Source organism: Argiope bruennichi, chromosome 10 (assembly GCF_947563725.1).
Source record: "Argiope bruennichi chromosome 10, qqArgBrue1.1, whole genome shotgun sequence".
NCBI classification, from domain to species: Eukaryota; Metazoa; Arthropoda; class Arachnida; order Araneae; family Araneidae; genus Argiope; species Argiope bruennichi.
In genome coordinates, this window is record NC_079160.1 from 48,856,903 (window position 1) to 48,978,798 (window position 121,896).

The following is a 121,896-nucleotide window of genomic DNA, read 5'->3' on the forward strand; positions in this document are numbered from 1 at the left end:
TATCAAGAAAGACAGGATAGAAAAAGAAAGTTGCTTCAACTCATCTGGAAAGACATGATCGACATTTCCATACACCTTAACATGTAATCGTGAAGTTGTATTTTTTAGAAAATTGAACAGAATAATTTTATTACGTGAGGAGGCGTAAATTCAAAGAAATATCCTAATTTATCCACTCAACGCGATTTTGAACAGAACTATGATTTATTGATGGATTTAACATTCTGAATGTTTAAAATTAATTAAATACAAGAACAAAACCGAAACATAAACTGAATGCACGAAAACAAATGTGTAATATCACTTACCTTTCTCCTGCTCCCGACCGTATGTTGTCACCGTTAGGTTTCAGGTCGAGACAGGATGGACGTTTTCATATCAGGAAAGACAGGATAGAAAAAGAAAGTTGCTTCAATTCATCTGGAAAGACATGATCGACATTTCCATACACCTTAACATGTAATCGTGAAGTTGTATTTTTTAGAAAATTGAGCAGAATAATTTTATTACGAGAGGAGGCTGAAATTCAAAGAAATATCCTAATTTATCCACTCAACGCGATTTTGAACAGAACTATGATTTATTGATGGATTTAACATTCTGAATGTTTAAAATTAATTAAATACAAGAACAAAACCGAAACATAATCTGAATGCACGAAAACAAATGTGTAATATCACTTACCTTTCTCCTGCTCCCGACCGTATGTTGTCACCGTTAGGTTTCAGGTCGAGACAGGATGGACGTTTTCATATCAGGAATCTTTCATATCAGGAAAGACAGGATAGAAAAAGAAAGTTGCTTCAATTCATCTGGAAACACATGATCGACATTTCCATACACCTTAACATGTAATCGTGAAGTTGTATTTTTTAGAAAATTGAACAGAATAATTTTATTACGAGAGGAGGCTCAAATTCAAAGAAGAATCCCAATTTATCCACTCAACGCGATTTTGAACATAACTATGATTTATTGATGGATTTTACATTCTGAATGTTTAAAATTAATTAAATACTAGAACAAAACCGAAACATAATCTGAATGCACGAAAACAAATGTGTAATATCACTTACCTTTCTCCTGCTCCCGACCGTATGTTGTCACCGTTAGGTTTCAGGTCGAGACAGGATTGACGTTTTCATATCAGGAATCTTTCATATCAGGAAAGACAGGATAGAAAAAGAAAGTTGCTTCAATTCATCTGGAAAGACATGATCGACATTTCCATACACCTTAACATGTAATCGTGAAATTGTATTTTTTAGAAAATTGAACAGAATAATTTTATTACGAGAGGAGGCTGAAATTCAAAGAAATATTCTAATTTATCCACTCAACGCGATTTTGAACACAAATATGATTTATTGATGGATTTAACATTCTGAATGTTTAAAATTAATTAAATACAAGAACAAAACCGAAACATAAACTGAATGCACGAAAACAAATGTGTAATATCACTTACCTTTCTCCTGCTCCCGACCGTATGTTGTCACCGTTAGGTTTCAGGTCGAGACAGGATGGACGTTTTCATATCAGGAAAGACAGGATAGAAAAAGAAAGTTGCTTCAATTCATCTGTAAAGACATGATCGACATTTCCATACACCTTAACATGTAATCGTGAAGTTGTATTTTTTAGAAAATTGAACAGAATAATTTTATTACGAGAGGAGGCTGAAATTCAAAGAAATATCCTAATTTATCCACTCAACGCGATTTTGAACACAAATATGATTTATTGATGGATTTAACATTCTGAATGTTTAAAATTAATTAAATACAAGAACAAAACCGAAACATAAACTGAATGCACGAAAACAAATGTGTAATATCACTTACCTTTCTCCTGCTCCCGACCGTATGTTGTCACCGTTAGGTTTCAGGTCGAGACAGGATTGACGTTTTCATATCAGGAATCTTTCATATCAGGAAAGACAGGATAGAAAAAGAAAGTTGCTTCAATTCATCTGGAAAGACATGATCGACATTTCCATACACCTTAACATGTAATCGTGAAATTGTATTTTTTAGAAAATTGAACAGAATAATTTTATTACGAGAGGAGGCTGAAATTCAAAGAAATATTCTAATTTATCCACTCAACGCGATTTTGAACACAAATATGATTTATTGATGGATTTAACATTCTGAATGTTTAAAATTAATTAAATACAAGAACAAAACCGAAACATAAACTGAATGCACGAAAACAAATGTGTAATATCACTTACCTTTCTCCTGCTCCCGACCGTATGTTGTCACCGTTAGGTTTCAGGTCGAGACAGGATGGACGTTTTCATATCAGGAAAGACAGGATAGAAAAAGAAAGTTGCTTCAATTCATCTGTAAAGACATGATCGACATTTCCATACACCTTAACATGTAATCGTGAAGTTGTATTTTTTAGAAAATTGAACAGAATAATTTTATTACGTGAGGAGGCGTAAATTCAAAGAAATATCCTAATTTATCCACTCAACGCGATTTTGAACAGAACTATGATTTATTGATGGATTTAACATTCTGAATGTTTAAAATTAATTAAATACAAGAACAAAACCGAAACATAATCTGAATGCACGAAAACAAATGTGTAATATCACTTACCTTTCTCCTGCTCCCGACCGTATGTTGTCACCGTTAGGTTTCAGGTCGAGACAGGATTGACGTTTTCATATCAGGAATCTTTCATATCAGGAAAGACAGGATAGAAAAAGAAAATTGCTTCAATTCATCTGGAAAGACATGATCGACATTTCCATACACCTTAACATGTAATCGTGAAGTTGTATTTTTTAGAAAATTGAACAGAATAATTTTATTACGAGAGGAGGCTGAAATTCAAAGAAATATCCTAATTTATCCACTCAACGCGATTTGGAACACAAATATGATTTATTGATGGATTTAACATTCTGAATGTTTAAAATTAATTATATACAAGAACAAAACCGAAACATAATCTGAATGCACGAAAACAAATGTGTAATATCACTTACCTTTCTCCTGCTCCCGACCGTATGTTGTCACCGTTAGGTTTCAGGTCGAGACAGGATGGATGTTTTCATATCAGGAAAGACTGGATAGAAAAAGAAAGTTGCTTCAATTTATCTGGAAAGACATGATCGACATTTCCATACACCTTAACATGTAATCGTGAAGTTGTATTTTTTAGAAAATTGAACAGAATAATTTTATTACGAGAGGAGGCTGAAATTCAAAGAAATATCCTAATTTATCCACTCAACTCGATTTTGAACACAAATATGATTTATTGATGGATTTAACATTCTGAATGTTTAAAATTAATTAAATACAAGAACAAAACCGAAACATAAACTGAATGCACGAAAACAAATGTGTAATATCACTTACCTTTCTCCTGCTCCCGACCGTATGTTGTCACCGTTAGGTTTCAGGTCGAGACAGGATGGACGTTTTCATATCAGGAATCTTTCATATCAAGAAAGACAGGATAGAAAAAGAAAGTTGCTTCAACTCATCTGGAAAGACATGATCGACATTTCCATACACCTTAACATGTAATCGTGAAGTTGTATTTTTTAGAAAATTGAACAGAATAATTTTATTACGTGAGGAGGCGTAAATTCAAAGAAATATCCTAATTTATCCACTCAACGCGATTTTGAACAGAACTATGATTTATTGATGGATTTAACATTCTGAATGTTTAAAATTAATTAAATACAAGAACAAAACCGAAACATAAACTGAATGCACGAAAACAAATGTGTAATATCACTTACCTTTCTCCTGCTCCCGACCGTATGTTGTCACCGTTAGGTTTCAGGTCGAGACAGGATGGACGTTTTCATATCAGGAAAGACAGGATAGAAAAAGAAAGTTGCTTCAATTCATCTGGAAAGACATGATCGACATTTCCATACACCTTAACATGTAATCGTGAAGTTGTATTTTTTAGAAAATTGAGCAGAATAATTTTATTACGAGAGGAGGCTGAAATTCAAAGAAATATCCTAATTTATCCACTCAACGCGATTTTGAACAGAACTATGATTTATTGATGGATTTAACATTCTGAATGTTTAAAATTAATTAAATACAAGAACAAAACCGAAACATAATCTGAATGCACGAAAACAAATGTGTAATATCACTTACCTTTCTCCTGCTCCCGACCGTATGTTGTCACCGTTAGGTTTCAGGTCGAGACAGGATGGACGTTTTCATATCAGGAATCTTTCATATCAGGAAAGACAGGATAGAAAAAGAAAGTTGCTTCAATTCATCTGGAAACACATGATCGACATTTCCATACACCTTAACATGTAATCGTGAAGTTGTATTTTTTAGAAAATTGAACAGAATAATTTTATTACGAGAGGAGGCTCAAATTCAAAGAAGAATCCCAATTTATCCACTCAACGCGATTTTGAACATAACTATGATTTATTGATGGATTTAACATTCTGAATGTTTAAAATTAATTAAATACTAGAACAAAACCGAAACATAATCTGAATGCACGAAAACAAATGTGTAATATCACTTACCTTTCTCCTGCTCCCGACCGTATGTTGTCACCGTTAGGTTTCAGGTCGAGACAGGATTGACGTTTTCATATCAGGAATCTTTCATATCAGGAAAGACAGGATAGAAAAAGAAAGTTGCTTCAATTCATCTGGAAAGACATGATCGACATTTCCATACACCTTAACATGTAATCGTGAAATTGTATTTTTTAGAAAATTGAACAGAATAATTTTATTACGAGAGGAGGCTGAAATTCAAAGAAATATTCTAATTTATCCACTCAACGCGATTTTGAACACAAATATGATTTATTGATGGATTTAACATTCTGAATGTTTAAAATTAATTAAATACAAGAACAAAACCGAAACATAAACTGAATGCACGAAAACAAATGTGTAATATCACTTACCTTTCTCCTGCTCCCGACCGTATGTTGTCACCGTTAGGTTTCAGGTCGAGACAGGATGGACGTTTTCATATCAGGAAAGACAGGATAGAAAAAGAAAGTTGCTTCAATTCATCTGTAAAGACATGATCGACATTTCCATACACCTTAACATGTAATCGTGAAGTTGTATTTTTTAGAAAATTGAACAGAATAATTTTATTACGTGAGGAGGCGTAAATTCAAAGAAATATCCTAATTTATCCACTCAACGCGATTTTGAACAGAACTATGATTTATTGATGGATTTAACATTCTGAATGTTTAAAATTAATTAAATACAAGAACAAAACCGAAACATAATCTGAATGCACGAAAACAAATGTGTAATATCACTTACCTTTCTCCTGCTCCCGACCGTATGTTGTCACCGTTAGGTTTCAGGTCGAGACAGGATTGACGTTTTCATATCAGGAATCTTTCATATCAGGAAAGACAGGATAGAAAAAGAAAATTGCTTCAATTCATCTGGAAAGACATGATCGACATTTCCATACACCTTAACATGTAATCGTGAAGTTGTATTTTTTAGAAAATTGAACAGAATAATTTTATTACGAGAGGAGGCTGAAATTCAAAGAAATATCCTAATTTATCCACTCAACGCGATTTGGAACACAAATATGATTTATTGATGGATTTAACATTCTGAATGTTTAAAATTAATTATATACAAGAACAAAACCGAAACATAATCTGAATGCACGAAAACAAATGTGTAATATCACTTACCTTTCTCCTGCTCCCGACCGTATGTTGTCACCGTTAGGTTTCAGGTCGAGACAGGATGGACGTTTTCATATCAGGAAAGACAGGATAGAAAAAGAAAGTTGCTTCAATTTATCTGGAAAGACATGATCGACATTTCCATACACCTTAACATGTAATCGTGAAGTTGTATTTTTTAGAAAATTGAACAGAATAATTTTATTACGAGAGGAGGCTGAAATTCAAAGAAATATCCTAATTTATCCACTCAACTCGATTTTGAACACAAATATGATTTATTGATGGATTTAACATTCTGAATGTTTAAAATTAATTAAATACAAGAACAAAACCGAAACATAAACTGAATGCACGAAAACAAATGTGTAATATCACTTACCTTTCTCCTGCTCCCGACCGTATGTTGTCACCGTTAGGTTTCAGGTCGAGACAGGATGGACGTTTTCATATCAGGAATCTTTCATATCAAGAAAGACAGGATAGAAAAAGAAAGTTGCTTCAACTCATCTGGAAAGACATGATCGACATTTCCATACACCTTAACATGTAATCGTGAAGTTGTATTTTTTAGAAAATTGAACAGAATAATTTTATTACGAGAGGAGGCTGAAATTCAAAGAAATATCCTAATTTATCCACTCAACTCGATTTTGAACAGAAATATGATTTATTGATGGATTTAACATTCTGAATGTTTAAAATTAATTAAATACAAGAGCAAAACCGAAACATAATCTGAATGCACGAAAACAAATGTGTAATATCACTTACCTTTCTCCTGCTCCTGACCGTATGTTGTCACCGTTAGGTTTCAGATCGAGTCAGGATGGATGTTTTCATCAAGTCAATAAACCAACCTAATGCATTCACTATATTTCATTCACCTAATGCATTCATATGCTGTACAGAAGAGCAATATTTTTGCATATAAGCAATTGTTCACAATGTTTCATATGCATGTTCCGCTTCGTTCAGCAAGCAAATTTGAAGATGAAAAGGGTGCTGTTTTCTTCAGTTACAATACCTATAGTAAGAGTTGGAAATTATTTTCTTCCGAAATGAAGAGAAATTTTATGTCCCTGATAACTAAGATTAGCTGCTTATAATTAGAATTATCTGAATTATTCATATTTTCTGTGAAATAACTTATCTGATTAGAAATATATTGCAAACTTGCTTCCAATTTATTCTCTTCTTACTGAATATTTTATGTAACTTGATCTGCATATCTTCTTTAGTAAAATATTTATTCTAAAATTTTTATAGACTCATAATTTTTTAGAAAGATATCTCATATTAATTTAAAACTTTTATTTTAAACTATTTTCATATCTGTAATTTTCTCTATATATCTTTTATCGTCCAATTATTTGAGAGGATTGTTCAGCAGTGTTGAAAAACAGACATATATTAGAAGTATTTCTCATTCTTAATTCCGAAGTTAAACCTTAATTGATAATTCGAAGGAATTTAAAATATTTATTAATAATATTTCTTATTCTGAAATCTACTCTATATGGAAAAATAAACCGTATCTTTGTGTCTTCAACAACAATGTATATAATCCAATTTAAACAATGGATATTGCTAAAATGCACTATAATCCAATTTAAATAATGGATATTTCAACAATGCAATGTAATCCAATTTCTAATGCTTGTAGAAGCAATAAAAACTATGCGAGTTTCACTTCAAGAATAAAATAAATACATAATTGCAAAAGTATACTTAGTTTTTTTTAAAAATAGACAAATAAAATGTACTCTATATAAATTGATATTATTGAAAAGATAACTTTTTGAGTTATGATTTTTAAAAAATTTATGCACTATAATGTTTGCAGAATTCACTATAGAAAACTCCAAAGATTTACTTAATTATTAACTAATTAAACGACTTTTGGAAACCAGCTGGTTTTTCTTTAATATTGGTCCCATTTACTTCCTATATCTTATGCATAGCTAAATATTCATGATTCCTTTAAGAAAATAATTTTAAGCCTCAAATTTCGAGTGTTATAAAAATTTCATTTATTTTTATGGTTTTACACAACCATTCCTACCATTGTGTATATGAACTATTCTAATAACGCCAAATTACAAGACTAAAAGTACTATTAAAAACCAATTGTTTGGTTTAACTGCCTTCTAACCTTTGAGATCATGTAACTTCACTTTCTTTTTACTCACTTGTCGCTTTAGACTACCAGTTAGTTTGCTAAGAAATCTTGATTATATTTGTTTTCGAAAAAATCTTTGAGGTATAATTTCATGATTCTCCCAAATCGTTTAACCTTAAAACCATGTTATATAATTGCTGTACTTACTCTGTCTATAGTTACTTAAACCTTTCTAATGGATAAAGCCTCATAATATTATTGCTAATATAGGGTTCCTCTAGCTTTTAAATTACGCGATATTGTAAATTTCATTTTTTGATTTGTCTTGTAAACTACCCAGATATTAAACAGAATCATTTTTTCCTTAGCTTTCAACAATGAATGAAAATTACGTGATTAAATGCATAATGAAATAATGAAAACGGTTTGAATTTCAGAGCGACAATGTAATCGATTGTTGGGAATTTGAGAGAAATATATTGAAAAATTTATCAAAATTTAGCAAAAATCCGCATAACTATTAAAATGGTACCAATAAAAATAAAATTGTTTACGTTTTGAAAACGATGTAAAATTTATTTTTATGTAATGAGTTGGAGAAGTTATCGCAAAAAATAACGAAATTCAGCTTAATTTTTAATTAATTATAAATTCTTATACAATTTTTAAAAAATGCTCTTGTGTGCATATTCCCGCCCACCAAGGTATAGCTACCAAATTTGGCACATATACAGAGTGTTCAATAATTGTTGTCGGGGTTTCCGTACCTCATAACTTTCGAATAAAAAATATTAAGCAAAAACTGATTGCGTATTCGTAAATTCCAACTCAAAGAATTTTATTAATGATATTAAAATGTAAAGCTTGCACAATTTGCACTTTGTTGGCATTCAGTTGAAGGCGATTATGTATTCGTAAATTACAACTCAAAGAATTATGAATACGTAAATTACAACTCAAAGAATTATGAATACGTAAATTACAACTCAAAGAATTATGAATACGTAAATTACAACTCAAAGAATTATGAATACGTAAATTACAATTCAAAGAATTATGAATACGTAAATTACAACTCAAAGAATTATGAATGCGTAAATTACAACTCAAAGAATTATGTATTCGTAAAGTACAACTCAAAGAATCGAACCCCACTCACACACACATTCATCAGTATTATAAAGAGAGATGAATGCGTATATCATCAAATATTTAATTACGTAACTTTCATCCATTATTGAAAGTTACGGAATAAAGATTTTATTCAATATCTTTGTAGTTTACAAGGCAAAGAAGTGAAATCCCAATATTGCGAAGTTTTGAAGATAAATGAACAGGATATTTACATTTTTTAACTGCGCAATAATATAATGGGACTGTCTCCATTAGACTAGATTTCTAGCTACCAAATTTGCCCCAGATATTCTTTAAAGAGAAGGCACGTGCACATTCGAATGCTTTTTTTTAAAAAATTTAATTAATTTAAATTTTATTTAATTTAAAATAAACTAGATTTAAAATAAACTAGATTTTTCGCTGTAACTTTCGAAAATAGCTCCTTACAAAAATGATTTTTACATAGTTTTAAAGTCTAATTTAAATAATAATTTTAATAATTAATATATTAGTAATTAATAAATAAAACATTTCTTTTTCAACGATGCCAATTTAAATGATGTAAAATTCTTTAATCTAGATTTAATTAACTTTTAAACATATTTCAAAGTACATTTCATAACAATATTTTCATTGTTTGAGTGAAATAGTTTTCATCGTTTCAACAAATACTTAATCGTGTTCCCTTCTGCCACAGTTGAAATCTAAAGATTAATTGGTTTTAATATCTACTATATAGTTTATAAGAAGAATAGAAAAGTGAAGTTGGGATATCTTTAAATAAATAAACTTAGAGATGAAGCGGACGCAATAGCGCTATGATGTCATGGAACTGGTCTCCATTAAAGAAGCTCATGTGTGTAATGAAAAGCATATATACAAGACTATTAAAATAACACACCGTTAATATCTGACAATTTGATAGAATCATGGACATGGAGTTTTATCTAAACGTTTAAAATGAAATTAAATATATAAAATATCTCTGGCGAACCAGTTGGTCTCGAAATACAACTAGTATTTATTATAAATAAAGATAAAATGTCCTAAAAAATCACTTTTTTTTCTGAACATTTCTGGAACAAATGTGATAATTTTAAGTACAATGATTTAATCCGAAGAACGTCAACACTCGCACACATTTTTCTCTATTACTTGCAGAGATTTTGAAGATTTTACTGCATTATTTAGATTAAAATTAAGATAGGACGTTCTTAAAAGCTAGAAAAGAAGGTTTCTTCGACCTCACTAACTAATTCTAACTAATAATGATTGATGAGAAATTAGTTATTCTTTTTACAAATTGTAGCACATTTTTTTAAAAATATAAGAACAATGTAAAAGTTTAATGAAACTACATGAGAAAAAGATTACACTGTGATCGCATTATCAAATTTCCTTAGTTAAGCACCTTCAGCAATCTCATTTGTATTAATAAGTTAATAAGCAATTTTAAGGACGAGTAAATTAAGTATTCAAAAACTACATTAAGTTAATGACGCCTTAGTTCATAATTATCTTAATTAAGATTATGTTAGTGATTATACTCCCTTCATACTCTTGTTTACAATATAGTACTTTGATAAAATACGAATTTTATTCACTCCGTAGTTGGCTCACTTTAGAAACGTAATTCTCATAGTGTGCCATAAAGTTTCCGAAACTTTAATCATGCAAATTTGGATCATTTCTTTTTCGGGGTGAAAAGGGGGAGTTATGATACCTAATTAAGAAATAAGGGAAAGTGTCATCAGGGAAATTATTAATCACAATATGCACTTAAAACAAAGAAAATTTATTGGGAAATGTATGTTTCAACATTTAATTTTTCTTTTAAATAAGATAAGGCAGGGAAATTAGAATGAAATGGAAACTGCATTAGCACATAAACTCGCACAAAGTGGAAATTTTAATAAAGTTTCCTCGTTTATTAGCATATTTTGTTATTTAAGACGAGAATTGTTTCAATTATAGAATTTTTGTATATTTTATATATTTGGAATCTCATTTTACTAATGAGCTGCTTTAAAAGAGAATCAAAATAAAAATAAAACTCCACACCCACCCTTCTTTTTAAAATAAAACATGCTAATAGCTATAAATTAAATTTTGGTTCATATCTTTAGGGAGTCAGTGAAGGATAATTCAAAATAGACATAAAGTATATATTATCTAGAAGTTGCTCAAGTTTCGTTCAGTTGGAACTGAAATTAGTCTACATTTAGGTTTTATTATTTCATGTTCCAAAATAACTATTTTAAATACTAATCTGTTTTTTTTAGCAATAATGGTTTTTGTAAGCAATATTTTCGTTTAATAAATATGGAATTTGAAAGTTTTAAGCAAACTCGGAAGTTCATTTAGAGTAAGTGAAAATAATTTTTCTCTTAACTTATAAATTTTTGTTACAACTTTCATTTATCAAAATTTTTTCTTTCTTTCTTTCAAATGCTTAATGTTCGTGGGCATTCAATTTACTTTGAAATGATGATTTCATAAAGCAATATATTCATTGAAATATAGTAATTTATTTTTGATTAGTTAAGTATTCTTAATTAAGTTTAAAATTTGATAGGAAAGTTATTAAATATAAAATATATAACACAGCCTGAACTTAAGAGATTTACAGGTAATTATTTTGTAGATAATAAAAATTGTGGTAATTTAAACTGTAGTTTTTCACTATAGATAATAAAATGTTGCAAATATTATTGAAAAACTTTTGCAATATTTGGGTCTAGTAAAATTAAGGCAAAACTTTTATTCAGTTTTATATTTCTCTATTTTAGAGTGTAAGCAAAAGGCTTGTACTAAAGTTCCGCTAAATATATTTTAATCGGAATTTTAAAAAACAATGAGTTAATATTAAATTTTTTCAACATGACTTCGATTTAATTCATCGCCTGTGTGTATGTGTGCAGACAAAATATATTTCTTTTATAACGCTTAGAAAAATAATAATAATAATAATAAATTTTCGGTTTCGCACTCTTGATTCCACTCCCGTCTGAAAATTGGTATAATCGAGATAAAAGTAAAAATTACTTTGAATAAAACGCTGTTTGATCAAGTTTTTTTTTTTTTTTTTTTCTCTTACAAGATAAAGTACAAAAAAAAAAGGATTTTTTTAATCCGTAAGAGCAAACGTTTTGATGCTTGTCAAGAGCACGTAAACGAACCGAATTTCCCTTTCAGGATACTCTGATATTCCCTACTGACGTCACCAGACAGAAAATCATCTGTCAGTCGCGGATCCCATCCCCTGGGATTATGCTACTATTCCTTTTATTATTCTTATTTGCTTATTCTGTTCACCTTGGCTTCCAGCTGTTCTCCACCTCCCTCCCCTCTTAGGTTGGATGGCTGGCGCCGCGAAAGCCACGCGACACGCAGCAGCACGCGCTTTCCTGGCTTTTCTTCTTTTCAAATAATTTTTTTTTTTTTTAATCCTCCGCGAGTGTGTCCAAACGTCACGCAAATTAGAAGTTCTGACATTTCATTTCCAAGAGGCGCACACTGGGTCAGGTTAAAAAGTGGAGCGAAAAAATAACCTTTGAGGACGTACTCGCAATAAATCTGAAATATTTTGCTGTTGACTGATCGAATACATGGGGTAAGGAATCGCTAAAAACCGTACTACATAGTGAATTTTTTTTTTCCGATCACGTGTTTTGAATACAGTAGAAGATAATATTTTTCAGTACTAAAATGCCCAAAAAGGCTTACTGCAGATGATTTTATATTTCAATGCAGTTATTACCTATAAAACATCTTTTTCCAATAAATTGGAGTAGAAAATTATGGTTACATATAAAATATAGGAAAAACACAAATTATCGATAAAAACTGTTCTGTTAATGCAAAAATTATCATATCAAAAAATAATATCTGAAAACTTCTAATGCATATCAAAAAGAAATTATTCGATTTTCTTGTTTTCATATCAAATATATAATATTTGAAATTCAAGTAGTATCAGATATTATTTTACGATTTATTAATGGGAGAGGTTAACATAAGCTTTGTTACTATACTAATAACGAAATATGTGCAAGTACACCAAATACAGGAATTTTAATTTTTATCTCATTAAGTTGATATAAAATCTTATATAATTTAAGTCGTATAAAGTTAAAATCTACTACGTCACTATCAATATGTAATCACCCATTAAAGTTTAAACATATCTATCATAAAATTTACATGCTTACATCCTGCACATTGATTTGAGATTTCCGATACAAGTTATGATTTCTTTTAACTTCCTTTGCCTGTCTTTGACAGTATAAAATTTCTTCTCTATATTTTCCCTCTTGGTCGATTTTTGTGACCCCCCCCCAAATGTGTGGATAAAAAGGAAGAAAATTTTAAAAAATGCAGAAAACACGTAATGAAACACGAATAAGGAAATTCATTAGTATTTTTAGATGAAAATAACGTAGATGTTTTAAATTATTAAATATTAATAAGTAAGATTTGTTTTACTTATTAAAATTTTACAAATTACATCTAAATTTTTGTCCATGTTCCCAAAAATTCTGCTATTTAATATTGTAGTGATGATGGAGTAACAGCCGGCTGTGCAAGAAGATACTAGAGTTTAATTTTTAATTTTAAATAAACGCATAATCAAATGTCCAACGATAAGAATAAAATTTTCTTACGCGAAATTCAAATTTATTCTTTGGGAAAGTAAACTATATAATCGCAAAATAAAGTGCACATTCATATTTATGTGCGACTTTATTTTATTTCTCTTGATTATTTCTAATATTACTTGAGATTTTTCATTACAATATATATTCAAATAATTCATTTCTGCGTATAATAATATCAAATAATTATTGCATCGGAAAAAATGACAATTACTTCTTTATTTCATGTAAAATGTTTACTTTGTACAAAATGACATTTGCGAAAAAAAATTTGATAATTTTCTATTTTTTCCTTTAATACTATTTACTATTATCTTTAATGCCAGAAAATCCTTTTGAACATAAAGGAAGGGTAACTTGGAAATATAAATGACAGTCATTATTACTCATTTGGGAATTATTTAATTCAAGTTAAATATGACGCACTCATTTTCTTGATTTAAAAACAAAGTAAATTAACGAAAACACGTGGCAGTTGAAAAGACTAGGTAAAATGAAATATTCCTAGCAGCGTTGAGATCAAATATAAGCTTCTAAACATTCGAAAATTCAGTTATAACCATATAGTGATAATATACATAAAATTTCGCTCTAATAGTGGAAATTTTTTTAAATATTTATTAAGAGCTCTTGTCGGTAGTAAAATACATGTTCGTATTTAATACTAATAATAATTTTAAGGCGAAATTCAAAGTTAACTGAAATTATTATCAAGTCTTATGAGTATTATCGAATAAATCTTGAAATCAGCGAATTTTTTTCAACAAAAATGTACAAATGTTCTGTTCGACACGCTTCTTTGATGTCTTCCGACTTTTCAACTTCATTCATTCTTACGCACGTGTTCAATATCTCCGTGACTAAAGAACGGAATGTTAGATAACTTTCTGACTTCATTTTACAGAAAGACATACAAAAACAACACATTACAATTTTTAAGCATTGGAAGGCTTCATGAACAGGTGTTTGGATTTTATTTCTTACAAAATAATCCTATTTATTTTAGAAAACTAAAAACTAACGTTTTGTAATGAATAAAAAATTAATAAAAAATATCATTATGAATATCTTTTGAGTAGTTACTTAAGTTTTCACATTTTTTGCGTGAGCTTTCATGTTAAAAGTTAAAATTAAAGGAGTAATGTTTTTTTAATTAATTTTTTTTGACAATTAAATTTTCAGCTTTTGATTATCAATCTAAATGTATCAATATGAAATAGACATTATATTTTATAGGAATTAAATTTTATTATAGACATTATATTATATTTTAATAAGGTTAGATAATGCTTTCTTGCTGTAACAGGTGAATTCTTTGTTATGTGCTACCGTTATATAAAAGGTTATATACGTTTACGAACTATAAGAGCAGATATAAATTTAATAAATCATTAACTATTTAAGGATGTGTCAGTGACTTTGTTATTATAGTTTACATCTATTTAATATATCGTACACAAATATTCAATTTATTCAAATTTAAATCATTTAAAAACATTCAAAATTTATACTAAATTATGATTTATAATTTATTCACTAAGCCTAATATCAAAATAACATATTCAAACAATGATTACTAAAAATGTAATAATATGAGAACTTGCATGCAAATTTTAACATAACGTTTTTAGGTTAATATATTATCAGTAAATTGCATCAAGCATGTTTAAAAAATCATTTTAAACACTCTACAAAACAGATAGTTTTACCTAGAGCAACCATATTTAGCATGTAGTTATGTCTTGGATTATTAGGTGTATATTAAATAAGATTTGTCAAGTTACAGATACATTTTTAATTTAATATTACCTGAAATGTTAAAATTTCTCCTCATTTCCACAAAAATTATATTTATACAATTTAAAATTCAAAACATTTACTTTTCAGTAATTTAAATTTTATTTCCATACAAAGCTTTTTTCCCTTACTTAAAAAAAAAATTTAAAAAAAATTTAAGCACATTTTGCAGCAATACTTTTCATTGTTTCACTTACTATATTTACTCACATTTACGTAGCGAGGATATAAAATCAGTTTTTGTGTGTATATTATCTTTTCTATAATATAGAATAAATCATTAAAATGAGTCGCGTTTAGTGTAAAATGTTATTATGCTACGATGTTTTCGACTAGAAATTTGGATTTAATAATGAGAAATAGTACAGCGTTTATTCAATTATGTAAGAATCCTTAAATTTGTTTTAAAAAAAACTTTTTTTAATTACAAAATTTTGCTGCACTAATTCTGATTCATCTATTTTTACTGGTTGAACCATTTTATATAAAAGAATTCAAAACAAATAAATTTCAAATAATATATATAAAATATGTTGATAGAATCAATTCTGGTTTAAGTGATATAGTAAAAATGCTCTTGATATTGCGACGCCAAATGAGTCTCGATAATTTTTTTCTATGCATCCTGGGCTTACAGAAGGAGAAAAGAGGCTCTGCTTTAATTTATAAATAACAGTAAAAAGTTAGAAGTATTATAAAATAATAAATAATCTAATTTTTTTATTCTTTTTTTAAATATTGAATAAAAGTATATCTTATTATGTAATTCATCTATACTTATAATAAAGCTCATTGTGTGTGTGTGTGTGTGTGTGTGTGTGTGTGTGTGTGTGTGTGTGTGTGTTGGCGCTCTACAGGCCAGGTCATTTGACATAAAGCTACCAAATTTGGTACATGTATACCTTAGAGGTCGGGAATGTGCACCTGGGGTCCCTTTTTTTGAAATTTTAATTATTAATTAAAAACTAACTTTCCTGCCAAAAAAATCTTCCATTTCCCCCACCGCCAACTTTTCCGCCAAAATAATCTTCCATTTTCCCCAACGCCAAATGATTTAGGCTTTAGTTCTTTTTTTCACCCAACAGTAATGAGGCTAGGGTTAAGATTTTTCGGCGGATTATTTCAAACGATTCTGTTTATTTTCTTAATGTTTTATGCATTTAAAATTAAACATTGTTAATTAATCCATGTTTCAGATTCATTCTGAAGTACTTTTGAATTAAAATAACACAGAATAAAGGAAATTAAAAATGTCTAATCTGCATAGCGTTACCCCAACTGGCGTAGAAAAATTCACGCATTTGCGTTACCGTAAAAGGCGAAGAAAAATCACGCATGCGCACTGTGTTCTGATTGTTGGCATGGCAACCATTATCAACGGACGATTTAAATTACTTTTAGGTTAGTTGTATGCTTTTGTAAGTAAATTGTATTTATGTTAGTTATATATTTTTTGTATATGCTTATAGTTTTAAGTACATCGTTTTTTTAAGTAGTTTTTTTTAACCTGTTTTCAATTATTTAAATTATTCTTAGGTTAGTTGCATGCTTTTGTAATTAAATTGTATTTATGTTAGTTATAATTTTTTTTATATATGCTTATAGTTTTAAGTACATCGTTTTTTAAGTAGTTTTTTTAGACCTGTTTTCGACCGATTATTTTAAACGATTCATTTTATTTTCTTAGTGTTTGATGCATTTAAAATGAAACATTGTTAATGAATCGATCCATTCATGATGAATCTGAGAAAATTTTGTTGACAAATTCGTGAGATATTACATAAATTAAGAAAGATATTCTTTAGTGCCCATAAAGTTTAAACGCTCAGTGACTCTATTATCAGTAATCATATTATTAAAAAAAATGCTTTCTTTCAGTAAAAAAATATTATTATATTAATTGCAGATTAATTCTTTACACTTTAATTTAAAGCATAAATTCTACGAGGGGTAACAGAAAATTAGAGAGATACATATCACGTTATGACGGAAGGCCTTTATAATATTATGAGTGAATTATATGACTATCAAAATTTAAAGTTTTAAAATATTTGGCTGAAGAATCTATTAAAGTTGGAATTGCATAAAATATTTAATTATTAAAATTTTAACGAACATTAAGATTGGCGAACAGGCTGGTCGCCAAAGGCGGCTAGTAACAAATAATTTAATTGAAACGCGAATACAGGTATTTCGAATTTTTAATGATTCTGGACTAATAAATGCAACATTTTTCATAAAAAAAAATCTAAAATGAATTTTGTATTAAAGTAAAGAAACATTCTAATAATAAAGCAAATCTGAGTTATGATAATCTGTGTTATAGGAAAACATCATTCCAATGCACATAATCCTATAATATTATTAACAATATATTGAATTTAAAATACGGGTAACAAGATAAAATTCAATATAAAAGAAAAACAAGAAAAGTAAAATAGCCTACTTTCGAAATCGGTTGAAAACTAGTTCAAAATATATTTCTTTTAAAAGCTTTTTTGTTGGTTGACAAAAAATCGTTTGCATTTGGAAAAACAATTCAGCTACAAAAATATTCTATTTCATAACTGTTGCCAGTTTTAAAGTAATTTGAAAATTTCTTTTAATTTCAAAAATATAATATTTTTGTTTAATTCTTATTTATGATACGGAAACTATAAAAGAAAATAGCAAAATCTTATTTATCTAATCACGAAAGATATTCTCGGCAATAGCACTAATCATGCTGTAAAGAAACTTTTACATGTACTTTATCAAAATTCCTTAACATAATTTTTGTGTGATTTTAAAAATTCATAATTTAAGATCGCACTGAATGAATAAATTATGACAAGAAATATTTTATTAGATGTCTATTGAGTAACTAAAAATGTAGGGCATTTTATTATTTCAAAATCTCATGCTTAAAAATTAATACTTCTCAAATTTGTTAATTACTATATTTATCAATTTTGGAGAACCTCAGTTTTATATTGGTTCAGTTTTATAGTTTTATAACATTCCCGAGAAAACAATATTAAAATTTCTAATAAAACAATAATATTTGATAAATAATATGGTTGTTTCTTCTTTTTGCGATGATTAGTTATGGAATATTTATAATTTCTGCTATATTATTATTATTATATAATATATGCTGGTATATTGACATGAGACATTTTTCTTGTAACAAAGATAATGTTAGAAATAATTTGCTAATATTAAGTCATTTTTCTTTTTCATCTGATTTGACTACTTATAGTTGTATGCTGAAAATGTAATTAAAATATTTAAATTGATTTTTTTTTTTAATATTTGCTCCATAATTTATATGAAAGATAAATAACATTTATAGGTAAATAGAATACTGTTTTATCAATAATACATTCATGATAAATTTTATATTTATTTTATTAAAACTTATATTAAATTTTTAAATTCTTAAAAAAAATTTGTATTTAGTTCTTAAATCATAATTAAAACTTTACATGAATTGGACTTCTTACTTCTATATAAAGGTGCTAAATATACTTGCTAAAACTGATTATTCATTGAAAAAAGCATTTGCAAAAACAATTTCGACAGTATTTTCAAAATTTTAACAGCGCTTTTAAAAATTATATTTAATTATTTCAATTGTTTAAAGTAAAATTATGAATTATGAAATAAGGTGGGTAATATCGTTTAAATTCAAGTTAATCTTGCTACTTATAACACATATAAGAGACACATTTTTTTTTATCAAAACATATGATTTTCCGCTTATTTTAATATTATTAAGATATTTCAATATTTCATCTACTATAATAAAAAGCCTACCTACGTTTTCTTGCATCATTCTTTGCTTGACTTTGAATGCTGGATTTTACAGAATCTATTGCTTTCGATATACTGGATTTTACAAATCCTAGCTACCTAAATAAAAGAAAAATTGTATTTGATACATTAAATGAATAAATGGGCAGAATTAAAATTTCAGAAACTTCTAAACGTATTTCAGATAAAGACAATATGCCGAAAAGGTAGTTTATCCAGATGTAATTACCAATTAAAACATTTATTTTCATATCACAAACATTTTACGGTTCCATAGCGAAAATTGGGCTAGCCTAATAATAGACCTTCAAATTTACAATTAAACAATTAACTATATTTTGTTTAACAATATTTTTAATAATGAATTTCTTCCTCTTTGAATTAAAATGATTATAATTGTAAATTTTTGCAACAAATGCTTAACAACGATTGTTTAGCAAATTGCCAGCTATTACAGTTGCAACTTACTGTTTAAATTAAAACTGCCTATTAAGCAAAACAAACGTTTTATTGAAAAACATAACATAAAATTATATATATTATATAATTTGCTTTAGGTTATTTATAAGACATCAGTTTCACCAATTTTTATCGTATGTTCTAAAAAAGTTTGCTAAGCATTAAATTGGGAGTTAATCCAAACAATCAAATGCATTCAGAATCTGCTAGCAATGTCAAAACGTAACGTTTGAAATCTTAAAAATTTTTTATCCATATTGTATTGCAAAATACTCCTATACCTTATAATACTCTAAAAGAATCTCCATTTTAAAATAAAAGAACTAATACTTTAGATGTTCATGGTTGAAATATAATTTCATTTATACAATTATTATTGTTTATTTTATCATATCTTAGCATTTATTTTATTACAACTCTGCACTTATTTTATCACATTTTTGCATATAGCAATATCAAACTAGTTGTAGTGGTCTCCCCTAAACTTTCTCGTATACTCTCTAATAAACTTGTCATGGCAGATAACGCCTTTCATGACATTGGCTTACAACAGTTAGGAAATATTAACTATTGGCGTGAATTTAGTTTTTGACGGAATCTGTCATATCATCCTTGACGAGTGTTTTGGCGATTAATTTGGCGAAATATTTTTTGGCGTGAATTTAGCATTTTTACCGGAACTATCATGTCATCCCTGTCAACTTATTTGGCGATTAATCCCTGGCATGCGGTTAATAGTACTTGAAAATCGAATTCGTCATGCCAATTAAAACCTGTTCTCGACCTATTAAAACAAAGATTTGACACAAAACTACACTTCCAGTCACAAAATCCCATTCCAAATTTGATATTTTAAGTCATTGCGTTTTTGAATTATCGCTTTTACATGTTTCTGAAAGTACAGATAGACATATATTCAATCTGTTGTTGGTTTTGGCTCAAACTTTGGCACGATAGATATTAAATTTCTGTACCGGATCTTCTGAACTAGCTCTCTTCATTTTGTGGTTATCGTGTTAACGTGTATTCAAACAGCTAGACAGTGGAAATTTCTACCAAATTTTCTTCAAAATTTTATAGAAATCTGCAAATTTGATGTAAGGATCGTATACTAAATTTCAATCTTCTAACTGAAAGCTTTTTTTCAGTTATCTCTCACAGACTGACAGATGGACGTTTTCTTAAAACGTGGTTTTAGAGCTCAGGGTGGTCTGAAATGTGGAGATTCATCAAAAGCATTTTTCGACAATTGCACTATTTTCTCCATACTACGTATACGAAAAAGTAAAAATTAATTTGCTACTAAAGTTGTCTCTATTAATAATGCCAATAGATAGTAGCCAATTTATTTTTATCCCATATAGTTAATTTCTTTAAATGTGATAAGTAAAGTAAAATGCCATATTTTCTTCTCAAATAAACAAATAGCTATTAAAAATTGTTCTGCTACAGAATAAAAAAACTGGATACGTAGAACGTGAACTATTTTTGTAGAGCCATAGTGACAAGTGTATGCAATGAGAAATGATTCCTTATTACTATCATTCTTATTGCGTAGATGTTTATTTCAAGACAAAATGTTTATTAGAGACAAGTGTATGTAACAAGAAATGATTACTTATTACTATCATTCTTATTGCGAGATATTTATTAGAGAGACAAGTGTATATAACTAGAAAGGATGCATTATTGCCATCATTCTAATTGCGCAGATATTTATTGCAAGATATTTATTAGAGACAAGTGTATGTAACGAGAAATGATTCCATATTACTATCATTCTTATTGCGCAGATGCTTATTAGAGAGACAAGTGTATGTAACGAGAAATGATTCCATATTACTATCATTCTTATTGCGCAGATGCTTATTAGAGAGACAAGTGTATGTAACGAGAAATAATTCCTTATTACTATCATTCTTATTGCGCAGATGCTTATTAGAGAGACAAGTGTATGTAACGAGAAATAATTCCTTATTACTATCATTCTTATTGCGCAGATGCTTATTAGAGAGACAAGTGTATGTAACGAGAAATGATTCCTTATTACTACCATTCTTATTGCGTAGATGTTTATTGCAATACAAAATGTTTATTAGAGACAAGTACATGTAACTAGAAATGATTCCTTATTACTATCATTCTTATTGCGCAGATGCTTATTAGAGAGACAAGTGTATGTAACGAGAAATGATTCCATATTACTATCATTCTTATTGCGCAGATGCTTATTAGAGAGACAAGTGTATGTAACGAGAAATAATTCCTTATTACTATCATTCTTATTGCGCAGATGCTTATTAGAGAGACAAGTGTATGTAACGAGAAATAATTCCTTATTACTATCATTCTTATTGCGCAGATGCTTATTAGAGAGACAAGTGTATGTAACGAGAAATAATTCCTTATTACTATCATTCTTATTGCGCAGATGCTTATTAGAGAGACAAGTGTATGTAACGAGAAATAATTCCTTATTACTATCATTCTTATTGCGCAGATGCTTATTAGAGAGACAAGTGTATGTAACGAGAAATAATTCCTTATTACTATCATTCTTATTGCGCAGATGCTTATTAGAGAGACAAGTGTATGTAACGAGAAATAATTCCTTATTACTATCATTCTTATTGCGCAGATGCTTATTAGAGAGACAAGTGTATGTAACGAGAAATAATTCCTTATTACTATCATTCTTATTGCGCAGATGCTTATTAGAGAGACAAGTGTATGTAACGAGAAATAATTCCTTATTACTATCATTCTTATTGCGCAGATGCTTATTAGAGAGACAAGTGTATGTAACGAGAAATGATTCCATATTACTATCATTCTTATTGCGCAGATGCTTATTAGAGAGACAAGTGTATGTAACGAGAAATGATTCCATATTACTATCATTCTTATTGCGCAGATGCTTATTAGAGAGACAAGTGTATGTAACGAGAAATAATTCCTTATTACTATCATTCTTATTGCGCAGATGCTTATTAGAGAGACAAGTGTATGTAACGAGAAATAATTCCTTATTACTATCATTCTTATTGCGCAGATGCTTATTAGAGAGACAAGTGTATGTAACGAGAAATGATTCCTTATTACTATCATTCTTATTGCGCAGATGCTTATTAGAGAGACAAGTGTATGTAACGAGAAATGATTCCTTATTACTACCATTCTTATTGCGTAGATGCTTATTAGAGAGACAAGTGTATGTAACGAGAAATAATTCCTTATTACTATCATTCTTATTGCGCAGATGCTTATTAGAGAGACAAGTGTATGTAACGAGAAATAATTCCTTATTACTATCATTCTTATTGCGCAGATGCTTATTAGAGAGACAAGTGTATGTAACGAGAAATAATTCCTTATTACTATCATTCTTATTGCGCAGATGCTTATTAGAGAGACAAGTGTATGTAACGAGAAATAATTCCTTATTACTATCATTCTTATTGCGCAGATGCTTATTAGAGAGACAAGTGTATGTAACGAGAAATAATTCCTTATTACTATCATTCTTATTGCGCAGATGCTTATTAGAGAGACAAGTGTATGTAACGAGAAATAATTCCTTATTACTATCATTCTTATTGCGCAGATGCTTATTAGAGAGACAAGTGTATGTAACGAGAAATAATTCCTTATTACTATCATTCTTATTGCGCAGATGCTTATTAGAGAGACAAGTGTATGTAACGAGAAATGATTCCATATTACTATCATTCTTATTGCGCAGATGCTTATTAGAGAGACAAGTGTATGTAACGAGAAATGATTCCATATTACTATCATTCTTATTGCGCAGATGCTTATTAGAGAGACAAGTGTATGTAACGAGAAATAATTCCTTATTACTATCATTCTTATTGCGCAGATGCTTATTAGAGAGACAAGTGTATGTAACGAGAAATAATTCCTTATTACTATCATTCTTATTGCGCAGATGCTTATTAGAGAGACAAGTGTATGTAACGAGAAATAATTCCTTATTACTATCATTCTTATTGCGCAGATGCTTATTAGAGAGACAAGTGTATGTAACGAGAAATGATTCCTTATTACTACCATTCTTATTGCGTAGATGTTTATTGCAATACAAAATGTTTATTAGAGACAAGTACATGTAACTAGAAATGATTCCTTATTACTATCATTCTTATTGCGCAGATGTTTATTGCAAGATATTTATTAGAGAGGCAAGTGAATGTAACGAGAAAGGATGTATTATTGCTATCATTCTTATTGATTAGATGTTTTTAAGTCAAACATCCTGTTCCATCTGGTTTCAGCACCTTATAATTATTTAGAATGTTTTAACTGCTGACATATGTTCGATATATCCAATTATGTATATAGCTGGAAGCGATAAAGTTAGCAAAAACAGTTTAAGCCATTCAACTCTTTCTACCAAATTGTGAAATGCTCATTTAATACAAAGCAAAATTTGTAAGTCATCGCTTATACCCTTTCTGATCTGTTTTATTGTATCCAATCGAGTGATGGAGTAGGGTGGGAGTGATGCAACGGGTTGGGGTCGGGGGTCAAGCGGAGGCCTCGTGACGCCCGCCTTGGCGCCGGTCGGTCAAGGGAGGGCCCGCCGGGGCGCGTGGGCGAACCAGGCGCCCCTCGGCTCTCGCTTTCGGCACGACACCTTCGTAGCCAATGTGTTCCGGGTCCACCAACTGGTTAGTGGCCGCTTATCGAATCGCAACTCTTGATACGCAACTTAGATGCCTTTTATTATAGTTCAATTTCTATTTAAATTGAGGGAATATAACATAAGAACAATAAATGGATATATTGTATGCAGATACTAGTTAACATTTTATTACTTTTTTTAGCGGTCTTTGACTACCATTTTCTAGAATAGAGGGAAATCATGTTAAATCATCACCACCCATAACATTTTTTACTGTTTCATATTAAATAAATAAAATAAAACTTTTATCAAAAAAAAACGATCAGTATGTTGATCATATGAACAGTAAATGAAGGATTTAAGTGAAAAAATATATTGTTTACAGAGAAAACGACTGATTTAATTATATTTACATTAAAAGATTTGTTTCAATCTAATGATAAAATTAAAGCGAAAGAAAAGAGTAGTAACCGAAACCAACATCAAAACGACAATTGATTAGTGTGATGTTTTTTTAAACCAGTCGCCAGTATTAAAGCTCGCTAAAATTTTTAATTTAATATTTAATGTGACTTGGTCTCGTAATAGGTTTTTCAGCAAAATATTTTTAAGCTTCAAATTTTGATAGTCATATAATTCACTTATGCTTTTATGTAGACCTTAGGCAGTTGTGTTCATTGTACTACGTATATCTCTCTAATTTTCTATCAGAGCCCGGAAAATTCAATTTTAATTTAAATTGGAAATGATTAAATTGCAATTAGTATAAAGACTTTTTTTTTTTTTTTTTTTACTGAAATCAATCTGGTCTTTAAAAAAAAATAAGAGAATTGAAAGCAGTGTCGTTCGGTATTGAAGTCTTATGTGCGCTACAGAATAATTTTCGTAACTTTTAATATCACAAAATATTATTCAACAAAAATTTCACGGATTCATCTTAAAATTTAGTTTTTAATTTTGTTTTCAAAAGGATTGAAACAAATAACGCATTCAGAATCGAAAATAATCTGTGACTTGACTAAGCAAAAATAAAAATGCTGTAATTTTTTTTTTTTTTTGCAACCAGTTAGGTATTTATTAATACTACATGGAAAATTAAAATAATTTATATATAATTCTCTTTTATTCCATGAAACTGTCAGGCATTAAAGTCATGCTTATTTAATTGTCTTTCTATCTAACAAGAATATAAGAACAATAATTCAAGCGAAATAAATAGAATTTACAGCAAACTACTTTCACACAAGAAAAGATCTTTAAAAGCAAATAATCAAAAAAATTACATAAAATTCGATAAGTAAAGACGTTTTTTAAGACATTGTAACCTCTTCAACTATAAATATTGTTTTCGCAATGCATGCGAAACACAAAATAATATATTTATTTGTTACTAACATAAACATTCAGTTTATATGAAACCTGCTTTTCAGCTGTCAAAAAATAAAAGAAGAGAAATTTGATATATTTTCTAAACTTAAAATAAAATGCATTAAAACTTTTTAAATAATTGTAATTTTTTTATTAAATAATTTTTTAAAAATAATTATAATAATTTTCATATAATTCTTGAAAATGTTTTTTCAAAATATTTTCTCATTCTCTCTCTTTTTTTTTTTTTACTAAACATATCCTATATTTTTCTAAAAATTGAAATGACAAAAGAGAAACGACACAAGGATAAATACATCTGCCTTTAATGCAAGTATTTCTATCCATTTCTTTTTTTACATATAAGTAATAAAATGTTGAAACAATATAATTTTTTTCAAATTTTATTTTTTAAAAAGTTTGAAAGATTTCCAATTTTTGTATAACAGAAGAAAATTTCATTATATTGTGTGACTGTTATTATCACGTTTATGAAATTCGAAAGTTGTGTATCGCAGATGGTTACAGTTGTTTAGAAATTTTAAGGAATTTTTAATTAAAACAATGGTGGCGGGAGCCAATGGTAGCATCTGGTAGATTGGCTTTTTGATTTTTTTTCCATTTATTTTAGATTAGTCACCTTTGGCTTCCATCTGATTTGATAGGAATATTGGTTATATTTAATTTCATATGAATAATTTAGATTTAATTCCATTCATGAATAATAAGATTCATGGCCATAATTCCTTTCAAATTGGCAGACATTAGAGCCCTATTTTTTTTAACTGTCTTACATATGCTCTCTTTTTTTGATACATGAATCTTTTTAATGGAAACTTTTCATGAATTATAATAGAATGATATTAACATTTTGCAATGTACAATTAGTCAAAATCCTATTTATTTCCTTACATTCATTTAGAATATTTATAAAATTGATCATCTGTCTCAATAATATTGTGTACAAATGTGGATACTGGACAATCTAGAATTATAATAGAATGCCAAATTACAAATTTATATTTTCAAAGTTACTATTTACAAAACAAAGTTACAAATTATTTTCCTAAAGTTATAACTATTAACATGTTCAAAATGTGCTGAAATATGAAATTAAATTGATAATTTATTAAAAGTAGAGCACTGCCTAGGGCAGTTAAACACGTAAATACGCTGCTGATTGGCATCACTCAGAATATAATTTTTTTTTAAATTTTTATATGATGTAATGATTATTTTTGTTCTGTGATATTTTCAGACATCATTAAGGAATATGTCAAAATTTTATTTACTTTTTAATAAATTAAAAGTGTAATTAAAATTTCAAAAAAAATCAAACTAAAGCACATATTCTCGTCCTCTACCCCCTGCTAAATTCCGCAGATTCTGGTCTAATGGGCAGTCTTGTAGATAACCAAGATTAAACGTTCGTCTTTATTATTATAATGATTATTATACTTTTTTTTCAAAATTTCTGCTACAGACTACAGTGCGATTCAATTGAAATTGAAATACCCAATATAGAAAATTCTAAGAATATCACAGCATCAAAATTAAACGTCTAAATATCAAAAAAGGTCTAAGGAAAGTGTTATGCAATAACATACGATGTCTTCTAAAAGAAATCTAATATATTACATGTTATGATAAATACTACATAAGAACTTATTTTCAGTATCAGCAGTTGGGAAGAAAATTCTTATATTTTGAAATTTAATATTTCAGTGCTGAAAAAAACATTCATACATAAATAGTCGAGACACATGCAAGTCAACAATGAATATTTTAGCTGTTTTTTAAATCTCTTTTTCATAAATTTATTATCGTACATTATTTGTACAATCAAAATAAAAAAGAAAATACTAAATTAATATTTTTTCTACCTTTCATCATAACGATTTCTACTTGAAGTGTAAAAAAATCATTACGTCATTTGCATATTTTAGCAGTTGTTGTCAAAATAAACTTAATGACTATTATTTTCTGAAAACATCTAGGTATTACATAAAAATAATAAGTCTGATATTTTCGAATAGAGTTTTTATTTTTCAATTCATATGCACATCTTTTAATTCCTTATTATTTTCTAAAGACTTTCCTCTAATCAAAATAATGTTTTCAAGAAAATTTGTGATAAGTAAAAATATATGAACCATTTACAAATGTGAGAAATTTTAAATTTCTTCAACATTCTATAGTATTTTGCAATTTTTCAAATGAAAATAATTTTGTTTTATTTATCTATACATAAAGGGGTATAAAGCATTTCATTGTAAGTGTATTAAGAAAAATTGTTCCTAAAATCGAAATATTGAACTCTAAAAATTTCATTTCGATCCAATTTACAATATCATAAAGTGGATATCGATATCTTACTAGCTACAATATTTTTAAGGGGAATAAATCCCTTTTACGAAGGAGATATTTACTCAGTTATTTTCAGTAAATTTATCATTTAAGAAGCCTCAGCTATTCAGATCATTTTTATACCAAATGCTGTTTTCTTAAACCAATGCACTGCACTTTAATTCAAATTTGTTTCAATAATTTGAAATTGAATAATTTATAATTTTAAGTTTCTCTTATTGAACTTTTATTAAAAATACCAATTTAGAAATTATTGCTTTTAGGTAGATTCCCGTTGGAAGACTACCTATGGCAATGATTCTAATAGCAGGACTTCGGAAAATTTCTTCAGTTCTTTACCGATCATGGTCCCTAGGATCCTAAACCCCCCTTCGTTCAAAAGCTTGTACTATATATATGCTTATAACGCTTTGCCTATGTTACCTTGTAAACAAGATAATTACAATAATTTTGTTTGGGTTTTATCTGGGTTGCAGTATGTTATTAGAAAAGTAAAAATCTCGGACGAGTTCGTAAATGATCCATCTAACTCAAAGGGGGTGGAAATAGTGAAGGTGGAAATTTTCATTTCTCTATAACTTTCTTAATATTGAAGATAGAAAAATGAATCCAATTAGCCAAATTAGCGCCTCATTAAAACAAACAAATCTGCATTCAAAAAATTTTTACAATTGCAATATCTTAAAAGTTAGGAGCTAAAATATGATTTCCAAAACCTAACTTTGTCATTTTCTAGCATTATATTGCCACATAGTTACTTAGATGTAAAGGAATCTACCTTTGTCTTCCAGCTTGCCTAGAGGATTTTTTTAAATTAAATTAGTAGTTTAATCGTTATAAACACTGCTGTTCAACAACTACATATATTATTTTTAAAACTCGAAATAATGTTTCATTTCCTTGTTTATTCTGAATTTTAACTCTTCTATTAAATTTGTATTAATAAATGTCAGATTCTTAAGAGAAGGAGAAAAACTGATGCATACAATTTTAAAAACGATAATTCCACAGGCCAAAATTGTAAATTATAATTGTAATCCATTGTAAATAAATGACATTGTTATCATAAACTGTTTAATATACCGTTTAAATCGAATAAGCAAATAATTTAAAATAAGAAATTTGATCAATTTATTAAAATGTAATAACTAATTTGCTGGGAATTCAAAATACACATGTATAGTTTTAAAACTAATATGATTATTGGAGACAACGCAAAAGTGAAAGGCATTTACAACTTTGGAACCGATTTCAATACCACAGACATATCTAAATATCTTTAAAATATAAAACAGATGACTAGGGTTTCGTTTCTCTTCATTCTATAGCGAAACCCTATATATTAATATATTTATTAAGAAAACAATTACTATATCGTGCAAATAGTTTTTAGCATACAGTGCATACGTAGCATCTCATATAGTGTTTGAGGTATCTAAGAATTTCAGTTATGCGCTCTTTATGACATATTAATCAGAGGAAGAATGCAAGAATACCGGATCTACCTCCCTCCGTCGAATTTCGAATATTTTCGATGACCCCACCCCCACATTGTATCATTCGAAATGGAGCACAGTTGATCTTCGCGGTGGGGAGCAAGATCCCAAGCGGTTTTAGCTAATGAACCTTAAAGTCGTACGAGTAAAAGGTGAAGCGGGGGGTATTTCAACTCCAATCATGTTCACTCAAATGAAAGAAATCATTGCAGTGTTTTTCTAAGAATTGTTTACCTTGCTAAATTCATTAAATGGTTCAGATGCTTATAGGGCTTTTCCTCGTGATTGATAGGAAAAATAACAAAATGGAAACAGTAAGAATTACGAAAATATTATTAATATATTACCCAAATTAAATTTTGAAAATATATGTTGTCTTATGTTTATAATAATTATTGATCTACCACGATTATAAATTAACTTATAGTTATTTATAAGTTTTTATTTTTAGATGTTGAATTATTGAATAAATCAAAAAAGAAATTTATACATTTTTGTGCCTTCCTCTACATATTATCATCAAGATGAAAAACAGCCAATCAAAATGATATGCATATATGAGCAACAATACAATAATAGTATGCATTTAAAAAAATAATTTTATTATTATTACTAAAAACAATTTATCGTTGACCTCATTTTAAAATTCCTTATAGTAAATTTTATGCTCTGAAAGTTTCATGTTAAACGCCACTCATAAACCCAAAACATTACCAAACGATGTATCAAACTTTAGAGTTCATATATGGCTATTAAAATAAACTACTTTACGAATTTATATATTTAATAACTATATATATTAAACTATATATATTAAAACTATATATATTTCTTATGTCGAATTTTTTTATAAGGATCATGTTACTTCGCAGAGGGTTTTCACTAAGAAAAATTGGAAAATAATTGACAGAGAAATTCTCAATAATGTTGTCTAATAGTGAGTTTTTCTAACAGTGTATGAATAGTTCTTAACAATAAATAATATCAATCAGAGCATAGTTCTTAACAATGTAATGGTTAGTTCTTAACAACTAGTTTTTAATAATGAAGTGTTTCAACAAGCGGAAGTGGTTTCTTTAAAAATGTCTTACGTGCTCTCTAATAAATGTTGTATTTTATAATTGTATGCCATTGGCAAACAACTTAGAAAGCCTATTAAAGTGTATCTTTAAGTCATTCATCTTTTAGATGTGATTACTACAAAAATATCATAAAACTAATGTATATTTTGAATGCTTTTTCCAACCGATGAAAAGCAAAATTTGGCATAGAATTACAATTGTATTTACAACATCATGTATCAAATTTCATAAATATAAGTCATTGAGATTTTGAGTGATCGCGATTGCGTACTGGTAAAAATACAGGCCGATAGACGCTCAATCCAAATTTGACAGACATCCACACTTCATATATTAATATATATACCAAATTTTAATCATATAACTTTAGTATTTATCGTGTTAACTTAATTCAGACAGCCGGACAGTCTTTTTCTGAATGAATTTAGTTCGGAATTTGATGGAAATTCTTAAATTTGGAGTAGAAACCGAATACCAAATTTGTCTAATTCAAGGTAGACAGAGCCATAGATAGACATAATTCCAAAAATATGTTTCCCAAACTCAGAGATGTCTGAAACATGGAGATTCATCAAAAGTCTCGAGATTAATGCTTTTGATGATTATTATACTTCATGTATTTTGAATACTAGAAATTAACCAGGTGGAGTGCTTTCCTCTTAACTTTCTCACATATTCTTTGATAAACTAGTCATGCCAAAGAGCATCTTACAAGGCATTGGCATACAATAGTTACGAAATATTAACTTTTGGCGTGAATTTAGCATTTTTACTGAATCCATCCTGCCATCCCTGGCGAATTATTTGGCGATTAATCCGTGGCATGTATAAATAGTTTCCAAAAAACGAATTTGCCTTTCAGATGCGTTCTTCTCAATGTATTAAAACAAAAACTTGACAACAAAAGTACACTTGTAGTCACAAAATCAAGTACCAAATGTGATATATTTTTTATCATTGTGTTTATGAATTATTGCGTTTACAAGTTCCTAAAAGTACAGACCAATAGACATTCAACCCATTGTTGGATTTGGCTCAAATATTGGTAGGTGTCTACACTATAGATGATAAATCTGAGTACCGAATTTTATCTATATAGCTTTCTGTGTTTTGTAGTTAATATGTTAATTCATATTCGAACAGACGGACAATTTGAACAGATTTTACACAAAATTTGAAGGAAATCGGCAAATTTGGAGTAAAGACCATATGCCAAACATTTGGCGTGAATTTAGCATTTTAAGTTAATCTATCGTGTCACCCTTGGCGAATTAGTTGGCGATTAACCCCTGGTATGCGGTAATAATATACTAAAGTTGAAATTGTGTATTAGACACATTTTTCTGAACCTATTGAAACAAAATTTTGTCACAAAACTACACTTGTAATCACAAAATCCCATATCAAATTTGATATATTTATGTCATGGCGTTTTTGGCATATATGTATACATATTTCTGCAAATACAGACAACAGATAGTCAACCCGTATTTGGATATGGCTCAAAATTTACAAGATGTCTGCATTATAGATATTAAACCCGAGTACCAAATTTTACCTATCTAGCTATATTCGTTTTGTAATTATCATGCTAATTTATATTCGAACAACTATGCAGACAAACTTGTTCTGAACAGATTTTACTCGAAATTCGACAGAAATCTGTAAATGTGGTGTAAAGACCGTATACTAAATATCAACCATCTAGCTGAAATCGTTTTTTAGTTATCTTTTTTCACAGACAGACAGATGGACATTTTCAAAAAATGTGTTTTTTGAACTCAGGGAGATCTAAAAGTTGAAGATTCGTCAAAAATCTCGAATTCGAATTTTCTGATGATTGCTATACTTTCTTCATTCTACTTATACGAGAAAGTAAAAATGGAGCATAAACAGCATGACTATACAGATAAAAAAAACTGTTTTATAAAATTTAGAAATAGCTAGGAGTAATACTGAAAATCAGAATATATATATCTAAAATAGCAGTACAGGTTTCAATATGTGTTTCTAATGCAGATATTGTGTCAGAGTGTATGTCAAACATCAAGAAAATGAGATCACTTAGTATATAAACTTTCAGTTAATATGAAATGAGCAATATATTTAAGATTTACAAATTGATCCGATCAAAACATGTTTTTTTTGTTTTTTTTTTGAGATATTGTCTCGTGATATTTATTTGAAATAGAAACAACAACCTCTTGAAGTACTTGAATTAGAAATCGCAACAGTTATAAACGGTTTAAATGAGCACTGTCTAAGCTCAGTTTCACCTGTTCATCCTCGTAGATGCCAGCATGGAATGCCTTCATTTAATCTGCAATCCTAATGTCACTGACACTTTATAATGAGATGGGCAAAAGTTCCGGCTGTAAAAAGGGGAAGGACGGGTCGTGGGGTCGGCTAACCTTTCCACACGGTGCCAAGGCTGTTCAAGGATCCTCTCTAGGTGTCTTCCGCCGGTGTATCCTCTTTATTCCAGAGGATGGGCGCCCTCTTAGGTGGATGGCTGGACGTGAATACTCAATGAGTGATGTCTGTGATTAACGGATACGGAATGGGATGTACAGCAGACATGGCACTCGACGATTTGTTGCAGATTTGAGGTGGTGGCGCGATTTAAAGGCGCCTTTCCAAATCAATTTTAAATGCTCAGAAAGGTTTAAAGGATTCCATTCGTAAATTATATAATAATGAATCTTTCGACACATTAATTTCTGTAAAATAGTTCTGTCCTTTTCATTCCAAGGTAATCTATGGACAAAGGATAGTCCTTCAGAGACTGACTCATGGCTATTCATTCGCAGAATACAGGATAGGGAGAGTTCCTTCATTCCTATCCTTTTTCTTTTTTGGTCAAGGTGTGTATCGAATTGCAACTGGTCAGTTGAGTCATATTTTCATTGAAAATCCTTACACGATTTCTTTTCAAAATACTCAAAACACACTTGTAGGAAATTATGAAACTTTTGATTAAGTCATCATACTCAGTGAAAGCAAATATTTATGTATTAATGAAACATTTTCTCATAAATCATTTTCAGTAAATTAAGTCAGAAATATGCAGCGCTTTTTGCAGTCTTTCAAATTTAATTTCAGTCGTAGATTACTTCTTTCACTGCTAGTCAATGAATCAGACAAAATAAGAATAGGCATTAATGATTTAAGGTAATTTCAAATTTCTTGTACAAAGTTATTCCTAATCATTAATGTCAGATCCCAATCTTTCTTTTGACTTTCCCGTATATGTAGTATAAATCAAGTATAGTAATCGTCAAAAAATTCGAACTTGGGATTTTGACGAATCATCACGTTGTAGACCTTCCTGATTTCGAAAAATATTTTTGAAAATGTCCGCCTGTCTGTGACAAAGATAACTCAAAAACGCTTTTTCTAATAACCCTAAAACTGAAAATTTGATTCTTCAAAAGTGATAAAATGCCAATTTTCTGCCCATGCATTTTGAATTTTGAGGCTTCAAAATTCCTAAACCAAAACAACGTCATGTTCTCACATGATAAAAACCTTTTCCCAATAGGTCCGTAGAAAAAAGCATGTAAACAATCCCAACGTGCGAGCTGTTGCCAAATAACAACTAGCCAATTCGGCCCGATTTTGCTCCAACAGAAGCGTTTTATTTATACATATTAACGGGAAAAGAATCTGTTATTGACTTTATTAATTTCCGAAGTACCAGATGTAATCGAGTATGCCATACAGTGAAAACGCGTATCAACCCAATCCTAAACTGCATCTGCTAATTAGAACAAAATAGAAAATCTTTGAATGAACAAACATGTGGTAATTGGGTACATGTATTATTCATGCAGATTCTTAACCTTACCAAACCGTGTGTTTTCATTTTTTTTTTTTTTTTCGTTTTTTTATATTCTACGATCCCCTCTACACCCACTCCTCTTCCCTAAAAAAATTCATATTATGCATTTCAATGGCATCGCTTTCATTTTGTGTTCTAATATTTTTTTTCCATAGCGAATAGCATCAAACTGATAATATAAGTTTTAATCGAGGAAATAATATTTTGAAAAGCAACATTTGCGATATTGTTGTACCAGAAAATTGAATCTGCCTGTGCTGATGCATTAGTTTAAATTCATACCAAATAAACTCAATTAGTTTAAATCATTTATATCTAAAAATTCATATGGTATGAATTACCATGTAAGCTTACAATTCAAACTCCAGAAGATGAGTTAAAGTTTCATTCAGTACCAGCTGCCTTTGGAGACGATGGACAGTTTTTACTTTCAATTGAATCTGCTATGCATAACTTAATATTCACGATTCTTCCATGAAAATATTTTTAACAAACAAATTATTATAGATGTGTAAAGAATCACATCATAAATAAAAGACATGTAATTTTAATAGCCCTATATTTGTCCTTTTCACTGCGTATCGCACATTGTAAAATTAAAGCAGTTTTATCAAATAAGACAAAGGGCTTGATGAAAATAATGCGATAATTTCCAGTCCATGAGAATGTTATTAGTCTGCAATGTCAATTATGTCGCTGTTCATAAGTCGCGGGCAAGTTACAACTAAAGAAAAAAATAAATACCTTCTTTTTTTAATCTTAAATGATTCGTCAATGCTAATTAAAAGATACCTTTAAACTTTTATAGCACACAAATTATGAAAGGATATTTTTGGAAGATATAAAGAATTTACTGAATAGAAAATATAAGGGATTTTACACTATCATATAAATTATTAATTGATTAAAGTTCATATTTAGAGTAGGTAAATATTAAATTATCCGTATAGCAGTTGCGATATTTTTTTCTAAAATTGGAGAAAGTGTGTGACAGGGAATCATTAGGAAATTATCTTGGAGTTACGAACTTTCATCGGCATACATAATTGTCCATCACCGTCTGTAACGTTGGGTGAAAAATATCCCCGCTCATTTGGTATGCTTCATTATCGAAAGAGCAAATTTCTTAATACCAAAACAGAAGTTAATACCAGAAAATCGGCCAGGTTTTTTTGAATGCGAAACTGATTGATTTATGAATGTGCTTATAAAATTATTAATAAGAATTAGTTATTACATAAAAATCTCATTCCATTTAAATTTTTATTCCAGGTTTTAGCAAAGGTGAATAGGCCGAAAACTGAAAAATTGTGCTAATTCATTATATTCTCATTTCAAGTTCATCCAGAAGTTATTGCTAATACTTTATTTCAGTATTTTTTTTATTTAGCATTCGATCATGTATAACTTTCTATTAGCTTGTATTCATTTCAATGTAATTTCAGTGATTAGTTTTGCTTTGATTGTTCGTAAACATTATGTATAAAGAAGATCCCACTGCAAAGAAACAAAAGCTAGCAAGACAGAGAATTGCATGACAGAAAGCGAGGCAAAGCCAAATGACATTTAATCAGATCTGGGATATTTTTAACAGGAAAGCAGGCCGTCTGGAAGGGTACATTTTCTATAATGAAATAAAAGTTGATAAAATCGGGCCAGTGGTTGAAATTGAAAGATTGGTTCTTAGATTTTCTGATTTATTTTAAATATTCGACTGTGTTACGGGGACAGTGAACTCTATTGCACACTTCTGGGAATTATTCAGTCAGTTTAAGTATATGTATTAAAATATAAATACTTCAAATTTCTTTTAAAAAACATTTTAAAATATATTATTTTTAAAAAATTTAAAAAATATAATTTTTTTTAAAATTTAAAAGATATATAATTTTTTAAAAAAATTTAAAAAATATAATTTTTTTTAAAAATTTAAAAGATACATAATTTTTTAAAAAAAATTTAAAAGATATATAACTTTTTAAAAAAAATTAAAAGATATATAATTTTTAAAATTTCAAAACATTCCATGCGACTTAAATTTGAATTGTTCTATTATTTTTTAATTCTATTATTATTGTAAATTTATTTGGAACAAAACTACGTATGATTTTTTTAATTCTAATTGAATGCAAATTTTTTTAGAAATGTTTTCATGCTCATTTACTGAATTTTCATAGGAATTTTATGTTTTTCTGAATTAAAATTCATTTTTAGAGAGCTAAAAATAACTCAAAATATAACATGCATACCCTATTTTTTTTTTAAATTTTTGGCGAAATCTTCATTATTAATTTCATTTAATTTCTTCAAAAATTAAAACACCTGGAATATTTCCAAAATATTTTAATCTAATTATAGTTATCATTTTGAGAAAAGTCTTTAAGATGTACTTTCTTCCCTCTTAATCCTACAATTTTATAGAACAATATATTTTATAACACTATTTTAGTTGAATATAAACATATAAGTTTAGTGATGAAGTGATAAAAATGAAATTCATGTTTTCGTTCATTTTTGCTTATTTCAAAGTCCACTGTCCCTCTTAAGTATAAATATCAAGCAGCAAGTAATGCCTCCCCCATATAATGATATTAAATAATGTCTATTATTATGCATAGTCTATAGTGTAAATGCTGACAGCTGATATGAAATAAAACCTATTTCATCTTAATTCATGAACTTTATAGTGACAGTTATACTTCAAATTTTCTGCTATAATCCAAATACGATTACATACTTTCATAGTATGTGTGATATTAGTAACACCGATTTCGACACATGAGTCTCCGGTAATCAGAAGAGTTTTCTACATTTCTATCTTCCACATGGCAAAATCAACACCCAAACGACCTCGGCAAAGATTTGAAGAATAAAGTAAGAAAACAAGAAAATTCCGTCTTCGATAATAAAACCAAGCAGGAAATGCAGTACAACGCGCAAAAACACGTAACTGTAAACGGTAAGTTTCAAACGGATCTTTGAAGATCCGGGATTATGTTGGGTAATTGAATAAATAAATAACCTGAAAGAATTACTGTTTGACAAAAAAAGGCACCTTAAGTTAGTCTTTAAAAGCGCCTAACCTTCTCTTTTGACGTTTCGCATATAATTAGGCTGCTGGTTACTCTATACGCGTCTACAGCCGGATCTTATAAAATCTGAAAAGATAGCACTAGAGGTGTTACGAGCGCCTTTGGCTAAAAACTAATTTTAACTTTAATCATACTAGAGCTATAACTTGCTTTTACAACTCTAAAATCAGAATTAACTGCGCGCGAAACCAATGTATGTTTTTGTATATGGCAACTAAATATAAATATAGCATGTAAATAGAATTGTAATTTAGTTAGATAATAAAATGGAGTCGGATTAATAACGAGTGGATTATTTCACATTACGATCCCACATCTTTGAATCTTATTAGCGGAGAAACGACTGAATGAAATGAAATTCAGGTAGAGTCTCAACATTGTGGTGAACCCGGACGTGATTGCTAAAAATACGGTACGTCTGTTTTTATTTGCAATAAGAATTAAGTAGTGAAATGAAAATGGAGATGTCCGTTAAGAAGCGATCACCTATTAGATCTAACTTTACGAAAACGTATAATGTTTTAATTGAAAGATTAAAGGTCGATGAACCTCAGGAAAAAGAGATTAAATCACTTTTCGGCAATTTGGAACGAATTTATTCGGATTTGGCCAAATTAGATAATGAAATATGTAGTTTTCTTCTGGAAAATTCTGATACCGAAAAGTATGAAGATGAGTATATGAAAATCGAAGAATACAGCACAAAAATGATTGAAGCGAAAGTAAATGTGGACATATATTTGACTAAACTTTCTTACGCTGAAAAGGAAAGCGTTGGTTCTGTTTCTCCTAGAATTAAACGAAAACTTAAGTTACCTAAAATAGAACTCGTTAAATTTAACGGTGAAATTAAGAATTGGCTGGCTTTCTGGAGTCAATTTAAGCGTATTCATGATGATGATAAATTAGAAAATGAAGACAAATTTCAATATTTGATCCAATGTGTAAGTGAAGGAACTAGAGCTCGGGAAATTATAGACAGTTATCCTCCAACAAATGCGAATTATTGCAAGGCAATAGAAAGTTTAAAATCGCGTTTCGGAAAGGATGAGTTGCTTATTGAATACTACGTTCGTGAGCTACTAAAATTAGTTATAATAAATGCTTCAGAAGCTAAAAGGAAATTAAGCACGTCGCAAATTTATGATAAATTAGAAACTTACTTAAGAGCTCTAGAATCAATTGGTTTAACATCAGACAAGTATTCAGCAATGCTTTTCCCCCTGGTGGAATCCTGCATACCTGAAGATATATTCAGGGTATGGCTGCGTAATCCAATTATAATAGCAAATCATGACCCGGAAAGCAATGCTTATTCAGAAAAACTGAAAAACTTATTACTCTTTCTGAAAACAGAAATAGAAGGTGAGGAAAGAATTCGCTTAGCGAGATCAGGATTTGCGCCTAAGGTGTGTAAGGAGAGGAATTCTGATTCTGTGGCTACTGCTACAGATTTGTTTTCAGGAGGTAGAGAAAAAAGAAAACATAATACCATATGCGTTTTTTGTGAAAAACCTCACGAAAGCAAAGAATGTTACAATGCCAAAAAATTTGATTTTGAAAAGAAACAAAAGATTTTGAAAAATAAAAAATGCTGCTTCACTTGTTTAAAGCCTGGCCATAGGTCAAGAATTTGCAAGTCAAATGTACAGTGCCTGCTTTGTAATAAGAGGCATTGGACTTTGATGTGTCCAGATCTGCCAACAAACAAACCAAAAGTCAAAACACCTGAGGTGGAAGAGAATCTAAATGTCAATTTATCCAATCAGTGTGCTGCTGAAGTTCTCCTTCAAACATTGCAAGTTAATATTAAAGCAGAAGGAAAAACACGCAGAGTACGAGCTCTTATTGACAGTGGTTCGCAGCGATCATACTTATTAGAGAAAACAATTAAAGAAATGAATCTGAGGCCCATTGAAGTTAAAAATATCATACATTCGGTATTTGGTGGATCTACGTTAGAAAAACAAGATCATGGACTATATGAAATAACCCTTCAGAATTTGAATACGGGATTCACTTACGATATGCAAGTCCTCGATCAACCAAATATATGCGGAAAAATACCTCGGATCCACAAAGGAAATTGGCAAAAGGAGTTGAAGAAAAAGAATATAATACTCTCTGATCAAGGCAAAGATTGTCCGGACATTGAATTGCTGATAGGAGCTGACTTTTGCGGACAGTTATTCTCAGGAAATATATATGCTCTGAAATGTGGATTAGTAGCATATGAAACAAAATTAGGCTGGCTGATCATGGGTAAAGTTTTTGGAGGAAAAGAGGAAAATACTTCCGCTGAACTGGTGACTTCAATGCTAATACAAAATAGCTCTATCTCTGATCTTTGGAAATTAGAAACTTTAGGTATTATGGATCCAGTTGAAACTAAATCTAAAGAAGAAATGAAAAGAAACGCAATGGATCATTTTATGAAAGCAGTGGATAGAGATGAAAATGGCAGATACATAGTTAAGCTACCTTGGATAGAAGCAAAAGAAATTCTACAAGACAATAGATCCACAGCTGAACAACGTTGTATCCGTACTTCACAAAAGTTAAAAGGTGAAAAGAAATATGCAGAATATGAAGCTGTTTTTGAAGAATGGCTTGAGGAAAATATAATAGAGAAAGTGCCCAAAATGGAGGAAGGAAATCCAAGTTATTATTTGCCGCACCGAGGTGTTTTTAAGGAAAACTCATCAACCAAAGTACGTCCAGTGTTTGACGCTTCTTGTCGAGTTAAGAAAGTTCCGTCCTTAAATGACTGTCTGGAAAAGGGACCAAATTTAATAGAGCAAATTCCACCCATTTTAAGAAAATTCAGACAAAATAACATTGGGGTAATTTCTGATATTAAAAAAGCCTTTCTTCAAATCTCAATTGCAAAAGAGGATCAAGATGTTTTGCGATTTCTTTGGTGGAAAGATTACGAAACAAGAAAATTTGAGATACTTCGTCACCGCCGTCTTGTTTTTGGCCTCACTTGTAGTCCTTTCCTCTTGGCAGCGGTTTTGATGAATCATCTAGAGGAAAGTAAAGAGTGCTTTCCTGAAACCTCCGAAATATTGAAGAATTCCTTTTATGTAGATAACTGTGTGACATCCGTGCGCAATGAAGATGATCTTACCCGATTCATTCAAGAAGCAAAGCTGTTGCTTTCCAAGGCTTGTTTTGATCTTCGAGGTTGGGAATATACAAGGGACCTAAGTCGGGACGAGCCAACTGTTCCAACCTCAGTACTTGGACTGTTATGGAATACAAATGAAGATTTCCTTTTCTGTGATTTACAAAATACAGAATTTAATTTTGATGTTTGCAGTAAAAGAAATATTCTGTCAACGTCTCAAAAGATATTTGATCCACTTGGATTTTTATGTCCTGTGACAATATGTTTAAAACTCTTAGTGCAAAATATTTCGAAAAGAATATCTAAGCTTGTTAATCCAGAAGAAGCCAAAGGGAAAGGAATCTAGACAAGTGCAAGTGGGAGATATTGTTATAATTGAAAGTGATATCAAAAAGCGACTAGATTGGCCTTTGGGATTGGTAATCGAAGTGTTTCCTGGGAAAGATGGCTGCATCCGAGTAGTGAAGCTAAAAACAGCGAGTGGGGAACTTGTGCGTCCAGTGCAACGTTTATACCCCTTGGAATTAGACCATGACGATCCTGTGGGTGCGAGAAAAAACGAACCGGTTGCTTCGTATGAAGAAATCGAAATCCCGAGCTCGGAAAATAACGACTATGAAACAAAAACTAGAAGTGGAAGAAAAGTGGTTAAACCTTCACGTTTTAACTAACTTTTAAACTTTATTATGTACTTTTCAAATATGTGCATTTCATGTTTTGATTTCTAAATATTTTGAATGCAATATTTTGTTAATTTTGATTTTGTAACCTCCTAATTTAAAAATCAAAAGGTGGGAGGATGTTACGAGCGCCTTTGGCTAAAAACTAATTTTAACTTTAATCATACTAGAGCTATAACTTGCTTTTACAACTCTAAAATCAGAATTAACTGCGCGCGAAACCAATGTATGTTTTTGTATATGGCAACTAAATATAAATATAGCATGTAAATAGAATTGTAATTTAGTTAGATAATAAAATGGAGTCGGATTAATAACGAGTGGATTATTTCACATTACGATCCCACATCTTTGAATCTTATTAGCGGAGAAACGACTGAATGAAATGAAATTCAGGTAGAGTCTCAACAAGAGGTCAACTGGGTTTTACAGAAATAATTACAAGATTAGAGAGTTTCAATAAAAATGGAAATAAAACCCGCGCTTTCACTTGCACGTAATGAAAGTCTTGATGAGATTTTATTTATAAACTTTTGACTTGTATGCAAGTTCTGAAATTTATTAATGGTCAACATGCGCACATATATCAAGCAGTGTTTTATGAGGCAAAGGTGAAGTAAGCATCATTTATTTAACCACTCAAAGATGAAATAAAATATAAATTATTTTGTAAAGGGTGATTCACGCCTCTTTAACTTCACTTTCAAAGTATGGGGAAAGCATTTCTTTAAGTTTATTGAAGTTAATTTTAGATTGCTTCAACAGTTAACTGTTGACCAATTAACTGTTTAACTGTTTTTGACGACTTAACTTTTTTTGACGAATCTACTCGTCATGGGAAAAAATACAATATTTTGTGTTATGACGAATTTATTCGTCGGGAGTAATAAATAATAACTATAGCTAAATTTTTGTGACACAATTTAGATGCGCATTTTCCAAAGAGGTTGAAATAGTGAACTGATTAAATAATATTTTTTGAAACCAAAATCTTAATTCCAATCATTTAAAAGTTACATTCGTGGTATTTAAAAAACAAATTATACTGTACTACAAAATTGGATAATTATAATGTACTACGAAATTGGTTTATAAAAAATTTCAAATGGAATTTTCATTTTAACAAAATTTACACCAAAAAAGAATTAGTAGAAAATTTAAAAACAAATTAATGCATGTCTTAGTATCTTAGTATTATTAATGCGTGCACAAGTATACACACACTGAAATATTTAATGAACCCTTTACACCATAAGACTTCAAATGCAAGCTGGACCTACCATGTTAAGCAGAAAGTCTATACGATTTATTATCCAGTCGATGAGTGCATACATAAATGTATAAATATGCAAAAATTCTTTAAACCAAGATTAATAAATTTTTATTATTACCACAATTGTTAAAATAAATATCATTTATTGTTAAAATTAGCAGTTCTGCAATTATTTACATATGAGAGAAAGGAGCAATACTTGTAAAATTCAGGCTTTTTAACATTACTGAATGGTGTTTTCACATTGGATGTATTCATTCGGAAACATATCGTGGTTTTCTTATAATTTGTCCACAAACGATGATTACAATTATTAGTTATTGCATATAGCATATATTAATACACTATTATCTGGAAAACCGAACCTCGTTCTGCAGTTTTTTTCAATCGTGTTTTTTTTTTTTGGGGGGGGGGGGGAATTAATACGAATCACGTACTGATTACATATGAATATTTTTCAATCTTACCTGCACTGAACTGATCATTTAAATAAAAAAAATTATGAATACACTTAGTTTAACATATCAAAACAATATGATATATTACAGTATTCATTTTACAGTTTATCTAACAATACTTATATTTTTGAGCTTACACTCAGTTTTAACATAGGGAATCGGGTCCTATGACGCTATATGACATTGTCAGCATAAGAGTGAATAGAAAAATGCACTAATAGTTAGTTATAAAAATGCGTTTGTGTGTGTGTGTGTGTGTGTGTGTGTGTGTGTGTGTGTGTGTGTGTGTGTAAAATCTTGTTTTATCAGAGAAGACCTATATAGATAAACTTAAATATATATATATAAAATATTAAATATAAATACATAAGAAAAAAATAAAGCAAAATGCGTGACTCGAACCGAGGACCCTCAACACACGCGTCATTCATGTTGTTCTGGTTACTATACTGCACTGCCACACTTCGAAGAGGAAGTTGAATATATTTATTCTAATAATTAGTCATAAAAAATGATTTTTTGCTTATTTTTTCTCGTTTTTTCAAGAAATATATCTATATAAATAAATTTAAAAAGCAAAACCTTATCTAAATATAAAATTTGATCCAAATAGTCAGAGCCGTTTCCAAGATCCTACGTTCGTTTTGAGTTACCATTTTCATTTATAAATGAACAATTGAACAGAGGGATTTCACTCAAACTTAGACAGAAATCTACAGATTTGGAATAAAGACCATATACCAAATTTCATCCATCTAGATCAAAGCATTTTTGAACTATCACATTTGCAGATAGACAAACATAATTCCAAAAATGTCTGTTTTGGTCTCAGGAAGATCTGGAACGTAAAGACTATTCAAAATCTCGATTTCGAATTTTTAACGATTGAAATATTTTCTCTCTCGACGTACACGAGAAAATACGAAATAAAAAGACAATTTCTCAGCTTGTCAGTAGTCAATAGGATATAATTGTAAATCTAGAATTGCAAATTTTGAAGCAAACAAGAATGAAGACTTCAAAAAAAAATTTCAAATTCGTATTAATTCTTTATTTAATTAAAAACCAAACAAAATTTTGGAGATAAAATTGAAATTTGAAGTAAAATTTAAAATTATTTAAAATTTAAGTGAGTTCAAAAATCCGTAATGAGGCAAGTAGGTCTGAACCTGCGTATAATATACGAGGTTTATATTATACGGTTATATTGTATATAATATATGGGTTATATTATATACAATATAATATTATATCCATGGCTTATACGAACACATAACCCATATGTTCAGCCCTAGGTGTAGGTCTGAACATATATAAGACATCTAAAATATTAGAGCTGAATGTCTATCGTAATTTTTATTTTAAAATTGCTGAAGAAATTCATTATACCAAAATATATACAAAATGAGGCGAGTTCAAACAAACATTTCAAACAAATAAGTAGACAGACATAAACAGTTCTATAAAGTAAAATAAAGTAACCATGCTTTTGTTAAAAGTGCGCATGTGAAGAGTTTATTCCCAAGTAGTGGAATAAACTCTTTTCTCTAATGTGCATTACTCATTTTGATTAAGTTTCTTCAAAGAATTTCTTTACAAAATGGCATCACTGTTTTAGTAAATCAGACAGGAAATAGAGGCAACTCGCAAGTAATATACGTCAAATGTGTGACAATTTAATTTTGGAATTCTTTGGATATTTGAGAAGAATAAAAACAACACGAGCTCACAAGCTGTATATAAGAGTAAGATGGTTTTCATCAAATTTGTAATGAGACAGCAGTGTCAATATTTGAACCTTTTAACCTGTCAGTTACAGGCAATGTAAAAATTGCACCAGTACATATTTTACTTTTGTAGAGGGACAAGACTCTTTATAGCTTCATTATAAGGTAGTTGAAAATAGAAAATTGGCGAATTTCAAGAACAGTTATTTAATTATTTTCTAAGTTCTACATTTGACAAGATAACACGAACACAAAAATACACGACACTCACTTAGAATACAATCTAATAATGACCCCTAAAAAGGATCATGGGAAATATACCTTGATGTTAATAAGACAACGCCATCTGTTGTAAGAGATGTGTATCTGAGAAGGTAGTAGAGTTATGTAACCGCTACACTTCTCATTAAAGGTCATACCTATGCGCCAATTAGGATTTCCCTATAAGACTTATAATCATCTTTTAAAATCTCTGAAGAAAGTACTACTTCATCAAGTATTACTTTCTTGTTCTTTTGTATTAAGATGTGAATAATGAATAAGTTTATTGCCAATAAGATACTTCTAAAAGTAAGTTGGCAACGCCACAAATTGTCTAGAAAAACACTGGACTTATCTTCCAATAATTTGAAAGCAAACACGGTTCTATTTCTTTGCTAAAATCTCCATTTTAAGAGGAAGTCTGGAATTCTGCTTAAAGCCATAATCAAAAGAGCTAGAAATCTTGAAACATAATTTACGAGTGATAACAATGACCATTTGGATATACTGAATTGTACCCAAGTGATCTCTGTATCTCTGTCACATTATGCTATTATAGTAGAAAAAAATATTTCCGAATAGATAAATTACACGCATTTTGACAAATTTGAAATTAGATTCAAGGCACACATAATGAAGCAAAGTTCCTGATTAGAGAGTAAGATATATAAATATATAACTTTGCTGTGACTTTTACCTGCATTATCTTTTTCCTGTTAAATTATCATGCATGAGCCATATAAGCAGAGAATGATATCGACGGTTATCATCAAAAAGGATAATTTGTATTCCTTAACTGAACTTCCGTGGTTAGATGTTGAAAAGTAAAGATTAAATTGGTTGTGGATTAAATCTTCAAAGTCATGAAAACATTGCTCGAGTGTAATTTTAACACCGAAACATCCCGTCAATGGCACATATAAATGCTATGAATTTTCTTTTATTTCTGTTCAAGTAGCCTCTAGCTACCAACTGGCTCACCAGAATATCGAATATATTTCATGCTATTAAATCATTGAGATATATTTTTATTTCCATGGTTCTATCAAATTGTCGTTTTTAAAATAGTATTATTTCGAACTTACCTTTTACATATGTTCTAATCGTTTTATAAATGAAACTTTTTAATGACGACACATCCCATGACATTACATCGCTTTGATACGTTAATATTCCAATCATCTATCATCTAAATTTCGAGATATTGTTACTTTACTTTTTTTTTTTTGTAAACTGCACAGATATTATTAAGAATCCTTTTTTAACTTCCAATAATGGAAGAAAATCAAGCGATCAAATATTTGCTAAGTAGTGCACACGGTTTTGAATTTCAAGACAACATTATAATCCATTGATGGAAATTCGGAAAAAAATATTTTTTTAAAAATTGAAAAAATTCAGGAAAAATTCTTACGACTGTTAAATTTATATAATTAAAAAAAACAACGCTTTTCATCTTCAAACGGTGTAAAATTTATTTTTATGTAATTGTATTTTCGGAAGTTATGGCAGAGAAATGTCAAAATTTTGCATAATTTTAATTAATTCTTTAGGTACATTTGACGTATCAGAATGTAATACATTTTTCGAATTTATGTTTCAATTTTTTTTGTAATACTAAATACTCTAAATTATCTCAATATCATGAATAATAAGAAATAAAGGAATTTTTGTATAAAATCTACTGCTTTTAAAATGTCAAAAAAAATTGCGTTGCAAATGCAAGAAAAAGAAAAATGTCTACCCAAAGGTTGAATTAAAATTTGAAAAAAATCGCTCCGATGAGCACATTTTTACCTTTTAAAGTATAGAGTGCAAAATTAGACTGCAAATGACCTGTAGAACACAGTTTCGATTTTATCATTAGTAGATATGGAGGAAGAACATAGTTATCCAAGACAACCTTTAGCAGAGTTAGTTCACAATGAACTGTCGTAAAGGTGGTTCAAACACGAGATCAGGTTTTTCTTTAAAGTAGTTTATTAACAATGAAATAAAACATAGTGCACTTTGAAAGAAAAGTAACGAAAGACTAAAAGTATATATACTACTCTAACATATTTTGTTAGTTCAAAGCAACCACGATCTCGTACGCGTTTCCCCTCTTTCCACAACTGCAACCTTTACAAAATTGAATTGAACTTCCATTTCTTACTATTCTTGCCAGCTATTACACCAATTAATCTATACTGGATTATCAATTAATTGTAACTCGTAAAGAACCGGAAATACTTCGACTCCTTTACAAGCGGCGTGAGCTAGGCCCATAAAGATAGGTTTACACTCGGCCAGTTATAAGATGTCTAGGAGGTAGCGCATACATAGAAAAGGCCATAAGTTCATGAGATTGATTCAGACATTCCATGCTTGGATATAAATTTCCGTTTTGTTAAAAATCGCCATTATAATTCCGCCTGAATTTTACTTTTTCACTGCGTATCTTATTTAAATTATGGATATTTACACAAAAAAACATGATAAAATAAAAAGGATCAACGTATCTAAATTTGGAAAACTATAGAAAAAAAAAACGATAAATAAAATGAAAAAAAACAACAACCTCGCATCAGAAAAAAACAAAGAGAAAAAAAATGTCGGAAGCAATCTATGATAAGTGATCCATTTTTTTCACGCCAAAAAAAAACGCCAAATTCTACGAACGCATGCACAGCAAGAAAAAAATCCAATACAGAAGCATAATGTTGTTGTCCCGTCGGAACAAGTACTTGCCCTGGACCAAACAGAATTTTTCAGCCTTTCTACTCGTCTTTAACTGGCTGAGTGTGAACCCATCTTAACCCTTTTGTTGTCCAAGACAACTTTTAGCAGAGTTAGTTCACAATGAATTATCTCAAAGGCGGTTCCAACACGAGATCAGGTTTTTCTTTAAAATGATTTATTAACAATAAAATAAAACACTGTCCACTTTGAAATAAAAGTAAAGAAAAAATAAGTATACATACTACTCTAACATAATTTATTAGTGCAAAACAACCACGATCTCGTACGCGTTTCACTCCCTCTTTCTAAAACTGCAACTTTTTTAGTAATTTCTTTCTTCTTAATTGTTGCCAGTCGCAGTTATTAAAAAATTGCAGATCGGGTTCGAATCACTTGAGATCATGGCTGGAAAAAATTAAAAAACACAGAGACACTATGCAACCTCGGATCCGAAATCGAGTTTAGGTTAAAAATTTTCAAAATATCTAACAGAGATAAATATTGCCAATATTTTTCGGATATCTTCTCTCAAATTTTCAACTAAAAATAAAGGAGTGCGAGTGCATATCTGTTGACGCTCTACAGAGCAAATTATTAGAAAAAGACTAGAGTTGCCACACTTGTCACAAGTATACTTTGGAAAATGAAACTATGTAATGCTAAAGATAAGTGTGTGTACAGTTTAGAATTATTGCTTTTGTTTCTTTCTACTTTCTCATATACGATGTGTAACGAAATTATTATAATTGTCCAAGAATTCGAACTCGGGATTTTGACAAAACACGACGTTTGAGACCACCCTGAGTTCGAAAAATACATTTTTGGAAAATGTCCGTCTGTCTCTGTGACAAAGATAACTCGACAACGCTTTGGCCCAGACTGTTGAATTTTGGTATACGATCTTTTCACCAAATTTGAATATATCTATCAAATTTTGAGCAAAATCCATTCAGAATATGTCTGTGCGTCTGTCTAGTTGTCTAAATATTAATACGATAACTACAAAACGAAGAGAGCTAGATAGATAAAATTCTATAGACAGATTTAACATCTACAGCATATACACCTATCAAATATCGAGCCAACTCCAACAAAGGGTTTAGCGTTTCTCACTAGTTTTTGCTTAATTTTCAAAAATAAATCTCATTATTGCCCTGAGATTCAAATCGTTTTCATTGTTTCATCAACCACACTGTTTTCTCCCTTTGTTAATATCTTAGGAATTTAGTTTAGTTTAGTTTAGTTATATGAACGTCCCGTTTGAAGCAACACTTGGGCTATTTTAGGACGGACCTCGTCATTTTGAACAGCGGTCAGATGACGAGAACGACATCTGAGCTGGCACCCCCCTCTCCACACCACACCAGCGGGAGGACGTTTGGTCAGGACGGATTTAACGTGCAACTGACCTCCTTACACGACGGTTCTTAGGTGGAATCGGGTCTCGAACCTGAAGCCCTCCGGTTCCGAAGCCAAGACCTTACCACCAAGCCACCGCGGCCCCAAATATTTTAAGAAGAATAGGTTATTTAAAATCTGTGTTGCTTACAAGACAAACAAAACAAGTGAAGTTACAAACCCATGAAATTTAGAATGAAGATGAAGTGAACAGCAATGTTTTTAATGTAATGGGTTACTGATGGTTAATTAATGGGAGTAATTTCCATTAGAAAAATTCTTGTACACAGTGCACATACATAAGGAAACACGGCTTAAATGCCAGACAATTTGATGGAATCATGAACTATATCTAAACTTTTTAAATGAAGTAAAACAAACAATATCCACGGTAAACCAATGGTTGCCAAGAACAGCTAATTTAGAATGAAGTACCATAATTAGAAAACCCGATGCCAAACTTCAAATACAAAAATATTTTTAACAAGCGTTAGTTTTCGATCACATATGAGACAGTGCAATCTAAATATTAATTAATTTTCTTCTATACTTTAATAGTATTTATCAATCAATATTTTGATCTTTTATGTCAATTAATGCTTTCACTGCTTCAAAAATCAAACAAAGTTGCAAATTTTGAAATTACTTATCATAACTTAATTCATGCTAATAATAACACCTTGATCTTCTAATTTATTTAACTTCATAATTAGACGACACATCCTAATTTTTGTAACCTTTTTTTTTTGTTATTTTAATTGCTATAATAATATAAGAGACATTTGAGATAAGGAAGTTTTTCTAAGTGATTTTTGCTTTTTAAATTACTTGATTTTTCACTTAATTGCAGATTTAAAACTAAAAACTCAGCAATTCGATGCTCGAGTTAGACACGCTATTTTAAGCGGAGGGAATTATACGAGGCCTGAATCTGCTTCTCGTCGATAGCAGCAATTAACAAAATATAATAATTATTTGCAACATCTATTAGATGTTCTTCTTCTTTTTAGAATAAAATATAATTCTTAAGCAAATATTTTTTCCGGATTTCGCCTCAAAAATATTTTTTAAAAGCCAAACTTCTGAATGTCTGAAAAATATAGGAAATATTACTTAAAGGGAAAATTCCCGCTTTGATCGGTCCAGTGACTAGGTCGAACTTCTTATAAATGCCTATCTAATTGTACTTTATACCTTCTATCACAGACATAAAAAAATATATAAATAAAAATTTGACAGTAATAATTGTCAATCGATTTCTTGCATTTCCAGGCGGTAACTTTAGACTTAGAGAAGTTACTGCAAATAGTGCAAGATATCAGCTTCTAGAAAACAAAGAAATTGTTTCCTCAAAGAAGCATCAGATTTTACCAACAATAGACAAAAATGATCAGGGTGTTTTTCCTCTGACCAAAAAAATGTATTTCATCAAAATTTCCCAATTACTCCCCAAGAAATGTCTGAAAACAAGTTTTCTGCCTCCAGCTATGGTTTTTTAATAGGCCATTGAATCTGAACTTTTTCCGGCATTTTTATGGCAAGTTTTGTTGGAAACTCGACAAAGGTTTCGATCTGGACGCCAATGTACGTGCCGCAAAACCTCAAAGGAGTTTGGCAATAATTGTCACTTTGATGAAAATACGAAGAAGGATGTGCGGTAAACAAACTAATTGGAAAAATATATCAAAACAATCTTTAATTTTCTTGACAATATAATGAGTGGTATATTTTTGTTGTTTTACCCCTTTGCACTCGGAAAAGTAATTCGATGTATAATTATTCATTTAATACAAGAGCTTGTTTATTGCTCCGATATATTATATAATTATTTTAAGATGAATTTCCCCTAAAAATTAATCTTCGTCTTTTTGCCATTCTGTAAGAATTTTTAATAATCAAAACTGAAAAATAAATAAACAAAATGTCAAAAGGGCGCACCTTCTTGAATAGTGACTTAGTCACCATTCAAGTGTAAAGTGTTAATAAAATAAAGAGCTCCAAAGAAAAATGAATAATGTTAGTCACTCACTTATACTGATTCAATTTGCATATCGTAATATTTTTACTGTTCTTTTGACAGCATTTAAACAATAAAGTCATGAACATAATATTCTAATTTTGTGACAAACTCAAATATCCATTCATATTTCAATCAAAAGCTTTAATTGATGTAACTTAGTACTTTAATTAAAGTACCATTTTGAAACATAAGAGGCTTATAGTTTTTCTTTAAAATTTATATTTTGCAATTATTGCAATTTTAATTTCTAAAGTTATTTCAATGTTTTATATATTTCACTGAATTATTGTTATTATGCTTTCAATTAAATGAATTTTGCATTGACTAAATCTTTGATGTAAATAATATATTTTTTAAATTTGAAGCTAATGTGACCTTCGTATCATTAATTTTTTCGGTACGAATTTTTTTTTTAAAGAATTTTCGCATTTGGAACATATTTAATATAGTGATGCATGGAATAGTATATAAAAGTTATGGATGAAAAAAATTAAAGATATTGACATGACATGACATAACTGAAAATGCAAATTATCATTAAAACTGAGAAAATAAATATTTTCAGTAGCTTTAAAGAAGCTATGATGGTGAGAGTCCTAAAATAGTTCTTGTTCTTAACAGGAAATGAAATTAATACACAATTTTTTTCGTTATTATCAGCAAGATTGATGAAAGCAGATTTTCAATAGGGACAAACTAAAAATTTCAATTATTTTTATTTGGCAACGCCTGTCAAATGCTCAACAAATTTGCGAAATACACATCTGATAAAATTGATGATATCTCATTGAAAAGAATTCTACAAATACGAACTCAAATAATAAAAATAACCGTTAGGAGTTGTCTCCCTAAAACTTTCTCGCATACTCTCCAATAAACTTGTCATGTCAGAGAATGCCTTACATGGCAGTGGCGTACAATAGTTGCGAAATATTTTTGGGCGTGAATTTAGCATTTTTACTGGAACTATAATGCCACCCATGTCGACTTATTTGGCGATTAATCCATGGCATGCGGTTAATAGTAACCGAAAATCGAATTTGTGTTTCAGACCTATTTTTCTCAACCGACTGAAACAACAATTTGATACAAAACTATACTTGCAGTCAAAAAATCTCATACCAAATTTGATACATTTAAGTCATTGCGTTTTTCAACTACCACGTTCACACGAAAGAACCACGTTGAAGGAACAGACCGACTGACAGTCCACCCTTAGATATCTTTGTATAAAATTTGACAGGTTTCTACAATATAAATATTAAATATGTCTACCGAATTTTATCTATGTAACTGTCTTCCCTTTGTAATTATCGTTCTTATATATATTCGGACAGACGGACTTCCTCCGAACGGATTTTGTTCAAAAGTTGATAGAAACCCACAAATTTGGTAAAAAGATCGTATACCAAATTTCATCTATCTATCTTAAGTTTAGTTTAGTTATATTAACGTCCCGTTGTAAAGCAGGCTATTTTTGGAACAGGCTTCGTAATTTTGAACCGCGGTCAGATGACGAGGATTACACCTGATCTGACACCCCCCTCTCCACACCACACCAGCGGGAAGACGTTTGGCCTGACAGATTTAACGTGCAACATACCCCCTTACACGACAGTTCTTCGGTGGAATCGGGTCTCGAACCTGAAACCCTATGGCTCACAATCCGAGACCTTACCACCAGGCCACAGCGGCCTCTGTCTATCTCAAAGCGTGTGTCAGTTAACTTTGTCACAGACAGACAGATATTTTCGAAAAATGCGTTTCTCAAATCAGGAAGGTCTAAAACATAGAGATTCAAATTTTGTCAAAATTTCGAGTTTGAATTTTTTGACGATTACTATTCTTTCTCTACACTATGTATACGAAAAAGTAAAAAAGTGAAAGTTTACATTAGTGTATTAATATGGTGCAAGAGATATGTATCGTGTCAGTTGTTTTCTTACCCATATGCACGCTGGCTTTAGGTTTTTATGAACTCTTACATTTGATATAACTGACACGTAAAACGTTCAATTTTGTCGAGAAATTAGCCATTCGCTACATATGAAAAAATAAAGCAGTGTTTTTCTTTATTTTGCAGTAAATAAATAAACAAAAATAAACGAAGACACTTCTCTTTATTTTTATTTATTTCATAACCATCTCTAAATGTTCCCTGCAGCTTTGCACCGGAAAAAAAGAAGCTAAATCACGAAAATATCTCAATTAATAGGCGGAAATTCAAAAGACTGTTCGGCGAAATTGAGCAAAATTTCTTTTAGCCAGACTCATTGAAATGATATTAACACCAGTCTTTCTTCTAATTAGCCCTAATTTCATGACGCAATTAAGAAAAAGAAATGCGATTGGCCCCATCTCATCCTAGTTTTCGCTTGACCGTTAAGGGATCAACCATCAGTCATTGTGACAAGTAACACAAAGGGATATGAAGACCTTTTCACAAATTACTCGAAACCATTAAGGCACGTCGTGATGCGTTTAATTGGACACAAATGTGGCGTGAAAAGCGGTGTCATTTAAATGGAAATCGGATGGGAGCATCCGTCAAAATCAACTTTTCAAAGAATTTACTCTCGGAAATCATGTTGGAAGATTTGTAGAGAGTGTTGACCTGTTCTCTCTTGAGGTAGGTAACTACATTGAAAAGTCGTTTTTTTCCCCCTTTTTTTTACGAAAATATGATTTTTGATATTTTTAGTGTTTGAACAGCTTTTTTCATAAAAACCTTTTGAATTGTATTTTTTTAAGTTCATTTTATGGGAGGTTACATTGTTTTTTATATTTTTATTTAAGAACATTTTAATACTATTTTACATCTTTAAAAGCTAATATCTGGAAAACCAAGCTTCGCTCGGCAAAGTTTATATATATAGATTGACAGATAGATAGAAACGTATCACATACTGATTACATAGGAATATTTTTCAATCTTACCTATATATGAACTAGTCATTTAAATGAAAAAAACATCATGAATGTACTTAGTTTAACATGTTATTCAAAACAATATGCTATATTGCAGTATTCATTTTACAATTTATTTATCATTACTTATATTTTTGAACTTGCACTCAGTTTTACCATGGCGAAACCGGGTCCGAGATGGTCTTATATGACATTGTCTGCATGAGAGAAGATAGAAAAAGACTCTTAAAAGTTAGCTGTAAAAAGAATGTGTGTGTGTGCATGTGCGTGTGCGTGTGTGTGTGTGTGCGTGCGTGTGTGTGTGTCTAAAATCAAGTTTTGCCTATACCTATATATAGATAAACTTTAAAACCAAAAATGTTAAATATAAATACATAAGTAAAAAAAATAAAGCTAACAGAGCAACTCAAACCGAAAACTCGAAATTGTTTTTTCTAATTTTAATAATCAAAAAAAATTTTCTGTATATCGTATAACAATATTTTTCGTTGCTTTAATATATACTTAATATATGCACAAAATATCTATTTATATGATGAAATACGGCAAAGAAATGTGTTGCATTTTCTTAAACATATTATTCACTAATACACAAAATTTCATTTTATATCAATTTTAGCAACCTTCAATTCATGAAATGATTGATATTTGTAGACAAATATCATTTGGGGTGTGGTTTGTTCCTCAGATAAATTCAAATACAATACAGACTGCATTCCAAACAAATGATATTCATTTCTTTAAATTATCTGAATTCATATATCAAAAAGGCAAAAATATCATACATCAAATAATGATAACGTAGCTATTCAAAACATTTATGAAATCTCAGACAAAGTAATGCTTTTAATATTAAATGAGGGACACTCGGAAATAACGGAGAAGACTATTATCCCTTTCGTCAGACTGGAAAGAGCGACCTTGTAGAATGACATTTATGAAAAACTTTATTACCCGCTTTACCAAAATTGTATTTCATGTCCCTTTCATCTCTTTCATGAATTAATCTTTATTTATAATCTTGCATTGAAATTCAAAATATATGATTTTCTTTGTCGATTTCGGAGCTTTTTTATTATTTCTGGTTCTTGGCTCATTTTTATAATGCTTAAATTTCTAAATCTTGAATAGCTTTGAATGTTTTTTTTAATAATAAAAGTAATGATTTTTTTTTCTTTTTCTAAATCTCTACTAATAATAAAGAAGCAAGTATGTGCGTCTTTGTCTGTGTGATTCTGCGGGTTGGTACTGTAAAGACCAGATCATTTCACTTATGACTATTAAATTTGGTGCATATATATCAAGAAAAGTGCAAATGAGGAGCGATTTTTTTTTTTTAAATTTTCCTTAAGCCTTTAAATAATTAAAAAATAAATTACATTTTGATGTTTTTTATCAATTACTTCCAACAATATTATTGCAGACAAATAAATTTTACACCGTTTCTGAATTTAAAAAAATTGTTTTATAAAAGGTACCAAATTAACAGTAAATCAAATTTTCATCGAATATCGGCAATTTTTTAACTATTTTTTGCCTAATTTCCAACATTATATTGCCACGTTGAAAAAAGACAGACTCTCCTTGTCCGAATGGTCATAGCACTGGTCTCATAATCAAGAGATCGTAAGTTTGAATCCCGCTAGAGACAATGCGATTCACTTTGTGTGAATATTTAATTCCTTGATATTATGTTTTCTTTTATTTCATGTTCCAGCAGATTCTGGACCTTTAGTTTACCAGATAAGTGTTCTGGACTTTTCTTACTGTCTCCAGAAAAATATTATGGAACTTTCCCTGATTGTATAAAAGCAGAAGATATGTCAGTCACTAGGTTCCGAGTTAATAAATTGGTTTAGCTCTACTTCTTGTGTGCATCATTGCATTCCACATTAAAGTACTTACGTGACAATATTACATTGTCATGAATTTTAAACCACTTTCTGTATTTCATCAGATATTTAATCACTTGATTTTTTTCAGATGTTGAAAACTGCGAAGGAAATAAATCGTGGAGTTTACAAAATTAACAAAAAGCGGGGATTGTTTTACCAAATCTTTCACACATGCTCTAATAAAAAAAATTATTGCCCCCCCGGACATAAAACTGTGGACCTATGGTAAGACCAAGAATGTCCTGAATGATATTGGAGAACAATAGTTAAGAAATATTAATCTTTGGCGTAAATTTAGCACTTTTAATGAATCTATTACATGATCCTTGGCGATTTTCTGATGATTCATTTCAGGCACTGAAAATAGGTATCGAAAATCGAAATTTTATTTTAGATATATTATTTCAAACCAACCACAACTAAAATATGATACAGAATTACAATTATAGTCATAAAATCACATTAAATGTCGTTTATTTGAGTTACTGCGTTTGGATTTACTGCTTTTACATGCTGTGGAAATAAAAAATAAACCCCTTGACGGATTTGGCTCCAAATTTTTTAGGTATCTGCACTTCAGATGTTGAATCTGCATATCAAATTTTATCCATATAGCTTTCTCCATTTTGCAGTTATGTTAGATAGTAGTCGTATGACCAGATAGACTTTCTGAATGGATTTCGCTACATTTCATAAGAATCTATAAATTTAATGCAAAAATTATATTCAAAATTTTATCAATTTAGCTCAAAGTGTTTTTGAATTATCTTTGTTATAGACAAACAGATATAATGCCAAATATGTGTGTTTTTTGCACTCAAGGAGGTTAAGTTTTCAATTATTACAGTACTTTTTCTATATTCCCTGACGGGAAAGTAAAAAAGTGGAATTATAATACTTCAAAATTTGAAAGAAAGATTAAACAGGCATTTACGTTTTTAAAAGCGTCATATCATCATAATCTCCATTAAACAGATTTATATACAAAATAAACAGAACATATGTAAGACAATTAAAATAACGTGGTTTTAATTTCTGACAATTTGGTCCAATCATGGACATGAAGGCATATCTAATCAATTTCAATGCAATTAATTCTAATCAGTATTCCAAATATTGGGTAGTAACCAATACTGGTTTGCCAAAAACTCCACCAGGTTAAACATAAAAAATTGTCTTTTATTTTGTCACAAAAAGACACGATTTCCAAAAACGCAGTGTTTCATGCAGAAATTCTTAAAACAAATGATATATTTGCTTATTTTCTATTCGCAAACATTTATTTTGAACTCGATAAACATTCCATCTGTATTCTTTTCATAATTCTGCGAGTACAACAGTTTAAAGCCGGATTTGTCTTCCTGTCTTGGATAGAACACTAATTAAAAAATCATTTCTTCTGGCCTGCTATATTTCATCCTGAGCAACGGCATACCACTGCGGAAGGCACTTTAATTCACTCAATCGGCTTCCACAAATCAAAAACAGTAGGTCCTTTTCCCCCTTGTTTTATTTCCTCAATTGTCTCACAACATAAACCTATCACCCAAACGATTCCATCAAGGTGGCAAGCCAAAGATTCCCATGGCGATCACGTCACATGAAGATCTCAGGTCTACACGTTCTAAAAAAGAACGAAAAAATACAAAAATATTTATAAAAAAAAGAAAAAGAAGGAAAATTTATTTTCTTCCGCACCTTGGCAACGCTGCTCGAAGTATTATTCCATCGCTGAATCAAGTCGTCTTGCGTCAGTGGGCGATTTGTTTTACGCTGTGTTGTGTGTGATTTATGGTTGACGATGCTATCGAATTAGCGGAGGTTGTGTCGCACGGCAGTTCTCTTTCGCTTCTTTCTTTTTTTCAAGAGGACGCCTGACGCTTAATTCGAAGGCGGGGTCTTGTTTTGTTGTTTGTCGGATTTTCAAGGCGCCCGTAAACTTTCGACGAAGTAGGGAATTGTCAACAACTGTTAAGCAGGCTGCGTTGTGATTTTGGCGTTTCGAAAACATGAACGATATTGGATAGAAAGAAGCAAGTTTCAGAAGTTCAAGAAGCATTCCAAAGTACCTCCATCTTACGACTCAGAACAATGAAGTAGCAAAATGGTGAAGATAGAAATTGTGCGAAATGGTCATTTCTTGATTTAACAGAGGTGGAACCTTGCTACAAATGTATTTCACGGGGCAAACAAAATAAACTGGGTGTTAATTTTATTTTTAAATCCAATAAATGCTTCCGAATTTACTCTCAATGTATAATTTATTTTTCATGTTAAACGCTAACGCTTTACATTTATAAATATCGCTACACTGGAATGGAAAATATCAAAAGAAATTGGCGTGATCGTTCTAGTCGAATATGAAGAGAAACAGAAGGGTTGTTAAAAAGTAAAGATTAAATTAAATGTAAATTAAAACTGCAAAGTCATGAAAACATACTCGAGTGTAATTTTAACACCGAAACATTTAGTCAATGACGCATACAGAACAGAACGCCGTCTCATACCCCCGTATCCGTGACCATTCTGGTCACTGAACGGTTTGGTAGGCATGTTACGGGAATTTTATTTAATTAACAAAATATTTACAGTAGGAAAACGAAACAAAAATAACTATTTACAAAATTTACAATTATATAAGAAATTATATTATGATGAGACCGTTTACATAACTTTCCAACTTAGAAATATAATTTGTAGTAATTAGCTTAGAAATATAATGCAGATTGAGAGATAAAATTTGTAAAAATATACATATAATCTGTGTTCACATTTTTTATGTTATAGTAGATCAGGATGCAGTTAAAAAAAAATCAGATGGAAAATGATTTGAGAAATGGAAATGAAGACAATCTCTGTTTGTTTGAAATGTGTGACAGGAGACTGCAGTGCTTGTTTTTTCCCTTAGTCTTTTTTGGTATGAGACTTGATGTTGAGTGCTATGGAGGCGAGAAGAAACAGAACGAAGAAGGTAGAAATTGATAGAAGAGGTCATTTCTTGATTTACCAGCAAGGAATCCTCACTACTAATATACTTCAATGATAAATAAACTGGGCATTAATTTAATTTTTAATCCAATGAATGCTTTAGAACTTATTCTCAAGGGATGGTTTACTTTTACTGTAAAACACTACATTTATAAACATTACTAAATTGGAATGGAAAATATCAAAGAAATTGGTAATGTCGTTCAAGTCAAATATGAAGGAAAACACAGTATTTTCTCTTCATTCAGCAAATTAAGCTTCTTTTGATGGCCAATTATAAGAATCACTTTCGAAAAAAAGAAGACATGCGATTTGAACGTGTGAACTTGATGTTTAAAAATAACGTTATGGTTTAGAGCAATCCCGTGCAATTCTTTTTTATCTGATTTTTTCGGGGATCTATATGCGATTTCTTTTCAATTTACTGTTAAGTCAAATATTAGTTGTAGATTGAGACAAAAGAAACATCAAAAATTGTTACACAGTTAAGAATGGTATACAAGTATGAAAAAGGCTGCAGATATAATAATTCAGATTATGATTCTTCTTTGCATTCGCATTCAGTGAAGAATATCCTTTGCAATATAAAAGATACTGAAATGACGAATCAAAAATTACATCTGACCACTTCACAATTTCAATTCAATTGATCCAACCATCATATAGAAATGGATTCTTTTTCAATATCACAGCCGCATCAAAAATTTATTAACTATCATATACGAGATAGCAACATTTGTTCTATGGTTATCTTTCAATGTTTACAAAATATGATGACTAATTTATCTTAGCGAAATATATGATTTACCCAATTCTATATTTCAGCATCTCATTTGTTAAGATCAGCTTTAAATATAGTTTAAATTAATTCCTGGTGATTAAATTGTCTGTCAAAATAAGTAACTTCGATAAGTATTTACAAGTACATAGCATTTATTTACGATATTTATCCATTATTAACGGAAAATAATACCATTGATTTGTATTTAATCATGCATTAATGTAATCATTTTGAAATTCAGTATTCTCGTCATGTCTTGAGAAAGAAATGTGTCCTCCAAGGTAAGAATTTAATTGCTTATTCAAGAATGCGGCTTATATCACATTATTTTTTGAGGAAATACGAAAAGATATATCAAAAATAAAATAACATTTTCATCTGCGCATAAAAATTGCCTATTATAAAACTACCCAAACAATCCATATGAATAATTCGCTATTTTATTTATTAAGAATACACTTTTTAATTCAGTTAGAATTTCTTACATCGATCCATTTTATTTTTTAAATGATTAAAAGAAGTCTTTTTCCCTTTAAATTGCAAAAATTTCAAGATTATAAAATATACTTACAAATAAGCAGGACTTGAAAGGTAAGGATTCACGGTAAATTCTAAATAGCACCATTAACCTGACAAAAAAAATGCAGGATTAGTAAAGTAATATGTCACAGATAGCGCAAAAAAACATAAAATTACAGATTGTTCGTTATGCTTACAATAGTCATTTGCGATCAAAGAAATATCAATATAATATCACACTCAATTCTCTATACATGTTTTCTATATCATCTAATCTTTAAAATATATTCTTTTCACCCTTACTAAACTCTAACACAGCATTTCTCAAACTATTATGATCTAACATTAATTGTAAATGACGCTATATTTGATGTTTCAAATTTTTGAAAAATAAATTAAAATGACTTTTCAAAATGAAACCTGACTAGCCATATGAGTGGATACCTATTCTCATACTTGCACCTAGACTAGTTATTGATTCTTATTGATGATTGATTATTGATTTCACTTCTACTGATGACGATATGCTGGTAACCTTAATTTGATAGTGATTGATCAGTGGATGAGAAGAGGAAAGGAAGAGTCTTATTGATAGTATAGAAGAAAATGGCCATTCATCAATGTTATATGCACTATCACTATTATATAGACTATCAATATGACTTGCATTGTATCAGAGTGATATAGCATAAACCGATCGAAATGAGGTCAAGATTATCAATCCAGTTCAAAAATTGATATCGAGTACCGATATTCTTAGTCTGAATCAGTTTTGAGTACTTGATACTTTTACGTACATGATGCAAAATAGTTTGTAGGTCAAGGTAATATAGTATGGCCCAACCTTAAAACAATGAATATTTATTACAATAAATAGTGTATTCATATATTATTTATAATGCAAATGTTTTGTCTATGAATATTTTTGAATAAAATATATTTAAAAAAAATTTTATCATTTGATTAAAATTTCTATTTAAGATGCAACGATTTTAATACTAAATTTATCGTAATCGGTGAGACGATCTTTCCCAATAATAATTCTATTATAACCGTGAAGAATCAGTATGCTTATGATCATACTGATGATCATAAGCATGATCATAAATTCTTTATGAAAAAGTTAAGATCATAAATTCTATGAAAAAGTTAATCTAATGCTGCATCTTATTCTGTGATTGATTACCACCAAGTAAAATTGTAAATGGCTATTTGTAGATGCATTTTATTCTCATCTTTCTTTTTATGAAAGGGTCCATCATCGTATTAGATTTTCACAAACTTAATTATTTCCAATAACAATACCTAATTGCGAATTATATGCATTTTCATCAGATAAAAATAGCTCGAATGCATATAAGGTTTTGGTGCTTTTGTGCAAACGGTTAATGAGTTATAAACAACTGAAATTTGAAATTCCTGACATTAAAGTTGCATTTCTGTTTTTTTCCGCATATTTCAAGATATAATAAATCTCATGCATTAATACTTATTTTATACTGAAATAATAAATAAATCCATAGTTATGCATTCTTAAAAAGAGGAAAATAAATTTTATACTTTTGTTTTTAATTTTTGAATTTACAAGTTAGAAAGTCTTTGAATTGAACCAAACGAAAAGTTTACTGGCAATCGAAGAAGCAAAATCTAAAATATCACTGTTCCAAATTTTGTCCATTATCATCAAGTAGTTTTTAATACAGGTACCAGTAAGCAAAAGTTTTCAATAAAAAAGATTTTTTTCCTGACTTTTTCCCCTGAATAAAATGAAAAATCTGTAAAATGCAGTGGGAAACAAAATATAACTCCTTGAATTGCTTTAAATTAAGTATTTTTTTTTTTTTTCAAAATCAGTGTAAAATTTGGGGGAGAAAATCGATAGGTGTCACAAATTCTATTCAGCTTACATTTCAAAACTAGTTAACACACGGAAAATTGGAAGTTGCAACTGGAAAATTAAAAGACGATGCAAATATAAATATGTAAATGGCCCCTTATGCGAATGCAGTTTACATATTTTCGAAGGCAGTTTACATATTTCTTATTTACATAATATTAAATTTAAAATGCTTAATAAAATCCTACTTTAAAAAGTACCATGAAAAAGTTATTTCTCGAATATTTTTAGTAATAACAAGAATAATACCGTTTTCTTTTTAGTTCATTTTAAATCACTCTCCGAATTCATGTATGAAGACATTTGTAAGGCGTATTTATGAGTAAATTATATTTCGAATAAACCTTAGTCTTTTAAAAATGTAAGATAATGGTAAAAATTACATATTTTTTTCATTTCTTTTAGATACGAAAGTTATTATTTCACTTGCTTTTCCATTACAAACAATATTTGTAATAACTGCCAATTTATTTCCATGCATTTAAAAAGATAATGATCTTCTTGCAATAATAAATAAAATAATCTTCTGGCAAACTGCCAATTTAAAAAAATTGCTACTTAAATGTTACTAAAAATTTCTGGAATTACTTTTTGATTGAAGATCAATGGTAAAAAACTCTTATTTCCTTTTCTAATTTTTTAGCTTGTTTACATTATACGGAGAAAACGATCTTTTTTGTTCATATCACTTTTTTTATTCGTTTATTTATTTTTATTTTTTTTTTCCTTTTTAGTGCTTTATTTATTGAAAACTTTTCATAGAAATATGTATTTTAAATATTGGTCATTTCTATTTCTCATTATTCTTAAATTCCATCTATAACATCACCGATTATCGCCAAGAAAATTTTAGTTAATTGAACTGATAAATAACTAAGAAATATAAATTATTCTCATTTTAGCTTGAGGTATTTTAGGAAGAATACATCTCTTCAACATTGTGCTTTAACAAAATGCTACGAGCACTGATGGTTGTGATATTCCAGTGTTGTATTTTATTTGAGCGAATCTAAGATAATACTCACGTAACATGTAAAATGCACGTAGCCAACTTTAAATTTTGAAATTCATTGTGCATCTTGCATTTGATGCTGGTAACTAAGATAAATTTGGGATTAAAAGTGATAAAAAATTAAAGTCCCTAAAGCGGAAAAGTTGGGAAATTACAAAAAAATATTCACGTTAGAACTCTATTCGTTTCCGCACTTACGAATTTTTTTACACTCTCTTTTGAACTGTTTAGAGAGTTATCAAGCACTTTTCACTCTTATCAAATTTTAAAATTCTACTAATTTGAAACTTTAAATAAATTGAATTCTTTCTTTATTTATTTATTTCTTTATTTTGTATTTACATTGGTTCAATTTTAATCATTTTTCCCTTCTTCCTTTATTTATTTATTTGCAATTTAAGTTCGCAAATTGTATCATTTTTTTATAATGACAAGATTCTAGTTCTTATACTAAAACATGAAATAATTGTTCTAGTATTTTGTTAATTCTTTGTCTATTTTATTGAACATCGTTTTCTATTTCAATTAGCCTTAGTCGTGTTCATTAACACAGAATTAATTTGTTTTAAATTACAACAATTGTTTTTAATTCATATCATATTTGGTTAATTTTACTAAAATTATTTTTTTAACTTTTCTTTATTTTATTTATCCTTATTTCTTTATTTTTTTTATCTGAAATTATTTCTTCATTTTATAAATTAATCAAGTATTGCATGCAGAGGTTACAAAAACTTCTATGCCTAAAAGAAAACATAATAATATAATATTATATATTAAAGACTTATAATCACCATATATAATATAATACAGGCTTACAATTTTCTCTCAGAATCATTTTGTGCATCTTTTTAAAAAATTAAGTAAAGTGGAAATTAGAAAATTATTTTCATACGGTAATGAATTTCATTTTTTACAAAACAAAAACAGAATCATTCTTTTTAGTCTAAACGCTTGCATCAAATATAAACATAGAATCATAACACAGTATAAAATGATAAACAATAGACGCTTACAGTATAATTCACCATTGTGTTGCGTTTGTTATGTGACAGACACAATGTAAATTAAATCCATTACGGCTATTATTCTTCAGAAACTGGAATTATATACCTTTGTCGTCAATAATTAGAACAATCAATTGGAACAAAGAAGAAAAAAAACGAGACATAAAAATAAATTTAACCTCTTCCGGTAAAACGACGGGTATAGCTCTTCACGGGTTTTTCATGCTATATCGCACAATAACGAGCTATACTCGCCATGCGACTAAAGTTACTGTTGAATATGATAATAAATTTGGTTTAAAATTCCTAGTATACTGAATCCGGCAGCACATTTATTACCTGCGTTGATATCATATCATGTATCACTACAGAATACAGATCACTATCACGTATTGTTTACCATCAGATTGATTGTTTTAGAAAACAATAATTAACGGCCACATTGTTGTTAGTCAGTGGACTTCATTCTTATAAGCATTTAGCGCGAGCATGTGTCTTACTAAAGAAAAAATGTGCAGCGAAATAAACACCGTAACGAACCGTAAAACAAGGTACTAACCCGAAGTCATTGGTGGTTTTTGAAAAAAGTGTTGAATATGAACTTACGGTTCACAATTATATCCATATCAGTAACATAATTTTAATTAACAATATATAAGAATTATAAAATGAACTAAGTTTTTCTAATAAAAATTAAATGGTTATTTCGTGCACAATTGCTCATCATTAAATCTTACTGGAAGGAGTTAAAGAAAATATGCTTTGTTCTAGATTTATTTAAAGACAGAAATAGTCTTTGATTCTTCTTTTATTTAACGCATTTATTATTATGCTTTGTAAACAGAAAGAAAATATTCTGATAATCATAATTTATCGTGGTTATTTTTTAAAGGACAAGTTTTTTTTTATGTCCATTCAATTAAATAAACATTATCTTTCGTTAAATTCTGATTTTAATTATCTAAAAAAAAGTGTCGCTTTTATTACATAGAAAACTTTTATTTAAATTAGACCCCATAAAGCAGAAGGAATATTTATTCCGACTGGTGTAATGCGATGCCACAAACGCATGACTAATCTAATTGTAATAGTTTATATGCTGAAGGGTAACGTCATATCCTTTACCCTCTTACGTCATCCTCAAAAGACTACAATATGAAATGAGTATGGTACATTTAACGTGCCTTATATGAGCATGAATGAATCCCATCAAAACATGTGATCATACAAAAAATCGTAAAAAACAATCAACGCAGTGTTTAAAAATCAACGAATCAGACTAAATAATATGATGGAGAGAGTACTTGTCTAAATAAATGCTTCAAATTAAATTATTGCTCTCTTTTCCCAACATTCAGCGTATGTCATTGTCATAGACTCTTGACAGTACTAGATTCCAGGCAGCTGCCTAGGATACAATGGTGGATTTAGGTATTTTGGGGCCCTAGGCTAAGTTTCTTGTTTTAATAAGCTGGAAAATTTAGTTTCACATTTCAACACATTCTTAAACTGTTACAGATTTATCTTTGGTTTGCTCTTTTTTATTTTAACAATTTTGAGAGAATATACTTGTTTTTATTTATCCATTATGACTCTAGATTGTCCAGTATCCACATGTATACGCAATATTATTGAAACAGATGCTCTGCTTTATAAACATTCTAATAACAAAGTTAACACTATGAAATATTTAGGAACTTGACTAATTGATAAAGTCTTAATATTATCCCAATATTTATAATTGACTTTTCTACTAACTTATTTATTTGATGACTAGAAAAATTAAGTTCTATAATCTGCCTACTCGTGGTTTCCTTCCGGTCTAGGGGCCCTAGATAGTTGCCTGATTTTCCTAGTTAGGAATCTGCTATTGTTTTGGCCGTTGGGTTACTGAACAGAATTGGGTCGAGTAAAATACATTATTAGCCTAATTGCCAAGTAAATAAATTTAAAAAAAAAACTCTATAATGAATACAATATTAGAACTACAATATGTTTAAATTTAATTATTAAAATCATAATTAAATAAATTAATAATTACATATTTATAATATATTAATAATTACAATATGAATTTAATCGTTACATTATTTTTCGACTTAACAAGTACTGTAATATTATAATTTTTAATGTTATAATTTTTATTTGAAGTTTAATTATTTCGCTATTATTTTCATGATAACTCATTTATACGCAAAGTTATCATTAACCAATAATTTTTATTGACTTTCCAAGAATTTTATTACTTAATTATTTTTTTCCTCGTGATATACATTAATAAATAAAAATGCATATATTTTTATAAAGTTACTAAAATAAAAATAATTAATCATTAACAAGTTAAACTTTGTTAAAATGTAAAACAAAATTAATCAGCTATTAAAAGAGGGATGGCATGTAACGTGTATTCCCTGGGCCGCTTAATTCCCAAATCAACCACTGGTTCTTAGTTGTAATATTTTTTTTCACGGTGTAGGAAATACATAAAGAGAATATATTATCATCAATTGTATTCGATTTAAAGATTACCACATTTTAGAGTATGAAAAAGAAGTTTTCAGACAGAAATCTGTTTCCTGTGAAGACGATAATTCAACAAATTAAAGACCTAGACGAAAAAAAAGTTTTGAAAGATCTTTAACCTTTAAGCAGACGCCCATATATGAGAGATGCACTAGGGAAGAATTTCGTTTTATATCCTTTTATCATAGGGCGCTACGAAGCATGACTTCTCCTATTCTCTTAACTCTTTTCGACGAACTTTAGTCAATATTTGGAATTCGCGGCATTACTTGAATTCTGAGAATCTGCTAGTTATATATGAGGGAAATGCACGACCGTTGACCTAAGAGTTTTTTGTCGTATCTTCCTATGTTTGTTGCTTTAAAATTATTAATTGTTTTGAAAATAATGCGACTGCAATCGACATTTGCATTATTCATTCGACAAATAATGAGGGAAAACTGCTTAGAATGAAATATCTACGAAAACTGGGAAGTCCTCATTAAAAAAATACATTGAGAAAATAGCTTCTTACATTTTTTTTAGAAACAAGCTGAAACTAAACATGAAAAAAAAGCAGAACTAAGTTTTAAGAAGTGAACGAAGTGTCATCAAGTAACATTACACTACCATATTGTAAGTACTCAGTAATTTATATTATGGCTCATCACTTGACACTCAGTGATTTAACTGCAATCAATTTCTACATAATTCATTCGAAAAATAATAAAGAAAAATTATTTAGAAGGTCATATCTACAACAGCTGGGAAAGTCCTCAAGAAAGAATACGTTGTGGGAATAACACCTTAATTTTTCTTTGAGGTGTACATACACACTAGAAGATTTTTTTTTAAATTTTAACTTTAAAAATCCAGTTTTTTCACAGTAGATCATTAATATATGTTTAAACTCATTTCAGTGAGAAAAAACCATATTACACTAATTATTTATTAATTAAATAATATTTAATGAGCTAATTAGCCTATTTTTTGAAACATGATATCTTAAATTCTAATTCGTATAGACACACAATTCTAGTTGGAAATTATACCTAATATTAGTCTTCATATTGTCTGCCTCAATCAAATTATAAAAATATATAGTTTTTTTTAACAATTTTTTCATTAACAATGAATAGAAAAGGCGAGATTTTTTCTGTCATTTTAACTTTTAAAAAGCTAGCAAAAAATTATTTCTATAAATATAATTTTTATTGAGGCACAAAACATCCACTGTTTCGTGCAGATTATTCTGATGTATAAATAATTGTATTTGGTTAATTTCTTTTTTAGTTATGAGTGTTTGAATGAAGCAACATAATGGAAAAATATCATTCTTCATAAAAACGAGTTAAAAAAAACCAAAACTAGAGTTTTTCGTGAAAGTTCCTCAATAAAAATAATTTTAACTCTAAAAATATTCCGAAAATTGACAACATCTTGGTATCGTTTAAAAGCTAAAGGACCAGAGAACATTTTGAAGCAATAAAAAAATATTCGATATTTTAAACGATTTTTGAAGTTTTAAGAGTGTACGTACACCAACAAATTGAAAGCAAAAATGTTAAAGAAAAAATCAAAGCTAGGATTTTAAAAAGTAAACGAAGAGTCATCAAGTAAAAAACCCTTTTGCATCTGATTCACCCAATTATAACCCAATTTCAATAATTCATCTCATGAAAATACATTTTATTATAATTTATCTAGGAAATACACGAGGGTTTTCGTGTTAGTATAGTTATTGCGCCCGCTGAAAAGCTGAGTGTAAAAATATAAATATGTATCAAATTTTTGGAACAAATCTGTCAAAGGAAAGCCTTCACTGCACTCGTGAACAAGATAACTCAAACTCAATACGCTAAATGTTTCATTATTGGCACATTAATTTATCAACAGAATTGTATCTACGTGTCATATTTTGGGAGTTTTCTGGCAATTATTTGACTATTTATCAATCTGCAAGCGCCTGTGAATGAAATAAATAAAAAATGTAATGATCTCAGTATATGAAATTTGATATATCTTCTTAGCGGGGAAATTATACATCTAAATCATTGTTGGAGCCAGTTGGTCGTAAATATGAAATCTAAAGTACAGACTCTATTCTTTATATTACACGACGAAGCCAAACACAAAATGCACCACATTGCGAAAATATACTAGAAAGTCGATGGGAAAAACCGTCCCACTGGTTTGTGTTGATCTAAACAGTAATGCAATGACTTTTATTCCTCCAGTACGAGGTTCAAGTGAAATCGGTTAGGAACATTAGTACTTGAACATTATAAAATATACTAGAATGTCGAGGGGAAAAACCGTTCCACTGGTTTGCGTTGATCTAAACAGTAATGCAATGACTTTCATTCCTCCAGTACGAAGTGCAAGTGAAATCGGTTAGGAACATTAGTACTAGTACTAGAACATTATAAAATATACTAGAATACCGAGGGAAAGAACCGTCCCACTGGTTTGTGTTGATCTAAACAGTAATGCAATGACTTTCATTTCTCCAGTACGAGGTGCAAGTGAAATCGGTTAGGAACATTAGTACTAGAACATTATAAAATATACTAGAATTCCGAGGGAAAGAACCGTCCCACTGGTTTGTGTTGATCTAAACAGTAATGCAATGACTTTTATTCCTCCAGTACGAGGTGCAAGTGAAATCGGTTAGGAACATTAGTACTAGAACATTATAAAATATACTAGAATTCCGAGGGAAAGAACCGTCCCACTGGTTTGTGTTGATCTAAACAGTAATGCAATGACTTTTATTCCTCCAGTACGAGGTGCAAGTGAAATTGGTTAGGAACATTAGTACTAGTACTAGAACATTATAAAATATACTAGAATACCGAGGGAAAGAACCGTCCCACTGGTTTGTGTTGATCTAAACAGTAATGCAATGACTTTTATTCCTCCAGTACGAGGTGCAAGTGAAATCGGTTAGGAACATTAGTACTAGTACTAGAAAATTATAAAATATACTAGAATACCGAGGGAAAGAACCGTCCCACTGGTTTGTGTTGATCTAAATAGTAATGCAATGACTTTCATTCCTCCAGTACGAGGTGCAAGTGAAATCGGTTAGGAACATTAGTACTAGTACTAGAACATTATAAAATATACTAGAATACCGAGGGAAAGAACCGTCCCACTGGTTTGTGTTGATCTAAACAGTAATGCAATGACTTTTATTCCTCCAGTACGAGGTGCAAGTGAAATCGGTTAGGAACATTAGTACTAGTACTAGAACATTATAAAATATACTAGAATACCGAGGGAAAGAACCGTCCCACTGGTTTGTGTTGATCTAAACAGTAATGCAATGACTTTTATTCCTCCAGTACGAGGTGCAAGTGAAATCGGTTAGGAACATTAGTACTAGTACTAGAACATTATAAAATATACTAGAATACCGAGGGAAAGAACCGTCCCACTGGTTTGTGTTGATCTAAACAGTAATGCAATGACTTTCATTCCTCCAGTACGAGGTGCAAGTGAAATCGGTTAGGAACATTAGTACTAGTACTAGAACATTATAAAATATACTAGAATACCGAGGGAAAGAACCGTTCCACTGATTTGTGTTGATCTAAACAGTAATGCAATGACTTTTATTCCTCCAGTACGAGGTTCAAGTGAAATCGCTTAGGAACATTAGATGGGCATTACATCAACTTTAATTGATTCGATTGAATGGCGGATTTTTGCATAGGTAGTTGTTTGAGGTTGCTAGGGTGAGAGGATGCTTGAAACAAGTGGATTAAAAAACTTTAATTTCCTAATTGATAAATAAATGAGTAAATAAACTAAAGCTTCTATGAATTATATTAAAATACTGTTAATACTTTGTCAAGTAAAATTGATCAGATTTCATAATGGTCACTTAGTTATTAGAATATTCATAAAGATCGGATATTTGTTTTTGTAATTGTGTGCACAAATATACCGACCAGCCTAGAGTCATAGAATAATAAAAATTGCTTAGTAACAATTTTTAATTATGGCAAAAAATTAAAAAAAAAAACACTTTTCACAAAATTATTAAAATAATAAAACATTAGACTAAATTAAATCATTAATACGCTAAAAATATTTTGAAATGTGTAACGAATTTTACTAGTTTATTAAAACGAGAGCATCATAATATGCACTTCCTCAAATTACTGAAATTACAAATCCTCCACTGACTCGACTGTGTGTAGTTTTCATTATTATAGACGATGTTATGGTACGATATAGTTAATTTCACAATTTAGGTAATTTTATGTTTATGAACAAGTTGCCGAGAGAACACTTCCACTAGTTATATTTCTGTGAATAACTATGAATTAAAAAAAAGATGTCAGGAATTTTTTTATGGGTATTTTAATTATTTTCACTTAGCGAATTCAAAAGTTAAAATCATGATTAAGTTAAACTGAATGCTTTGGTTAAAACTCCATTAATTAAAATGCAATACGATATCACATTATCTTGATTATATCATTTTTGTGCCAGCTCAGGTGTCGTCCTCGTCATGTGACCGCCGTTAAAAATTACGCGGTCCGTCCCAAAATAACTTAGTATTGCTTTAAAACAGGACGCTAATATAACTAAACTAAAATTTATATCAGCGAGTGATAATAGCATAAACTTGGGGGGGGATGCGTTAAGTAATAATTAATAATTAAATAGAAAGAAAATTTAATGAGTTAGTATTCCTTGTTTAACATTTGATTCAATCATCTGCATAAATTTTGGAAAGTTCTTTCAAGAATAACAATCTTAGATTATTTTATTAATTGTTTTTTTCCGTGAGTGTGATATTATCTAACAAATATTTTTGGAAATTTTTCTTTGAATTCGCGAATTTTTTTACCTTGAATTTTTCCTTCCTTCCTACTTCTCACGCGTAAGCTATTAGAATAAAACATTCATACTCCAGAAATTTTTTTCATCATTTTTAATATTGTTATTATTTCGCAATGTGCCGCCGCTTGACGACATCTTTTCACTCATGACAATCAAGATGCTATCAGGTGCTATATAACATGAGAGTATTCAGACATCTGGCGCCAAAAGCACGCTTCCAGGAAGAGAAAGAGAGTAAAAAAAATAATAATAATAAAGAAGAGCATTAAAACTGTAGGTGCGGGCGGGTTTTGAATACTGGCAATTGGGATCTGAAAATAAATTCGCAAACCGCCGTCCTTATTTAGGCATACAAAGAACTGTGACCTTTGAGTTTGTTTCTACCGGCCTGCTGTTTTGGTTTTGACAGATCATTGAAAGGCTCTTGGCGACTGCCTTCCCGCTGAGACCAACCAAATGAGTTCTAGTTGGCGAGATGGCCCTCGATTGCGAAATTGGTATCATCGAAGATTGAGCTAGCGTGTGACAGATCAACAAGTGGGTGACTTTAGCTGGCGGAGGAATCCTTGACCGCGGTTGAATGGAATTATTTGAAAGAAAACACTTTTATGCATACGCAAGCCCTGTTTGATCATTTAAATAAATAAGAGAAGTATAGTAGATAGACATAGTAGAGTGTTTATGGTTGGGATTAAAATGGCGTCGCGTTTACATAGGCGTTCTTCAGACTAGCGAAATCTTTGGTTATGAAGATTTATAAAATGAAACAAAGTTGCACATCCTTGTCTTGGGTGCAGTTTGCATTTTTTTTTATAAGTTAAAATTTGATCATACTTATTTAAGAACTAACTGAACATATAACATCCTCGAAATCAAGAATTTGCTTATTGCTGAGTTTGTCATATTATGATACATGAACCACTAACGATTTATTACATTATTTTAATGGTACAGTTTTAATAAAAATAAATGATTATTCAAAAGGAATGTAAAGCAGTCCCTCTTTTTAATATAAATATGTAAATGGCACAAAAAATTTGTATTCTTATTTATGAGATGCAAAATTGAAAATTTCAGATATCTGACTTACTGCATTCAAGAATCTCGCTTGTATAAAGAAATAACAACCGCTTTAAAAAAATAAGTAATTTTATTGATAGAGAAAATGATTGTCGAAAGTGACCCTATTTATTTATTTATTGTTGTTTAGAGTAACTTAGGACCATCTGTGTGTATATCTGTCAGTAGTTTCTAAAATCAAGACCTCAGGACCTTGAGAAGCCACACTACTTCTCTGACGACCTTGCAGAGATCGTTTTTTCGGAATCTAATTGGATTAACAATTAATTTGAATTTATGAAAATTTTAGGAGCTTTTCTCCCATCAGTCACTACCGAAACAGCTCTCAGAAGAAAAAAAAAGGTTTCTTATCGTCTTAAATGTTTTTAAAGTATCCAACGTATTGATCTTAATAGCTTGACCTGAATAATAACTGTTTCACTTTCCAAATAGCTTTAAAATACCTTTTTTCTTTTCTTTAATGATAATCTAGACTTGACAACCCTTGATTACCATTAAAGAAAAAGATTTGAAGATTTTAAAATAAATAATATATTTTTTAATAAATAAAAAAATTTTCATTTATTTTTTAAATTAATATCAGTTATTTTTAAATCTTGATTTATTTATTTCCTCTTTTTATGCAACTGCATATTTTTCAAAGCTTCCAATTATCATACTAAATATTTTTTTATATTTATTTCCAATTGTATTTTAAACTCTGAAATGTAAAAGAAATTATTCCAAAAAAGGATAGTCAAGTCGTTACACATTTATATTCAAAACCTTTCTTAAATTTATTTTATTTCTAAATGTTTCTAAACTTTTGTCCTGATTTAAAGATTTTGATAAGGAAAAACTAAACGTGAGAATCATATTTAAAATAAGTTTTAAAAAAATTTGTATTAATATTACAAATTTTATTATTTAAAATTTGTTCTGGGCTTTATTTTCTGAAATTTTATTCTTTTATTCTAGCTTTGGGTGATTTCTTTTAATATTCTATTCATATATTCTATTTTTCCAAAAGGTCCCTATAATGGTATATCCCTTTTATGGTATTTTCTAACGAAGACGGTAAACTGAAAACCAAAATTGTTTTATGTTTCTATCTTACAAATAAATACCCTACATATTTATGTCTTTTTCTTATTATGTTCATGTCCGACACTTGAAGTAAAACTTGATTATTTATTATTATTTACAGGCAGATTTTAGTTGTTTTTGCTGTCAGTTACTTAAGTATTTTTCCTCAGATTATCACTTTTCATTTTGGTAAAGGCGTTCCTACGCAAAATGACACCCAGGTCAAATACCAAAACACCTCCCTCCCTCCCTTTTTTTTTTAAATGCAGTACTCTCATTTCAACACCCTTTTCTCCACCTTAAATTTAGGTCAGTGAGGAAGGGAACAGAAATTAAATCTAAATAAGTATGTATGAATATGTATGTATGCATACATAAAGTATGTATTTTCTTTTAACTAATACTAGCTGGTATCCGGCGCGTTGCTGGCACAGAAGAAAAATTTTGGAAGTATCATTTGAAGTTTGAAATAGCTATCTTGTTTAATTAGGAATGATAGAAAGAATGGTATTTATTTTCTTGTTGACAATGAATACATTCATTGAAATTGAATGGTATATAAAGGAAAAGTATAAATAATATTTATTCATTTTTTTTTTACTTTAGATATAATAATTGTACTATGGCTATAACTTTCGCGCAAGCGCAAGCAATAAATTGGCAAAGTTTTATCACAATCGGATGGACGGAATGACAGCGCAAAAAACTTTCATTTTTATATATTGTTGAGGAACGGGACTCTTTATAATTTCATTATGAGGTTGATGAAAATAATCGACGAATTTCTGGAACAGTTCATTTGATTATTTTCTAAGTTCCACATTTTACAAGACAAAACAAACACGAAAATACACGACACTCATTTAGAATACCATTAGAATACATTGACGTTAATAAGGTAATGCCATCTGTTGTATCAAAAGAGAAGATAGTAGAGTTATGGAACGGCTACAATATTAGGTATAATAACTGTACTATGTCTATAACCTTCGCGCAAGTGCAAGCAATAAGCAAAGTTTTTGTCGTCTTCGATGAACGGTACAGCAGCGCATAAAATGGGAATAAACATTCATTTTTTATATATTAGATTACTTAGCAGCCAATCAGTGCATCGTATTAAATATAAAAATAAATATATATAAATAATAATTGCAATTATTATTTAAAAATTAAATTACATCATTAATTTTTTTTAATAAAATTCTTTTAAAAAATGTTACGTTATTTAGAAAAGGATTAGGCCTTGAAATGTCTTTCGCTTTTCTCAGTGCATTCTAAAAATACACGGTTTCTTCTTCTTAAGGTATCCGACTATATTAAAAACATGAATTTGGATAAAACTTCATGGTTTTTTTTTTAATTTAAAAAAAAACTGGTAGATTTCTTATTCTAGTGATATATTTATTTTATATCTAAATCAATTAGAAGACAATTTATAGCAAACTATTGGCATGTAAGTGATGCTTATTTATAAGCATTTAAAAACTTGAAATCCATTTTCTGACGAATGAGTTTTTTCATAATTCTACTGTACGAGTATTGCCATATCTCAAAAAACAATCAAAATATCTTAATGAAATTTATAATTAGTACTCTTTATGTTATACAGAAAGTAATGAAATATGGATTTGATGTTGAATGTTCAAGAAGTGGATTTATGATTGTTTAATGTAAATATTGTTAAAAAATCCAAAATTTCATAAATAATTCCATATATTACACATAAAAATTTTATTTTTGAATTAAATTCTTAGATAATAGTTACAGTCCAAGAATGTTACACATTTAATGTTATAAAGAAAAATGAAAAACTATGAAATTACAATTTCTTTAGAAAATCTTAGTTTTTATAAGTAAATGCTAAAATTTACATCAAAATATGCTTTTTCGTCAAAGGCTACATACATATATTTAAATAGCTTGACTTTTTATTCGTCATTTTATCTTTATATTAATAAAAAACATCATATTAAACATTAAAATATTTGTTTGTTTGTTTTTAAAATCCGTTCTGAACCTAGTCGGATACCTTAACTATTAACAATAAACTGATAACGCTTTCAAATTTGATTCTTTAAAAAATAGCCATCCAAATAATTTTTTTTCTTAAAATATATCGACAAATGGAATTATTTTACGCGAATCAGACTCATAATTACATAATTGCATAAATGCATCTACAGTGCTACAGTGTGATGTCATATTTTTTTCCACTCATTCAAGATACGCTACAAATTTTTTAACTTCATTGGCCGAAAGCATTTGGAATTCAGGGCGTATCAGCATTGATAAGCTTCATTTTTATTTTAAAAGAATTGGAAGAATTTTTTTTACAACATGGAGAATAAAAATTTTTGTATTTATGATTCCAAGAACATTTCAACATATTTTTTTAAAAAGGATGGGTTTTTTTTAATATGAAAAAAAAAAATACCAACATAACATTATAATTTTGTATCTCTTTTGTTGAAACTTATTTTAAAAATGACTGTTGAATTTTATATTAGAAAAAAATTTCACAAATCAGACCCTGTTGCCAAAAGATAAAATCTGGGTCACAAAGCTTTAAAAAAAAATAAACCGGGAGAACATGTCATTATGTAACTTCTTATCTTGTAACATTCTTTTTATAAATATTTCGCAACGATTACTATATTTCTTTGCCATTTCTTTTACTTCACTTTTTATACTCACAACTCTTCCATCCAAGTTTTTCCCGCCAAAAGAAAACAATTAATTTACTGCAAGCTACTGATTATATTAACATCAAGTGCAGTGCTGTGATATACGACATCCATTTTTTCATTATCATGGAAAAGCCTTCGCAATAAAAAAAATGAGAGGCAAAAAAAAAAAGACGTTCCAAAAGAAAAGAATGGATTGCCTTTTCAAAAAAGAGCATTCAGCTTCTGTAAATCTTTCTTCTGCCATTCATCTTCGCACACGATAAGATATTTGATGCTCATCGAATGTTGCCATCTTCCCATACACAAAAACTTAACACTGTCTGGATCCTTTGTCTCAGAGCGTCAGAAGAGAACAGATGATATTTATTACTGTATTTTGAATTCCCTGTATCTGAAAATGGAGCAATTATTCACTTTCTGGAATGTTGGTTGGCTCTGATTTGTATGCCATCCACAAGAAACTGGCTTTGTACTGTAGGTTTTTAATCTTCAGTGGAATTCTCTTTCTAAAATTTTCCAGCCGCGTCTTTTTTCGGGATATAATGAGGTCAAACATCCTATATAGAGATAGCAAAGAAAGATAACAAACCACGGCGTTGAGAGTTCAACGGAAACGTGGAAAGAAAGAGTTGGTGCTGAAAAATGAAATGAGCAGCAAATATAATTTTTCACCTCGAAAGGTGGTCTTTGTTTATAGGTTGGATCAAAGGAATCCCAAAAAGCCCACAGGGGTACGTTCGGACCATTGTGTAATTCGGGACAAGGCTTATGTTTTAAAAAAATGGCGGAGAACAAATTACTTCTTTTCAAGGTGACTGCCAAATCCGTTTTATTACCAGAATTCTTCTTCTTAAACTATTTTATCATGTCCAGCATCATTCCCTATAGCCCATCATTTATCACTTTCAAGTGGTACAGCTCTTATTTTCTTTGTGTTGCTACGAAATGGATGCTTTAAAATTTATTTTGTTTTATGACAACAGAAATGTAAGAGAAGAAAATATAAAACGTCGTTCTTAAGATGTTACGCATCGGATTATTAAAGTAAGAATGATTAGAACATAATTTAAATGTTAATAGATTACTCATCTATCTTAACTTTTTGCACTCGGATGGTGACTCTCAAACACCATTCAAGACCGTGCATCATTTTGATGTGTTTATTATTATTATTATTATTATAAATACCTACAGAGTTATAAGATGTAGATTACTTTTTAGAGAAATTCAACTTAAAACAAATATTTTTTTGGAGCACTAAACAAGGTAGGTATTAGGGAAAATAACTATGCATCGAATTACTTTTCCCGAGTGGAAAGGGTTAAACATCAATAGATTACTTCATATATCTTTAAAATATAAATATTTCTGCATATATTGTGTATAAAGAAATATCACAAATTTTCACATTTCTTTTATTCTTTTCAACATCTTTTTTACGTTCATCGAGCAAGTCGTATCTGCGATTGCTTCGAACTCAGTTTAAGCGATTTCAAATATTTAATTGTACTAAACTAATCTTTATTTCTTCAGTAGAGTCATGTAATTCAAAGTATTTAATAAACGTGATGCACATGAAAAATGGTTAGATCTAATCTAATCTGAAATGTGAAATATACTAAATATTAAAATCTAATTAGATATTAAATTATAAAAGAAGTTATGACTTTTATCATGTGACAGTAAATCAAATGAAATGATTCCAATTACAATACACAACAATGAAAATGATAAGTGAAAACAACTAGATTATTCTGTATGAAATTATTCAACTGAACATAACGTCATGAAAACCTTTTTTAGCTCATATTTCGGAAATACAGATGTGCAATGTTAAAAGTTTATTATTATTATTAATACTATAGCTGTCATGACGAATAATTTTCATACTCATTACTAAAAAGAATCATTAGTAAATTTGAAGAAATTGGTAGTTAAACAAAAATATAAAAATCATTTTGTAGCACCTCTTTTACCCCTTGTGCAGAGAGCGCCCTGTTGTGGCGATTTACAGAAGACAAGCAGTTGGATTGGCAGACTTGCACCCTAAAGTCGACTTTTTTTCCCATGCGCAACCCTTGCGCTAACGCCGACTGCTTTCGGATGGAAACAGTGGAATCCCTCCACCATACTGTTTTCTTTAACCTAATTGTCTAGGGGTGCTTGTAAATTTTGTAGTGTAACTGTGTTTGTGGAAATTAAAATTAGTGTATTTAACCGGGCAGTTCATTAGAAAAACCACAACACACTCACTATAATTTCTAATTTCTGCAATGTTTATTTTCATATACTTAAATTATATCAGATAAAAGAAATGTTATAATTTCAAATAATGAATGCAACATATTTCTCACATAAAATTATATGAGAGGAATAAAAGACCTTATCCACAACTTTAATTTATTCAAAAGCAAGTCAGAAATATAACAGTCAAGGCGGCGTCAATTGAATCTTAAAGCAATGTTTGGTCGGATATCTTCAATCCTTTTCTGTCAGAAAATTTAATCCCCCCCCTTTTTTTTTTTTAATGAAAATGTGGCGCTGACTGATGACATACTGATGGCCTTATATAAGAACTAGAATATTACAAGATTCTCAAGTTTGGCACCTATTTATAATCTCTCCCAAGTGAAATCTAAAAATGGTTTGACTACAGAATGGCAAATTTTGGTATTTTGCGGTCCTAGACAGTGAGAGCTATTAAATTTCTCTTTTATTAAGATTGTCGATTCAGTTTCACAGTTCAGCTCATTTTAAACACATTTATAATCTTCTTAGATTATTTTTTTCATTTTATTAACGTTGAGAAAATGTATTTTAATTTATCTACTATGACTCAAAACTGTTCGACATCCATGTTTGGACATATTATTGAAACAGGTAGTCGGTTTTAGAAATAATCTGATAACTAAGTGACATTATGAAACATACAATCTTCACCAATTACACTTAATAAAGGGTTTATATTATCCTAAAGGAATATTTTGCAAACTAATTTATTTTCGAATAAATAACTTGACTGCTCGAGACCACTCGTAGCTTATAGATCCTTGGCAGCTGCCTAGGCAATACGCTGATGTTACTACTTTACAGAAATAAATTATCAGCCATTCAATTATCAAATAAAGTACACATGAAAGAGATATTGCAGCAGCTTGGAACAACTGTTGGACATGATTCATTACAAGAAGTTTGATTGGCGCATTTGAACTGAGCGTAGTATCTTATGTTGATATATCAAACACAGCCGTTTTCTTTTTAATTGATAGCCAAGTTGCATATTTACTTTATATTGATTTTATTATTCAATAAGTAGTCAATAACTTTATATTAAGACATTTGTCTATTTTACACCATGGCAAATGAATATTGACAGCTGCGAAAGATCCACATAAAATAAAACTACTCTCCCACTTATATAAACTCGCCAATGGTAAACAATTGTTTGAAGTCACGCATAGGGATTGCAATACCGGACCAAAATTTGAATACCGGTATTCGGTATTTTTTAAATCTTAATACCGGGATACCGATTTTAATACCGGTATTAGAAATTTTACAAAAAGAAAGAAAACACAGGTGTTTCTTTGTTTTATTTGCCAGTTTTGTTAGAGAGTAAATATTACAAAAAATAATTTGTAACTTATAAATTATAACAGTATATAATCACAAAAAAGCAAAGAAATATCTTATTAATTTAAATCACAAAAAAGTGTAAATATCACTATTCAGTCTGTGATACTATTACAAATTTTTGAAATGTGATCTTAAAAAACATAATCATCAATTGTACTGTCATTAAGCCTGAAAAGTAATTTTGTGTAAAAATTACCAGCTGTCGAAAACGCTCTTTCGGCATCTACGCTAGTTGGTGGTACTGTTAGCAATGCGGGATATACTTTTTCCAAGTATTTACCTCTAAATCCCTCATCTTCAAACAAATCGATTTCTCGTCGGATGGTTTTGAATACAGCTGATTTCTGTATTGCATTTTGATTTGTTGAATTTTTTTTTTATTTATCGCTAATTCTAATTTTTATTCAAGAGACAATTCCTTTTCACTATCGATAGTAGTGACATCATAATCTTCGATGATTGAACCGAATTCTTCTGAATGTGGATAGGTTGGTGGGTAAAAAATTTTAAGAAAATTTACTCTAAACTTAATCAGATTTGAACTGTTTATTTTATTTTCTTTTTCATTTTTAAAATCCTTATAATTATGTAAATACCATAAGACATTTTCTATTTCGATATGCCTATCTTCTGTGCAATTTTTCAATGTAATATATAATTCTTCAGATAGTGATGTGTACTTTCTTTCAGTGACTGCAACATGAAATTTATTGTTGCATTAGCTGTTAATAAATTAGAATCTCTTCGACATAATGCCTCAATAGTCAGTTTTATTGGAAGTAGAGCTGATATAGTTCTGGATATTAAGTCGAATACTATCTGAAAAATTAATTTACAGGTTTAAGTCGATTATTGCTTTTTGGATTGGATTTCTCAGTTTCAAAAATCTTTCCATCATTAGGAGTAAACTGTTCCAACGTGTCTTAGAATCTAATATTAACATATATTCTGTTTTATTTTCAGTTAGTTTATATTTAAGTAATATATCCTTTTTATAGGGGAACGTTTGAATATCTTAACAATTTTTCGAGCTTTATAAATTATAGGAAGCAATTCTTGATAGGTTAATATTTCATCCTCATTAGCAATATCTTCTTCAACAATTACATTGCCATTATCTTCATTGTCAATATCACTCTCACTCTTACTCTTTTCAAAGTTGGAATCCGAAGTTTCTATATCCACAGTATTTGGATTCTTTTGTTCTTTATTTTTTGGTATAATACATCTATTGCTCCTAAATGAATTCCATGTGCATAGCACAACTGCTGATTTGCACCAACCAACTTTTCAACTTTTATCATAATTCTTGCCCCATCAGTCGTTATGGATACAATATTTTCTTTCAGGGATAATCCATGTTTCGCTAATTTAGATTTAAGCCAATAATTGGCTAATTAATTTCGCCTGTTAGGGAGACATAAAAACAAAAACGTATATTATTTTGCTATGTTCGTGATACCTGAACATATAGTGGAGACAATTTTAAAAATTTCTAGTAAATACCGAAAAACCGGTATTTAAACTTGTGAATACCGGTATTACGAAATTGTACAAATGGCTCAAAATACCGGTATTCGGTATCCCAGTATACTGGTATTGCAATCCCTAGTCACGCACTAAACAAAAGCAGCATTCAAGTACCTACATGAAAATTTTTTTAATTGAATGAAGCAAAAATAAAAAGAATTTTTTGGAATGATCACATTATTATTCCAAGATCCTATGTTTGATAATCGGTTCCAACATGGTGAAAAAGATGTGTAGTTTGCTTTTGCCAAGTATCAATAAATTTCCATAGGAATTTCCGTAATTCCAAATTACAAAGATCTTAAGGAATGCATTAATATTGGAAATCTGACAATAATGCATTGATAAAGAACCACTTCCAGGTATTCTCACTTGAATTTCTGCCCACGAAACTGAGATAACGTCTTCTGGGCTTTCTATTAGTTAAATTTCTAAAAAACAATTATTCAGAGGTTCAAATTTTCACCATCCTAATTACATCAATGCTAAGTTTGGTAGCCCTGGATCAAATAGTCCATCCTGTTGAACTTCAACATTCACTCAGTCACACAAACATTCTCTTTTATTAGCAGTAGAGATTTAATCACAAGAGTAACTGTCCCATTACATACACATTGAAGCTCAAAATTTAATTTAATTAAACATTTAATTTTAATTCTTAGAAATCCAATATTAATTTGAGATAAAAATGGCACTTTATTTGAAATTTCCTAAAACACAAAGAGCATTCTAAAATGTTTTTACCCTTAATGTGTTAGAGGTAAGTATGTTTATCAGCAAAGACTGCTTTTAGCTGATTGGACTATTTATTTTCTATTGGGCCCACTTTTAAGGGGCTCAAATTCTCAGCTCCTTTTAGTTCAGTGGTGTTGCATGCAAATTCAGAGGTTGTAAGTTGAGTTAAAGAATTTCATAGCTTTGTTTTTTTCCTTACTTCGTAGTATATAAAATATTCAAAAGAAAAATATTACAGTCCTCCATAAATTCTACTTAGAGTGTTTGACAAATCTCGGTCTAACAGACAAGTCAGAGACAACAAATAAAATTTGATTTATGGACATAGCTCCAAAACTACAGATATCGATCAAATTTTAAATGAAAACATTTATAGTTAACTTGTTTGTCCATCCATTTGCGGTTAGGCATAACTCAAAAACGAAAAAAAAAATACTAGGAAAACTAAGTTTAACATATGGTTTTTTTTATCGTCAAAATTGTTGAACTGTGTTCCATTTCGAACTAAATCCAAGAATGGTGGACAATCAATCAACCCTGTCTGTTTATTAATGGTTTAGGAAAGTTATAACTGAGAAATGTAACATCTCAGACAAACGAAACTTGTTATGAATTCGTGTTGCCAAAATTCTAATTTTACAAAAACTTTGTTTCCTAGGACTGCTTCCAAGGCTGTTTTCTCTACACTAAGAAGAATATAAGTCATTTTTACCAAGTATAACCGGAAAGTTGAAGGGAGAACACGCCAACTTTTTTTTTCTGAATACCAAATGTTTTGATTCATAAAACATTATTTTTTTTATTTTCTATATTATAAAAATTTCTAATCGGCATTAATTACTCATAAGACTGTTCTCATTCACTAGTTACAACCTTATCTGAATAACCACTAATAAGCATTTTTATTGTCGCTAATTTTATGATCTGAATAATCATTAATACGCATGTTTATTGCCACTAATTTTATGAATAATCAACCTGATTTAAATAACCACTAATAATCATATTTATTGCCTTTTATTTTATAATCTGAATAATCAACCTTATATAAATAATCAATAAAAGCGTGTTTATTGCCGCTAATTTTATGATCTGAATAATCAACCTGATCTAATAAGTATGCTTATTACCTCTAATTTTATAGATTAGTTGATAAACTGACAAAATTTTGATGTTCTTTCATTGACAAGATCAGTTTAATATAGTGCGTGGAAACGTGCACTTGCGAGCGATTTTTTAAAACATTTTAATTGGGATTTTACTTAATTAAAAATTAATTTGATGTAAAGTGTGGCATTTTTTCGTGATAATATTTGAAAATATTAACGCACAGCTATTTCAAAAAAAAATTATGCTTTTAATGGTGTCAATTTTAACAAGTTTTTTTCCCCTTAAATTTTGCCAATTTTATATAAGTTATTTTAGTCCAATTTCTAACAACAGATTATATTGTTGCCCTGAAATTCAAACAATTTTCATAATTTCTTCAAATCTTTAATCTCGTAAATTTTCATCCATTGTTGAAAACTAGAGAAGAAGAATTTGTTTAATATTTGCGTAGTTTACAAGACAAAGAAGAGAAATTACAGTACAGTTGAAAGTACAGATGAATCGGACATTTATTAAATGAATAATTATGCATCGAATTACTTTTCTGATGGCAAAAGAGTTAATAGTGCTATGATGTTACTGTCTCCATTAGAAAAGTTCATGTACACAATAAACAGAAGTTAAGTAAGACAATTAAAATAACCCTGCTTTAATGTCAAACAATTTGGCAGAATCATGAAGTTATATCTAAATGATTTATCTGAAACTATAATCAATATTCCCAGCAAACCAACTGGTCGCTTGAGACGACTAGTTGTAAATAATTTATTGTGTAAGAATTCTGACTTTGTTCATTTTTGTAAGCAAGCTACAAACATTTAAAGACAATTTCTGATAGTAGATTCAAAATTCACAAAATTGTTTCTTTGTTGTATAACCACATTCAAATAATAAATGATGAAATTTTAAGTATAAACTTAAAATTTAAAACAAAATTACGAAAATTAATTTACGATAACTGTAAAATGTGAAAATATTATTTACAAAGGAATAAAGCAAATTTTTTTTTAAATGAAAACAAAATTTTAAAAAATTAGAATATGTAATCGCAAATTATTGTTTTAAGTCACCTGATATCAATTCGACAGAAAAACATGTTCTCACATGGTTCATATTTCACAGTCACCAACATTTAAAAAAGCAATAATTTTTAACCATCTCAAAATCGTTCGAGCTCCAAAACTTTTTTGCCAATTAGAAAAATTGAAAATTTATATTATATACATAACTTTCGAGACCTCCCCTCGCTATCGTGTTCATTCCCATTTCCTTCTCTGTGTTTCTTTGTGCGATAACTTCTTAAGACCCCGCTTTTTATTGACCAGACAGGAGAATCTGGTAAATGGCGGACACTCGCGCCATCTTGTAACTTTTTTCTGGCGACAAGTCGCCATAATGTGGCAATCTTCCTCATTTCCTAATAATCATAAAAGTGAAAAACTGATGTCACAAAAGCGATAAATCGCCAGTTTTCTGCCGGCGTATTTTGAGGCTGCAAAAACCCCAAACCAAAACAACATCATGTTGTCACATGATAAAACGCATTCGATATTAATCGTCCTTGAAAAAAAAATTTGCTGTTATAAAGCAACATTCATAAAACAATAAACAAATACAGATAAACAAACTGAAGCAGAGTATCTATCTTCAAATCATCAACAACGCTAACGAAAGAACCCGAAGTAAATGCAAGATTTCTTCACCTCAATAACTTGTACTGATCTTCCAAACAATACTCCTGTCATCGAATCAAGTAGTCTTTCTTTTCCCGGAAAAAAGCCGGCAGTACGCCGATAATTCACTCACAACTTCAGGGCGAGTTTTTAAACAAACAAGATGGTCTGTGTACAAACCAGAGTAGATCAAAGGCCCCCTCTGCGCAAGGTTATGCTGCATTATCAGGTGTTGCGAGATTTATATCAAAATCTGACAAGAAAAGAGCCGACTTCGGAATTTTTTTAGAGGAAAAAATGGAAATGTTCCCTGGAGTTAGGAAGGCTAAAAAATTTCCTAGCATATTGATGACTTTTCTTTTTTTTTTTTTGGTAAAGATATAATGTCACCTAAGAAAAATGATTCCTCAAAAAGAATTATTTTTTTGACATATAACTTTAAAAAAAAATCAAAATTTTCAACAATTTTATAGCAGACATTTAAATAGTAATTAACCGGTAAAGCAGAATATAACATGTGTTTTAGCATATTTTATTTTTGAATAGTTTTGAGCTTAAAGTTGAATATTTGCACATCTCAGAAAAGTACAAAACGTTAGGTATGTGTCGATTAAATCTTTGAATCCCCGTCAATTGGAATTCGGAGTCTATATTGTGCTATAAATCTGTATAGAGAAATTCTTTTATCTTTTTAGCAATTTTAAAAACGTGGTTTATCAAAAAATATCTTTAAATAGTTATCTTCGACTTTTAATTTAAGTGTGTGAAATTTTGAAATCGATTTTAAACAAACTTGTGTATTTTTTTTAAGAAACTGGATTTTCTGAAGAATAAATTAAAAACAGTAAATCTAACATACTCAGACTTTTTGAAGTCAAATAAGCATAATTGCTTACTTTAATTATGATATTTCCTACAATTTATTATAAGAAAGTTGCTAAAATGTCCGAAATGATTAATGAATTTAAAATCATCGCCATCGTCATCATAATTATCCTCACAGAATTAAATAAACAAAACGAAAATAAAACATGGACGTGATTTGGGTTTAAATCGGATCAGATATTTATCTCTGCAACTAACTAGTGCTTCTAAAAATGCAAATTTTGATTTTTACATTCAGGAAAAACTATATTTTGTATAAAGAATTTTGTAAGACATCTCTAATTATAGTGCTTGACATTGCAAGCATATCCCCAGTACACATGACAGTAATATTAATCACTTTAAAAGCATAAGAATAAATACTGGATAGAAAAAAAAATCATCTGTTAAGAATTCAAATTAAATGTAAATGTCGTTTAAAAATAAAACTGCAAACTTTTTGAATGAAAGTCACTGAATAATTTTGCTCCTGTATCGTTAGAAAGTATTTCATATAAACTTTAAAGGCGCCAAAACCAAGAGATAAAAACTTGTTGCGTCGTTTTAAAATAATATTCTGTAACATCCATTATTCGGTGCAAAAATGTGTAATATCACATAACATAAGACATTATGTATATCTCCAGATTGCTGAACATTGTAATGAATATAAATATGTATGCTCTAAACAAGGCAAGTTAAATTTAAATATTAAACGAAAAGGTGGGAGGAATTTTATTCATGTTCTAAAATGGAATTTTTATGGAACGGTTAATTTTTTTTTTCAGAAAAAAAAATAGTAATCAATAGTACTATTTTAACATTTTCTTTTTGATAACCGGATTTCTTTTCTATTCCAATTTCTTCACATCTGTGGAAATTTCTATACTAAAATTTACATTCAATATTCATACAAATTTGTCAGTTATTAAGTCAGCGGGAGTTGTTTCGCCAAAAAATTTTCGCATACGCTGTAATAAAGGTATTTTCCCAGAGAATGCCTTGCATGGCATTGGCGTATAAAAATTATGAAATACTTTTGGTGTGAATTTAGTAATTTTACTGAATGTATCATTGAATTCCTGATGAGGATTTTTTTTGCGGGGGGGGGGGCTATTACTTACCAGCATGAGTTTAATTGTATCCAAAAATCTAATTTGTGTTTTAGACACGTTTCTCACAACCGATTGAAGCAAAAAATTGACACAAAACTACATTTGTAGCCACAAAATTCCAAACAAAATTTGATATATTTAAAAGTATGCATTTTTTTTTATCGCGTTTGCATATTTCTGAAAATATAGACCGACATACGGTAAACCCCTCATCGGATTTGACTTAAACTTTCTTAATTATTTATACTATACATATTAAATTTTTGTACTGGGTTTTATCTATCTAGCTCTTTTTGTTTTGTACTTATATTAAATATATATTCAGCCGGATATTCAGCCTCACTCTGAACGGATTTTGCATAAAATTTGAATTACAATCCGAATCTACAAATTTGGTATAAAAGTTATACCAAACTTTATCCCTCTAGCTCAAGCCGTTTTTGAGTTATCTTTGTCACAGACAGACGGACATTTTTTAAATGCATTTTTCGAACTTTAGGGGGTCTAAAACGTAGAGTTTCGTCAAAATCTTTAAAGAAAATAAAGCTCGCATATCCTCGGATTTATCTTCATTTGGAAATTATTATTTTTGTAGATAATTTCGTATTCATACTTTTAAGTACTTTCAAATCAAACGGATACTTTCTAAAAAGCATTTATTTCAAGTATTTAATATATAAATATGTAGTATTTAATATATACATATAAAATTTTAGTAAATAGTTTAGTTTAGTAATAAAGGAAAATAAACCCATTTTGATTAGAATCATTTCCAAAAACCATTAGGAAATATTTCTTGTAAATAATTGAGAGAAATGTATTAGCAAAAAAGATATAGTATTTATTTAAGGACTTAGCCAAAAAAAAAAAAAACCAATGGCAAATTTGCCAATTTTTTCTTGAAATATAGGTGAAAACAAGTACTGCCGTACAGCTACAAGTTCTGATGGTCATCTTCACCCATACACTGGTATACAGTAGTATTTCTCAAAAGTATATGTATTTGGAGAGATACTATTCCTATAGATGTCAATGATTCGCTCATCTGAATTCCTTTAGTGATGTCATCATGACCATCTGGTCATATAGGCCATATGATGATTAATGCCATTAATCTACAAAAAAAGATATAGCCAGAACCACTAATTTGTTACCATTGAATGTTGCAGCTCATTTATCTAATTGTATGTAGTTGGTAATTTATTACAAGTAAAAAATCCATGAAATATTTATAGCAATCTCCGATACGGCAGACTACAAATTCCTTCATTGCCCATCTGCGGTTTGTTATGTTTGTGCAATAGCATTTTGATTAGGATAATTGTCGATTTAGTAATGACATTTGATTGGGTTCACATCTATGATAAGTAAATAAATGATACATGATTGATTAAATTGTAAGTACAAAGGAAAGTATTATAGCCATAGCCCAGTGAGTATGAAAGTAATCTGTGTGAAATAAGTGTGTGTGTGTACATCTGTGTGTTAGCTCCCTACACACCAGACTGTTTGACCTAGAACTACAAATATGACCTTGGAAGGTTGGGACGCGCATCGATGGACAATTTTTTTAAATTTTAAATCATTAAAAATTAAACTGCATTTTGACGTTTCACGAATTATCGAAAATATTACTTCAAAAAAATTTATTCCGTTTTGAAATTTAAGAAATTTTCTTTTTAATGATGCCAGTTTAAAGGTCATGTAAATTTCACCATTTTGGCAAATTTTTAAAAATACTTTTTCCCTAATTCCCAACAATAGATTACATTATTGCTGCATTTTCATTGTTCGAAATAGAAGCAAAATAGAAGCTTTCAATAATATTTTAAAAAATATTATTGAAATTTTCATTGTTTTATCAATTATTTCATCTCCAGATTTTCTTCGGAAGTTGTAAACTAAAGAAAGAATATTCTGCTTAATATCCGAGCAGTTTGTAAGAAGAATAAAAAAAATTACGATATCGCTAAAATTAGAAAATAGAGGAACCGTACATTTAGGGTTTTTAATAACGCTATAATAGCCTGGGTATGATCTATAGAAAGTCGTATGTACACAATGAACTTATGTAACAAAATTAAAATAGCTCTGCTTTAATATCCGACAGTTTGGAAGAATCATTGACTGAAGGGAAATCTTCACAATTTAATTCAAATTAAATATACTCAATATTTCCGATGAACTAACTGGTCGTCAATTACTCTTAACATTTTCAATTGCAAAATATCGTTACGGATTCCACTACTACTAAATCCGTAAATTCACCAGATTCACTTGTAGTGGGTGAATGGTGTGAAAACAATTAGAAGACCACAATAACGAACGATGACGGCGTTTATTTAACACAAAGACACTAGTACAAAGATGGCAAATACATAGCCGAGACGAACACAGGACAGCACACAACAGTAACCCTCAAATAGTAATCGACCACAGGAGAGGGAATCTTCGGATCCTCGCTTTATTAAACATTAATTATTTATAATATTATTTATAGACAAATAAAGAATACAGAATTAAAATTTTTTGCAAGATATAATTTAACGACTAACCTATACGAATCGGCCTCCCTAGCTTTGAAGCCAAATCTTATATCGTCAACGTTACAAATATGAATAAATGAAATGTATTCATAAAAATTTCCCCCTGAAAAATAAGTATTAACGCTTCATTTGTTCTTAATGTTCATAAAAGAAATAATAAATTGGATGACTTTTTCGTATACGTCGTTCAGAGAAAGTTCTGTAATCGTCAAAAAATTCGAACTCGGGATTTTGACGACTCCCCATGTTTCAGATCTCCCTGAATTTGTAAAACAAATTTTTGAAAATGTCAGTCTGTCTCTCTGTGACAAAGATAACTCAAAAACTCTTTGGACTGGACGAACCAAATTTCATGTGCAATCTTGACATCAAATTCGTAGATTTTTATCAAATTTTGAACAAAATCCATGCAAAGAAAATCTGTCCGTCCTGCTGTTCGAGTATAAGATAACATGACAACTACATAACGGAAACATCTAGATACATAAAATTCTATGTTAATATCTAAAAGTGTAGACATATAACAAATGTTGAGCTAAATCCAATGAGAGATTGACCCTCTCCTGGTTTCAGAAAAATGTAAATGCAATGAGAAAAACATGTCTAAAACACAAATTTGATTTTCGCCTGACATTAATCGCCAAAACACTCGCCAAGGATGATAGGATAGATTCAATAAAAATTCTAAATTCGTGTCAAAGGTTAATATTTCATAACTATTGTGCGCCAATTCTTTGCAAGAGTATGTGGGAGCGTTTTGTGGAGACCACACCTGTTGTTTCACAGTAAATAATTTTAAATATCTAAAAATTAGAAGCAAATAAGCAATGGTGGATTTCGATAGTTTGCGACCCTGGTTAGTCCACATTATGAGATTTTTTTTAAAAATAAATTGGTCATTATTTCCACATTTATAATACATTTTTAAATTAATCAGTATGCTAATAACTCCCTTTAGATTAAGTACTTTAATTTCATTAATTTTATTAATATTTATTATTATTCATAACTCAGTGGTAATAATGTTTATATACATTAATGTTTATTTACTTTATTCTATTAAAACGAAGTGAATCTAATAAAAAATATTCAAACATAAGCCATACTTGACAAAATCTAAATACAATTGCAATATTTTATAATACATAGACTTTTTACATTTAATAAATTGATGCAACTAGATTAACTTTCTTTATTCTCATAATGTGGCCCCTTCTTAATCCAGCGGCTACAGACAATTGCCTAGTCAAAAATCCGCCTTTGCAAATAGATAATTTTGTACAGATAAAATGCTTCAAACGTATTAGAGAGTTGCCACTTCTAAACACAATCTAGCAAATCAACCAAATTAGCATCTTGCGAAACTGGATGATTCACCTAGTTAACTTTCTACCGGAAAGAGCCCAATGCTTGTATCGAATTGCTGCTCCTAGTTGTGTTTTTGTAACAGTTAATGACGCTATCTTATCTGCATACGCAATTCCCACGCAGTCTCTTAAAAGCCGCAGATTAACTTCAAAGGAAGGCAGTCCATGTTGTTAGTTGAATCTTTTAACAAAACAGACGCTTTTATCGATGATGCCACTGATGGGCCAAATGATGCGATGACAAGGGTTCGGCTAAGCTCTGACGTACCCAAGTGTCGTCGGCTTTAAATGTTTTCGGAACAAGGTCGAAGTTCAATCGCAGATGACTCAACAGTAAACATACGCTTTTGTACTTTTTTTTTTCTTCTGCGTTTGATTTTCGAAAATTTTCGTCGAAGCAGATAAGAACTAGTTAGTTTCGGTTCAGTTATCGATTGATTCTCATATTCATCAATCGGTTTCAGCCCGGTAGTATCCCGGTTTAAAAATAAACCTGGTAAAAATCGTTTGCTTTTAATTAATTTTATTCAGAAATTGTACCTGGCAATATTCACGATTTAACAAATGTGAAGTTATATTCGCATATCGTAGTACAAATATAATTTAGGTTTTTTTTTTTTTTTTTTTTTTAGTATTTATAAAATTTGCACGTGTTCCTGGTGAAACATTTAAAATTACTTCAGTGCATTGCGATTGCATTTTTTACCCTACTAGTAGAATTCGCCATAAATTACCATACAAGAATTGCTTTAAAAAATTATAAAACTAATTTTTAAAAATGAATGCTATTAATTTAAAGAGTAACCATAAAAAAATGTTTGAGACGTCCTTTTATTTGACATTGAAAACTAGATAACACGCGCATAACATTCTATTGAAAACTAGATAACACGCGCTGCTCGAAACTCAAATACTTTCATGTATAATATTTTAATATAAAAACTAATAATAAAATTAATACTAAAATAATTAATATAATACATTAATGTAATATAATATATATAAATTAATATGATGCACAAAAATATTTTTCTACACTAATTGATTGGTTGCACTTAGACCTTGATCATTTCTAATCGGTTGAAAATAAAGAATACATCGATTTTTTTTTCTTTCCGTTCTTTTTAGACACCGTCAAATAACTACTTTAAACCAATAAAAAAATTCCAGAAAATATTTACCTAAAAATTCAAAAAAATAATGGTAGAGTAGGTCAGAGTCTTACTGTTACTGTACTTCAAAATCGTCTGCGTTAAATTTTTTAAAAAATGTATGGTAGTTGAAGAAAAAATTGCGCAGGAAGAAATTTAGTATGACTTATATGGCAACAGTTTCGTGTTTCAAGATTCAATTATTCATTTTTATATATTTTTCTTTATTTTCAATAAAATTTAATATAATTCATTATCTATTACTATGATGGATTGAAATGGAATTTTACTGCTGCTTGTAAAGCAAGGCTTTGCCGCTGATCTTTTAAACAAAAGTAGGAAATCTTTTTTTGTCAGTAATTTTGCTATTTAAATAAAACTCCAAACATGATGGTCAAAAGCGCATGTATGATGAAATTCAAGTTTATCCATCATAACATTTTATCGCATGCTTTGTTAAAATTAAGATTTAATTTTTTTTTTTTTTTTTTGGATATGAACTTTGAAATCACAAATCACATTTTCACTTTTGCTTCCATTTCGTAATATATATGAAAAACATATTTTAGCAGTTACGTGGCCTAATAGAAGAAGCTTTTGAAATTTTAAAACTTTGATTTATTCCATCAAGGGAAGCATTTTAAGTACAAGACGCGACGATAAAGTTGATAGGGGGAAAAAATAGTAATTGTATCAGGGAATAAGAATCCATTTTAGAATGAAGTTAATATAAGCTAAATTATGATAAAAATATATAAATTAAGACTTAACTTAGATTAAGAGATATCATTACATATATATATTTAATTTGCTCTTACAGTAATTAATAGCACATTGATTCAATAAAAAAAAAATTTCAATTGTATCAAGTAACAAAGTGAATTTTTAAAGCATTTTATATTTAACAAGAAAACTTATTTAATTCATGGTTTAACAAGATTAATAAGTCAATAATCTGCGAGAACGAGATGGTCGCTAAAGGAAGCTATTATTATATATGCTTATAACTTTAATTACATTAGCGATGTTACTTCCAACGAGTAAAAAAAACTAAATATGTTAATACATATGGTAGTTATGATTATAACAAAAGTTATTAAATCTGTAGAAAACTGAGAAGTAAGAATGCTGCAATCAAATTGATATTGAATGAATCTTCCCTTTTTAAGTATTAAAGCAGCATAAAAATATTAATCTTGGGTGATATTTTTCGAAAAGTAATCAAATGTTACTTTTAAATACTCTTTACATAGAAACATAGAAATCATTCATCTAAAATACTAAAAGCAAGCACAAAATATGGGCCCCATTCTCGGAAATTTTCAAACCAACACTCTTCTTCAGAAGAGACACGTTTGACCTTTTAATTGCGAACATGTCCAGAGATTCCACGAAGATTTCTTAACAAGGCACCATCATTTTGTGAACATGGAGGTACAGCTGTTAATCCAATTTTCGGACGCTTTCAGACCATGGTAATAACCAGTTACCGGGGCATTTTTTTCACACCTTTATCGTCGTTAAGAGATAACCTGCAGATCAAACTTTTGAACGCTTTTCCGTGACCTTTTATCGGCAGGTTACACGTAAGCTTTCAACAGATTGTTTATCCTGGGAAAAAAATGGTTTAGCCCTTGTCCCAATTTGTTGGTGGTTTAGCGCTTTTATAGGCTATAATTAGGGCCAAAGATGAATTTTCGGACCCATTTGTTTTCTACTGGGGTTTTTAAGGCACCTTTAAAGGTTTTTGAGTACTGAAATACAGGTTTGACATCCTGGTATAGAAAATTATATAGATACCATCAATAATACCATCCTTTGAAAAATAGTAAGAAGCAACAATTTGATACACGATAGTGAGCTGAAAATATCCCAAATATTTCGCGGATTATAAAATATTTTTGTTTTAATTTTTTTTAAATTCATATTTAACAAAAGGATGCTAAACTCGTGACTGCAGCAATTACCTTTGGGGATCAGTAAATGTAACATGTAACAAAAATTGGAATAAAAAAATTAGCATTTTTAGAATGATTTTAAAATTTCTAATAGTCCATAATTATTAAAATTTAGATAAAACTACAGAGTTTAAAAAAAATTTTAAAAATTTAATGGAAGATTTGTAAGATTCTAGATCATTTCAAGGCAAATTCTCTTGATAAATATAAAATCAGTGTCAATAATTTACAAATGGAGAAACTATTTAAGTTTTTTTTCAAGGAAATACAATGAAACTAAAGCTGCACGAATTTTATAAATATTCATCGACCAAGTTTAGAAATACTCGAAAATTATGCATGAAATTATTTTCGTATTTAGAAATATTTATTTATCACATAACTTTATTTTTTTTTCTAAGTATCCTATGAGTTTCAATACTATTGACGTTTACCTTTTATTCAATTGTAATCATATTTCATTCGTAATTAACCGCATTTGTCGACCATCTAGCTCGTCGAAAATACTGTTTATTTCCAATTTAATGATCAATATCCACCGCGGAAAATATTTTTAAGCATCAAATTATCATGGACACGAATGCCGTTTATTTTAATAATCTGACATGTGTTTTTTTCATCAAGTGCATGAATCTTTCTAATGGAAAATCAGTTTCATGGCATCTTACCGTTGTTAAAAATGTAATTGTCTAGTCTATTTATCTACTACCATTCACGGCATTGTACTTCACTTTTTTTAATCGTCGCCATTGGCGACCGACTGGTTCGTCGAGATGGTTATATTTAATTTCAGTTAAATCATTTAGTCGTTACTTCATGTCCATGATATCGTCCAATTATAAGACAATATATCCGTGTTATTTTAATTGTCTTAATTAAGTTCTGTTTTTTGTTTATACAAACTTTAGAAAAAATACAGTTCCATAATATTATAGAGTTATTAATATCTCTGTATTAATATAGTTTAATATATATTTAATATAATCTCTATATTAATATAATATATTAATGTATCCCTGTATATAATTAATAATAATAAATAAGGTAAATATCAAGTTCAATTATTGATTAATAATTATCTTCTAAAGTTCACAATATTGTAACTTTACTTTTTTATTGGTCTGGTAAATGAAACAGATTTTGAACAAAATCCTTCCTTTCAATAGTAGAAAAAAAAATCATGATATTAAGTGTTTGATAGATCAAGAAAAACGGTTTGGATATCAGAGTAACTATCAAGTAATCTATTATTCGAAATGAATCAAAGAAATTATTTTTTAAAAAAAAGTGCCAAAATACATCAAAAAAATTAGAGCGGTTATTAGATTAGGATCATTCATTCATTTTTCAGATTTTGAAAGAGCGCAAAATTTTCCTTTGTGCATTAGTATACCCCGGGAAAACGTCAAAATTCATCTTAAATTTTAATTGACTAAATTTGCAATTACAATTTCAGAAAAGATCGCTCTAAGGTGCTCATTCCTCACTTCTCAGAGTACACACACGTGTGTCTAATCTGGTAACTGCAGGTTAAACTGTCTGGCCTGTAGAGAGCAACACACAAGCAAGCATACAAGAGCGCACTCACACATTCATCTTCATTATTAGTAAAGTTTGACAAAAGAATGATTTTGGTATATTTATTGTTATTGGAAAGATAATGTCTGCACAGAAAGGGCAATTATCTGATATTTTGGAAGTAAAAAAAAGCCAGAAAAAAGAATAATATTGTAAAACGCACATCATGATATGTATGCTTGTGTTACGAGTGCATTTTTATTATACAACTAGCCGCCTTGGGAGACCAGCCGGTTCGCCAGTATTACCGCTCGCTACAATTTTCAATTAAATATTTTAAGTAACTGGTCTCTTAATAGATTCTCAAACAAAACATTTTTAATCTTCAAATTTTGATAGTCATACCAAAGTTATACTGTTGTTTAGATCGTTTCTTTCAATTTACTATATATATTTTGCTAATTTGTTGTCATTTCCGGTAAAACTTCAACTTTAATTTAAAGTGGAAATGATGAAATTGCAATTAATATAAAGATATTGTTTAATATAACCAAGCGTTTTATTTTATTTATATCTTTATTGTTATTTATTTATTATTATTATTATTGAATATGAGTATCGCAAACAGAATCGCTCGGTATTTAAGTCTTATGTGAACTACAAAATATTTTTCATAATTTATGTAATATCTCAAACAATAATTCAACAAAAATTTCTCAGATTCAGCATAGAATTCAGTTTTTATTTTTGCTTTCTAAAGGATTGAAATGAAATCAATAATAATATTTTGTTCCGGCCTATGAATATATTTCAAAAATTATGAAGTCTAAATTTAATGCAGTAAGGTATAAGTAAACTGATTTATTGGATTAATAATATAGAGAGTGCAAAAGATCATAAAATAATTTTTCTTGAATTTATTTTTTAGAAAAAATATTTCATATTTGTTTTATTTCATACAGACACAGCCGAAAATTATATTTTTGCAGATTTCATTTCCAAAAAGATTTAATTTATTTTTAGTTGGAGCTTTAATCAATGTGATGGCAACACTTTGAAAAAAGCTAATTTTTTCCTATGAATGCGAATCGTGCTCGTGCAGCTTAAATTTTATTTTATTTTGTACGAAAAAAATTGTGGAAAAAGAGTTAAAATATTTATTTAAAAATTCATTAAAAATAGAAATTTAAATTTAAGGTTAAAACATTGGTATCATTTAAAAGATAAATTTTTGATCTTTAACTTCATGTAAAAATCTTTTTTGTGCGGTAATATTTTCGGAAATTATAGCAGAAACACGCCAAAATTTCGCTTAATTTTTAAATAAATAAAATTCTAATTAAAAATTCGAAAAAATAACCCCCAGGTGCACATTCCCGGCCTCCAAGGTATACACGTGCCAAATTTGGTAGCTGTGGGTTGAACGGTCTGGCCTGTAGAGCGCCAACACACACACACACACACACACACACACACATATTGAGCTTTATTATAAGTACTAGCCGCCTTTGGCGACCAGCCGGTTCGCCAATCTTAATGTTCGTTAAAATTTTAATAATTAAATATTTTATGCAATTTCTACTTTAATAGCTTCTTCATCAAAATATTTTAAAACTTCAAATTTTGATTATCATATAATTCATTCATAATATTATAAAGGCCTTCAGTCATAACGTAATGTGTATCTCTCTCATTTTCTGTTAGCACCCGTAGAATTTATGCTTTAAATTAAAGTGGAAAGAATTTATCTTCAATTAATATAATAATATTTTTTACTGAAACAAAGCATTTTTTTATAATCTGATTACTGAAAACAGTCACTGAGCGTTTAAACTTTATGGGCGCTAAAGAATATCTTTCTTAATTTATGTAATATTTCAAGTATTTGTCAACAAAATTTTCTCAGATTCATCATGACCAGATCGATTCATTAACAATGTTTAAATTTAAATGCATCAAACACAAAGAAAATAAAATGAATCGTTTAAAATAATCGGTCGAACACAAGTTAAAAAAACTACTTAAGAAACGATGTACTTAAAACTATAAGCATATACAAAAAATATATAACTAAAATAAATACAATTTACTTACAAAAGCATGCAACTAACCCAAAAATAATTTAAATCATCCATTGATAACGTTGTCATGGCAACAATCAGAACAGAATGCGCATGCGTGAATTTTCTTCGCCGGTTACGTAACGCAAATACGTGATTTTTTCTACGCCAGTTAGGGTAACGCTATGCGGATTAGAAATTTTTAATTTCCTTTATTCTGTTTTATTTTAATTCAAAAGTACTTCAGAATGAATCTGAAAGATTGATTCATTAACAATGTTTAATTTTAAATGCATCAAACATTAAGAAAATAAACAGAACCGATTGAAATAATCCGCCGGAAAATTTTAACCCTAGCCTCATTACTGTTGGGAGAAAAAAAACTGAATCCTTTCTCGTTTGGCGCTGGGGATAATGGAAGATTTTTTTGGCGGAAAAGTTGGCGGTGGGGGAAATGGAAGATTTTTTTGGCGGGAAAGTTAGTTTTTAATTAATAATTAAAATTCTAATTAAAAATTCGAAAAAAGAAACCCCAGGTGCACATTCCCAACCTCCCAGGTATACATGTACCAAATTTGGTAGCCGTATGTCAAACGGTCTGGCTTGTAGAGCGCCAACACACACACACACACACACACACACACACACACACACACACACACACACACACACACACACACACACACACACACACACACACATTGAGCTTTATTATAAGTATAGATATAGATAAATGTTTCATTTTAGATATTGTCGTAAGAAGAATTGAATTAAATAACTAATTACACAGTTTTAGAATAAATTACTTCAAACAAAAATTTTCTAAAAATGAGATTGCAGAGAAAGCGTACAAAGTTTCAGAAAAATAAATAAGACATTCGATTTACGATAACATACCTTTTTTTTATCGCTAAATTTTTCGAAACAAACATAAATACGAAAGTTATGATTGATATGTCTGTTTTTTATTACTTTAATATGCTTTGATTTCATTTTAAATTTATCGTCTGCGTTAGAAAAAAATGGGTCACTTTTTTTTCTATACTAAATTATTTGCAATTTCTGCGATATTGATATTGCAGTAATTAATTGGAGAAACGATTCGAAAAGAACATAAAAAAAACTAATAAAAATTATTTATATCTAATGATATAAATAATTTTGAATGATAAGATGTAATTCGGATCGTATAAATAAATAAATCTATTTCACTACTATTACTCGGATTTATTAAGAAAATTATTTCTTCTGTATTCTCGAAATTCTTTGTAATTATTTTTCAATTTTTATGAAAGATAGAAATTCCGATGAGCTTTTTAAATGGTCTAAAGTAAGAAAGTAAAATTTTAAATTGAAATGATTCATTTTCAGGTATAAATAGGAAACAATTTTTCACTATTTTAAATTCAATCAGGCAATTTTAACCCAATAATAATGTTATTAACTAAATAAAAATATTTGGATTCATAAAATTGGAAAAATTGCGGAATACAGTATATAATATGATTTATTCAAAACTTATAGTATATCCATAAAGTATCTATATATTTATAGACATATTTCAAAAATATTAAACTTTTCTTTTCAAAATTTGCGCAAAATGTGCATGTATAAGAAACCAGTATTCAACACATTTTTGTTTAAATTGCTGTTTCAATAAATGTGGCGATTCTTTAAATAACAGATTCATGCTCTGCAAAGTTTAATATTTTTAAACTTTTTTCCATGGCCAGTTAAACTGCAAGACTATTTTGTGGTCTCGCAAGTAAAGAGAAATTTTATCAAAATCAAATCATCAATTAAGTAAAATAAATAAATTGAAGATCAGACATTAAAAATGACTAGAAAACTACAATTTTAACTAAAATTTTTAAAACTTAATTGAATTATCATGTAACGTCACAGTATTATGATAAACGTAATTTAATATATAATCTAATACTCTATCATATCTTCTTGTGTTGCACATTGACGTATCACATTTTTTTTTTCTACAAGATGTGATAAATCATTAGACAGCATAGGACCAAATTTCAAAAAGTATTCCAAGCCAGAAAGATTCTGACATCAATAATATAAACATTAATCGATGACCTTAAAATTTTTCAAACCAAAATGTCTTATTCGCGTTTAATTTCCCTTATAAAATTCGTAGAATATCTGTCGTAATACTCTTTATAAATTTATGTTAAGCTTTTTGAGATCCGTTTCGGAACTTTTAAAATTAAGTTTTGCATTTGGCAAGCACATGAACTAAGGAGAAGGAACTTATTGCCATAGTTTGATCATTTTCAAAAATTCCTGTTTGAAAATTATTCCAAATGGAACTGAATTTACTGAACAGAATTTAATTGGATCGGAAAGAATATTGGGGTTTGTTAGCACTAAAGCCATATTTGGCTATGCTGCACCAAACACAAGGCAAATGACACCATAAAGCAGGACTGGATTGTATTTGTGGTTTAATGGCATAAAATCCATATTAGGCTATACTGCATCAAATACGTGATGCACTTTGCTTAAAACAAAACACATTGACATTTGACGACACGGACAGTTACATTTCTCATTTGGCTAAAGAAAATAGCCAGCCTTTTAAATCCAGTTTCATTTTCCTAACATATTCCATCCAAACGACACAAAACGAAAACAAACCTACACATCCAATAAACATTGAATTGAACCTGAAGTCTTGGACCTAAAGCTGCATCCTACAGATGATGAATGACCGCAGCTTTATAATGACAACTAAGAGATGCAAATATTGGATCTTGCTCTCGGAAAGTCGTAAATAGGTTGTGACTCTAGAATTACCAAAACGGATGCTCCGCTGAAAGATCGCATTCCGCGCCTCTTATATGACCTCTGCAGGTACCTTCCGCGCGTTATGCTATCTTTTCCAGCATGCGTAAGGCAATCTACTCTCAGAGTCTCTCCAACGTGATCGATCAAGATGCTGATTAGCGACGTCACTTGTTCGTTTTACGTGCCGTAATTTTGACATCTTGATGGTGATTCTTTTTAGCTTCTCGCTAGACCCTAGAGGTCAGGTAATTTTTTCGGTAGATGCCGTTTTCTCATTATGGTTCAGTATTGATATAGGTGCAGATCTCCAAAAGGGCACGGTGGTCTGTCTGACCGTTTAATGAATTTGGCCGCATAATATGGAAACACAAATATTTACGGATAAGTTACGTGACTTATGAAAAGAATGCGGTTCCTAGGATCAAAAATTCCAACTATTTTCTTACTAATTGTATTGACTCGTCGGGATTAAAAATTTCAATCAAATATCTTACGCAACAGTGTTTTCATAGCTTCTTCAGCAAAACATTCTCTAACTTCAACATTTTGAGAGGCATATAATTCAGACTTTCTTGGGATCCTTACATTATTCTGTTCATTATATTATGTATTTCCCTAATTTCCTATCTGTATCTTTGAAATCCTATTCTAACTTTTAACTTTAATTATAAACACAACAAAATTTCAAAAATTATATTAAAAACTTGCCTGATATTGAAACCTATTCAACAAGCAGAAAATGGCGATTGTTTTAGAAAAAAACTCAAGAAAATTTAACTGTAATGAATACAAATCAGACAAAATTACTAAATATTTATTGAATACGAAAATATATATTAAGAATGTTCATGCGTATAAATATATTATGAATGGGTTCTGGTTTCTTTTCAGAAAATTCTTCAGTGCATTACGTTTCCACATTTTAAAAAGCCCATCAATAATTTTACACTTTATTATACAAATAATAACGAATTTAATTTTTTGTTTAATAATAATGAGTAGCAGATAAACATATTTAAAAATCTTTGTTTAATATTTGAAAGAATTTTTAAAATATATTAACTATCACCATATAGCTTTTTACATAATAAGAGGATAAAAAATTTGGTTTAAATTTTAGGAAATCATTTCGCGTCATGTCAAAATCATTTGACAAACGTAATAGCGAATATCATTTAACCCATATTTCATCTGCCTGTGAGTTATAACGCCATATTTGTTTTCCTTTCGCAAGATACGTAATCTGTGTTGGATTTCTGAGTCAACTGCCTCAGTGTTCTGAGCCCTTTTCAGTCAACTGCCTAAATCCATCTGAGGCAGTTGACTGAGATCGCTGTCAACTGCCTGAGAAGGATTAAAGGGGGTCTGCAGGCAAACCGAATAAATTTTCTTAAATCTCAATTTCGAAATATAATTGATAAAAAATACAAAGAATTCTTAGAATTATAAAATATTATGATATTAACACTTTATCAAGTATAATGGATTATGTTTCTGTTTTATTACTTTCACTTATCCTTATAATATTACTTAACATAAAGCAACTCTTAAATATAATTGTATAGAAGTGTGGATCAGTCGTTCTCTATAATATATAAGTAAAAATATGCATCTTTACAAATTTATTAAAAGAAGCCAGTGGAAGTTGTATCCCTGAAGCTTTCTAGTATAATCTCCAGTAAAGGTTTCTCGTTTTAGTGTTGAAATATCCAAAATATTTCGCAGAATATAATTCTTTAAGACCAAAGAATGGTATAAAATATAAATTTCATAATTTTTGAAGTATATTGATACTGAAATAAAATATTATTGACATCATTTAAATCCTTTTGAAAGTTAAACTAAAAATGGAATTTTATGATGAATCGAAGAAATTTTTGTTGAATAATTCTTTGAGATATTACACGAATTATGAAAAATATTCCGCAGTGCACATTAGACTTAAATACGGAAGACTCTGTTTTCAGTACTCATGTTTAAAAAAATTATTAGTTTCACTAAACAAGATTTTTTTATTAATTACAGTTGAATTATTTCAAGTTTAATTTAAAGTTGAAATTTTACGGCAGCTGACAGATAATTAGAAGAATGGATTACGGCCTTTATAATAGTATGAGTTATATGACTATCAAAATTTGAAACTTAACAATATTTTGCCGAAAAAGCTATTAAGAGACAAATTATTAATTGAAAATTTTACATAAAATATTTAATTGAAAATTTTAGCGAGATTATTAGGCAAACCGGCTGGTCGCAGAAGTTGGCTAGTTAATAATAAAAATCTACTGTTTCAATGAAAAAGTTTCTCTTTCATTTCTTTAACAGAGGAAAAAGTGCAATTTAAAATTTTGAAGGAACAATGAAATGTTTTTGACTGTAATTACAAAAATTAAAATTATTGGTACAAATAATATTTAAAAATCTTTTTTATGCATTGTTTAAATTAAGAAAAGAATTGTCGATTAAATCAACATCATTGAAGCGATATTGAATTTTAAGGTGGCGCAAATGTTGTTGTTGTATAATATTTTTGGAAGTTATTGTAAATAAATCCTGCCAAAATTTCGCTTAATCGTTTTTAATTAAAACTTGAACAAAATCGCTCCAAAGAAGCATATTCCCACTTTTCAAAATATATTCTTGCTGAATATGATATCACTAAGACTATCTATGCTACAAAAGGCCAACAGACATTTGCTATTATTATCAACTAGACACGTTTGGCAACCAACAAGATTCGCGGGAGATATTGGCTATATTTAAATTCAGATATTAAAGCCATTAAACTGTCAGATATTAAAGCCATGTTATTTTAAGAGTTTTATATATGTTCTGTTGATTATACATATTAAGTTTTCTAATATAGACCAGTTCTATGGCGTCACAGCGCTGTTCTGTGTCCGGTTCATCTCTTAATTTGGCGGTGTTCGTCTTGTAAAATACATAGATGCTAAACAGGATCCCTCTTTTCAGCTTCCCACAATGGAAGAAACTCCCGCTACCAAATATTTCATGAAATAATGAAAATAATTTCGATTTCTTTCCCAACATTGAAAACCTTGTTGTGAAATGTACTTAGAAATATATTTAAAAATTAATCAAATTTAGAATAAAGAATTTTGCAAAAAATAATTTGACATCAGGAAATGATTTTTTTTTTGTAGTATAAAAAGGTGTAAAATTTTTTATGAGGAAATATTTTTGGAAGTTATCGCAGGGAAACAGAACACAACTTTTTAATCAAAATTCTAATTCTTTCTAACTTTCAAAATAAGAGTTCTCTTAAGTACACATTCCTACCCTCCAAAATACATACTATGATCCAAATTTGGTAAATATAGGTAAAATGGTCTGGCCTGTAGAGCGTTAACACATGCACGAATACACACACCTTTATTAGAAGTGGAAATAGAGATTGATACATATTTCTTATCAACAGTTAATCACATATTTGAATCTTAAAACTTATAACTAACTATCTAATGCTAGCAAATATAAAGCGTATTACTTTAAAAATGACTATTTTCTTTCATATAGCTTATTATTATCTAAAATTGGCGACATTTATCTTCGACTTCCAAGGACAGAATCTTAAAAAGATATCTTTCCAAATTAGCTTAATAAAATATTCGACATCAACGTTGCAATCGCACGTTTAAATTCAAACTCTTCTGTTTATGTTCATAATTGGCCTACTTCATTTCAGCCCTCGTCAGTTCTAATTTGAAAGTAAGATATGGAATTACCCATCAATTTGACAGTAGATCCATCAAAACAAAGCTCAAGGGAAGCAGCGGATTCGTATGTATTTAAATTGTTTTCCGGCATAATTCGCTGGGAGTTATCGAGTAATTTCGAGTTCTTAGAATTGTGCAGCTCTTTTAGCTGGAGAGATACAATCACACAACTGCCAGCCTTTGTGATTAGGAAGCGGTACTGCCATGCTCTCTGAGGGCGACTATTTTATTTCAATGTAACCACTAGAATCTGCTTTTGTTTGTGGTTTCCTTCGTTAGATGACTGGGAGATAAAAGCCTTCTGAATATATCGTTCTAATAGTACACGGAGATATATGCACCAAGTTTTCAGATTCTTCAAGAGATTATCTTTTCAAGTCTACACCAAATCGATTTTGACGTGTGCTGACGCGCTTTGAATGAGCTGTTTTGTTTGTTTTTTTTATTTCGGGCACACGATTAATAATAATTGCCTGCATAGTGAGATAACATTTGATTAAAATAAAATGTTTATTTCTTATGACAGAGTAATCGTAAAGACTAGACTCAAAATATCAGTTACATTTCCAAACAACTGATTCAAATAATCGTTTTTCATGTTACATTATGGATGGTATAGATAATGGGTCGTTGGTTTTTTTTTTTTTTTTTTTTTTTTGCTTTTTTGTAAACGAATTATACGAAGAGAATGTAATCGTCAAAAATTCGAATTTGATATTTTGATTAATTTTTACAACTCAGACGTCTGATTCCAAAAAAAAAAATGCATTTTTGAGATTTTCTCTATACAATAACGCTAATCTAAATATACTTTGAAATTTCGTTTTCAGAAGATAAGTTGAGATTTCATCGAGATGTAAACTTAAAATTATTAGTACCACCATGTTTATGAAATGAAAGATTGCAGTGTCAGGACTACTAAAAATATAAAATTATTATTGGTAACTAGTAACCCTATGATAACTAGTAAACACTAAAACTAAAATTCTTCCCTTTTTATATACGTCATTGATGGTTTAGTTCTCTCTGTTGGTTGTTAAGCTGTTACCAGAAGAGCCCAAAAATCATTGTGATAAAGTAATAAACTGATTTAAAAATACGTATTTTTTTAAAAGAACATAGAATATTAATGTAATTAAGATATAGTAATTAGTTAATATAATATTAGTTAGAATATAAATGGTGCATATTAAAACTTTGTACAATGTTCAAATATACCACCTAATCATTCAAGAGGCTGAAAGAATATATTATAACTGTCTACTCTTTTTTAACCACAATTGACTTTAAACATAGCCACGAACTCGGATCCTTTGTGGCTTCCCCTGTGTCAGTTGAATGGATATAGGCACAAAATATCCAAAGCTACGTAACAATACACAATACAGCTTACAAAATATTTGGTGAATAATTATATTGATGTTTGATAAGGAATAATGAGTTCATAGAATTTGATATAAAGTTTAATTTACTTGAAGGATTTGAGAGGCGAAATATATATGAAGCAAATGATTCTGCGCCTAAATCAGGGGAAAGCTGGTCTTCGTTATCCTGGAGGAAATGTCCTGGATTTTTTTTTTTATTTGATCTTAGCAGGTTGCATTTCATCACGCTTTACTATTAGATTGGTTCGAGATCCTGGATGAATTTGCTAAGATGGGTTAATGGGGCCCATGGGTTCCACTTTTACCCAGCCACAGTGTCAGAATCTTTGATATTGTGGCGAATAGCACCAATTTAGCGATATTGTGATGCGCAAGGGATAGAACCTGGGACCTTGTGGTTTGCAGTCCAGTAACATAACCATTATGCCAAAACAATTGTTCTGGTAGAAGAGTTGTTAACTGGCTTATATGCTATTCACCACAATATTATATTATATATATATATATATATATATATATATATATATATAGGATGTCCACAAGGTATAAATGATCTAATTTTTATAGATTTGGATAGAGCACGTCAAGACGAGTATTTTGATATACAACATGTGGAGTCCTCGAATATAGCTTCATAGTCTGATTACACGAAGAACATTAATTACCACTCCGACAGTCTATATTCCACATTTCGATGCATATGACGATTGCACAACATGCAATCTTCCCTAAATGAATATACATATTTGCGGCAACCAATGAGAGGAAAAGCGCGTCTGCATGTGCAAATTCCCGCAATGGCATATGTGACTAGAAAACAGATTTGATAAGAACGACTCATTCTTATCAAAGAAATTATTGTATACACTACGTAATCGTTGTGGTTTTGAAATGGGCAAATATTCGAATGAGCATCATGTTTTCACGGTGCTGACTAAATTAAGAAGCTATACATGCTACTGCTATTTCTTCTTGTCAAGATTTTTTTTAAAAAATTCCTAGCCTTTCTACCCTTTGGTGAAAAAATTGTAATAAATTAAATACAATAATTTGAAACAACTTAATTACAGCTGATTTTAGATATTTAATACTAAAAGTTAATAGTGTTTTAAATAATACCCTAATATTTAAAAAATTTCGGGAGAAAATTCGAATTTTAAAATTTAATTTAATGAAAATAAGTTTATACTTGTTTTTCTTAATAATGAAGAATGTGGATGTATGTGCATTGACGCTCTCACGGACGGAAAATTGAGTATAAAGCTACCAAATTGGGCACTTATATACTTTGAAAGGTAAAAATGCCTTACTGTCAGAGTGATTTTTTTTAAATTTTAATTAGAATCTTATTTGGCTTTTTCCTACAATTATTTCCAAAAATATTGCAGTACAAAAATGATATTTCAATTCATTTTGAAATTAAAAAAATCATCTTTTCAGTTATATCAATTTTTTTTTGATGTTCAATTTTTTCTATTTTTAATCAACTTCAAAAATATTTTAAGCATATTTTTGAACAATTTCATTACTGAAGTAAACCCAAACTATTTCCATTTCTGTCACTCATATTCCATTTAGCCTTTTTTCCCATTGTTGATGATCAATATATATAAAGAATCGGAATTAAACATTTTTTAAAAAAATTTTAAACCTCCATATTTCTGATTAAAAAAAAACAATTATTTCCGACTTTTTACTTGGTTATAAAAATTGTTCGGTATTTTTCCGGTTTCCTTTTAATTTTTTTCCCTAGCGTTCAATTTCTTTAAAAATTTCAATTTAACTGGCAGATAAAAATGAAATTTTAAGGGGAAATTTTTTTTTTCTATCCCATGAGACACAGATATGAGTGAGTGAGTTTTACTGGCGCAAGAGCCAAATTTGGCCATACTGCGCCAAACTTATGGTGGATAAACAGGATCGTGGTTAAAAACATATGGTAATGTACTATAAAAAGTTAAAATTCTAAAAACAATTTAAAATTAGAGCGAAATTGAAAAATAGTGACATGGGATATTTATGACGTTTTTCATATCTGATTCTAATAGAGAAATTGTCAAAGTAAATTTAAAAAACTACACAAAATATGCTTAAGAAACAATGTTGGAAAAAATTAAAATATCATTAGAGATGCAAGCATGTAGATAAAATGCAATATACACACACATGAGACACAGATATGATACCGTACAATTAAGTGAATTTGTTCTAAGCACGGATTCCTTGGCAAGTATTCTACATTAGTTTTAATTCCACTAAAATCAAAATATAAAATATTTCATATTAACCGAATTTAATAAATAAAATTCCATAAAATTAAAGTTAAAAAATGTTTATCTCTTGCCCAAAATTGGGTATATTAATTTTAACTGTATTAAATTTCAAAAGTAAAGAACCTCAAGAACTAAGCGAAAATTTGATTTCCAAATTCCATCTTTACAAATCTGAAAAAAATCGAATATAATAAACATTTTAAAAACAATTTTCTTCGTCTGGGGGCATTCTGTTAACCTCAGAGATATCTAAATGTTTTTCAAACCATTAACCAATTTAACTCAGTAAATTGAAACATCCCTTTTCATCCTAGTTCACCGTTGAATATAAATGGTTGCTTTTAAGTCCAGCATATGTCTATAATTTGAAAGTTGTAGTGCACCTTTTTCCGATTTTAATATTACTTATTTCATTATATCACCTTCTGTCTAAAAATAAGGCCAAATAAAGATTCTTTATATATTTTATTTACTATTTAAAACATATTTCTTCTCGGTTTACACGTATAGTTCATATTTACGGGAATACGAATATATTGTGGTGCCATCTAATGGATAAAAAGATCAAAAATCTTTAAAAATAGACAAGAGTCTAACTAAACATTTTTCAGTCTGTTAGCAATGAAGTTTTGAATCTGAAATTTTTCTGGGTAATTGAATGCAACTTAGAATATTTTTTTTCTCTCTTTCTTATAGTTTAACAAATGAAAATGGAAAATTCGGAAATCAAGTTAATCAGCAATTTGATAAAAATTAATATATTAAAAATGCTTCTTTTATAGATTACTAAAAATGTGCATTTATTGTTCTTAGATCAAAAATAAAATTAAAGTGCGTTTGTAAGATGACACCATCTGTTCAAAGTAATAATTTTATAAATACATTGAATCAATTTACAATATAATTTTGAATAACATTCTCAGAAAAAAAAATTACTTCAAGAAAATTGGCTTTGCATGATGCTATAAAACATTAATTTGAAAGTGTAGTAGATAGTGATTTTAGCAGAACTCTTTAACAAATCTTATTGAAATGTCAGTATTCATTTTCAGAAATCTTTTCCATATAACTTCCACAGCTTGTATGCTTTCGAGTACATTACCATTCAATACATTTTTTCTTTGTGCACTCTTATTATTTTCCCCTCGTGAACTGAAAAGGTAAAAATAAATTTGCTCATTTTAATGTCACGATTTTTTTATTGACCCAGTCTGTCATTAAAACATTTGAGATTCCGGAAAGCAAAAATAGAAAATGTAGTAATTTATCGTGGCGCTATCTATCGGATATAAAAGTTTTTATATGAAAAAGTGCCTCGATTTATGAAAATAAATATTTTAAATAATTTAGAATAAAAAAAAAAAAGATTTCTATGAATAAAAATTGAAACCTCATTCTTTTTAATGTCAATAGAAATCTAAAATATTGTAGATATTTCCCTTCAAATTTCGCTCACAAATAAATATGATGTAAAAATATTTTAGTGAAGGCTTTATGACAATTATTCAATTCATTTTTAATAACTAAATTCTGCTTCTAATATGCAAGCACATAATAAGCAAAAAATCTAATATTCTCAATAGAAAGTGAAAAATACATAATATATAGTAACGTAAAATATTTACATAATAAAAATTATTTTAGCCTATATACATTTAAGGGAAACTTTATACATAGTTTGTAAATAGTAGTAGAGTTACTTAATCTTTCGACTTGCCATCGCTATTCGCTGAAAAGGTAACAAATATTTCAAACCATTTATTTGTCTTCGTGTTGCCACTTCCAATTCTTAAATTTTATTAACAATCAATAATAAAGTTATTAATTATAATCTTTGCTTGTTTTTTTAGATTTTTTGTAACTGTTTTAAGATTGCACAAATCCTGTAAGGCTGAAGTTAAATCAGAGCTTGAAATTGAATCATGTTTCTATGAACTGAATAGTAGGTGTACAGAAATCGAATGCTTATTTTTAGACACGGTTTTTTCCGAAGTAAGAATCTTGTACGGTTTATCTAAAGTCTTTGAATGTCTCTCAGCCGTAAAGGATTGTCTTTTGGTTGCAGATGTATAGTAAGTTCAGGGATGAATATGTTTAAGTTTTAACTATTTAAGTTTCACGATAAGAGATTTGTTTTGCTTTCAATTGTAATAACCTCTTTTTCAAATTACTTCCGGGGACAGTGACCACTCTTAAACTAAAGTGTTCCGCCCCTTTACTTGATCCCTAGCAGACATCTCTCAGGTGACTAGCTCCTAACCGAGTTGACAAACCGGAAATAAGTAGGCCAGCACTTAAGGGGGGGGGGGGTAGATTGACATAAATAGCATAGCATGAAACAGAACGACAATTCTTCTTTTGGAAAGGGATGTCAATTGCTAGAATTATCAAATAGAAAGCAGAAGCTGAGAGGAAAAGTAAACTGAAATGAAGTAGATATCCCTGGAAACCCCGAAGCTGGACATATGTATTAACCTATTGAAGATGATCCCCCGAGGGGGAAATTGGCTAAAGTAAAATAGTTTTCAGCAATTTAAAAAATATTTTGTTGAACTGACAGTTTCATTTCATTTTTAAAAAAGCATCGGACAATAAGCAGATTTGTGCATTATATTTTATATTAAGAGGCGTTCCGCTTGCTCCCTGCAGAAATACATAGCAATCCCTATCCCAACCCCAAGTTTGCTGCACCACCACCTTGCTGGAGTCACTCTATCATGAGGACAAAGTGCGTCCGTGCAAAACAATAATAGCTTAATTTGGTAGTTTATTAATTTATTTCTGATACTTTAACTCAGCATTGTATAAAATTTGTTGATCTTGAATAGATATTTTTATTAGTTTCGTACAATTAAAAAAATAAATTCAATGATCCAATGAAAGTAAAAGAAAATTATGAAAGTGAAAAACCGAAAAATAGGAAACTCAAGATATATATAACACAAATTTTTTTATATTTATTAACTTTTTGCGCTTGGAGGGTGACTCACTCCCCATTCAAGACGGTGCACCATTTTGACGTTTTATGTATTTATTTTTTAATTTTAATTACTCAAAATACCTATAGAGTGACGATTTAGAGTCATTTTACGGGTTAATTGCACTCTAAAAAAACTATAAATATGTTTATTTTTCACAACAATAAATAAATCATAGACGAATAATTAAGCATCGAATTACTCACCCGAGAGCAAAGGGTTAATATAGAATTGATAATAACATCTTAGAATAGAATTCTGTTATAGAATTAGAAATATCCTAAATTGATTTTCGTTCGATGCTTTCACCTTCATTAATACCGAATGATTTGTTGACTTTGAAAAGGGTGTTTTTTTAATACATATTAAAGATTATTTTATGCGTCTCTTTATTCATTTGTCTACTGTTTATAAATTCGACAGACAAATTAAATTAATAAAGTTACAAAAGTATGGGAATACCAATAAATACAGAAATTTAAGATAATATGCGTACGATTATGTAAAACGTGAATGTATTAACGATTTTCACAATTCAAATGTTTTTAAAATACATTATAAAAATTAATGTAAACATAGATGGGGAAAATAAACTATGTGTTGAACTATATCGCTAATATATTCATATTCGCAGTAACAATCAACCACATAATTATACAAGCATAATGAATATTATGTCTCCTTTCTTAAAGTCAGCTCAAAGACTTTCCCAATCATTTGTATATCAAATTCTTTCTTTTATGATTTCAATAATATTTAACAGCACGACTGTAATTCATTTTTAACTAAATTAAAAAATTGCTTAAATAAAAATTTTATAATTTTGATTACATATAGAAAGTGAAATCATGTGAATCAAGCCTATAAAATTTCCTAAATTTGTAAATAAATAATGTGTTAAATGTCATAACAGAAATATTGTTCGTTTCAGGATATCGAGACGAGCCCTTTTCGGCGTTTACACTTCGCTAACAGCTGGTTCGCAGAAAAATGAACTGTTATGACGCTTCCTAATTCCATGAATAATCCAAATTCATCCTATTGCTAAATGCCAAAATCTCCTTTCATTCCCCCCCCCCCTTTTTTTGATAAAATAAACGCATCCTGGCGCATTTGCAAAAGAGCGTAGTGTTTAAAAAAAACAAGAACGAACAGTATTTATTTAGATATTTTTGGTTATGCAACACGACTAAAATTCCTGTAATTGTACCTCACGTTTTTCACGCACGAGCATCTTGTGTTTTTGCGAATTTAATCATTAATTTTTTTTATTTTCTCGTAGGCGTAGTATAGGAAAAGTATTGTAATCGTCAAAAAAATGTGAATTCAACATTTCCACGAATTGTCATGTTTTAGACATCTCTGAGTTCGAAAAATAGATTTTTGGAAAATGTCCGTCTGTCTGACTCAAAACTACTAGATTCTAGCTCTAACTACTAGATTGTTTTACAGTAGACTCCCGATTATCCGCGGAGCGGATTATCCGCGCCTGCCACACAGTTTTTTTTTTTTTTTACTGATTTCTTCAAAAAGGTGCAGTTTTACAGTTATGCTTTTGTAATTACATAATACATTACAGTATTAAAACAGTATATATGTATTAATTTTCCTGTGTATCCTAGACGCCTCTCGTAAGTACAAAGCACTTTTCTGTTTTCATTAACAAAATGCATTTTAGGTTCGTTTTGAGTGATATACTAAAATATTAAGCGTTAGTTAAACATTTCCTGCTGTTTATTTTACGTTTTATTGTACATAAAACGATTTTTCAAAGTTGGAATGACTGTTTTCTTTTTTGCTATACCCGTTTTTAGCTTTTTTCCGATTATCCGCGATTTTTGTTATCCGCGGCGGCCGCGCCACCCATTTCCGCGGATAATCGGGAGTGTACTGTATTTTCTTTACTATCTAATAAGATGATACCTTCTATTTTGAGAATATTTTCTTATTTTGAATGGAAATTCATTGAATATTTGACTTATCTATGTATTCGAAGTACTTTTAATATTGAATTTTAATCGAATAATGGTTTATGAATGGTTTATTTCTCGCTTACAGCTATCAAAATTCTATAATTCTATGTACGTATAGCACTCGGGCAAAACAGTTAAGCGGTTAAAAGCTAGATGAATAACATTTGGCATAAAACCTTACCTTTTGTGGATTTCTATCAAACTTTTGGCAAACTCCGTTCAGAGGAAGTCTGTCCGGATGTTCGAATACAAATTAGCACAATAACTAAAAAACAAAAAGGGATAAATATATAAAATACGGCAAACAAATTTTGACGTCTATAGCGTAGATACGTATGAAAGTTTAAATGAAATCCGACAAGGGATTGACAGTCTGTCTGTCTGTATTTTCAGAAATATGTAAACGCGATAAAAACGGAATTACTTAAATATATCAAATTCGGCATGACATTTTGTTACTACAATAGTTTTATATCGAGTATTTCAATCGACTGGGAAAAAGGCATCTAGAACACAAATTCGATTTTGGACCGCATAATAACCGCATAACCGGGATTAATCGCCAAAAATGAAAAGATAGATATTGTAAAAATACAAAATTCAAGCCGAAGCGCAATATTTCGGGAATAAACACCAATACCATGGAAGGCACTCTATGGATAACACCTTTATTAGATACGCAAGAAAATTTTGGAAAAAACCATTCCTACTGGTTTTAAATAATCTCTCGTTTTGATCTTAAGTACGTAAGTTGCGTTCTTCTTTAGGTCTCTTTGTCCGCTGAATTTCGAATTAAAATTTACTATTTTTTAAAGATTTATTTACAATTTAGAAGTGGGATTAGTTGTACAGAACTGCTACAACATATTTTATTAAGATTACATAAGAGTGACCTGCAATACATCACGTTTGAACTTGGCGAAGAAATTCCGACTATTAGGATCGCTGACTTGAAAAATTTCATTTAAAAAAATAATTACCATGGGGGAATAAGCTGTAGAAAATCTATCTAATTTAAATAATGAAAGAAATGCTGCTAAAATATTTGTAACTGAAGAAGCTATATGATAGTATGAACTAGCGATACAAAACTAGAAGTTGAAGTTGGCGAAATTTTAGCAAGCAATAACTCATCACCCAAATCAAAAGTTGAATGGCGAGCACAGCTACAAATTTTTAAACCCAAAATTGTTAATATTAGGTTACATTTAGTGCATTTCGAAAAATGAATAAAAAGGCTTAAAATAGACTTCATTGAGAATGGCATGTTTGAGAGGAGCTCTTCCGAGCGAAATAGCCCAGCTCATCGTGAGAGAAACCAGAAGAATCAACTGAAAACTATTCATATATCAAAGATTTACTACTTACATGGTTTAAATTAAGTGCTCAGAAGTTCAGACAATTGATTTACTCTTATAAAATCTAGAAGTAATATACATTTATTACACTTGTCAGGAATATTATTATTAACTTGAAATTTACTTCAACTATTGTATAAACAGACTGAAAACAGAAGCAGCAGAAAATCTAAAAGGTTTAATAATTTCGAACTCAACTAAGCAAAGTGCGTGATCAGAAGTTGAAGAATATTGCATGAATGAGCGATTATTATTGAAATCTCACTATATTAGTTGAAAAATTTGTGAATACCTTGAATTAAGAGATTAGTTCAAAAGTAAAACTGAATTATTGTTCTTCTTGAGAGAAAACTCGTGTTTAAAAAACGACTTCTGTTCAAACGAACCACAGAAGGTTCTAAACAACTATTTAATACTCAACTAATCAACAACTATTTAATACCTTTTGCACTCGGATGGTGCCTCTCACTCACCGTTCAAGACAGTGCATCATTGGCGTTTTATTTATTTTTCAATTTTGATTGTTAAAAACACCTACAGAATGGTAAAAAGACAGATTAATTTTTCGGGGAAATTCAAATTAAAGCTATGTTATATATATTTGAGCAATAAACAAGACCTTATATGGCTGAACCGGTTTGCCCATGCGCCATACTTGCACTGATTTATCTTATTTTGCCGCTTTTAAACAATTAAGCTGTTTAATTGTTACAATGCTATGTAAAAATTATATAGAATAAATAAAATCTTAAGTATTCTATATGAATTCTCATCTGAATCAAAACGACGAAACATTTCCAAAATTGGAGGCTTCATCTAATTTCATAGTCAAGGAAATAAATCAGTGAAAGGGTTAAGTGAATAATTATGCATCGAATTACTTTTTCGAATGCAAAGGGTTAATATGAGAAAGGGTACTTTTCACGTGATTACCTGAAACCCAAACGTTTAAGTTTTGTACAATTTGTCGAACTGAAGAGGATGGAACCAAGAATAGATCATTAAAAATATTTAATAAATCTTTTGATAAATCTATAAATATTAAAGTCACTTCCAGAGAAGCATGTAACTACGAAAATTATGACATGGAATTGCAGCAGAGGCTTTGATGGTTACAACTGCTGACAAAGTCAAATATATATATTGACAAAGGAAAAAATGCGATTGTTCTTAGTAACGATGTTACTATCATACGAATTGGAAGAATGACAAAATCGTTTGAAATTTGTATAGCAAATATCATTATTGACAAGTTAGCTTTAAAAAGACTAAAACTGTATGTTACTTCCGATAACGCATATTAAGAATCTAAGGCATATCTATTTATAGGAAAGGATACAATTGAATTTCCCAAACAAAAAAAAAAAAAAAAAAAAAAAAATAGAGAGCTCAAGAATGTTCCATACAAGCGAATTTCAAGGTTACAAGAAGCTCTAGTGTGATGAATTCTCAACCTGCTCTTCTCAAAACTTCAGATTCAGTACTTATTCAGTTGCATACAGTACAAATGGTAGACGTCGTAGCAGTACCGAAAGTAAAGATTCAATCATGTTGTTCAAAAATCATGGTAAAGAAACTAGTAATGTTTTATTGTTAAAAGAAGGTAAAACAACGATACTAATTTCCAATTTTAGCAATGATATCTCAATTTTGAAAGCATAGTATTTTTGAGAGGAATTTTATACACTGAAGATCCTTGCTGATATCATTAGAGTCGACTGTATTATCACTGGAAATAAAAGAGAAACAAATGTTTTAATTGAAAAGTTCAAAGAGGTAATTCAAGTCAAAGATACCAAAAGTGGAGCAAATATGACAATAGTACAAAAACGAAGTGTATGATTTATTGAATAAATTCAGACAATGCATAGCGATGAAAACAGATGCACTCGGATATGTTAACACAATTATGCCCAATAATTGAGAAATGAAAAGGTTTGGCAGTTTCCCTATTACCATATCATACTTCACACTTAAGGTGGGTTCACACGAAGCCAACTATTGCGCGCAATTGAAGGTCAGGCCTACTTCAGGAAAATTACGTGACTGCAACGGGACAATGGCAAATGGTTGCCCCGTCGGGACAACTATTAGCCATTGTCCCATCGACGTTGTCTCAACTGTTCACACGGGGACAATGCAGGACAACAGCAGAGAGACAACAATTGCGAGAGAGACGCGTACCACATCACAAATCCTCGAATCAGGGAGGGGGGGAAAGGAATAGTACGAAACAGCTCGTCCGAATACAATAATCCTGTATTGATTGTCATACAATAATCCTGTATTGATTGTCAAGAAAATGATGGGAGAATACAGAATGGTAATTGATTACCGCCAATTAACTGCTGAAACTACGACAGACAAATTTCCACTTCCTCACGTAGAGATTTATTATATCAGCTTATTGCATAAATCTTTTCTATACACTCAATGCAAAGAAAGAAGAAACTTCATGCAAAACCGCTTTTATACAATACCCGATGGACATTTTGAACTGATACATATTTTTCAGTTTAGCTAATGGTTCATCAGTATTTTAGATATGCATGTCATTAGCATTAGGTGAATTATTATGGAATCGTGTATCATGCTTTATCAATGATATTTCTTTCAGGTCTCTCTTCCCCCCTCCTCTCTCTATATATGTATAAATATACATTATATATATAATATATATAAAGATATATATATAGAGAGAGAGAGAGAAAGTATGATACATTAATGCTTGAAAAATCATGAAATGCAGGAGTAATTTAGAAATTATCCAAAACAGAGTTCGCTATGACAGAAATTAAGATTTTAGTCGGGAAGACCACAAGCCTGGTTCGAGAAAAGATGTTGCTAAATCTGCATTTCTCATTCAAAAGGCGCGCCCCCTCCATTTCTAGCACGGCCTAGTTTCTTTTGCAATTTTATTGAGATATGTGCTATGATTATTGATTCATTTACTCGCTTTCAGAAGAATAAACAGCCATTCCTTTAGATCAATGTATAATATCAAGTGTGTGTTAATTTAAAAAGATAATTCATTTTTAATCTTAAATATGTAATCTACGCTTTTCTTCGTATCGTTTTTTCGTTGTGCATTCGAATTCGAATAAAATTTATTTACTATTTTTTGAAATTTTCATTGGTGTTGCATCTTTTTGAAACATAGTGATGTCCTAAACAAACTCAGCATACAAATACAAGAAAAGTTTGCAGGAGATCTATTAAACATTGTTAAACAGACTCCTTGTCTGATAAGGAACAAGCTGTTAATTACCCCCCCCCTTAAGTTTTTAAATTCATTTGAACCTTCTGATATGCCACTATTCAACATAGTGCTGAAAATTGAATTCTGCTCAAACGCTCAAAAGGATTCGATTCCACCATAAGATTGGCTTTACCATCACCAAAAATAAAGCAAGATTAATTCTATAAATTGGTACAAATTGCCAGATTCTACTCAAATTCTACTCCGGGATATGCTTGTATTACTTGCTATCGGATTAACAACCCAAACAATAGATACATAAGTGAGAGTCAAAAGAAAGCAAACACTCATGATTGATTTAGAAAATGTGCTATTTCAAATATATTATTGACATATAACATAAAGTAGATATATATAGTTATTAACTGATTTTAGTAGAATTTAACAAATTATAAAGGTTCAATTAAAACAAAATACACAAAGAAAATACACAAAAAATTTTCGATGAGGAAACAAACAGCACAAGAAACAAAAAAATTTATAATAAATTTGAAGGAAACTAATAAATCCTTACTTGAAATAGAAAAATTTGCGGAAAGTAACCATTACACTACGATGAAAGTTTTTGTAACAAATATTCTAAACACAGACAGTGAAGAGAACAAATATTCAAATACAAATAGATTAAAGAATTTGAGAGAACAGGATTTAAGATCAAGATGACTTACTGATACAGCGTGAGAGCAATAGTACGAGAATTCAAAGCTAATCCAGCTGCAAGTGCTGTTAAAATATCTCAAAGCATCTCACAAAAATCAAAGAAGACAGCAAGTGCAAGCATTATAAGGAGGACTCTCCATGAACATGGCTTACATAGCAGAATTTCACGTAAGAAACTATTCACTACAAAATCGAACCAGAAAAAGCGTCTGTTTCCCAAAAAGTACTTAAATAAGGATTTAGATTTTTGGAATAATATTATATTTCGTGGTGAAAAAAGACTGAATTGTTTGGCACGCAGAAGCTTGCAAAAATATGGAGATCAAAGAATGAAGAATTCAGTAATGCGTATTCAGTTAAGACAAACATGGGGGTGGATCTGTTGTGTTCTGGGGCTGTATGGGGGTTGCAGGAATAAAACATTTAGTATTTGTAGAATCTAATGGACTTCCTAAATATTTTAAAAGATAATGCTGCCCCTAATGTTGCGAATTCGGGATTGTCAAGAAGCTGGATCTTTCCAACATGATAAAAATTACAAAAACGCATCAAAGATTGTGAAAGAATGGTAAGTATCGTATTGCGATGACTTTGGATCATCATCTGCAGTCACCAGATCTAAACCTTATTGAAAATGTAAGGGTATATTTTGAGAAAAATTTACGCCACAGAACCATTTCTAATAAGGAAAATTTGAAATTAATTTTCACAGAAAAATGGCAAAAAAACCGTCCCGAATTAACAAAAAACTGGTCACATCTATGCCTAGACGATTAGAGGTGGTGAAAAAATCAAAAGGATTGCAAATGAAATATTGATATTACAGTTATTGTTTCGGTCTATATCAATATCCTGTGTTTACTTTTTTCGACGCATGTAATTTGATGCTTTTCTGTTTTAGTTGAATTATTTTTGCATTTTGATTTAATTAAACGCTTACAAGTTGCTGCATCCTACATGAATAAGTTAATTGTATCCATCTACTTTATATTATTTGTCAAAATATCTCAAATAAAACCTTTTCTAGATCAATTATAAGTGTTTACTTTCTTTTGACTCGCTGCATTTTGTAAAAACATCGAAACAAAGATATTGGGGATTGACCTCAAACACGATGCCTGGTCACCAAAGGTGTTTATCACTAAATGGGTAATCCTGACAATACTTTTGAACCTTAACATTCATTTTTTAGCATTTCTTGTAGCCATCTAAGTTGAACTTATGGCAGATTTTTGAATGGATGGTACAATTTTAGAGGTGGTGAAAAAATTTAACGAGAAAGAACACCAATCTTGAGTTTACCAATGTGTGACATTAAAATATACAATAAATAATGTATTATATAAACACAAAATCCATATATATTGCAATACATAAAGTTATTCATCTTAATATGTATGTCTTTTACAGAACATCAGTTTATAGTTTTGTTAATTTTTACCGATTCCAGTTTTTTTTTAAGTTGCAGAAGACTCAAAGGATTGCCTATATTATAAGATGCAGATTGGCATAGCTTTTTTGAGATCGTCCATGGAATAGTCTAAATCGCGAGTTTTTAACAGTGAACAGTAACATTCACATTTTCAATAAGTAACGATAGTAACATTCAAATTTTCATAATTCAGTCAGTTATAGTCGTAGCAGATTGGATATTTCATTTTATTCAAAATGTTAGTGTCAAGAATATTTTATTACTTATGACTCATAGCACTAAGAGTCTGTATAAAAATATTAAATTCGTAATTCATCAGAGCATTTACTGATTCAAACTGCATAAAATAGTATTCTTCATTTCATTTAGGTATATGCAGTTCAGAGGAAAAATAATCAACTGCATAAAAATTAGGAGTTGGGACCTGATTAGAGTGGGCATACTGTATATGATAGAATTATGGAATTAATAATACAGACATTTTAAAAGTTTACAGAAAAAGTTCTTGCATTTAGGGAATTGAGAACATTTGTATTTCCCCAAAACTGATTTTTCACTTTTAATCTAATAAAACAGGAATCAATATTATATATATATATATATATATATATATATATATATATATATATATATATATATATATATATATATATATATATATATATATTTGTATAGGTTTAAAACTGCGAAAGTTCACATATTATTCTTTAACAATGAATTTAACTAGAGTTTCTATAATAGAAAAATGCCGAATTTTGCCTTTTTCTAAAAGAAAAAAAGTGAATTCTTCCCATATACATAACATGCGCGTGCAGGTTAATTTTTTTTAATTTTTATTGTGTGAAATAAATTGTTCGAAATTATACTTAAAAATTTTTTTAACTGGTTAAAAATAAAAACTGAATTAATATTAAAAAAATTAGCATCATTGAAAAGATAATTTCTTTGTATTTTAAGATGTATAAATAATTTAGGATTTAAAATAATTTCAGAAGCCATCATGATAAAACGCTAACATTTCGCTTAATTTTCAAATAAAATTCAAAAAATAAAACCGCTTAGAAGTGCATACTTCTACCTTCAAAAAATATATGTGGCATAAGGTTGGTAGTTTTAAATCAAACGATCTAGCCTGTAGAGCACCTACACAAATGCTCACACTTTCATATGCAAACATACATTCATCTTTATTACAAGTAAAGATTTTATGCAAAGGCAATTTTTTATATCTAAGACAACAGACATGAAAGCTTTTTCACTCCCATTAATGCAGAATATAATAATTACACAAGAGTTTCAAAATACAACTCTTAAATCTTTAATAAAAAATTAATTACTTAATAGGCTTTTTTAAAGTTTTAACCACAAATAGTATGAAGCATAAAATATTAAGCATATACTTATCATACGCACATGAAGCATAAGATATATCACAAATATGACGAAGTATATAGTCAAGGATTAGTGATATATCACAAATATGATGAAGTATACAGTGTACATAATGAAGTATGCATAAGTAAGGCTTAGTGATATAGAATCAAATAAATAATATTTTTTTTTTTTTTAGTTTTAGCATAGTGGTGCCTAGTATTTATTAAGAAACCTTATTTAAAACTTCCAAAACATAGCGAAAAGAGGTACTTATATAGATATATATATTTTTTTTACCTTAGTAAGATTGAACAGTGGCTCCAAATTTGAAAACTCTTCACAGGGTAAAATTTCATTTACTTAAAAAAGGTTTGACAAGTTTTAACCAGTGATTGATAAACAGAGTTCACACAAGGTCAACTATTGCATGCAATGGAGGATTACGCCTACTTTAGAACGATCACGTGACTCGAACGATCACGTGACACGTCAGTGGTAAATGGTTGTCACATCAGGACAATTATTCGCCATTGTCCCATTGCGGTCACATGATCTTCTTTTGCGCGCAATAGTTGGCCTCATGTGAACCCTGCTTTACGATTTAAATCTACTACTCAATTGATTAATTATTGATTTTTGAGATGTTCTCTCTATATTCGCTTTATTAGAAATTATCCACCAAAATTTTCTCGAATTCCTAGTTCTTTCTGTTCATTAACAGAAAGATAATAAAAACATTGATTCTGTCAAAGGAGTTCCGTTGTTTTCTCTTTTATGTCTCCAGAAAGGTCACAATATCCAGTTGAATAAACGAAGGATGCATCCAAATTCTTGTATTACAATGTTCTTTTGACTTTCATATAGTATACACTAAAAATTAATATGATTAAATTTTCATTTTGCTAGTATTTCCTGCAAAGGGGGGTGGGTAGGATGCAAGTAATACTGAAATAGTTTGTCGTTGATTGGATACGTTTTTGGTTC

General features: G+C 29.6%; 1 long non-coding RNA gene across 1 annotated transcript; it reads right to left on the reverse strand.

The window, feature by feature from the left end:
* Positions 1–57,354: 57,354 nt before the first annotated feature.
* Positions 57,355–121,333, reverse strand: LOC129989326 (uncharacterized). Its single transcript, XR_008785755.1, has 4 exons — positions 121,210–121,333; positions 113,011–113,094; positions 60,361–60,418; positions 57,355–57,644 (listed from the first exon to the last, which is right to left on the reverse strand). It is a non-coding gene; the product is annotated as an uncharacterized LOC129989326 (long non-coding RNA).
* Between the last annotated feature and the right edge of the window lie 563 nt (positions 121,334–121,896).